At 35.9% G+C, this 144,179-nt stretch overlaps 1 protein-coding gene across 2 annotated transcripts; it reads left to right on the top strand.

The window, feature by feature from the left end:
• Positions 1–24,276: 24,276 nt before the first annotated feature.
• Positions 24,277–133,078, top strand: LOC149528131 (eukaryotic translation initiation factor 3 subunit I-like). Of its 2 annotated transcripts, none has more exons than XM_089808522.1 (9): positions 24,277–24,357; positions 24,465–24,656; positions 36,926–37,141; positions 84,034–84,161; positions 126,599–126,718; positions 126,809–126,898; positions 127,027–127,113; positions 132,166–132,245; positions 132,769–133,078. In XM_089808522.1, exons 2-9 carry the CDS (start codon positions 24,473–24,475, stop codon positions 132,842–132,844), a joined length of 981 nt encoding a protein of 326 aa, XP_089664648.1. In that variant the 5' UTR covers positions 24,277–24,357; positions 24,465–24,472; the 3' UTR covers positions 132,845–133,078. The 2 variants fall into 2 exon arrangements, with proteins under 2 accessions (XP_089664648.1, XP_089664647.1); XM_089808521.1 differs by having other exon boundaries at positions 24,277–24,367.
• Positions 133,079–144,179: the final 11,101 nt, after the last annotated feature.

Below are 144,179 nucleotides of genomic sequence, written 5' to 3'. Positions count from 1 at the left end.
AAAGTACATCTCTGTATCATCATCTCACCAACATGGTCATCAAAGGTAAATTGATGAGCATACCTCACAATGTAATGTCGATAGAATGTGCCAATCTTAGTTAGTGGCTCAGACTGTAATCCAGATGTAACTAACTACAATCGATCACTAATCAAGTTGGAACTGACTACTACCCCTGAAGACATCACCAAGGGAGTAGTATTACTAGCAGGAACCATACCAACTATCGGCTCACCAACATCACACATGGTCTTTGATACAACATCTCTAGTCTTCGTGCCATTAGTACTAGAGGTCACCACCATGTCAGGCATACCACAACAATCTGCTGCAGCACCCAACTCAACTGATCCTGACTCTAGTGGGGATGAACCCGATATGCCAATGTTAGTATCAAGGATGGATGCATCCCCATCTCCACTATCTTTGACAATCTCGACCATGGACATCCTCAGATCATCAAACACCACAACTTGTGACTGTACAGAATCTAGTAAAGACTGTAGTTGCTCTAACTCCATGGTCACCTTAGCCAAATGAAACTGTGACTCCGTGAAAGCCAACTGTGTGCTCTCAAGAATCTCAGAAGTCACCTCAAGCTGCTCAGTAAGCTCACTCACCTCATCTTCCTTGGCCAACAATGCATCATATGCTGTACTGCCCCACTCCATAAGATAATCTCTGTTGGCTACCAACTGTATATAATCCTGTCTTAGAATCTGGATAGCCTCCCATAAAGAGTGGAACTCTATCAAGGAAAGATAAATGCTTCCCTTCTCATCACTAGTAGGAGAACCCCATCCATAAACTGCTAACAATTGACAAGCAACATCAAAATGTTGGCAAGCGATAGCAATGTCTCGCTCACTAACTCTCAACTGATTAGACACATGATGGCACTGGCTTGACTGTCTCCTACAAACCTCCTCTGATGCATTGTCTAAAGGAGTATCCTCAAAGTTACTAGTCTCTAGATTATTACCATCCATATCCTGTGAATCAACTCTAAAGCTCATATCAACAAACAAAGTATCAAAAACTGTAACATTGTTGTCCAACTCCTTTGTACCCAAGGAAACTAAGTCTTCAAAACTGCCCACTGCATCCTCTTGGATGTCATCAATGCCAATATGATCCTGGGACTCATCTATACACACTGCCAAATATGAAAGATCATCAACACATTCCAGCAAGTATGATCGACTGGATATATGAACAAAGCCCAACACCGGTGTATAAAAACTAATACCAACATCGGACAAGCTGCTACCACAAGAAAAGACAACACCGTGCAATCTGCTAATCAAATCCATGATAGCACCCAAACAAACACTGCTACCAAAAAGTGTTAAAGATCTCCAGTCAACTGAATCCCAAATGCCAATATAACAATCTCGAGTCCATATCTGTAAACTAGAATCAGCTGGTAACTCAAGCAAAATCCTCACTTGAGTAATATGACCAATATCAACTAACTCCACATACTTGTCATGATGAGATAATGAAGTCACAATACTGTCTTTGTTCACTTTCAGCTGGCTGGACAAATCGTGTGAAGTACTACCAGCCTCAACCTCATGTGACAAAGCATCTAACTATGCCTGATACTCTTTCTCAGCAAAGTCATGAATGCTCAATGTCTGCTCATCTCTACCAGGTATCTCACCATCATGCACAACAACATCCTCATAATCATCATCTGAACCCACTACGTTGTAGTCACTACCTGTTGTAACTATACCATCCTGAATACCTGTGATATCACCCTTTAATGACCTGTATATAATTGTCTCAATTTGAGTATCAAGTTGACCATTACTATCAATCTACGTAGTATCCTTTCTCACTACCTCTTGTGGCAGAGTAGAATCTGAGACCTCTGCTTGGCTATAAGCCAGTTTCTCAAACTCCTCATGCAAGTTCTTGATAATTGTGTCATCTGCGCTATGAGAAAATTTGCCAAATAGAAATCCAATCAACTTATCCATCTTAGCTGGGTTAGACCACATGTCATTCATCATACGGTGGTGCTCAACCAACTGTTCAGACATGTCATGACTTATTTTCCTAAGTTTATCTCGAATGTCTAAATAACCATCCTTCTTACTGTTCTGACTCTGGATATCAATTGTCCAAGATCGAGTCGTCTGAGACTCTGTACTATACCTGTCCATTCAGATAAAGTATAGTGTAACCTCAATAGGTTATAACTTCTTCAAACACCAAGAACTAACATGCAAATGATTAGAAGTAGCATGCAACCATAGATTTTGACATGCAGTTGATTAGAAGCAACATGCAACCACCAAATTCACCAAGAACTAACATGCAAATGATTAGAAGTAGCATGCAACCATAGATTTTGACTTGTAGCTGATTAGAAGCAACATGCAACCACCAAATTCACCAAGAACTAACATGCAAATTATTAGAAGTAGCATGCAACCATAAATTTTGACATGCAAGATTTGGGTAGTTGTCAAAACTGACATGCAAACTTCTACAAACCCTCAGGCTGGCAAGATCATAGCTCTGATACCACTGAAATGTCCCTTTCTTTGATTTTACATCATATTTCAAGCCTCTAATCAAATTTTCAAAATCAAACAACCAATATCACAAAGATCCACCAAATTTCTCAATAAACCCCAAATCGGGTATGCCGAAAATAGTGCCAAAAACTTCACAACTTCACATATTATTAGTAAATCTGAAAGTGGACATTTTTATAGAAATTTCAGCAGCATAACAGCCTAAAAAATGACATTTTCAGATCTGTATAACATTTACACAACAGCTCCCAAACGGAGGATAAAAACAATGCTCATCGGGCTCCCGAAAACAACATAGAATAGCCCGAAAACACCACAAAAACACTAATAATCTATCACAGAAGTATAATCATGACCAAATACATATATTTAGTTCTATTTTAACATCTAAAAGTCTGAAATACAGCAGAAACCCAAACTGATATGAAATACTCAACCGGAAACACCAAACTCTTACAAAAACACACCCGAAAAACCACAAATCTGCACTGTTCAGCACAAAGGCAAACTCTGCATGAGCATGCACATGGAATGGCTTCAAACTCCCGTCCTTAGCCTTCCTAAAAACCTACAAACTCTCGTTCTTGGTTCTCCTTCTCCACAGGTTTGGCAGCCTCTGAAGAATAACAAAGAAATGAGCAAAAATCAAGTTCTGGAATCAGCCCAAAATGCCTCCAAACCCCTTAAAAGAGGGCATAACCCTAACTCACATCCAAGAGGGGTTAATAAAACATATTTTAATAATAATCGTCATTTATTAGTCCATTAGCTTCCAAAGATTATCCCCTTTTTCCGAAACTTCACCTTTTTGGGCATGCCTGCCTTAGAAAAGATTATTATTTTTAATTATTTGAAAAGGGGACATGACAAGTCCTTCCCTTCCAAATATTGCTTGTCCTCAAGCAATGGCTAAACAATAAACCAATCAATCCACCTGGATCCCAAATGTAGTCATGAACTACACTATTGTCAATTAACATAGGCTCCTGCAATATCCTATGCAATATAACCAAGAGGAATCCATAATCAAACTGACAATTACTGCTCAACCAAACTCCAAAGTCACAACTTCCACAATCAGAAACCCACGAGACACAAATTCTTAGAACATCAAAACCCAAGTAGAGTGGACAAATCAAACTGCCAACACAGTAAATACCATCAACGCATCCCACTGGCCTATACGGAATGTATAATCCAACTCTACAACAATGGTAAATGCTCCCGAATGAAATTGTACCAAGTATGAGGAATCCATACACTATACAACTCTTGCACTCAACACAACTCTACAAATCACTGGCCACTATCTCATAACCATAACTCCCATGCACCCCTAATGGTGAAAAGCCATCACAAGATAAACAACAAGAAATGGAACCCAAACCAAATTTGCCATGAATAAGTGATACAACCCACTGTGACTGATCACGAGCTAAGTGAGGATATGTCATAGCCAAAGGAGTAGAATCAATAACAACACCCACTAAAGCATCACTCCAAAACTCCTACTCTAAGTCATGTATCATCAAGCTATCAACTGCAAAACCTATCGCCATGTTGTGCCCATCACAACTCTCATCCCGAGGCGTCAAACTATCCCATAACTGATGATAAGCACTAGGAACCAAAGTACATCTCTGTATCATCATCTCACCAACATGGTCATCAAAGGTAAATTGATGAGCATACCTCACAATGTAATGTCGATAGAATGTGCCAATCTTAGTTAGTGGCTCAGACTGTAATCCAGATGTAACTAACTACAATCGATCACTAATCAAGTTGGAACTGACTACTACCCCTGAAGACATCACCAAGGGAGTAGTATTACTAGCAGGAACCATACCAACTATCGGCTCACCAACATCACACATGGTCTTTGATACAACATCTCTAGTCTTCGTGCCATTAGTACTAGAGGTCACCACCATGTCAGGCATACCACAACAATCTGCTGCAGCACCCAACTCAACTGATCCTGACTCTAGTGGGGATGAACCCGATATGCCAATGTTAGTATCAAGGATGGATGCATCCCCATCTCCACTATCTTTGACAATCTCGACCATGGACATCCTCAGATCATCAAACACCACAACTTGTGACTGTACAGAATCTAGTAAAGACTGTAGTTGCTCTAACTCCATGGTCACCTTAGCCAAATGAAACTGTGACTCCGTGAAAGCCAACTGTGTGCTCTCAAGAATCTCAGAAGTCACCTCAAGCTGCTCAGTAAGCTCACTCACCTCATCTTCCTTGGCCAACAATGCATCATATGCTGTACTGCCCCACTCCATAAGATAATCTCTGTTGGCTACCAACTGTATATAATCCTGTCTTAGAATCTGGATAGCCTCCCATAAAGAGTGGAACTCTATCAAGGAAAGATAACTGCTTCCCTTCTCATCACTAGTAGGAGAACCCCATCCATAAACTGCTAACAATTGACAAGCAACATCAAAATGTTGGCAAGCGATAGCAATGTCTCGCTCACTAACTCTCAACTGATTAGACACATGATGGCACTGGCTTGACTGTCTCCTACAAACCTCCTCTGATGCATTGTCTAAAGGAGTATCCTCAAAGTTACTAGTCTCTAGATTATTACCATCCATATCCTGTGAATCAACTCTAAAGCTCATATCAACAAACAAAGTATCAAAAACTGTAACATTGTTGTCCAACTCCTTTGTACCCAAGGAAACTAAGTCTTCAAAACTGCCCACTGCATCCTCTTGGATGTCATCAATGCCAATATGATCCTGGGACTCATCTATACACACTGCCAAATATGAAAGATCATCAACACATTCCAGCAAGTATGATCGACTGGATATATGAACAAAGCCCAACACCGGTGTATAAAAACTAATACCAACATCGGACAAGCTGCTACCACAAGAAAAGACAACACCGTGCAATCTGCTAATCAAATCCATGATAGCACCCAAACAAACACTGCTACCAAAAAGTGTTAAAGATCTCCAGTCAACTGAATCCCAAATGCCAATATAACAATCTCGAGTCCATATCTGTAAACTAGAATCAGCTGGTAACTCAAGCAAAATCCTCACTTGAGTAATATGACCAATATCAACTAACTCCACATACTTGTCATGATGAGATAATGAAGTCACAATACTGTCTTTGTTCACTTTCAGCTGGCTGGACAAATCGTGTGAAGTACTACCAGCCTCAACCTCATGTGACAAAGCATCTAACTATGCCTGATACTCTTTCTCAGCAAAGTCATGAATGCTCAATGTCTGCTCATCTCTACCAGGTATCTCACCATCATGCACAACAACATCCTCATAATCATCATCTGAACCCACTACGTTGTAGTCACTACCTGTTGTAACTATACCATCCTGAATACCTGTGATATCACCCTTTAATGACCTGTATATAATTGTCTCAATTTGAGTATCAAGTTGACCATTACTATCAATCTACGTAGTATCCTTTCTCACTACCTCTTGTGGCAGAGTAGAATCTGAGACCTCTGCTTGGCTATAAGCCAGTTTCTCAAACTCCTCATGCAAGTTCTTGATAATTGTGTCATCTGCGCTATGAGAAAATTTGCCAAATAGAAATCCAATCAACTTATCCATCTTAGCTGGGTTAGACCACATGTCATTCATCATACGGTGGTGCTCAACCAACTGTTCAGACATGTCATGACTTATTTTCCTAAGTTTATCTCGAATGTCTAAATAACCATCCTTCTTACTGTTCTGACTCTGGATATCAATTGTCCAAGATCGAGTCGTCTGAGACTCTGTACTATACCTGTCCATTCAGATAAAGTATAGTGTAACCTCAATAGGTTATAACTTCTTCAAACACCAAGAACTAACATGCAAATGATTAGAAGTAGCATGCAACCATAGATTTTGACATGCAGTTGATTAGAAGCAACATGCAACCACCAAATTCACCAAGAACTAACATGCAAATGATTAGAAGTAGCATGCAACCATAGATTTTGACTTGTAGCTGATTAGAAGCAACATGCAACCACCAAATTCACCAAGAACTAACATGCAAATTATTAGAAGTAGCATGCAACCATAAATTTTGACATGCAAGATTTGGGTAGTTGTCAAAACTGACATGCAAACTTCTACAAACCCTCAGGCTGGCAAGATCATAGCTCTGATACCACTGAAATGTCCCTTTCTTTGATTTTACATCATATTTCAAGCCTCTAATCAAATTTTCAAAATCAAACAACCAATATCACAAAGATCCACCAAATTTCTCAATAAACCCCAAATCGGGTATGCCGAAAATAGTGCCAAAAACTTCACAACTTCACATATTATTAGTAAATCTAAAAGTGGACATTTTTATAGAAATTTCAGCAGCATAACAGCCTAAAAAATGACATTTTCAGATCTGTATAACATTTACACAACAGCTCCCAAACGGAGGATAAAAACAATGCTCATCGGGCTCCCGAAAACAACATAGAATAGCCCGAAAACACCACAAAAACACTAATAATCTATCACAGAAGTATAATCATGACCAAATACATATATTTAGTTCTATTTTAACATCTAAAAGTCTGAAATACAGCAGAAACCCAAACTGATATGAAATACTCAACCGGAAACACCAAACTCTTACAAAAACACACCCGAAAAACCACAAATCTGCACTGTTCAGCACAAAGGCAAACTCTGCATGAGCATGCACATGGAATGGCTTCAAACTCCCGTCCTTAGCCTTCCTAAAAACCTACAAACTCTCGTTCTTGGTTCTCCTTCTCCACAGGTTTGGCAGCCTCTGAAGAATAACAAAGAAATGAGCAAAAATCAAGTTCTGGAATCAGCCCAAAATGCCTCCAAACCCCTTAAAAGAGGGCATAACCCTAACTCACATCCAAGAGGGGTTAATAAAACATATTTTAATAATAATCGTCATTTATTAGTCCATTAGCTTCCAAAGATTATCCCCTTTTTCCGAAACTTCACCTTTTTGGGCATGCCTGCCTTAGAAAAGATTATTATTTTTAATTATTTGAAAAGGGGACATGACAAGTCCTTCCCTTCCAAATATTGCTTGTCCTCAAGCAATGGCTAAACAATAAACCAATCAATCCACCTGGATCCCAAATGTAGTCATGAACTACACTATTGTCAATTAACATAGGCTCCTGCAATATCCTATGCAATATAACCAAGAGGAATCCATAATCAAACTGACAATTACTGCTCAACCAAACTCCAAAGTCACAACTTCCACAATCAGAAACCCACGAGACACAAATTCTTAGAACATCAAAACCCAAGTAGAGTGGACAAATCAAACTGCCAACACAGTAAATACCATCAACGCATCCCACTGGCCTATACGGAATGTATAATCCAACTCTACAACAATGGTAAATGCTCCCGAATGAAATTGTACCAAGTATGAGGAATCCATACACTATACAACTCTTGCACTCAACACAACTCTACAAATCACTGGCCACTATCTCATAACCATAACTCCCATGCACCCCTAATGGTGAAAAGCCATCACAAGATAAACAACAAGAAATGGAACCCAAACCAAATTTGCCATGAATAAGTGATACAACCCACTGTGACTGATCACGAGCTAAGTGAGGATATGTCATAGCCAAAGGAGTAGAATCAATAACAACACCCACTAAAGCATCACTCCAAAACTCCTACTCTAAGTCATGTATCATCAAGCTATCAACTGCAAAACCTATCGCCATGTTGTGCCCATCACAACTCTCATCCCGAGGCGTCAAACTATCCCATAACTGATGATAAGCACTAGGAACCAAAGTACATCTCTGTATCATCATCTCACCAACATGGTCATCAAAGGTAAATTGATGAGCATACCTCACAATGTAATGTCGATAGAATGTGCCAATCTTAGTTAGTGGCTCAGACTGTAATCCAGATGTAACTAACTACAATCGATCACTAATCAAGTTGGAACTGACTACTACCCCTGAAGACATCACCAAGGGAGTAGTATTACTAGCAGGAACCATACCAACTATCGGCTCACCAACATCACACATGGTCTTTGATACAACATCTCTAGTCTTCGTGCCATTAGTACTAGAGGTCACCACCATGTCAGGCATACCACAACAATCTGCTGCAGCACCCAACTCAACTGATCCTGACTCTAGTGGGGATGAACCCAATATGCCAATGTTAGTATCAAGGATGGATGCATCCCCATCTCCACTATCTTTGACAATCTCGACCATGGACATCCTCAGATCATCAAACACCACAACTTGTGACTGTACAGAATCTAGTAAAGACTGTAGTTGCTCTAACTCCATGGTCACCTTAGCCAAATGAAACTGTGACTCCGTGAAAGCCAACTGTGTGCTCTCAAGAATCTCAGAAGTCACCTCAAGCTGCTCAGTAAGCTCACTCACCTCATCTTCCTTGGCCAACAATGCATCATATGCTGTACTGCCCCACTCCATAAGATAATCTCTGTTGGCTACCAACTGTATATAATCCTGTCTTAGAATCTGGATAGCCTCCCATAAAGAGTGGAACTCTATCAAGGAAAGATAACTGCTTCCCTTCTCATCACTAGTAGGAGAACCCCATCCATAAACTGCTAACAATTGACAAGCAACATCAAAATGTTGGCAAGCGATAGCAATGTCTCGCTCACTAACTCTCAACTGATTAGACACATGATGGCACTGGCTTGACTGTCTCCTACAAACCTCCTCTGATGCATTGTCTAAAGGAGTATCCTCAAAGTTACTAGTCTCTAGATTATTACCATCCATATCCTGTGAATCAACTCTAAAGCTCATATCAACAAACAAAGTATCAAAAACTGTAACATTGTTGTCCAACTCCTTTGTACCCAAGGAAACTAAGTCTTCAAAACTGCCCACTGCATCCTCTTGGATGTCATCAATGCCAATATGATCCTGGGACTCATCTATACACACTGCCAAATATGAAAGATCATCAACACATTCCAGCAAGTATGATCGACTGGATATATGAACAAAGCCCAACACCGGTGTATAAAAACTAATACCAACATCGGACAAGCTGCTACCACAAGAAAAGACAACACCGTGCAATCTGCTAATCAAATCCATGATAGCACCCAAACAAACACTGCTACCAAAAAGTGTTAAAGATCTCCAGTCAACTGAATCCCAAATGCCAATATAACAATCTCGAGTCCATATCTGTAAACTAGAATCAGCTGGTAACTCAAGCAAAATCCTCACTTGAGTAATATGACCAATATCAACTAACTCCACATACTTGTCATGATGAGATAATGAAGTCACAATACTGTCTTTGTTCACTTTCAGCTGGCTGGACAAATCGTGTGAAGTACTACCAGCCTCAACCTCATGTGACAAAGCATCTAACTATGCCTGATACTCTTTCTCAGCAAAGTCATGAATGCTCAATGTCTGCTCATCTCTACCAGGTATCTCACCATCATGCACAACAACATCCTCACAATCATCATCTGAACCCACTACGTTGTAGTCACTACCTGTTGTAACTATACCATCCTGAATACCTGTGATATCACCCTTTAATGACCTGTATATAATTGTCTCAATTTGAGTATCAAGTTGACCATTACTATCAATCTACGTAGTATCCTTTCTCACTACCTCTTGTGGCAGAGTAGAATCTGAGACCTCTGCTTGGCTATAAGCCAGTTTCTCAAACTCCTCATGCAAGTTCTTGATAATTGTGTCATCTGCGCTATGAGAAAATTTGCCAAATAGAAATCCAATCAACTTATCCATCTTAGCTGGGTTAGACCACATGTCATTCATCATACGGTGGTGCTCAACCAACTGTTCAGACATGTCATGACTTATTTTCCTAAGTTTATCTCGAATGTCTAAATAACCATCCTTCTTACTGTTCTGACTCTGGATATCAATTGTCCAAGATCGAGTCGTCTGAGACTCTGTACTATACCTGTCCATTCAGATAAAGTATAGTGTAACCTCAATAGGTTATAACTTCTTCAAACACCAAGAACTAACATGCAAATGATTAGAAGTAGCATGCAACCATAGATTTTGACATGCAGTTGATTAGAAGCAACATGCAACCACAAAATTCACCAAGAACTAACATGCAAATGATTAGAAGTAGCATGCAACCATAGATTTTGACTTGTAGCTGATTAGAAGCAACATGCAACCACCAAATTCACCAAGAACTAACATGCAAATTATTAGAAGTAGCATGCAACCATAAATTTTGACATGCAAGATTTGGGTAGTTGTCAAAACTGACATGCAAACTTCTACAAACCCTCAGGCTGGCAAGATCATAGCTCTGATACCACTGAAATGTCCCTTTCTTTGATTTTACATCATATTTCAAGCCTCTAATCAAATTTTCAAAATCAAACAACCAATATCACAAAGATCCACCAAATTTCTCAATAAACCCCAAATCGGGTATGCCGAAAATAGTGCCAAAAACTTCACAACTTCACATATTATTAGTAAATCTGAAAGTGGACATTTTTATAGAAATTTCAGCAGCATAACAGCCTAAAAATTGACATTTTCAGATCTGTATAACATTTACACAACAGCTCCCAAACGGAGGATAAAAACAATGCTCATCGGGCTCCCGAAAACAACATAGAATAGCCCGAAAACACCACAAAAACACTAATAATCTATCACAGAAGTATAATCATGACCAAATACATATATTTAGTTCTATTTTAACATCTAAAAGTCTGAAATACAGCAGAAACCCAAACTGATATGAAATACTCAACCGGAAACACCAAACTCTTACAAAAACACACCCGAAAAACCACAAATCTGCACTGTTCAGCACAAAGGCAAACTCTGCATGAGCATGCACATGGAATGGCTTCAAACTCCCATCCTTAGCCTTCCTAAAAACCTACAAACTCTCGTTCTTGGTTCTCCTTCTCCACAGGTTTGGCAGCCTCTGAAGAATAACAAAGAAATGAGCAAAAATCAAGTTCTGGAATCAGCCCAAAATGCCTCCAAACCCCTTAAAAGAGGGCATAACCCTAACTCACATCCAAGAGGGGTTAATAAAACATATTTTAATAATAATCGTCATTTATTAGTCCATTAGCTTCCAAAGATTATCCCCTTTTTCCGAAACTTCACCTTTTTGGGCATGCCTGCCTTAGAAAAGATTATTATTTTTAATTATTTGAAAAGGGGACATGACATTTTCATCTTGTTAATGTATATTCATAAATATGTTAATAGATTAAATACTCTTATTTTAAGGTTCATAATTAATATTCTTATTAATATTCAATATTATGGTTGTATGATTTAATAATTTAACGATTTGAATAAGTCATAAAATATGTAAAGATATGATTATTTTGAACGATTATATGTTGCACTTCTTAGAATGGAGAATATTTTAATTAATGTGCCATTTTTCTAGACAAAATGTGTATTGTGTTTCTACTACATGGCAGTTTGAAAAAATAAGAGAATTAAGTTTTTGTTTATTTTAGATTTCTTTGAGTATACTATGTTAGATTTTTTTCATGAATCTTCTGATGGCACTCAAATTTTCATTCCCCATTTTGAGTACCCAAATTTTGAGTCATTTTAAGCCCTGTATGCACATTTTCTTGCTTGTGTACCCTGTTATTGTTTTAAGGTCTAAGAGGTGTTTTATGTTTCTGACACCTTGCATTCAGCCTATACATGTGTTCTATAATAATAAACTAACATTTTGAATCATTTGGTGAAGTTCCATTTTGAGTGATGTTCAGTTCTGCATTTTTGCCTAGGTATCAAACAACAATAGAAGGCCTAGTTGGCATTCGAATATCTTGCACCCAGTAATGTTTCATGACTCACCACTTTTGGATTGTTTAGTATGCATATCATTGAACTTATGTTTCAAATTTTGAGTCATTCTGATATGTTTTGACTAGGTTTTGAATTCCTCAAAGTTGGTTACTTATTTTTGTCATGCTGATGCAAATTGCCTAGAAATCTAGGGGGCCCTATTTGACCTATTATAACTTTGACCCAATTGACCCTATTGAGAAAATTCCTTTTGCATTGCATTATGGAGCTCACACATTTGTCAGTTCTAGATTTGAGCTTGTGAAAAATACATTTTGATCAATTTTCAAACGCAATTCTGAATGCAATTTATAACTTTTTACTAGTGTCATAAAGTGCAAATTGGTCGGTACTCCTATTCGTGATGTTATAACTTTGAATATGTGATTGCTTGGATTAAATGGATTGTAGTACTACAATCTACTTCAAAAATACTTTAAGCATGCCAACTTTCTTGTCTTGATGAATCCATTTGCATACTTTTCCAGGCCCTTTCCATTTGCAAAAAACACTTTTCTATTGATGTTCCCTGTTCTGCAATTCTAAGTAGCCCACTCTGCATGCTTGCCAAATGCGTCCTGTAATTTGTCATAAGCCCAAATCATAGAATTATATTCTCTTCATGGAAATGAACTATTTTTGTAGTTTTCAAGCCCTTAAGTATTTGTTTTCCCAGTTTGTGAAGCTCAAACCAAACACACTTTCTAGTTTTTTAACTTGTTTATTTGCAAACATTTTTTACTAGGCAAATTTGAACATTAATATCTTTTGAGTGAGTAGTCATCATGTGACGAGATCTGGCAGTGTACAAGAATGTGGAATAAAGTATCAGTATGTTGGCTTTCAAGGCCTTTTTATCTATTTATGTTAGTTTTTAAAGCTAGCCGAAAGGCCCTGTTATCAAAAATTCACAGTTTAAAGAATAGGGTAAAACAAGTTTTTAAGTGATGATTCAGTGCCCGATTTTGAATTCAGACTGTTTGAGATGATCAATGGATCAATTTGCAATGTCAATTGTTCGAAAATGATTTCTTTTTTTAGTTGGACCTGCTTTAGGGCTCGATTGATTCCATCAGATTAACAACATGCTATTTTCTTTTTTATTTAATCAGAATCTAATGAGTATGTAGAAATAATGTACAAGGATACAAATCAATACAATACTCTAGGCCATTTGGATTTTGGGGTGAAGTGGAGACTATTAAAATCTAGGAATGGACATTTATATTTCCATTTTAAAGAACGATTAGCATCATTTTTTTGATTTCAAAGAAAGGATACGAGTCAAGTTTTAGCTATTGATTTAATTAGTCTGAGGGGAGAAGATGACATGTTTGGAAGGGAGGGTTCCATGGAAGAATGCCTCCACCCAAGAGCACAAAAACCATGACAAATGAGATAAGCAGAATAATTAGAAGTGGCGCCAAATGAATACTCATGACAACAGGATGGGGAGAAGACAAGAGCTCCATTGCAGGAGGGAGCATCCAAACCAGTAAAAGGCAGAGGAGATTTGCAAAATGTACCACAACATTGAAATGGAGCATCTAGGCATTAGGTGTTGTGCAGAGAGGGGGCAATGATCTCCACACAAAATGAACCTCCATTTGCAGAGCTATCAATGGCGTTAATAGCAAGGGAGGAGCTCTACAACGGTGACTTGCAGGTCATGCATGCCAAGCAATAGAGGAAGCCGCATCACAAGAAGACCACCACAGCATACCAAGCTCCATGCAAAGGGAGAAGCCATTGGAAGGGTGCCAAAGCAATAGTCTATGCCAAAGAGAGAGGAAGCCGCAATGTATGAATGAATATAAAGAATCCCACGTTGTAGAGTGAGAAGACCATGGCTCGATAGGGACCTTCCACAACAAAAGACATGAACATGAATGGCATGGCATCAATTTGAAGGTTTTGTCCCACATGCAGCAGGCCTGGATTGTTTAAATACTTTTTAAGAATGAAGACACAAGTACTAAGTGTCTTCATGGACACACATCTTGTGAGACGTTGCTGCTCATGTGAAGGGCCCCGCTATGGCCAATGCAAACAAAGTCAAACAAATTTTGACATAGCATGTAACAAAGGTTATCATGTGGTTAGAAGTTGTAGATTGAAGGTGATTGATGCTACGACCACATCAAATGATTGGAAGGCAAAATGTTACTGTAAGAATTTTCCTTAGGGCATAATTCACCCAAGACCAAGGAACTCAAACACAAGCACAACAATAGACCAAAGAGAGAGTATGATTAGAATGACAATATATTCATTCAATATTCCATGTGAAAGTACACTAGGAGTGCCTGTATATAAAGGCCTCTAGAGAGCTTCTAGAATGCATGGAAGTCAGCAACATGGTAAGTCATACAACTAGGCACATGTCCACCAGATATGGGTTATCCTACATTAAGCATGGGAGTAAGTGTGATGATGTGAGGATAAGCCTACAATGGTGTAGCATGCAAATTAATGTTGTAGACAACATGTGCTAAAATGGGAGTGCGAATAACTGTGTTGTCTACATGACAACTCAGTGAATGATGCAAACTCCAGTGTTGTAGACACCATGTGCTAAATTAGAGTTGTGTACTTCTCTGTTGTCAACATGACAGTTCATGAGAGTACACAAATTCCTAAGTGTCTCACCTAAATAAATAATAAAATAATGCATTAACATAAGTAAACTTAAGTAAAGTGTAAACAGTAAATACTTATTTACACCAACACCCCCCTCCCCTTAAGTGAAACTTAGGAGAATGCACTTAAGTTCACAAAATTTAGGATGCAATGCATGATGGGTCCTGGCCACTAGGCCATGTTATGTACCCGTGTACATAATGAAATGCAATCTCTCATAAAGCGAAGAAAGAGGGAAAACCTCATGGGAAAAACCCTCCCCCAAAAAGAGAGATGATAAAACTAGATGCATGGATGGATGGAGTAATCAAGACCCCCCCATTACGACATACATCAAGTATATACAATAGAGAAATGTGAGAAGAGGAAGAGAGACAGGATAGGCTCCCCCACCTCCCCAAAGAAGAATGCCGACTAGTGACTGCTCTAATGTAGAAGCTGATCAAGGACTACAGAATGGTGTTCCTCCCTTTCAAAAGAAACAGTGCCATAGGTACAAATGAGATGCTTCCGCTATGTGTGGAAAGAATCCCAATGATCATTGATGCCTTTGAAACCTGTTCAATTGTCCCTATGAAGAAAGAATGTAGAAGTTGTCCCAAAGAATATATTGTTCGCTCAACTGACAAATAGACCTCCTACAACTGGTGTACATAAGTATACACAATCACATCATCGTGTGCGGATCAATCATGTAGAGAATGGACATGAGGGTCAAAGTAAGCCCTCGCAACAATTGTAGAAGGATCTTCTCCATCAAAGAGAAGATGTACATCATCAATGATGTCCCCCAAATCCACTACGTATGACTCCACAAACAAGCTTGAAATGTCTACTACGTAGTCATCCTCTGTTGTTGGAGGTAGAAGACTGGGTGTACCCTACTTTGCTGGACCTATCACTGTGGCAATATATGCATGTGGAGTATACTGATGTTGTGACCTCTCACTGCAACTATCAATAGAACCCCACGTATCTAAATCTGTTGAAGCACTATTGTTGGTGTCACTATTAGTTTCCACAATGTATGATGTGTGGAAAGGATTAGAGGACAAGCTTGGTGAACTTTCCTTGAAGTGAACATCCTTCTCCAAAAAAATCTCATGTGTCTTAGGATCCATGAGTCTGTATGCCTTCACATCGTCTTCATATCCTATGAAAGTACAAGGTCGAGGTGCTGGTTCCTTGCATCCCTTGGAAGATTTGTTTGCCCATGCAGGACAACCAAAGACTTTGAAGTGTGTCACAATTGGTTTTCTCCCACACCATGCCTCAAAAGGTGTTTTTCTATCTAAGGCAGGATGAGGAGACCTATTAAGTATGTGATTGGCATTGCTAATTGCTTCAACTTCAAGTGATGGATCTAGAGATTTGGCTTGTATCATGCAACTTGTCTTAGATGTAAGAGGCGGACTAAATGCTGGTGGATTTTAAAGATCAATTCCCTCAAGTTTGCAAAAGTCTTTAAGTCTTTTGATCACATATCTACTTTCATTGTCCATCCTTAGAACCTTGATGTCTTTCCTCGATTTCTCTTCAACATGAGTCTTGAAGGCTAGAAACTTGTCCAACACTTCATTCTTGTTATGAAGAAAGTAAACCCAAGTGTACCTTGAAAAGTCATCGATGAAAGTATGTAGTGACCTTGGCTGATTGATGTTACTGCAAAAGGACTTGCTAGTACCATGTGAACCAATTGAAGAACAACTGGTGCTCTTGAAGACTTCCCTTTAGTAGACTTCTCCTCTAGATGCATATCCACCGAACCTGTTGAACATTCACTTGTGGAAAAGTTGATTGAAGTTAGACCTTTGACCATTTTGTTTGAGCAAAGTTGTTGAAGAGAGCAGAAGGCAAGATGACCAAACCGCTCATGCCATAATTGCATTTGAGAATTGGATTGAGTCAACAAGGCTTGTGAAGGAGACTTAGGCACAAAGTGGGAGAAAGAATACAACCTTTTGTCATGATTAACTTTCTCCATTGCAACCACTAAATCATCTTTTAGATTGTACACCTTTACTGAGTCAGGAAGGAACTCAACTTTATGACCATCTCTAGGGTGAGTGATTTGGTAAATTGATAGGAGATTAGAACTTAGGTTTGGAACATAGAGAACATCTTTAAATTCTCCATTTTCTATCTCCGCATTTCCTTTCCCTTCAACTTCCGTTTTTGTATGATCTCCCACAAAGATGTGTGGTACCTTTGATTGCTTTAATAAAGAAAAATTTGCTTTTGAAGAACCCATATAATATGAGGCACCAGAGTCAAGTGTCCATTCCTTTGAAGAATTTGAATTTGCCATGAGTGCTTGCCCTTTGCCCTTTGAATTTGAAGAAGATCCTTTCTCCTTGCAAGCATTAGGTAGTGGAACATTATGTTCCTTCATTATGGTGGTCAATTCATGAATATTTTTATGATAACATTCATGTTCTTCATGACCCAATTTCTTGCAATAAGCACATTTTTTCTTGTCCTTATTATTGTCCCCCTTCTTATTTGAATTTGAAGACTTTCCTTGTTGATTAGATTGTGGTGTTGTCTTTTCTGCATCCTTTGATTTATTAGTCTTCCATTTCTTATTCTTGCCCTTTCCTTTATTTGAAGATTGACCAGCTGAATGTTGAGAACCCTCATTATTGGCCACCAATGCCTTAGACTTTGGCAAATTGAGAATCTCCATTGATTTCAACTTCTTTTCTTCTCTATCCAATAGATCGACATAATCATCAAAAGAGACTTTCTGATAGGCAGACCCTAAAGTAGTCTTTGAGGTGTTATAAGTAGAAACAAATGTGGAGTACTTAGATGGCAACATGAATGAGATAGATTAACTTGTCATCTTTGATAGGACTCCCACAATTAGTAAGCTTTGTCCTTAGTTCATTCACTTTAATGATGAAATCCTGTATAGAATCAAATGCCTTAGGATCTAAGGAGACAAGCTCATCTTCAATTTTGAAAACATCCTCTTTAGACACTTTACCATATAGGTTTTGGAGGGTATCCCAAGCTTCCTTGGATGTACGAGACTTCTAAATTTGATACATGATCTTGTCATCAACCCCCAAACAAATATCACCTAGGGCTTTCTTATCCATTGTTTGCCAGTCAGTGATTTCACTGGTAGATACTTGATCACTTGTTGGTTTAGGAAGGGCACCGTCTACATATTAAGAAACTCCTTTATGCATTAAATGACACCACATTTTAATGGACCATGTAGCATAGTTATGTGGAGTTAATTTTGGAAACTTAAAATGTCCCATGATGTAGAAAATGAAAGAAAATTATAGAAAAGAAGAACACAACACCAAGAACACCCCCCCTTTTCACTAAATCAATAAACCCCCCCCAAAAAAGATGCTTTGGGCACTTTATATGTAGTGCGATTACAATGGCCACTTGCCAATTTTGGCCTTAGTGGACTTCTGATTTTGCCTTTTTACAACCTCCTTATGGAGTTCAAAACTGGAACATTACAATCTATCTCAAATATACAACAATTTTGAAGATATATCAAAGTATTACAATGTAGAAAAGGACCTAATTCTGAAAGTGACACTTTTGTCCACACAACCCTATAATCAGATTGCAGATCAAAAAAGTGGACAAAAAATAATGCACTTTCAAAAAAAATGAAACCTATTTTCGTGTGTGGGTGAGGCCGTATGGAGCATTTGAAGTTAAAAAATGTAGGATTGGATAGGTACAATCACCAAAAGATGCAAATTTTGACAAATCCATGCACCAAAACCAAAAAAGAGTTGCATCACTAAATTTTTTAGAAAATTCTACCCAATTTTTTTAAAAATCTCACTTTATTTGGAGTCTGGATGACTGAGATATGACCTCCCAAAGTCAAACTACAAAATTGAAAATCAATCTAGAGAGGGGTTGCATCAGCAAAAGATGGGGTTAAATTTGACGGTCATACGATCATCGCAGCAGTTCTAATTTTCCCTATGATGACGGTTAGACGATTGTCAAATTTAGGCTCTCAGAATTGATAACGTAAGCAACTCCAAACCCCTTGATGATGTCACTATGATGTCAACACCATACCAAAAAAGTATGACCTGTCGTGTGTCACGTACAGATTGGGTGACGTGTCGTATGGTTGCCGAGTTGGATTGCTGACTGAACTACTTGCGTAGACGGTACAGTCACCTACTAAGGGGGCAGATGATGTGGCAAGGGCTTGTTGTATGTGGCATGTTTCTAAACCGATGCATGGCAAATTCGCAGAGGGGGGTCCAATAGCAACATCGCCAGTTTTAGATTTGCGGGCGCCAAAATGTCAAACGCTAGACAAGGATGTCAGAATCTTAGTTGCCTGGGAAAATGCCGCCAGGCGCTAGAAGTATGATTTTAGCGTTGGGAAACAAGATTTTAATCACACATTTCTGGGTAAACAACGCAATGCACTGTTTAAAAGAGGAGGCTAGCAAAGCTTAAAACAAATATAAATCCACCGGTTTGCTTGCCACCGGTTAAGGGGGGTCTCCTCGCCGGTTGATTTATGTGTCATTGGGAAAAATATGTGCTTGTTGGATTATGTACAGTTTGATGCTAAATTTAGGTGAATAGCCCACCGAAATATAATAATATTTTGCAATTAATAACAAAGGAATATTCCTCACAAATTGCAAGGCCAGGGTGTGACTGCCCGATTCTGGAAAAAAAAATTCTCTGCTAGCCCAACTAGGCAAAAAAAATTGAAAATACCTAGAAATCGGAAAATAATTGCAAATATTTAATTAAATTCAAATCTGAACGTAGATTTAATAGATCGAATAGATCATACCCACAATTGCAAATCAGTGCCTTCGGGTGCTAGTTTGCAAAAAAAAAATTGTCTCATGATCAACTTTAGCCCAGCATAGGCAAATTTATAGTCAATCTTCACCGAATCGATGCTTTGGATGCAATGATGAGGTTAGATTTGGCTCTAGACATTTCCAATTTCTGCAGATTCCCTAGATTCAGGTCAAGGTGCTAAAGGATGAATGATCTCAAATGGCTATGTGATGAGAATGTCCTCAAGCTCTAATACCATGTAAGAATTTGCCTTAGAGCAGAATTCACCCAAGACCAAGGAACTCAAACACAAGCACACTAGTAGACCAAAGAGAGAGTATGATCAAAATGACGATATATTCATTCAATATTCCATGTGAAAGTACACTAGGAGTGCCTGTATATAAAGGCCTCTGGAGAGCTTCTCGAATGCATGGAAGTCAGCAACATGATAAGTCATACAACTAGGCACATGCCCACTAGATATGGGTTTTCCTCCATTAAGCACGGGAGTAAGTGCGATGATGTGAGGACAAGCCTACAATGGTGTAGCACACAAATTAATGTTGTAGACAACATGTGCTAAAATGGGAGTGCGAATAATTGTGTTGTCTACATGACAACTCAGCGAATGATGCAAACTCCAGTGTTGTAGATACCATGTGCTGAATTAGAGTTGTGTACTTTTGCATTGTCAACATGACAACTCATGAGAGTACACAAACTCCTAAGTGTCTCACCTAAATAAATAATAAAATAATGCATTAACCTAAGTAAACCTAAGTAAAGTGTAAATAGTAAATACTTATTTACACCAACAATGACGAGGTAAGATCATATGATGGGGTCCTTTGTCATAGGATCAGAGGTTAGAGTTTAAAGCCTTACGATCTAACGAAATTCGTAAGATCGTGAGGGTCAAAATCAAGATGTAAGATGCTATGATAGGAAAATTTTAAAATTAATGCAGTTAAAAATTAACAACTAATATGCCCATCGTGTGATTAGAGAGAGGAAGTATTGAGGCCCATCATGTGATTAGAGAGAGAAAGTATTGAGGCTAAGATAATATGGTAAGATTGTAAATTTCAAATGTTGTCTAATGAATGGTGGAGTGACAAGTGGCATTGGTGGATTGGAGGGATAAGGGGAAAGTGAATAAAAAATAAAATTCAGACATGTTTCAAACACATCAAAGTTCATATGATGAAAGTTTTTAATAAATTTAGATTTTGTATAGTTTCGACTATATAGATTTTAAATTTTTAATTTTTTAACCCTGTTCATGGTCTAGGGCTTGAAATTTTGAAAGGACCATAGAGGCATATTTTTTGTCCAAAATATGCATTGTAATATACCAATAGAACCGAGAAGAGATGAATTCACCATTTCTATAGTTATTTTTTGCATAGGTATTCACTGGAAGCAGGTATAGGAGGTTTTGTGATTTCAAGGCATCCTGAGTGAAAAATGTAGATTTACTATTGTAGATGAAATTGAACTATGATATATCAGAATTAGATCATATTTCAATGTGATTGATTGCCTTGAGCAACTGTAAGGGATGATTTGATTGTTTTAAAGGTAGTTGGTTGCAAATGATGTTTTTGCCAACAATATAGTTGAATTTCCTAGGAAAAGTAGAAGTGACAAGCCAAGATCAGATTTGAAGCTCCAACACAGTTTATGATGTGTATCTGATATGTTCTTCAAGGGATATTTTGTAGATTGTTTTAAGGGGATATATCATATATTTTGTTACATCATTTATTGTTTTAATTGCAAGCAGATGAAGGAAGATCAGTTTCAACAACATTAGAATGAAGGCAATTTTAGTGGGACACATGTCAATTTCATATTCCAGATCCTAAAATATCTTCTTTTCTATATATCTTTCTTCTCTGCTCATTGTAAGGGGTTCCAAAGTTGGAGAATTTCCTAACTGTTGTGATACCATTCTCACTTTCTTTCTTTTGTTATGAACAACAAAAATGTATTTATTTTGAAGCATTTTATACTACACAATTATTCCTTGATGTTGTTTTCTAAGTTTTGACATACAGATGATGTGTTGGTTTGAATGAAATTAATATAGGAGCTTTATTCTTCTCAGTTTGATTCTAATTCTCATCTCCTTCCTCTGTTATCTACAATGTTTTGTTTTTAAGAACAGAGAGCTTAAACTCAATTGTAATCCCCTAAAATTGTATGTTTGGATAGGTTTGCTATTGGAACAAAGAGCCAAGTAAATGTTTATTTACCTTGATAGGGTTGTAGGTTTCACCAGGAGGATATTACCATAAGTATGAGAGTTTTTATGAAGATTAATGTCTATTTGCAAGCCAGATAGATAGATTAGATGTCTGGATCTACAAGTATACTTCAGGTGTCCATGTGTGTGTTAAGGTTTAGTTGATGCCCAATGGATAAGGGACTGGTCAACTTAGAGGTTACATGTTTTTGCTACTGTATACCTGGGTTATGCTGATGATTCAATTATTAATTGAGTATCTTTTACCTTTATGTTTAAGGATTGAAAGAGTTTCCCTCACTTGGTTTATCAGGTTCATGTGCTTTGTTATTAGCTATTTCATGACCATGACTGCTTGCATAAACATAGAAAATTAAGGGGTTTTATCTGTTATCTAGATTTAGTTGTATGCCTTATACTGGTACCATATAAAGAATCTAAGGTCCACCCGCCTAGGTCCTGCAGAGCCTGAAGAAGAAGAAGGAGAGTTAAATAGCCTTATAGTTGGCCCAAGATTAGCAGTCAAGTGCGTCCATCATAGGAATTTGCCAGCCTTAGATGTATTGGTTTGGTTTCTTAGTTATTTTCAAATCTATTAAATCAGAAGCCAACATGTTCCATATTACACTCTATTTAGATTTGAATTTTTTTCAAGAATGTTCGAGATTATACTCTATTTAGATTTTTTTTTTTTGCAATCTTGTATTATCTTGATGATACATTACAAAGCTTGATACCAACATTTTACGAAAAAGGAAAGAAATATCTAACACAATTTATCTTAATAGAAATATAAATTTTCAACACAAATTCAATTGTACCACTATATGTGTCATTTTAATGGCAATTTTTCTATCTTGAGAATATTTTTAGGATATTTATATGTTTTTCCTTTAAATCTTTTGGTAGCCTCTTGACTCATAATTTATTGATAATGAAGCATCATAATATAGATATCCAATTTTATGATTTCTCCAATCCCATATTGCATTGAGTCTCCTTTGCTTTTTAATTATCATTGGCGAGCTTCTAATTCTCTAACCAATTTCTAATTTTAGAGCTATAAGATTTCCATAATCCATTAGATTTCATTTGAATTTTTTAGTATGATTGTGTCAAGATTTGATCCATCATGAGGATGTAAGAGAGCCAATTTCTAATTTTGTGTAAGAATTTGTTTCTAAAATTAAATATATTATGAAATGTTGATGAGTGAAGGTGTTTTTCCTAAGAACAACTTCAACAAAGAAAATGTCTACTTTTTCATTTTATCATTCAAATAGATCTGTTGAGGTAATGAATTGTGTTTTTTGTTTTTTGAATTTAATAAGAATTTTATGGATTGCTATGCAAAACCATATAAGAAAGAGAAGATATAAGATAAGGAAAATATATTAGCTTTTAGAAATGTATTGGTTTGGCAAGTTATAAGAAATAGAGATGATTACAAGTACCATTTATAAAATGTAAATAATATTAATAATGTATTCTAAAAAAATCAGTAGTAAAAATATTACAAATATTATTATACATTTTTTTTTCTATAATCTATCATGTGTTTATTGGTATAAATTTACTTAAAATAATATATTGGTTAGAATTTGGCAATTGATTTTTTTAATTTCATTTTTTTATAAATAATTTATTAAAATATAAAAATGATTGTGGCTAAGTTCTATTTATAGAATGTAAATAATATTAATAAAATGTTTTAAGACTTTTATTACCAAATAAGTTCAAAGAGAGAGATTTAATTTATAATTTCTATCCCTGAAGTCTTCTTTATATTCTATAATGTGGTCTCAAAGCCTATTAGTTTGTAAGTGGACATTCTTTTTTGGTAAAATCTTCATCGTTGCACATACAAAACGGTTTTATATTCTATAATGTGGTCTCAAAGCCTATTAGTTTGTAAGTGGACATTCTTTTTTGGTAAAATCTTCATCGTTGCACATACAAAACGGTCCTATAATTGATCCTACCCTTCACCTCTTTAAATGCAATTGCTACTTAGTACTATGTCCTCTATCACCCCAACTTTTTTAATAATTTTTTTTAGAAAGACCAAATTTTAAATAATTGAATGAAATAAAACAATAAAAAAATCAGATCAAAATGTAATATATAATTTAGACTATGCGATGGCCAAAATTTTTGGGCATCATTTGAAACAGAGAACTCCCTGCAACTGCAACAAAACGCGTTTTGCCCGTCACAACCTTCGCCGCCGAGTTTCTGTTAAGAGAGGTTGCAATCTCTGCGTGTTTTTCTTACTTAGTTATTTTTTCAACACAAGGTAAATAGCTGGGGCACGAATGATAGTTTTTCCTTTTCATTTGAACAGCTACTGAGATGAGGCCGATTTTATTGAAGGGGCACGAAAGGCCTTTGACGTTTCTCAAATACAATAGAGATGGGGATTTGTTGTTCTCTTGCGCGAAGGATCACACGCCAACTGTTTGGTATGCCCACAATGGCGAACGCCTTGGGACGTATCAGGGTCACAATGGTGCAGTTTGGTGCTGCGATGTCTCAAGTAAGTCTTTCCCTTCTTCGTTTATCTCGTTTCTATTTCTAGGGCTCCTGATTTTCTCAGATTTTGAAACTATGATTTTAGAATTAAAACACCTTGTGCTGCAGAAATGTGACCAGGCTTCTTAATCCATGATCAAGACGCGCCAGTGATTTATAAAGAATGCCTATCTACATATTTAGCTAGCTAAGCACAAATACACGGGCTTTTCGGGTTGATGTTTCAACGTTAATTTTACTTTATTTTTTGAAAAAATATAACTGGAGGGTCACTATATTTGAAATAAAATTAAGTGATTAAACAAGAAGCCAAAATAAGGGGGCTGACCCAAATACAAACAGAATCTGCCACCGAAACTACAGACCTGCATCAACATCACATTGACAGCTAGAAATCTACTGGCAAACACTGATCAGAAACCAGATCAACGAGTCCTCACTAATTGAAAAACATTAACAAAAGTAGGAGAGGGAAACATATACTAACTCCTCTTCTACCTTCAAAAGACCTCTTATCCCATCTATAGTAGTAGTAGTTAACAAGTAACATAATTATACTGTAACTACTAAGCAAAGTACTACAATTAAATATAAACATATCAGAGTTTTTGTGATATAAACATCTCTAAAAAAGTTAATATAAAGTTTTAAACTACTACGTAGAGCATAAACAGTAAACCACAATCCTGAAAGTCTTCCTAATACTATTAATCAAAATAAAACTATTCCCGTTTCATCACTGGAAATGGGACCTCCATGTCATCCATAACTCAAAATCAGGAGCAAGTATCAACACTTCTTTCACTCCCTAGGTCTGGACAGCAACACCTTAGTCCAACCATCTGCAAAACACTTTTTAAGTTCCTTAGTGGTGCCATCTCCTTGATCCTGGTTTCCCTTCCTTTCCTGCTACAAAATGCAGAGTGTGGACACGGAAGAATGCATGTTTTAGACAACAAAGTGCACCAGTTTGTTGAAGCTTTTGACCATAATCTGTGGCTGCTGTTTCATCTTTTTCATCTCCTTCCTGTTAGTGGAACACAACTCACATCTGCCATCTCCCTGTGTCTTAGCCACCACTGCAGTATCTTGCCCTGCAATCACATTTTTACCTTTGTCTAGTAGTGAGCGAGAAGGGGAAGCAATTTTAACTGGGGAGACCTCCTTGTATCTTCCTCTTGTTTTTCGTGGGTCTCATTAAGGTCTTCCATTTTGATGCTTGTAGAAACATGGGTGTAGCTGCTACTATTCTGGGTGTCCGACTCCGACCTAGTATTGCTCTCAGTCTTGGTGGTCTCATTCTCCATCTCATAAGTTTCTCTAACCACCTTTTCCTTTATCCTAGGTTTGGCAGCAATCCTAGAGGATCTATGGGACGTCTCTTCTTCAACTTCCGAATCCACAATATGAACTTTGGGTTCTGTTTTAGGTCTTTTGACAGCTTAGGTATTTGGGGGACCTGTCTGTTCAATTTTACCATAGAGATGCACCAAGGTTACAGGATAGGCTTCCTAACATTGATAATTCTGTAATATGTTTATGAGCTCCTGTTGCATGATTTTACTTACATTTTTGGGGTGAGGATAACTTGGTTCAGGATCTTGCATTCCTTGAGATATGCTGTCAAATTAGGGTAAGGTAATTTAAAAATGATGAATGGCTTCTCATCAAGCTGGGCCAAGATTTCAATGCACACTAATCAGCATACAAAGATTCTCTCAAGCTCAAAATGCAGGGACAGGTAACAGTATGAGGCTTCATTCTCAAAATGCGTGTATAGCAACTCAGAGCCACTCGTCACAGTTACCATCAAATTTTAAAAAACTTCTTGTTACCAATTGAATTGAATTCTGTGGTTTAGTTATGTAAGAAGATGGACGAAGATATCATTCAAAAAGAATGCTCAAAATGTGTGAAAGCATTAGCTTCACTGAGGTCTTAGTCTCATAATTTTTTATCAGAATTCAAATTATTTCATATTTAAAATGTTAGTACAGACTGTTTCCATGATGCATATAATTCAACCAGAGCAACACACAAAGTCCCTTGTTCTTCTCTCTTGCTTTCATTTATTCTCAGGCATTGCAGTCTCATGGGAGAGAATATCTGTCTTATATGCAGGCTCAATTAGAGGGGAAGCCAAGGATGCAGAAGATTATAATTGCTTAATGAAAATAGAAGTGATCAAGAGCACTAGATATTGATCAGAGCACTAGATTATAATATATTAATATAATGAATATGAAATTATTAATGTGCCATTTCCATTTTCAGTTTGATTCCCATTTTCGCTTTCCTGAAACTCAATCCAAGCAAAAAACGAATTTAGCTTCCATCAACAAATTTTCCAACACCAGAAAATTTTCACTCTGGTTTTTACATTCTTATTGGCTTGCCTACTTGTGGCTAGGCTATTGCTATAGTAAACAAGACAAGGACAGAGAAAAGATCAGGCAGAAAATTTTAACGGTCTCAGACCCTTACCACGTTTCATCTTGCATGAATGATTTTGTGTTCAATATGCAATAGATGATCCAGGTAATTGATTCACTGGACAACCATGTCGTGCTTCACCCCTCCACTGTTAAAGTTATGCCCATAAATAAAGATAAATGACAAGAAACAAAATGAAGAACAGTAAGACACAACAATTTATCCTAGGAAAACCCTCTCAACATGAGGGGAAAAACCCAACCACATAAGAAAATATCTCTTTTATTAAATAATAGAGGTTCGAGTACAATGCTTTCAATTGAATGCCCACACATCACACAAAACACTCATATATATCTGAATTGAGACTCTTCATATTATAACCAAAAGTGTCTTCATTTTCCAAATGTGAGTCTCTTCATATTTTTGAAGCATGTTTCTTCATATAATAAAATGTCAGATATTTAGGGCGAGACACCTAGCACACCTTGGATGCCGAGTCGTGTTCACTTGGTTATAGGAAATATGCAAATGAATATGGCAGATATATCACCATAAATATCTTCTCTAGCTGTTGGTGCAATATATTGCATTATCTCAAATTTAATAGAAGCTAGAATGAAGACATATCATATGGTAATATCAAAGGTAAAGATCTCTATCATAACTACAATCTTCAACACTGCCTCTTAGCAAGAGAGATCTTTAGGAAGGCACACATAGCTGCAATAAAAAATTTTAGTAAAAAATTCTCATCTCCTATTTTCTCAATAAAACATTGCTATCTCAACATAACACTAATTACCATAGCTACTTCTAGAGGGTGGACCATAAAAGCATAAGATTAAAGTCACGAGTCATATATATGACTTCCAACATCCCTATTTGCAGAGGGTGGATCCACCATACCTACTCGTTGGGGGTGGAACAAGGGCTTTCACCTCAGACTTCTCCTGGAGAAGAATGTGTTTCCACCATGCCTACATGCAAAAGGTGGAACGAGGGCTTTCACGTCGGACTTCTCTTAGAGAAGAATGCATTCCACCATGCCTACTTATAGATGGTGGATCCACTATACCTACTCGCAGAGGGTGAGACAATGGATTTCACCTCGAACTAATTAACAACATGTATAAAAATGACTGAGATTCTCTCTCAACGAAGACTCCCTCTCAACAACGGCAACATTCTCAATGCGTTGATTATCACAATAAGAGCGCTTTTTTCAAGTTGACCAAATAGGGAGCTTTAGTAATCACACTAACACACAAGCTTGCAAAGAATTAGACATTCTCCCTTTGTCATGCAAGCTCCCCCTGAATCTGATTTCTGTAGCTGAATAGTCTCCCTTCGAATGTCATTTTTTCCTATAAAGATAATCTAAATAGTTTCTTCCTCTTTAATGAAGTTAGGTATCTGATTCAGTCCCATGGCTGTAAGCAGTGTCCTTATGCTCATTTCTTCAGCCTGAATTTGCATGCTATCTCTCATCATCTTGTTGCTTCTTGATCCATCCTGCAACCAAGAGAGATTAATAATAATTCATAGAATCAACCTATCACAAAGTGAAATATAGAGATCAATGCTAAAAATGTAACACTATTCCCAGTCATATAACAAAAAATCATGATCAACATTCAAAACTATAATCATAATTCCCAGTGATATAACAAAAAATCATGATCAACATTCAAAGCTATAATCATAGAATACTTATCTCTTGAGAAGGATAATAGCACACGCACAAATATGGAACAATACACAATAATCTTTGCACAATTGAATTCTCAGAATAGAAAATGATAACACTCCAAATACGCCTAACTTCACACAATGTGGAAAAATCACCCGAAGATTATAATAAATGTTGCATAACCCATAAATCCAATCTTGTAACTGCTGATGGTTATTGAATAGAAAAGTGGCAGCCTGATAAATAGAATTAATGGAAGAGGATGAATAATCATTGGCCTAACCATACAAAAGATGCTCAACCATTCAAAGGACCTGATGATACAAAGACGTGACCATAATGAATAACCTTAGATCATAAAGAACAACAGTGGTCAATACATAAACAACTACTTCAGAAACTGAATCTTTGATATTAAATTCTGTTAAAATTTGTCAGATATCCATGATTGGACGTAATGCCAAGTCATCACATATATAGCACCAAAACAAATACTTTGAATGCAAGGATGCAGTAGAAAGGTCATCGCATAAGATTGATTAACAAGAACGAAAGCTAGGAATACCATCCATTGTTCGAGCACAACTAAACTAGACGATAAAAAATATGCAGTGAATATGAGCAATCAAATCAGTTCCAAACAAATACGCTGTCCAGACATCCTTATCATAAGTTCTCATCATCTCATCAGAGCTAAAAGATTTCTATCGTAGCTACTAATATTCAACACATACAGACTGCCTACAAAGTACTCATGCAATCTGCAACAGATACACAAACTAGAGAACAAGAGAAACTCCCTTATTTGCTAATATCTAACCTGCTTTAATTCAATGTTAAAGTTATGCCCAGGAATAAAGATAAACAACTATAAACAAAATGAAGAACATTAAGACACATCAATTTATCCTGAGAAAACCCTCCAACTTGAGGGGAAAAATCCAGCCATGCTAAAAGATATCTCGTTTATTAAATAATAGAGGTCTGAGTATAATGCTTTCAATTGAACACCCGCTCATCACACAAAGCAATCATATATATCTTGAATTGAGACTCTTCATATTATAACCGAAAAGTGTTTTCATTTTCCAAATGCAAGTCTCTTTATATTTTCAAAAGCATTCTCTTTGCATGTCGCATTTCACTTCATATAGTAAAATGTCCGATATTTAGGGTGAGACACCTAGCACACCTTGGATGCCGAATCACATTCACTTGCTTATAGGAAATATACTAATGAATATGGCAGATATATCACCATAAATATCTTCTCTAGCTGTTGGCACAATATATTGCATTAGCTCAAATTTAATAGAAGCCAAAATGAAGATATATCATATGGCAATATCAGAGGTAAAGATCTCTATCATAGCTATAATCTTCAACACTCCCTCTTAGCAAGAGTGATCTTTAGTATGACAAGGACACATAACTGCAATAAAAAATGTCAATAAAAAATTCTCACTACAAAGTTTCTCAATAAAACATTGTTATCTTAGCATAACACTATTCACTATAACTACTTCGAGAGGGTGAACCATAAATGCATAAGATTAAAGTCATGGGGTCACGTACATGACTTCCACCATGCCTACTTGTAGAGGGTGGATCCACCATACCTACTCACAGAGGATGGAGCGAGGGCTTTCACTCTAGACTTATCTCAGGGAAGAATGCATTTCCATCTTGCCTACTCGTAGAGGGTGGATCCATCAATTTTACTTGCAAAAAGTGGAACAATGAATTTTACCTTGAACTTCTCTCACAGAGAAGAACTCATTATCATGTATAAGAATGACTAAGGTTCTCTCTCAATAGGGACTCCTTCTCAGTAGGGGCGGCATTCTTATTGCTTTGATTATCACAAAAGAGTGCTAATTTCAAGTTGATCAAATAGGGAGCTTTAGCACTCACATTGCCATACAAGCTTGCAAAAAACTAGGCATTCTCCCTCTGTTATACAAACTCCCTCTAAATCTTATTTATGCAGCTGAATAGTTTCCCTTTGAATGTCATTTCTTCCTCTAAAGATAATCTGAATAGATTCTTCCTCTTTAATGAAGTCAAGTAACCAATACAATCCCATGGCTGCAAGTAGTGTCTTCATGTTCATTTCTTCGGCCTGTAGGACTTGGCATGTAATCTCTCATCATCCAGTTGCTTCTTGATCCGTCCTCAACCAATTGAGATTAATAATAATTGATAGAATCAACCTATTGCGAAGAGAAATATAGAGATCAATACTAAAAATAAACACTATCAATAGTGATTGAATAAAAATTCATGATCAATATTCAAAGGTATAATCGTAGAATACTTATCTCTTTGTAGTCTAATATTCCTTGAGAAGGATCTTAGCACACACACATATATGGATAAATACACAATAGTCTTTGCACAACGGAACTCTCATAATAGAAAATGATAACTTTCCAAATACGTCTAACTTCGCACACTTGAAAAATTACCTAAAGATTATAATTAACATTGCATAACCTGGAAATTCAATCTTGTAATTGCTAGTGGTTAATGAATAGAAAAGCAGCAGCTGGTAAATAGGATTAATGGAAGAGGATGAATAATCATCGACCTAACCATACAAAAGAAGCCCGACCATTCAAAGGGCTTGATGATACAAAAACGCGACCGTAATGAATAATTGTAGATTATAAAGAACAGCGGTAGCCAATAAATAAACAACTACTTGAGAAAATAAATCGTTGATATTAAATTCTGATGAAGGCTACCAATTAGCCATGGTCGAATGTGATGCCATGTCATCATATATAATGCCAAATAAATCTTTAACTGCAAGGAGGTAGTAGAAAGTGTTATGGTAAATCTATGTTGTAGCTGTATTAAACAAAGGAGATGAAAGCTCCTTATACAGATGTACAAAGACAATATTTCGAAAAGATTCAATTGTGAACTAAAGACGAAAATAGAAATTGACTTAATAAACTAAATACTACTTAAGATGACCATTAAAGAAACGTTACAATCTTCTAAGATTCTCCCTTAATGGTCATTGCCTAACTATCGCCTTTTGATAACAAATTCTTCAAAACATTCTGCTATTGCTGTGACCCTCCCTAGATCTGCAAAATGTTAATGACCAAAAAGCCAAAATTTGTTCAAGAAAGAACAAAGAAGGGTGCTTCCCTCTTCAGAAAGCTTTGCAAAAAGAGGGAAGAGCCTTTCCCTGACTTTGCCTTGAGTTGAGTTTGCCACTAACCCTCCAGAATCTCTGAAACATTTGACTAGAAATCATCAAAAAACTCTAATGTGATGTTGGATAACAGACATCTTCTAGAAGACAGACAAATGCTAAGAACAACTAGAACAATTTTGCGGGAAATTTGACAAACCCTCCAAAATTTGCATATGAGCATGATGATTCAAAATATTTTGCAATAAAGCCACAATTTTTTAGCAGTGAAATTGGAAAAACTAGACACAATTTTTGAGGTGAAAATTCGATCAAAACCAGACAACAGAATCAGAGACATGGATCAACATACAAAGCATCATTTTTGAGGGAAAAATGGTAAAACCCAATAGATAATTGCTGAGGAAAAAATTAAAAACTTGCCAAATGTATTTTAATGAAAAAATTATAAACCCACTAGATAATTTTTTCTAGATAATTTTTGAGGAAAATGTATAAGAACCCAGCCATAATATAAGGGGGGAAAAATAAAAACCCATCATAAATTTTTTAGAGGAAAAAATTATGAAAACCCATTAGAATTTTTAAGGAAATTTTTATTAAAACCCATTAAAGAAACCTTCAGCAACAAAGCACTAGACTTCGCGTGGTAAAACATCACATGCAAGATCTTGCAACTCACAAAAAGCACATGCAAGTACATGCAACTTTCGAAAATCAAAAACTTTTGCTGAAACCAAGTAATAGCGTAATCAAATCCACAACCAGATTTGCAATTTTCAGAAAAAAATCTTTGAAGACAAACCACAAATTTCATAAAACATTTCTAACAATTTTTATTTTAAAAGTTGAAGAAGAAAATTCTGCAGAAAATTCTAGGTTAAAAAAGGCTCAAATTTTTCTTAAAAATTTGCCAAATTTTATGATTTCCTATCAACCTGCTTTGATAGCACATTTTGGTAAATTGATGTTGTTGTAGTTGTATTATACAAAGGAGATAAAAGCTCCTTTTATAGATTTACAAAGACAGTGTTTCTAAAAGAAATAAATTTGAACTAAAGACGAAAATAGAAATTTTTAATTAACTTAATAAACTAAAGACCAGCTAAGATGACCATTAAAGAATCATTACAATCTTCTGCCATCACACAAAATTGATTAAGAAGAACGAAAGCCAGGAATACTATACACGGTTCGAGCACATCTAAACCAGATGATCAGAAATATGCAATGAATATGCGCAATCGAATCAGCACCAAACAAATATGCTGTCCACACATCTCTATCATAAGTTCTCAGCATCTCATCAGAGGTAAAAGATTTCTATTGCAGTTACTAATATTCAATACATAGAAATTGCTTACAAAATACTTATGAAATGTGCAACAGATACACAAACTAGAGAACAAGACAAACTCCCTTATTTGCTGTTATCTAACCGGCTCTGATACCATGTTAAAGTTATGTTCAGAAATAAAGATAAACAACTTTAAACAAAATGAAGAACAATAAAACACAACAATTTTTGCTGGGAAAACCGTCCAACTTGAGGGGAAAAACCCAGCCACACAAAAAAAAATCTCTTTTATTAAATAATAGAGGTCCGAGTACACCGCTTTCAACTGAACACCACACTCATCACACAAAGCAATCATATATATCTTTAATTGAGATACTCTTCAAATCATGACCAAGAGTCTTTTCATTTTCCAAATATAAGTATCTTCATATTTCCAAAAGCATGTCTCTTCGCATGTTGCATGTCTCTTCATATAATAAAATGTCAGATATTTAGGGTGAGACGCCTAGCACACCTTCGATGCTGAGTTATGCTCACTTGGTTATAAGAAAGATATAAATGAATATGACGAAAATATCACCATAAATCTATTCTCTATTTGCTGATGCAATACAAGGCATCATCTCAAATTCAACATAAGCCAAAATTAAGACATATCATATGGCAATATGAGAGGCAAAGATCTCTATCACAGCTATAATTAACGTCCACCATACCAATTTTGTTTACAGATGTATTTACAAGTATCACCTATGAACTATTAAGAATATTATGCGACTTATCAAGAGTACACTTGTCTATTAATTCCACTCTCATTCTTCATAATTTAGAATAGAGATTCACAGAAATCAGAAAACAAAGATCAACCATTACACTTTTCAGTTATCTAAGTCATATAACAAAATTATCTTTAATATCTTTCCATTAGTTTCAAGTATCAAAGTCTAAAAAGGAGTATGATATTGCAGTTTGAGTGGGCGGCATGCAGGGTCAGCACATTACATCAGCTAACAGAAGCTGATTGTTTTACTGTTAAATAGTCATATCAAAACCTCTAAGCTTGCATTTTTCATCATTCACTTCATTTTATTTTTTTTTCAAACAATGATCTTTTCCCCATTCCATCACCTGAAGAGGGAGTATAGCAGAAGGGACTGGTCTCATTGTCTCAGTAGTTAGTTTCTTTTTTATTTAGGCTGCTATCTTCTTCTTTCTATGCACCAGGGAGCAGAGGCAGTCCATGATATTGTAAGTATGACAGCTACTTCAATCCCCAGAGCACAATAGTTCTCTCAATGGTAGAGTGTTCTTATATAAAAGGAAGAAAGTTGAAGAATTGGAAAGCATACTGGAGCAGTTTTATCCTTGGGCAATGCCAAACGTGTTTTGCATATCCATGATCTGGTCAGGGACCAAGTATGATCACCTTAATCAAACCTCTACACTTGCTTCAACAAAAGTTGCACTTAAGGTTTTTGAATTTCACTGTTTTTATAGGCAGAAAAGGATGTGCGGAGGTGACCAGCATCAAGCTTTTCCTTTTTAGACTGCTCGTCTCTAATTTGAGGAGCTTGAACTAGTGGTAATCTGGTTTATGGTCGAGGTTTTTCATAGCTGCAGAAGAGGTTTATGCTACAGCAAGGAAACTTTAGGCCTAATATTTTATAGAGATGGAAGGGAGAACTGCTGTAAGGGGAGAAGGTCTTTGAAATATTAAATGAGAAGTCCTCAGAAAGAGGGGTCACCAATTCATTGACCAAGAACCCACTCATAGAGGGTGGAAAAGTTAACTTTTCAGATCATGGTATGCAGAAATTTAAACCCTAAATGCTTAAATAATAAAATTACCGATTCTGAATTACCAGAATTTGCACATCCATCATAACTGAAACTATGAAGCATTAATAGAACATTCAGAATAGTGGACAGTCGCTTTTTCATCTAGTTTCTCATTAAATCTTAAAATAAAACACTGCACTAGTGCAAAGCTGGAATTAATAAATCATCCACATCCCTGCATTTCTTCTATAGACAAAGGTGGCTAGATACTGGAAGTGCACTTTACCTCTCTTGAATCAAACTCCATATATAAACTGAACTTTTCTTAGTTTTTGCACTTAAGCTGAAATTAAAACTGCAGCTACAGATAGGCTTGGCTTTTAAATAGTAAACTGCTAAAAACTTAAAAGCATAATAGCAAAAAATGCCTAAAAAAAGGAATAAAGTCTAAACTTAGACTAAAATGCATTCTCTTATATATAACTGAAAAATTTGTAAAGCATTCTAATTGTGAATACTGAATGAGGATGTGGTCGGTGCATCCAATGTATGCGTCTTCCTTCTCCTACTTAATAAATGAGTGCTATTCTCTTAATGTGTTTATATTTAGTCTTACCCATGGTATATAAACTACACAAACAAATACAATCTAAACATATTTTTAAATTTTAAAGCAAAAAATATCATGAATCGCAGTGGCCAGAAAGGTTTACAGGCCTTCACCTGTACATTTGTAAGTATATTTAATGTGTTAAATGATAATTTTTTCATCTCCTAGTAAAAAGTTACCCGCATCACTCACCACATGCAACAAAAGATTACTGAAGGTTGCTTTTTGGCTCTATCCAGTTCTCAAACTGGTTCACATCGATTGAAATGCAATTGGCTTACTGTGTCCAGTCCACTTTTGTCAGAGTCTACATGCAAGCTGAACCCTCTCCCACTGTGAATTCTTCCCCACAGGTCTATTTTGCCATGGTCAAGTGAGTAAATTTTGTGATCAGGAAGGCAATGGGTGATCGGGATGTACACAAGTCAGAGTCAAATATCTTAAACAATAGAAAGCAAAAAAACAAAATCGTCACTTTTTGCTGGGTTTGCTGTGGCTACTACTACAAAAATATGTATAGGTTCTTCATGATTTTTTCAGGTACATCTGGGACAAATCCATAGGTCAATATGCAAACCCTGGCTGTACCTCCCCTCTCACTGGACCAGGTTCTGGATCCGCTAGGTTACAGCAACAAATCAGTAACATAAACTAAGATGTCTATATAGGTGAGGGTTTGTCAGTCATCCATCATTCTTCGTGTAAGTTTTGTGGAGTCTGGGATGTCAAATTTGTCAGTTTGATGCAAAAGTTCATATTTAGAAAAATTTTCTGTACTTCAATTTTGTCGTCGAATTAAGCAGGCAGTGTAGTATACAAGAAAGGTTTTGGTCTTATCAATCATTCTCCAAATGTCGAATTCTTACCTAATTGGAGAGGCTTTTCATATAACAATGTCTTTGGCATGATTGGAGAGACTTTGCATGTAACAATGGCTCCCTTGCTTTTTGAGGAATTTTGCTCCATGAGTTTATGTTATGGATTCTTGACTGATTCTAAACTCAACATGGATCAGCGGCATTCTGTACTTTTATGTTGTGTTAACAATCAATTTATATTACCTGTTCCTGACCATGGGCTTCAAAGAAGACTATAAGCCATGAAAAATTAAAACTCAAGTGACCAGGTATACTCAACTTTTATGTCACATTAGCAGTTAAAAAGTGTTCCATGATTGTCATGAGTTTATTGCTTGTTTTTTTTAACATTTGGTGAAATCATAGATAATTTCTCTGAGCACATTGAGAATGTAATTTTGAATGTTTAACTCAAGTGGGTTTATAATGCAGGGGATTCTACATGTTTAATAACTGGTAGTGCAGATCAGACTGTCAAGTTATGGAAAGTGGAAAATGGAACACAGTTATATACTTTCAAATTTGATTCCCCAGCTAGATCTGTGGACTTCTCAGAAGGAGACAAGCTTGCTTTGATCACTACTGATCCATTCATGGAGTTGAGATCAGCCATTCATGTAAAGCGAATCGAGAAGGATCTGTCAAGACGTAAGTGAATAGATTTCTTCCTAGTTCTTGAGATCACTGGTGCATGATATTGAGAATTTTTGTTGCAGTCTGTAAATGAACATGTCACTGTTTTTTACACATGGCAACCAAACAATTATTTTTATTCTTAGATTACTTACCAAATAGATTAACTCTGAACAGAAATATGATGAGCCACAACAAATTAAGGATTATATATTTGTGATAATTTATTATATTTTTGTTTTGAAAGCTTCCAGTGAATTGTCTATCTTTTTCCTTTAATTTGTGCTCCTCTATTATGTCTGTGTTTTCGAAGCATCCCATGAATCGTATTTATCCTATAGTTTGTGCTTCTCTAATATAACCCTGTATTTTTAAGTTTTTATGAAAATCCGTCACAATTAAATCTAAATGATAGTGTTATTTTCTTTATCTAAAATTTAAGATAAAAATGGAAGTTAAATTAGTCAAAGATCATGTGTTCACCGCTTAGTGTGTTGGTTAAGTGGTGGTGGTGTTGTTGTCCCCCCTAGGTTGAAACCTTCGCTGGACCATTGTGATCGTGGTCTCGTGCCTCTTCTGATCCAATGTGCTTGTGGGTTCGGGTCTCAGCTTTGTAATAAGGGGATGAAGTCCCCCAATTTGTGGCCTTATTGGTTCATATCTCTGGGTCAAAAGCATTTCATGTGGAGTGGGAGGGCGTGCTGTGCTAGTGTCACCCATCACATTAAAAAGTTTACTAGGCACTTTAAAAAAAAAGTCGAGATCATTCAAACATAAATCAGGAAATTCACAAAATGACAATTTTTTTTGTAAGATCAATTCTTTGTGGGGTTCTTACCTGTGATTTTGGACATTGTTTTACCTGCAATTTTCACATTTTTCCCTCTAGTTGTGGCAGGAAAATTATTTTGACTTTTTTGTTAGGTGCAGTCATGGCATGATTCTACTCCATCAATGCCCTAGGGTTTGAAGTGACCTTTTGTTTTCCAGATTGCCACTGCATGAGTGAACAGGTTTTTCAATTTGAAGATCACTGCAATTTGTGTTCGTTCCCTGCTGTGACTTTGCTAGCTTTTGGTGGTTGTAAATCCTGTTGCTATACAATTTCCCTTGTGAAACACCTTTATTCATTTCTTCACTCACTGAGGGAAAAGCTAACATTTACCTGCAGGTTTCACTTTTTTTGTTTTTCTTTCTCTAGTTAAGGTGGGAAAATTACTTTGACTTTTTTTCAGGATGCAGAAATGGCATCATTCTATTTCATCTGTACTCTGGAGTTTGCAATGACTGTTTCTTTTTCCAGATTGCCACTGCATGACTCAACAGGTGTTTTTATTTCAAGACTACTGCAACTTGTGTTTGTTTGCTGCTGCGAATCGTTGGTAGATTTTGTTACTATACGATTCTCCTTGTGGAATGCCTTTTTTTCATGTCCACTGCATGAGTGAACAGTTTTTTGATTTTATTTGAAGATTGTTGCAGCTTGTGTTTATTTGCTTCTTTGACTTGTTGATCGACTTTTGTTATTGTAAATTTGGTTGTTAGATAATTCTCCTTGTCAAATGCCTTTATTCATGTCTTCAGTCATTGAGGGAAAACCTAACAGTCAGAAGCTATCCATTTTCAAGGTATGCCTTTGGGGCTAACTGTGTTTCAAAAAATGGCTTATATTTCATTTGTGGATTTTAACATAATATAATTAAAAAATGTCTTCAAACTGACAATGTACATGAATATTTTGTGCTTCTTATTCACCTAGTTAACTTGAACAATCTCGAAGACGAACATAATTTACTCACTAACAAATGTATTTTGGCTTTCTAATTTGTGAGTAATAATATGGTGAAAGCTAATTGAATAAAGCTTTTCTTGAATTTGGAGGAACAAAAAAATAATGGTATTTGTCTGTCTGTCTGTTTGTATCTATCTGTTGGTCTCTCTCTCTCTCTGTCCATCTATCTCTCTATCTATCTATAATGAATAGACATGTCCCTTGAAGGGACATGTCTCTCCATGTCTCTTCCACAATATAAATAAGAGAGAGATCGCTGCCCTTGGAAGCTATTACATTTGCAGCAATCCTCTTAATTTCAACAGTTGGCACCCAAGTGTTGATTTATGACAAGAAAAAGGATATTCAATTTGCATCACAAGACAATTATCACTTAAGTTATGCTTTGTCGAAGCCAGTAAATTATTATTATTAAATAAGAAGACTTTTCATCAGGCTTTTATCATGTGATTTTCATTGGATGATGACTATAAGAGGATTCATCAAGCGCACAAATTTTAAAATTATTCACATCTCTCTAAAAGAATATCATTTAGGGAAAGACATTGTGCAAGATAAAGGATTTCTACAAACCCTGGCTGCTAAATGTCTTAACGTTGAGATCAAATTGTTTGTTAATGATTGTAGCTTCAATCAAATAATTCCAATCAATGAAATCAAATGTTTGAATTGCCTATCAGCCTTAAACATTTGATAACTATCTTTCTATATTATTATCATGGAGCATTGTTATTGATAATGAATTATTAAGAATATATATATATATATATTGAATATGTATATGTATATCTCATATATAATATACATATATATAAATTATATCATCATGATAATTCATTTAGCAAATATCATTTGTGATAACTAATATGAGTTTAGAAGGGACATATCTCTACGGGATACATGCCTCTTCATATCATATACATATTCATTGAACGAGTAACTTGAAACCCACAAAAATAAAGAAGTGCTCTTACAAGTTATAGTAGTGAATTAAAACATACATATAATGAGAAAGCCTGGTAGGAAGATCTCATTTATTTTGAAAGGCAGACAATATTATTGTTCAGAAATTTATATTCTCTATTAACAAGAAAATCTGATCAAAAGTGCAAGAAACTACTTTAAGTATATGAAATTTTAGTAAGATTTTGAATGAAATCTATTAACATGATATTGTTGTGTTGTTAAAGATGCTACAAGGACTGCAAATTCTCATAGTTGGATTTTTCTCGTCAGAGAGAAGCACCAACTTACTGGACTTGTTTAGCGATGATGTTCGAGCGACAATACAACTAGTGTAGAATTGATTGCTCAAAATCCGGAATCCTGGTTGCAATCATTAATGATCTCTTTGATGCCTATGCAAATCTTCACCAAGCCAATCTCTTCTACAAAGCTTTCAAGAGGTGGGATCCATTGCAAATCGAGAAATTGCCAAAGGACATGCAAATAGTTTACATGGGACTTTATAATACTTTAAGTGATATATGTGAACGAGTAAGGGAGGTTCAAGGTCATGATGTGCTTCCTTTCTTGCACCGATGATGGGTGTATAATTTTTCCTAGTTTTATAAAAGAAAGAGAGTGGATTAAAGGGGGATACTCGCCATCATTGAATGAGTATTGGGAGAATTTCATAGTGCCAGTAGCACTGTGAGCATATACCATCACCAAAATATTTTCTATGGGAGATATTCTTCCTGATCACATTCTTGAGAAGCTCAACTTTTTTTTTTTTTTTGAAAAAAAGGGGTAAAAATTTATTCAGTGAAAGCCAAATTACAAAGGCCTCAGGCCCAATTTATCAAACCACTACCCAAAACCATTAAGCTCTATCTTTTTCCACTAAATGCTCAAAAGTCCCTACATAATCAGCAGGAAGATCATTCGTATCGGAAATATCCCAACTAGCACCTTTCTCCGAAGCCCATTTAGCCAAGACATCAACAACTCCATTCCATTCTCTGGGAATATGACAAAAGGAAATCTCATCAACAAAGCTACTCAAGTGAAGAATCTCTCTAACAAGAGAGGCAATATGCCAGTTACAATCCTCTATTTTGTGGTTGTTTATCATGTCCACAACAATCTGAGAGTCTGATTCACACACTATTCTCCTCCATCCAAGAGAGCAGGCTCGCTCCATAGCCACCTTAATGGCTAAGGCCTCCATCACGTTATTGGAATGAACTCCTTTGTGAACAGAGAATATGAAACAAACCTTGCCATCTGCATCTCTCCCAATTCCCCCCACACCAGCTTGTCCAGGATTCCCACGGGAGGAACCGTCAGTGTTAATCTTTAGGACGCCATTTGGTGGAGGTCTCCATTTCCCTATCCTACACACTCTTCTTTTTAGTGGTTGAGATCCTTTACTGCTTCTACTTCCCAACTCTTTGTCCGCCAATCCCAAATTCTGAACTATCTTGAAGTCATCAGGATCCACTGGCTCCGTCATATCACATTTAGCACAGATAGTTTCCTGAAGCTTAATCAAGATCACCTGCCATAATTTAGTGACCCCCGGGCTGGAGTTACAGAAAATCCGACGATTATGCTCCAACCAAAGATTCCAAATAATGAAAGAAGGTCCAATAGCCCAGGCCACCTGGAGGAATGAGGTTTTCGCAGGGGGTCTACCCAGGCTATCCCAAAACTCAATAAGAGATTCAGCTTGAATGCATCCATGACACCATGCTTCCCACCACATATGCCAGATTTCTCTAGAGAGAGGGCATAAGAAGAATAAATGAGAAACATCTTCTCCATGCATCCTACAGAGGGGGCAGATCGAAGGACCTTGAAACCCTCTTCTCTGGAGGTTATCCCACGTAAGACACTTTTTTTGAGCAACTAGCCATAGAAAAAAATTACATTTAGGCCATGAGAATCTATTCCAAACCTTTCGCCACCAGGGAATTTCTTGAATCTCATTACATTGACTATCCAGCCAAGCATACCCCTGGGCAACACTGAAACTACCTTTAGGGCTAGGACCCCAAGCCAGGATATCTTTGTCCTTAGAAGAACTACACAGCCTAAGAGAGAGAAGACTGGCCAGCTCTGCTCGAATCTCCGAGGAGCCCCTTGGGGGCCAGTCCTGAGGATCTTTCCAACTAGCAACAATCATCGGACCACAACTCTTCATAGTTTTGAAGTGAACGACTTTGTTCCATCCTGCAGCAGAAAAAATCGGATATAGAGGCTGAAGATGTGGATGGCTGGAGAGAATGGGAGGATAGCCATCCTAGGACTCGTGCCAGAATAACACACTCGATCCCTCATTACATATCCAGAAGAGGCCGTCCTTGATGAGAGGAGCACCTCTTTTAAGAGTGTCCCAAATAAAGGATCCCTTACCATTTAGTTCCAGTCTAGGAATATCCTGAAAATCCTCTCCTGGGAAGTACTTATGGACCAGAATTTTAGCCCAATCTTGATCTTGATTCTTGCACCATCTCCAATATAACTTAGCCGCCAGAGCTTTGACACTAAGAGCCATAGATTTAAGGCCTAATCCCCCAGCAATCTTAGGCTGGCAAACAGTGTTCCAGTTGACCAAGCTCCATCTAGAAGAGAGGAGAGTGCCTGACCAAAGAAATTGTCGCGACAAAGCATCAAAATCTCTCATAACTCCAATGGGAGGAGTTTGGACAAGACACTTATAAATGGGAAGAGCCTGAATCACAATCCTGAGGAGGGTGACCCTTCCAGCTGAGGAGAGCCATCTATGAGTCCAATGACTCACTTTGCTCTGAAATTTGTCCAACAGACCTTGCCAATAATCTTTCAGCTGAGTTCCCAAGGCCAGTTACACTCCAAGATAAATCAAAGGAAGGGAAGTAACCTGAAACTTGAGAATTCTAGCAATCCTGACCTAAATTGACTGAGGAGTATTGAAGAAATAAATAGATGATTTACCTTCATTAATCTGCTGTCCAGAAGCTTTCAAATAAGTATCCAAAATCGCTTTGAAGTTCCTTGCTTCGTTTATGGTAGCCAATCCCATCAATGCAGTATCATCCATAAATTGGAGGTGCGTGTATGTTGGAATGTCATTGTGCCACTTCCACCCTTGAACCAGCCCCTTTCCTGCTTGAGATTTTATAAATTTGCCCAGAGCCTCTGCCATAATGATAAACAGATATGGAGAGATAGGATCCCCCTGCCGAAGCCCCCGAGAAGCAGAGAATAGATCAGTAGGCTCTCCATTAATAAGGACTGAAAAGGACGTGGAATTCACACAACTGAGAACCCAATCCACCCACTCCATATCAAAACCAAAAGCAAGAAGCACACGACCCATAAACTCCCAACTAACTCGGTCGTAAGCTTTAGCCAAATCCAGCTTAATAAACACAACCTTTTCCTTGGAAGTGGCCATAGAATGAATAGCTTTTGAAGCTATAACCACTCCATCAAGTATCTGTCTACCTCCAACATAACCTCCTTGTTCCTCGGAAATCAAAGAGGCAAGAAAAGGCTTAAGCCTTTCAGCAATTAATTTTGTGATAATTTTGTACGTAACATTGCATAAAGCAATAGGTCTGAATTGATCCAACCTGTTAGCTCCCTCAATCTTGGGGACAAGAGTCAGGAAAGTAGCATTCAAGGACTTGAGCATTTGTTTATTCTGATATGATTCCTGAACAACTTCTAGAAGATCAAATTTAATAATCTCCCAAAACTCTTGGAAAAATTCAATGGGAAATCCGTCTGGGCCTGGGGCTTTACCTTTCTTCATACCAAAAACCACCTTCTCCAGCTCTTCGAGCATAACAGGTTTTAACAGATCCCTATTCATACTGCCAGACACAAGATGAGGAATGCAATCTAAAATAGCTCTTGTCTCCACCAAGGAAACAGGTTCCTCTTTAGAGAAGAGCTGAGAAAAGTAATTAGTGGCTTCTAAAGAAATTGCCTCCTTGGAAGAGAGATGATCTCCAGAAGAAGATACAAGAGAAGTAATAGAATTTCCAAACCTGTGAGCTTTAACAGTGTTGTGGAAGAAAGCAGTGTTTCTGTCTCCTTCCAGCAACCAATCCACCCGAGACTTTTGTTTCCAGAATATTTCCTCCCGAAGCTCCCATTCTTCAAGCTCCCTCAAAGTTGAGGATTCTTCAGACATTAAATTAGGAGACATTCCTTGGTCCCTGATCTGGTGAGTGACACTCTCAAGCCTGGCCTGGGCCCCCCTTAAATGCTTTTGAAGGTTTCCAAAACTCTGTTTATTCCACTATTTCAACCTGAACTTCACATGTTGAAGCCTCTTCTCAAAGGTGTACATGGAAGTTCCATGAGGGGGCCTGCCCTCATACCACCAGGATAACATAAGATCATGAAGGGAAGGATCTCTCAACCACATCAGCTGAAACTTGAAAGAGGGATTCTTAGAAGTCTTGAAAGGAGTGACAAAGAGCATGATAGGCCAGTGATCAGAGCCTCTCCAATCAAGAATTTCTGAACTAGTAGCCCATTTAATATTCATCCAAAAACAAGATACCAGGAACCTGTCAAGCCTTTCAGAGATTGCCTCCATCCCACTCCTTCTGTTGTTCCAGGTGAATAAGCCAGAAGCGGGTTTAACATCAATAAGGTTCAAAGCATTAATGTTGTCTCTAAGCATACTAGAAGAGGGACCCAATTGAGAAATTCCTCCCCTCTTTTCCTCAAGATTAGTAACAACATTAAAATCTCCAGCAACAATCCAAGGAAGGTAAGGGTCTAAAGATCAGACAAATTTAATATGTGACCACATAAGAGATTTGCCAACTAAATCATTAGGAGCATAAACATTGGAAAACAAGCACCTTTCACCTGTCTCAAAGTGAGAAGCCATAAAAGAGATGGAGGATCTACTCGTAACCCACCACAAGGGAGTTACCTTCTTAGAATTCCAGAGACAAGCAAGACCACCTGAGCTGCGTTGAGCACCTACAGCCTGCCAGCTACCATGGGGCCATAACTTTGGTCCACAACTATTTAATTCATGAACTGAAAGTTTAGTTTCCTGAATGAAAAAGACATCTGGAGAGTGAGAATCTATCAATCTGCGAACAACCTTTTGTCTAGGGATGCTGTTCAACCCCCTAACATTCCATGAAATAACAATCATTTAGAAGATTGCGAGAAGTGGGAATCAATGGGCTTCACAAACCCCGCTTCAACCAAAGTCTCACCCATCATCTTAACTTCCTCTTGATCCGTTTTCCTTCCACTCTTAGTAGATTTTTCTGAGGTCCCTTTTTTAAAGGGCTTTTTCTGTAAACCCAATATGGATGTAGCTTTAGAGCCTTTTGTGTTGTCGGTCACTCCTTTCTTGCCAGAGTGGGTAGAGGCTATGATATTTGGACAATCCCGGGGATGTGAGCTACCAGGAATATCACAACATGACTCCTGAATCAATCCATCCGAGCCAACAGTCTGGCCTTGTACTTCCTCAGGAATTTGGACTAGATGAGAAGCTCGACTTTTGAGGTGACTCTCAACATCTAATTAGTGTCGCAACGTGTCTTGTTAATGATCTTCGAACTAACCAGAAGGAGAGAGATCATGGGTAATTGACTTCATTCATATAGTGCTACGTTAATGAGCACCCTGTATGCACGAAAAAGGATGCGTATAATTATATGAGAGGATTCCAGCGAAGAACTAGCAAAAGTATCCTAAGGATATTTGGGGATATTAATGTAACAATGGGAATCTAAAGGATCATATTTCTGAAAGACATAGATGCCAAAGGACTAAATCCCTTATAACTCATTGTAATTATAATTTGCGAGCCATAGCCTTGATGATGAGTACAAATAGGGGAAATGGAATTGGCTTAGAACATATCTAGTGACTGGCAAAAAATCCATTGGAAACCTAATAAGTATCATTGTTCTAATATGGCACCGCTAGAGGTGGTGATCAAGGGTATGGGTCATAAAGACATGAATTAAGACCTACCAATCTTATAGAATTATCAGGGTTTAAGGACCGATGACAATAATTAGGTTGCTGACCCTAGAATAATCAAAGCAGGAAGAGAATAATCTTAAATAATTAGTAAGTATCCTTGATGACAGTAATTAGTAAATACTAATGGAATTATTACTTACCCAATAATAAGTCAAGTAATTATTTATTACATATGGAGAGAAATGATTAAGAAATTAAGTCCAATATCATTGTGAGGAAGGATTATCAAGGAAATCATTAATGAACTAATAAGTAATATGTAAGAAAGGTGGCAATATAATTTGTAAGCATTCATTATGGAGTTGTCCAATAGTGAGATGATCTCCATGAACACAATTGAGAAATGCACATATTTCTTATCTTCATATTAGAACAACTATAAGAAATCAAGAAGAAGTTATGGCATGATCAGGGTCTTGTAGTATAATCTACGAGAGGAATAGTGGGATGAAGCCATTATAGACTATATATGAGAAACAACATTGCATCATTATTAACTTTGTTACATCCCAAATTTTGCCCTAAGTTTTAAATTGCTCATAGCCATTGGTTTAACGAATTATTTCTTTCCTGATCATGTGAAACAAGTTAGTTAATTATAGATGTATCAAATTATTTCTTTCCTGATCATGTGAAACAAGTTAGTAAATTATAGACGACGTATCAATTTATTTCCTTCCTGATCATGTGAAACAAGTTAGTTAATTATAGATGTTGTGTCAAATTATTCTTTCTTGATCATGTGAAGTGAGTTAGTTAATTATATACGTTGTACCAACTAATAACGAGTTAGTTATTATAGACGTTGATGAAAATAATCAAGCAACCTATAACTATCATTAGATGATCGACAATTGTTTGATTGGAATTAACGATCAATATATCTTTGAATTAATGTCTTGGCGAGAATGTTTTGCTTGGGTGATTGTAGGAAAAAGATTGAAGAAAGGGGAAGCATTGCTAAACGGGATCATCAGAAGGGGATGGTTGATTGGTCCAGTCATTAGAATCGACAAGTATGACCTAAGACTACCTTGAAAAGGATACGAAGACTTGATAACATATTGCATTATGGGACTGCATGAGCTATTAAGAAAACAATATAATAAAATTTAAATAATCTAAATTAAAAATATAAAATTCACACCTTTAAAGATTTATTATTGAAATCTCTTATTTAATCATTATTATACACCCTTAAAATACGAACACATGTATATAAAAATGAGGTGGCACCAATAAATCATAGGTTTATAATCTAATGATGTCACGTCGCCAATATGTACACATGAACGTTTATAAGAGTGCATAATAATAATTAAATAAAAATTAAAACTCTTCACCTCCTTATTCCTTTCCCTTTTATTTCTTTTCTTTTAATAATTCGAATTTTGTGATGCATTCGAGAGGCCTTCTTGATAACCGAAGGTAGCCAAAGAGCCAAAGCTGGCCATTTAAGAGAGCATCATTGATCATATTTGAAACAATTCTTTCTCCCACTGCAAATTCCGCTACCATTCCATTCACTTACTTTTGTGTTGAAGCAAAACCGAGTGGTTCTGAAATATTATCGGTCTCATAGCCTTCATTCCGTCTAATTCTTCTTTCACATTTTTATCCCTCAACGAGTATAGAGCAAGGAAGAACGTGAGAGATCATCATTTTCAGCCGCAGGAGGAAGGAGCATTTAGCAATAGGTCACGTGATTCATGATAGGTCCATTTCAATGCGTATATGATATGTTTTTCTTTCTTTTCTCATTGCTATACCAAGTCGGTGTCCTGTCATGTTCGTGTACCCAAAATAATGTTAATACTGCTGTCCAATGTATATACTGTTTGAATGGAATATGCGTACATAAATATAGCTTCTTAGTCGGAACATCACAGGTTCTAATATCATGTCACCTGCTGTAATATTAACCATGAGATTGTCTCAGTCATAGATATGAAAGATGGAAACTATAATGACAACCATGAGTCAATGTTCCTATCCGAATTTAATCCTATTTCTTTTTATACATCATGCAGAGGTGTGAATAATATCTTGAAGTCCAAACACCGAGGAAATCACCGGCAAGGATGCCATTAATGGTGAAGAGGTGTAAATCAAGATAGAGTGGATATAAACTCTCATGCACCTAGGACTCATTGGCATGGAAGCCATAAATGTTGAAGAGGTGAAGGTAACCTGCAAGAATCAAGATTGAAACCAGATAACTAAATAACAAACATATATAATAGCTCATGCATGTCCTAATGATGAAAGTAGTTGTTAAGTCGAGTGGTGGAGATCGGGTTTACGAACCCAACTTTAAAATCCTTGGCCAAGGTAGATATAGGTAGATGTGCTGCTCATGAGATCTTATTGTTTGTCCAGAAGCTTCAGTTATTTAGGAATAATTAATAGGACACTCAAACCATCAGATTACTCAAATGGCTGGACTTAAGAAACTCCCAAGCCCAATCCCGAGGTAGGGAGGGCCGTTCTATTAAGTTAGGATGTGTGGGGATAAGTATGGTTTGCGGTTGGGAGGTTAAGTCTATGCCAATGCTTCTCCTCTCACCAATGTCGAGGCTTGAACAACATAACAAAGGGATTTCTCTATTAATTTTTGTATGTTCTTTACACCCTTATCTTTAGATTCTTAGAAAAATAAATTGATAGATGTCACTTTACATTCAAATTGAAGATATTAGTTGTTACTTTATTTCCAGCTGAACATGTTATCAATTAGATTAAAGATATTAGTTGATAGTTGTACTTTACTTACCAACTGAACATGTTATCAATTAGATTAAAGATATTAGTTGATAGTTGTACTTTACTTTCAGCTGAACATGTTATTAGTTAGAACGATTAAAAATGTTAGTAGTGTATTCATTCATTTATTTAAATTCAATAGATAATTATAATTTGTAAACCGAATAGGAAGCAATTACTCCCTTCTAGTTAAGAATAGTTAAAGGAAATCTTTTTCATGTGAAATAGAATCAGTTATTAGATCATTAGGAGTTTTAAATTGGTTAGGGAAATTCGTTTGTTACAAACTCCATACCATAGATGATAAGATATGCTCTTATCTCATCAAAAGATTGCATCTTATAAAACTTGTCGAGATTATAGTATAACAAGAGGTGTGGACTGGACTTGCTAATAATATATAAGGTTGAAGCATTAGTTATCTCAATTATCGTCTATACGGGTTATCATGCTAGAAAGAAGCCTTTATAATTAAATTTGAAGAAGCGAGTTCAGAATTCCAGACTTCCTGACTGCGGGACATTAGGTATGGATGTTGTTGGATCTAGAGAACACAAAAGTTTTAGCTAACAAAAATAAATAAAATCAAATATCATGGTCATTTGTTTTGGAATCCATTAATATAAATGCTAGCAGTTTGGTTTACTTAGTTTGAAGAATATTTGCTAGAAGCCTATATCATATGACAAAGGATTTCTGAGGGACTGTTTTGGTTGAATAGTGTGTATATTGGTCCACCATAAATTGTGAGGGACTATATCTATCATACCTAAGTGTTTGGAATTTTTTAGAGTTATGGGTTACCTCTGTGATTACTCTGCCTTTATTCATGTGTGTTAAGTCACTTCTACTTTAGCATAGATTCCTCAAATTTAGAAGGCTATTTGTTCGCAGTATTGGATGTGTTATTCATTGTAGAGAGCAAAGAATTTATATTGGCAAATATTTTGGATTGATTGGGTATTTGAGGTTTGAAGTTATCTGATGGTCTCTTAGATACATAGGGTAATGATTGACAGAGTTAGATGTTGATATCATTAATTCATGATTGTCTTTCAATGGACTTGATAGTGACTAAAAACTCTATAATTGGGATATGATTCAAAGGGGAGATGTCTCTCAAACAATTTGAGAATGGGAGCACATATGATGTACTTAAATTGTTTGACAAATGCTAATATGGGTGCATTTTTTGATTTGATGCATACGGACCTTCATTGGAGCAACTTGTATCAAGGATGTTGATGTGTAGGGATATTGTTCTAGGAAGAGAAGAATGATGCATTAGGAATGCTGCTGAGGCATTTTTGTAGGTGATAACATCTGGGACTATGAAATAAAGTCAAGACAAGAGGCTCTTCCAATAAGAGGGAGCAGACTAAAGTGAGATTTTGTTCAAATATCAACATGGTCATATAAGTATTTGCTCTAGGACTTTATCTTATGATAGTAACTCCAAAGTGGTGTTGGATCTAGCACCTTCAACCACATATGAATGATGTCAGATAATAAGAGACTCTTGAAGCAAGATACGTTTGATGATCAAGATTATGAGTATCCTTTTATATCAAGAGGGAGTTTGACATTTTATTAGAGGCAATCTTGGATGAAGAGGTTAAAAGATTCATGCATGTGCTTCAGAGAATCACTTTATATTAATAATTGATGTTGTCAACCATGAGGATAAATCCACGGTTTAGTACGTTCACTCATGTTACTATGAATTAAGGTATGCTTTTGTGACTGAGGGAGCAGATAGAGGATATGCTTCAGTCGACTTTTGAGGATCTTGGTCATATTGATTCAAAAGGAGTAGACCATGTCAAGATGACTTCTGTAGTGATCAAGAAACTACAACTACCAAAGGACTATGATTTATGAGATAAATTTCCATATGTAGATAGAAAGGCATTTATGCAAATGCCTAAACCATAGATGAATATCTAGAATGTCATTCATTCAACGTACATTATCACTGAAGATTTGACAACTGATATTTTCTCCATAGCCTTCAACTAAATTAAAGTCTATAGATTATTGAAGACAAGCTTGGAGTTATGGATCAGAGCCCTTGCTGAGAGGGAGATTCAACATTAGTGATTTCTTGAGATGTACATTAACGCATCCTTCTCCATGAGAGAGAAATTTGAGGTGAAAACCCTTGTTCCACCTGCTGATAATATTCATGGTGGACCCACCCTCTGATATGTTTTGTGGTGGATGTCATGTGAGTGATTACATCATAGTTCCATGACTCTCTGTGAGTTGTGCGAGTAGTCTGAGTCATCGAGTTGAACGGACTTGACCAAGTTTTTATAATTTGACTTGGGTCATGAAATATGATATATAATTTCATATATATAAGTCAAAGGTTTTTTGTTTTGTTTTGTCAAGTCATTGTTGAGTAGTTGCAGAGTCACATGCGAGTCACGAGTTGAGTCAGCCTTGCCGAGTTTGAGTTTGAGCCGAGTTTGAGTCTAGGAACTCTGGATTACTTGATCTCGTGAAAACTTCTTGAGAGGTGACGATCTTTCAATAATTTTACTTATGGTTACTATTGTAAGGTGACGATCTTAACAATAGTTTAACTTGCTATCATGATGGATATCATATGGTTGATGTCCTTGAAGATCATGATAGTACACGTCCCTTATGTTACCTTTAAAGTTACATTACTCAGATATGGCATGATGTATACCATGAGCAGATATTTTTCTTGGTAGGCATCATGAGACTTGATGCTGATACACATGCCAAAGAAAATATGAGTATGGTGAATATCATATGGTTGATATTCTTGGGCATATCATATTCGAGATGTTCCCATGAGGTAATAGTTAGTACATTGTGTTGTTTATTTGGATAGAAATCATCCTGCCTAGCTAAGAGGGAGTGTTAATGATTGTAGCTTCGATTAGATGATTACAATCAATGAAATCAAATGTTTGAATGGCCTATCAGCCTTAAACATTTGATATCTATCTTTTTGTATTATTATCATGGAGCATTATTATTGACAATAAATTATTAAGGATATATACAAATATATGAGATATATTATTATACATATATATGTATTATCTATCTATATAATATATATGAGATATATTATACAAATATATTCTATATATATAAATTAGGCAAATATCATATGTGATAACTAATATGAGTTAAGAAGAGACATGTCCCTATGGGAGACATGCCTCTTCATATCATATACATATTCATTGAAAGAGCAACTTGAAACACACAAAAATAAAGAAGCACTAATACATGTTACAGTAGTGAATTAAACCATACATACAATGAGATCCTTAACATTGTTGTCTCCTTGTCAAAAAAGCTTCCAACATGAGAAATGATTGTTTTAAAAGGTGAGATATTAAGTAAGGGAGATCTCTGTAGCTGCATGGCCCAACATTATGATGCACAAATTTATATTATAGATTAATTTTAGTATCTTAGGTTCTTGCTATATTTAGCTTGTTCTTCTAGAACCTTAGTTAATGGTCATTTAGGCTCTCTTTTTAGTTATTCTTAGTTTAAACTATTTTAAACTACCCTATAATTAACATCTGTAAACTCTATTCAAGGGTTCCTTGTTAATGCAATATTACATTCATTTTTAACAATTTCATGGTATAAGAGCAGGTCAATGGGGTTTCAAAAAATTTGACCTCTTATCTGGATTTTTTCTTCTGAAATTAGTTTTTCAAAATTTTTAATTAAAAAATTTTTGTTGGGATTCTAAGTTATGAAGAGCAGTTAGGATTTTGGGTGAGTTTCCTCCTATGGTAGAATCCGAAATTATTAACTTCTTCACTTGCAGTCTGATTTCAACCCATCTAGGGTTTACTACAACAAGTTTTAGTTGTGATAAGTCCATCTAGAGTTGATGATTGTTCCACAACTCGTTATCTTGTCACCCCGGAGGCAACAATTTTCTTTTCCTTCTCATCAAGTGTTTTGTTGGCATGGAATACTTTTCCTTATTTTTGACATTTTTAACAAAGCACAAGTTTTTTGACAATTAAGGAATAAAATAAAAAACCACTCTTTCGCTGCGTCATCCTATACGAGGCCCACACTTTATTATCCAACTGTGATTTCTTGGCACTTTGTGGCTAATTTTGGCATTTGTCTAGAACCTGTGACCACCTCCCAAAAATGACACGTGAGATTTGAAGCTCACACTTTAAGAAAAAATTGGACTATTTTCGCCACATTCCAAGGGTCACGATTTTGTCTTCAGCAAACAACCCCCACTGCAATTCCATTTTTTTCTTAACTGTGGATTCTGTCCTAAGTGGCATACTATGTGGGAACAAAAAAAAGTTTTGTGCCCGTGCTCGCTTATATATCTTGCAATTTGCTTTTTTTGCCAAGTTAGCAATATTTAGACAATACTTTCTCCAACACAAGTGGTCTATGTAGGTCAAACACAAAGTAAGGGACCAATGATTTTTCCGATTAGCAACACCTAGAATTGTGCCTAGTCAGCTAGCAAAATTTTGTTAGTTTGTTTTGTGGCCACAAAAGCCTAATATGCTCAATACTAATTTTTTCTTCTAGGTTTTTGAGCCCTATATACCCCATTAGGGTTTGTTGATATTTACTAGAAAACTAATGGTTTTAATATATTTTTCCTTAAAAAACTTCAAGGAGGGCTTTAATAATTTTTTCATCAAAAATTATCTTGTAGGTTTTCATATTTTTTTCCTAAAACAAAATTCAGTTGGGTTTTACTATTTTTTCCTCAAATAGTCTCATATTCTCTCATCTGTATCTCTCCTTCTGTTGGGTTTTGATTGATTTTTCACTTAAAAAATTGTCAAGTTTTGATCAAATTTTCACCTCAAAAATTGTGTTGGGTTTTGGTTGATTTTTCTCTTGAAAAAATGTTTTTGGTTTTTGTAATATACAAAGTTTGCATGGGATTTCATGACATGTGTTTCTGTTTTAGGGCTTTTACTTAAAAAAAGTGCTTTATAAACTTCAAATCATAGTATCTGGCAGTTTGTTTTGGAGCATCTTGCTCATCTGCAAAGTATGTAGGGTTTGCCAATTTTTCCTCAAAATTGTGCCAACTATTCTCAATGTATCTTTGTTTCCAGTGAAGGATAGGGTTTGCCAAATTTTCCTCAAAATTGAGCCAACTGTTCTCAATGTATCTTTGTTTCCAGGGAAGGATAGTTAAGCTATCCATCACCAAGTTGGTGTTTTTGTGATCATTTGTATTCATTGGTTTTGCGGATTTTGGGAGGGTTAGTGGTAGGCTCTACTTTCTTGTTGCAAACCATTCTGAAGAAGGGGACCACTTTTACCTCTTTTTTATAGGCTACTCTTGGTCATTGACCTTACTGTAGATCCATTGAGGATCTCAACAACAACCAAATCTTCCTTGTAGCTACAAGACATGTGCATGGTAGTTGATAGAATGACCATTAAGGGAGGGTGTTAGATTATTTTTAGTATCTTACGTTCTTGCTATATTTAGCCCACTCTTCTAGAACCTTAGGTAATGGTCATTTAGACTTTTCTTTTATTTCTTCTCAGTTAAGTCTATTTTTAGATTATGCTATAATTAGTGTTTCTAAACTCTATTTAAGAGAGAGTTGGCAAATTTCCACAATCCATAAGATTTATAATTGTCGTTTTTGGATTTGATTGTGTAACTTTTTTGCATTAACATTTCGAATCACACACAATGATCCATCTTTAGGTTGAAAGAATGAAATCTAGAGGATCACTGTGTGATTCAAAACATTGATGCAAAAATACTTGCACAATCAAATCTAGAAACTACAATTACAACTCTATATTAGAGTTCATTGTTAATGAAGTATTTATTTCATTTTTAACAATTTCAATTTAAGCTTTGCATATGGTTTGTACAATTTTTATTTAAAGACTTGTAAAAACTTTTTCAAGAAGTTATTAAAAATTTGACATCTAAGCATGGTTTTGCACAATGTCCTTTTTAAGAATGTATGGGCTCTTCTTGAACATTTTCTTGAAATTGTGTTGTAGATCACGAGCATCATACAATCTCCATGTTTGGATATCTTTACACCATTGAAATGTCTTCAAATATTAAAAACAACAAGTTTTGTCTATGTTCTATAATTTTTTAGGCATTTTTCCTTTGTTATACCAAGTTAGCGAGATTGAGATTGGGGGGCGCATTTCCGAGACAACGTTTTTTTGGCCATTTTTAGGGACGGCCATGAAACAAAAATGGGGGGTGTCTTCATAAAATATAGGAAAAATATAAAATATACAGCTGAGTTTAATATGGATTAAACATGCATATATACATTTTATTCAAATGAAAGCATGGATAAACCATGTACATACACATTCTAAAACCTTAATATACTAGCACTTGCACCGAAAAGAGGTGCAGGGGGTACGCCGATAGGTATTTAATTTCAAAGTATAAATGAAGATTTGCATATTAACAAAAGTTTTTAAAAATGTAGGTCTACAAACATGTATCGTTATAGAAAGTAGTCTACTACATAGTAGCATCAAATAGAGTCATAGCTTTTGTGAGGTCTAAAAAAGCACAGGACATCCATGAAAAGACAAAATTAATTATTCTCTTGTTCCTTAGAAGGTGAAATGTTATAATTCATAAGTGACAATTAATTTCATGAATTGGAGAAAGAGAACAATTTAACAATTTGTACTTTAAAAGTGGGTATGTAGTTTATTCTCTCAATGTGGCAAAATCATTTTAAATACAAATTAAGCCCACAAGTAATAGATTTCAAGAGAATATCTTTTATTTTATGAAAAATAATTCTAATAATTATAAAATAAAATCCTAATGAACTATTGGCACTAGAGTACCTCAAATAGCCTTGAAGTTTGTATAGTTTTCATCAACATACAAGTTTTTATTACAAAATGACAATGTAGAACATTAGATGGAGATAATACTTTAGTGTGAGTAGAACTAGAGAATCGTGTTTATTATTATTATTATCTATAGAGGGAACATATATGTGATAATGGATTTGTTCTTCTCTGTAGATGGGAAAGATTGGTGCCTGTTATTCCCTGCACATAAATAGTCTTTTGATCTCTCTAATGCAACTATTTCTATTAATTTGGATATTTTAGTCATCATATTGCATCGATTTCCCAATTGGGCAATTTAATTTTTTTTATTGAATCTTGTCTAATTTGAGCCAGATTTGCTCTATCATATACTTGGCCTACCTTGCCAATTAGAAATAAGCCCCAAATTGGGAAGAATAAGAAGAAATATGTTAGAACAATTGATTGAAATATTTAGATTTCCATTTGGATCATGAAAATAGTGTCCATTATGAGTGGTCAAATGTAAAGAAGCAAGAGGCGTGTCTCATATTAAGGAAGAATCATCTGGTAAACTTAGCCATCAAAATATGCGATCTTTTGATATCCTACTTAGTTCTGAGATGTATGGATGCATATCTGACTCTGGTGCAACTCCTGAGAAGCATGCCAGTTGATTCCACTCACATTGCAAGATATATTGCTCTAGAGGTGGTGGAAATAGGTAGAGTCCAATAGAAAGTTGACATTTTGAGATTTGGGGTTCACCTTGTGAAGCTTGTCATATGTAAAAGCTCCAATACATGCTTCCATAAATGAGGACTTTATTGACTTGCCAAGATGGGTTGGGTTAGTGGTTTGTGAGGAGTTGACAACCAAAGTATTTGATGTGGACATATCATGATATCGAGGAGGAGATCATTTAGATGTTACAAATTTTCATGGTCAGAGGCCCAAAATGCTAGGGGTGGCTAGAATGATTGAGGAAGTCAAACAATTTAAAAGTAGATATATTCTAAAGGCAAATTCAATAATCCCACTCACCAAAAATAGACTCCATTTGATAGGAACACAACTTGTGTTATACCTTTATGTTATTTTGTAAGACCTTTTCTAATTATCACGATTCTAGGTTGACAAAGTGGAAAAATAGTGTGTAGTCATCATTCTAAACGAAATGTGGTACAATAAAACATAGCCATGAAAAGAGCTTTGATATAAATGACATGATTCATAAGAGATTAGCCAAACAATAGAAATTCAAAGATGCACAAGAATCAAATAGTATTGTATTAAATTAACAAATTCATATCAAGAGATACCATTGGCCTCTTCAAGATGGCGACCTCACATAGAAATACTTAATACAATAGAAGTAATAGATAACTCATTCTCATATCAAACTCTTTATTTATACCCTATCTATCCAAAATAACTACTATTTATCAAATATGTAGAATGAGCCACTTGAACAAAAAAGAGAAACTTATCATGAAATACAAGCATTCAATGCTTTTAACAAAAAACTTGATGCAAGAAAACTATTTATAAACATAAAGTGGGTGGAAGATGTTTCATACCTTGTTTATCATTTACACTCGTTACAAAAGTTAAATGTTAGGTGGAAAAGATAAACCACAAGAATAAGGGTTAGAAAGGGAGATGCAACTAAAATGAATTAATAACATAATTAAGATTTTAAGATACAATTTTTTATTATTATTATGTCGTTTTTTTTTTTTTTTTTTCCACTCTAAGGATGGATTGGACGCCTACTTACTATTCCACTTCAATTGAGATAATAGGTCATTGTGGACTCTACACATGTAAAGTAGTGGAGAGTTGGCAACCACACCAAGTATATGATGCAACAAGACAAATCGTATTATACAATTTGAATTTGTAACTTAGATGGACTTATTTGACAGTCTTCACTAAACCAAAGCATATACCTTTGAAAAGGTAATTAAAATAAAATCAACAAAGAAATCATTTTCCTTCACTTAAAAAAAATCATCATGATGTTTGTGCTACAAATTTGTAAGAACACATTGATTAAATGTTCACATCCCAACCTACCCCTCTCACTCACCCTCCCCTAATTTAGATGATGTCTGTGCTACAAATTTGTAAGAACACATTGATTAAATGTTCACATCCCAACCACCCCCTCTCACTCGCCCACCCCTAATTTAGAAGTTGATGTGAAATCCTACTAAATTCAAACTGATAATGGATCTTATTTAATATCAAGAAATCACATCCAATCAATTTTCCAACTCAATTGCATTGAAAGACAATGTTGAGATCTATTTTCATTAAAAAATTAAATTCCCATCTATCATATAATGGCTTTAGGGCCGTGGGACGTAATACATGTATAGCTCTAGAATTCTTCATCACCGGCTCTTCTTTTTCTAGCCGTTTGGTAGGTAGTTTTGCGGACCCGATGGGTATGGGCTGAGTCAACTCACAATAGAGCTTCCCCGGAATCCTATGCTCAGTGTTATTTGGAGACGGAACACCAATTTTCTTCTCAGTGCTATGAAGAGCTGCAAGAATGCCAAGGCCTATGCCCTGGTCAAATCCTCGTGGAGACTTAAACACTATTATTACTATAATCCAGCGGAGATGTAGGGCTTCTGGTACCTCCAGAAAAATCGCCTGTATCAAGAATCACTAATTTCTTAGAATTGAAGCCGGGGAAGAGAAGAGAACTGTTGTAAAATGCTCTCCCCATCCTCCGAAGACATCAGATGAAATCTGCTTTTGTTTCTATGACTAGGCCTGGAATGCTTGCCCAACATCCCCCCCCCCCTCAGATACAAAAATCCTTCAAACCCGAAGAAACATTTTCACTTCTTATCGTCACTTTAGCTGACGTGTGCACCCCTGTCTAAAAGCTATTTAAGCAACCGTCTCTCCCACACCTTCCATTTCGTGCAATTATTAAACTTCAACCACATCCCCTTAAACACAGTAGTCACAAGGAACTATTGTGGTTTATTGACTGGCTTGAGTCTGAAAACATTTTCTGGCGTGAGTCAATTCCCGGCTGGAGGCAACTCCAGAAGGAAAGCCTATCGGCTAATTAAATTTGTTGCTGTTTGGTGCTACCAGTGTTGCCACTGGGTAATGTTGGGAGGTGTTCTTTCATGTTTTGGGAAGGTGTTTGATGAAGTTTGTAGCTGTTTTGACCTGCAAACAGTTGAATATCTGGCCTGTAGTCAAGTTTGATCGTTGCTAAGTGGTTTCCAGATTTGACATTGATAATTGAAGTTCTTGCTTCCAAGCGGTTTGTTGTTTCTTTCTTATTGGAGGCTACTTTGACCTGCAAACAGTTGAATATCTGGCCTGTAGTCAAGTTTGATCGTTGCTAAGTGGTTTCCAGATTTGACATTGATAATTCAAGTTCTTGCTTCCAAGTGGTTCGTTGTTTCTTTCTTATTGGAGGCCATGTTGATAGTTTCTGTGTGTTTGTCAATTTGATTGCCAAGCTGTTATTGATGTTGTTGAGTACATTTGGCTGTGAGTCAGACCTGGTTACCCTTCATATTAGTAAAAAATCCAATGTTACAGATTTGTACACTTATTTTCACACTACCAAGTTCTGAGTGTGTGAATTTTTTTACCAGATAGTTGTTGATTGTTTCAGATTTCTATGCATAGCAGTAAAAATCATTTAGGGAAAAACTCTGCACACCAAAACTATCATATTTTATGGAAAATTTGGGGAATATTTGGATTTTCAAAAATAAAATGTTGTAGAAAAACAGAAAAAACATTTTTAATAAATCTTAAGGGCTTCTCCATAGTATAGAGATATAGAGAGCAAATAGAATTCCAACACGTGAACTGTAGAAAATAGATTTCATTGTTATTATTTATATTAATGCAAAGCAAAAATATTCAGTTAGCTTTAAAGAGAGACAGAAAATATTTAGATGTCCAAATCTGAGATCAAATATTAGCTATTTCTGAAGTAACTGAGATTAATGAATCATAGAGAATAGATTTGATTGTTTATATTTATATTGCTGATTACATAGGCAAATATTCAGCAACTTTTTAAGAGGGCAGTCAGAAAATAGTAAGATGTCTAAATCTGATATAAAATATTAGCTAACTCTACAAAGTAATTAAGATCAAAATAAATTGTAGAAAATAGATTTTACCGTTTATATTAATATTGCTGGATTCATAGGCAAATATTCAGTTAAATTTTTAAGAGGGCAGTCACCAAATAGTTGTTGAAGTCTGATATCAAATACTTTCTAAATCTATGAAGTAACTGAAATAAAAAATTGTAAGACTCACGAGGGCAATCACTAAATAGCTGTTTAAGTCGAGAATCAAATATTAGCTAAGTCTATGAAGTAATTGAGGTAAACAAAATTCAGACAACAATCTAGCCATAGTTAGAAATTTAGTTAAGGGGGATGCCATTTTGAACTGACCCAAGACTTTCATTGCAATTGAGGCAAGGAGCTCTGTATGGGTAGTTCAATATTTGAGAAAGCATATCAAATCATATTCCACAATTCCAATGCTTCATATCTGTGATGGCAATTGTTAAGTCCTTCATATGGGGAATTCAAGAAAAGACATTTGTTTAGTTAAAATAAAAAATTAGCAAGCCATTCGGTTTGGCAATACCTAGCTTGCAACTACTATTTTAGGTGGAGACAAATGTTAATGATAAAATTGAATATATATTAAAATATAAATTAAAATCATATATACTAAAAATAGAATATACTAATTATGTTTAAATTATTTTACATCAATTATAGAGTTTAAATTATTTTCTGTGTTACTCCAAGTTTTTGGGACAGGACGACAAGGGATGCTGGGACAAATATTTGAGAGGACAATGTTTTTGCCAATTTTGTGTACAGCTATTTAAAATACATGGAAAATTTAAAATATATAGGAAATCTGCAAATATACATTATATTAACTCGAAAACATGGCTAAAGCATGGCATTTATACAATATCGAACCTTAACATACAACATGTCAACACGCAACTAGTGTTAGAACTTTTCAACACTCAATTTGCATTCATAATTTGTAATTAATTATCAAAATGCATGTGATCTAAAAAAAATAAAAATGAAAATGCCCAAAAGCTACACTGCTGCCGTATAGTTTTATGTTCAATTACGATATGAATATCAAAATGCAAAAATAAAAAACCAAAGTACATTGTTGCTCCCACTGTGCATGTCCCAACTTGCATCTAAATCAGAGTCTTCTAAGTCACTGCTGCTCTCACGCTCCATGTTATCCAACATAATCCCAACCATTTTCCCTGGTGTCTCCTTTATTAGAATATTATAATGTCTCTTTAATGGTCATCTTAGTCTTTTGTTTATTAGGAAGTTTCTTTTTTTTTTTGTCTTAAGTTCACGATTGTTTCTTTTAAAACATCATCTTTGTAAATATTTATAAGGATCTTTTATCTCCTTTGTTTAATACAACTACAACTACATCGATTTGCCATAACATGGTACTACAACAGGTTGATGGGATTTCATAAGATTTGATGATTTTTTAAAGAGAAACTTAAGTTTCTTTTGATCTGGAATTTTTTTCCAGAAATTTGATTTGCAATTTTTTGAAATAAATATCGTTAGAGGTATTTTTTTTTACGAAATTTGTGGTTTTTTTTCGAAGATTTTTGCTAAAAGTTGGAAGCCTGGTTGAGAGTTGTGGTCGTGCTTTTTGTGAGTTGCATGCTCTTGCATGTGCTTTTTTACCTCGCAAAATCTCATGTTTTCTCGCATGAAGGTTTCTTTGATGGGTTCTCATATTTTTTCCCTTGAAAAATTTCCTGACGGGTTTTCATATTTTTCTCCCTTAACAAATTTTTGATGGCTTTTCATAATTTTTTCCCTTAAAAAATCTCTAATGGGTCATAATTTTTAACTTTAAAAAATATTTGGTGGGTTTTCATGAATTTTTCCCTCCAAAATATTATGATTTTGTATCTTGCAAAGTTGTGTAGGATTTCCTTGTGGGTTTATAATTTTTTCCTCAAAAATTATTTGCTGGGTTTTATTGATTTTTCCTCAAAAACAATACTTTGTATGTTGACCAAGTCTCAAATTCTATTGTTTGGTTTTGTTCGATTTTTCACTGCAAAAGTTGTGTCTAGTTTTTCTGAATTTTCTCCTAAAAACATTGTGGCTTTTTGTAGTTTGTTTTGGGGCATTATGCCTATCTACAAAGTTTGGAAGGTTTGTCGATTTTTCTTTAAAATCATGCTAGTTGTTCACAATTGCTTCTTTTAGAAACATTGTCTTTGTAAATCTTTATAAGGAGCTTTCATCTTCTTTGTTTAATACAACGAAAACAACATCAATTTACCATAACATTCTTATCAATGTGGGCCACATTTGTAGGATTAACATCCCATTGTAAAGATGGAGTCAGCCAATACTTTGGAGTTTGATGATCCTCAAGTCAAAGAGCACTATGCATGACCACTAGCTTCTGCGCTTTTCTAGAGGTAAGTCTATTCCTCTTGAATTGTGGATAAAGTTATATATAGAGCAATTCCCCATTGTAGTAGAGGAACCGCAAACCTGTTTAAGGAGGCGAATGTCAAACACTTTCAATTGTGGTGTGGTCCTCCTGTGCTATGTTCACCATCCAATAAGATCTCATGCTAATATAACTCTATCGAACCTTGCCTATTGTTTACTCAATGTTGAGCCACAAAGATTTGTAAAGTTGAAGAATTGTGTGCAAATTATGGAAGCCTACTTCTCTGAATACATTTGATCAATCGCATGTGTGTAACCATATAATACCTTTGGATTATCACATGAAGCACCCTTCCATCCATTTTTGCATAGCTTTTAGAATTCAGAGGAGAGGTTCCCATATGGAGTGGGTTGTTTTCCACTCGCACGCCACAATGGACTTAATATACTACTCATATTTCCCGAAAATAGGATCCTTAGCAAAATTCGTTAGCCTTATCTTCCCGAGTATACTATTAACTGCTTCGTACATCTCTTCAAAACTAGTAGATTCTGTATTGACATCTATAATGGGTGAGATGACAGAGCAAATGCATTTGCAAAATGCAAACAAAAAGATCAAAAGAATCAACAATCTAATACAAAAATCAGAAATTTAATATGAAAATCAGAAATTTAATATGAAAGTCAGCAACTTAATATTTAGCTTTAAATAAAATATGCAATTTGTTATCTCATAGTGGACTGCCAATGGTCATCAAGGATCTTTTGTTTCACTGATTTTCTTTGGCGAGAGCTTGAATTATTCCATCTAGTCCAATCTGAAGTCACCCCCTCATCTATTGTAGAGGTTCATGCACCTCAATTACCCTCCCCAAGAAGGTGAAGTAAGTGGCATACCTACAATCTAAATATTTGAAATTTCAGAATTTTAATTTCTAAATGTTTCCATATATCAAAATAGTTTAATAAACAGAAGTAAGTGGCATACCTTTTCCCAACTAGTTTGAGGCACTCCTTTGAAAAGGACCTAAAGCAAACAAGTGAGGTGTGGTGGTTGCAAAATAATATTTGAACTTCTCTAGCTTTTGCCACCACTTGCTGCACCTGTGCTATGTTGCCTATGTCTTTCAATGCATATATACAAAATGGGGTCCAAAAGGTGTGCTTGTTAGCGACCTCCATCATCAAACAAAATGATTTGCACACACTTGTTGAGTTCGCGATTCCTTGTACAACATTAGCAAGCACAACTTCCTTTATGACATCTCTCAAAATGGTAAACTGGAAATTTGCATCCTTATACTTCCCCAAACAATCCACAACTTTGAGAAAACAAGAACCAATAGGGATGTGACAATGATATTGATGAGTGGCCAATGCCTAACATTAGTCCACCCATTCATCATAATAGAGCTGCGTGTCCTTATCCATTTTCGCCTCATATCCTCCATTAGCACATTAACTATGGAATACTCTTTGGTTAGGAGGATAACTCACAGCTTATGATCTCTGGAGTATACAAATGGAGGACCACCAATGGCTTTATCTTTAACCATTTGTTTGCAATAAGAGGAACAAACCACATGAAATGGGATGACATGAGCAAAAATGAATTTGGCAATGGAAGACTTTGTAACTTCTCATTCTTGCATATTAAACATTGCTTCAACTGACTCAATCTGATGATGTAGGTGTAGATAATTTTGCACTTGCGAAGGTGCTGGCCTTGCCACTCCTTAATTCTCCATTCACCCTCCACATGCAATATATGGCACTCTATCCTCTCCTCTTTTATTAGGTTTGCACAAGCTTTAACCCCATGGAAAATGAGACCTTACCCTTGTGTAGCTGCCTCGGAAGTTAGTCGAACAAACCTAACAATCCCACACCCCACTACTCCTAGAATAAATTTTTTCCTCGGATCCCTAGAAATAACATATTGGAGAAGAGGTTTTTTTCTTGTTGAAAAGGCTATTGGTTTCCATGATTGTTGAAGGGCATGTGAATAAGTTTGGCTGGTGTCCACAGCTAACCTCAACCTTTACACTTACATTTCCACCACACACTTTCACTTCATTCTTGCTCATTTTCTTTGAGATTGATGCTAAAAAATGCAATAATATAAATAACATTTAGACATTTTAAGCTTCAAGTTTTGAAAACATTCAAAGATAAAAGAATGGAAGGATGTGACTTGCATCATTCAAGCTTCAAGCAAGATATTTTCCCTCTTTTACTTCCATCTCTTGAACTTGCTGCTGCTTCTCTTTCAATGGCTTTTTTCAAACCCTTTTTGCTACTGCTCCACTTTTTTTCTAGGAAAGGAATGGTGAAATGAGCTACAAAACAATACATGTAGAGTCTTGGGCCGAGCTTAGAAGGAGGGGCCTACGTTGCATAAACAAATGAAAGAAAGTGTTTTTTCTAGTCTCTCCCATTGGGGACACCTGTTTGTCCCTAGGACAATTACCAAGTCCTCGAGTCCTTGGATTGTTTTTGGTACAGGTTCAGGATTTCAGAGCTGGGGACACATCCTTGGGCAATGCTGATTTTTAATTTTTTAAAATTTATTATATTACTATATATATCATACATACATTAATAGTCACTAATAATTCAAATTTTAAAACTACTTTATAATTTTACTACAGAGGTTTGCTCCTTCCATGTCACAGTGTCATCTATAACAGTAAATAACAGTTGTAATTTTAAATTCAATGTATAATATTATTAAATACTTGTTTGCATCAGAATCCATGGGGCTAGGCATGCAAAGAGCTTAGGTCATATCAACACCACGATTTAGAACATATTCATCAGCTTCTTCAACATTGTCTCACATGTCCCCCACATTTTAGGATGATTGAGGCCCTTTCAAATTCGGTTGATATCTGCCATTGCTCCACCTGCTTCTTTCTTTATAATTTTTCAGAGATTGGGAAGAAATTAAAGGGACAAGTTAACAAATCATTTCTGCACTGATTCTGCATTGGCTTTGATTCTGTCATAGAATCAACCTTATTTCTAAGCGAGTAGGCAATTTTGCTAGTTTTCTAGGATTTTGTAGTTTTTTGTAAGGTTTCAAAACTTGCCATTTTCTAGGGATTTTAATATAATTTTCATGCGCTTGAAACACAAAAAACATTGAAAATTGGGCCAACAAGTTTTTCAACAAATTGGGAATTTTTGAGGAAAAAATTTGGGTGGCTCCAAGATTTGTGATTAGTCAGGTATAATACCTGATTTTTTTGCAGTTTATTGCTTATTTATTTCGAAGTGCTTTTGGCAGTGATTCAAACATGTTTACTGACATGTTAGTGAAAAATCCAGTGTTGCAGGCCTATAGTCGCTTTCATATGCATTGCTAAGTTTTGGGTGTTTGTGAGATTGAGTTGTGCTTGCTGATCAGATGACTGTCAGGGGACATCACTGACATTCTCAACTGTCCCAGGGACAGAGGCACATATCCTTTGAGAATAGCTGCAGTCTCCGAGCTTTTGGGATGTCACTACAATCTTTCAGATTTTGGGGACAGCTCGGGGATGTCTCTGACCTGTCTGGCATTCTTAAGTTTCCTTGTTTTTTTCCTAAATTACAATTATTTCAGCTGTTCCTGATTTTTGGAAAAAATCTTATACCTTGTATTTGCTGGTATTTACTGCATAAAGTTTCGTGCTGTTATGGTTGAAATAATTGCTCTTATAAATAAAGTAATAGATTGCTTTTATTTGTTTATTTATTTTAATTTTCTAAAATTTGAAAATATGGTCATTCATTAAAATTGACATTATTTTTGATGAGGCAAAAGCAGGTTTTGAGTGGACCCAGAACCCCTTACAAGTAGATTTTGGAGGGAATCTAAAACCTAAACAAGATGAATCACTGCCACAGAGAAACCATAACAGTCTAGCAGCCCACGCAGACAAGAAAACTACAGCCAAGCAATTGATAGAACACTAAGAACTCGCTGCACCAAAGAAGCAGCAACCAAGGCCAAAGCCTTACATCAAAGCTTTACATACCTACAAAGCCTAAGGGTTTTGAAGCTTCCCAAACCACAGCGAATGGTTTTGACATGGTACTCCAAATCATCAATACAAACTATTGAAGTCCACCAATGCATTTGGCAAGTGGAAAACTGGACTCCAACGAAGGACAAGAGAGTCCCCAAACCTGCAACAACCTTAACCAGAAAGAACCAGCACCTAGTTGATGATTTTCTCAGTGAATTTTACATTGTTGTTAATTCCAAAGTTGATGATTTTCCCATTAAATCCCAATTTAAAAAAAGAAAATCTTATACTTTTTGGTTTGCTGATTTTTTCTCCATAAGATTTTGCTGCTATGCTTGAGATAATTATCCTTAATAATAAAATTATAAATACAACTAATAAATTGCTTTAATTTATTTAGTTTGAATTTCTAAAATTTGAAGTACGGTCATTAAGGTCTACATTAGTATAAATTCCAAAGTTGGTATGTTTTTATTTTGATTTGTGGAATCCTTTGGTAATTCTTCCCTGGGCTCATCTTATGTTTCAATGCCCTCTTTGTAATGTCCCCTACTCAAAGGGTGTCAATTTTCAATATTTAATGTACATATTATGCATCTAAATTAAATTTATTTAAATAAAAAATGAATAATTCATAAGAAATTCTATAATTAACACATTTAAGCCCAATTCCTTCTCTCTTAAACACGCCAATTTTAGGTAAGGTAAGAAGTTCTCTGTTGCAGGGTGCTTGACACCAATCTACAAGTAGGCTTCCATGTTAGTACCCATTTCGTGATTTTCCCTGAAGGCATTGGAAATACATGTCCTTACCCATCGTAGGATTTAACTATCTTGTCAGGATTCACTCTGCCTCCTCCGAATCGACAAAAGACTATCCTCCTAAGGGGCTATAGCAAATGATTAAGAAATAGGCTAGCAAAAGGATTATGATTAATGTTCTGAGATCTCTATTGTAACATTCTAATTCCATTATTAGAAAGCTGGGATTAATGCTACTATAAATACATATATATCTGCAGATATAATATTTTGTAAACAATATTGATTCATGGATAAACATAAGCTTACCCATGCTGCTTCCAGCAGGCAATTACAAATTACTCCCCTCTAGTCACTTCCTCATGTCAAACGCAGAATATATTTTATATTCTCCAACTCTTCCTAATCCTTATGGATTTTCATCGACAGTTCCTTTATATATATATATATATATATATATATATATATATATTTCATTTGTTTTTCCTCTACTGATGAAGTGAATCTGATTTCCATCTTATAACTTGCAAATGGGAATCACTGCTTTCAAAGGGACAGATCTCTCCTTAATCTTATCTCCCCCTAGTTAGATTGTACCCTTCATAACAATGCAGATCGATTTTCTTGTCTCAAACACCCTCTTTCTCTTATTGGTGATCGCTGGCAACTTTTAATTGATTATTGGTCCTCTTAAAGTTGACAACTCTTGGTATTTGTTAAGGCAATGTTGATAGTATTCTCAATTGGTGGCTTCAAGATGTATCATTTTAGGTACTGATTAGTTATTATTCAATAACTCACCTGCTTACTACTTATTAACATCAGGTTTTATCTTTGAATGATTATTGATTGATAATGATTGGCATTTTGATATCGACCCAGAGGTTGTATCCTGCTGCCTTATCTGATTATGATCATGTTCAATCTTTGTAATGTTGACAACCAATAGAAGTCACCATTATGAAGGGTGATACTCAACTCTAATATCGATCTAGATTATTATTCTCACCCTTGCCTTAATGCGATGGCTGTTAGCGTAATCATTCTGTCTCCAACTATTTATTCAACCTTTAGTGATAAAATGTCCGGCTTCATAATTATTCAAAACTTCTAGTCATTGGGAGTTGATGCTACCATCCATGGCAGATAATGACATTAGTTTCCTCATCGATACTCCACATGTTAGTTCCTAAAAGTTTGCGATATGCAATATAGTATTCTCTTAATCGCAAGACTATATGGTTTATAAAAAATATTATAATCATCAAATAATATTTATTAATTATTAATAATTATTCATATTAGTATTAATATTTATAAAATATTTATTTGATATTTAATTTTATTATAATTTAATATTAAATTTTCTTTAGGAAGGGGATATCGCAGTCGTACCCTTTCCAAAATTGCTTGTTGTCAAGCAATTACATTTTCCTCATTATTTGATAGTGACATTTGGTAACTTAAGACAAGTTGCTGTCATTTTCTAGAGAGATAATCCTAGACCATCTTATAATGGTGTCAATCAAATTTGGCCGAAATCTTATTTGCATGATAATATTTCTCAGATTCACCCCTCCCTTTTTATTATATTATGCTAGATACACCAATTTGAGCCAGACATGGGATACACTGTAACATGCTAAATTTTCAAAACTAATTTAGTGAATTAAAAATAACAAAACAGCATTTCTTTTCCAAGTTACATGAAAGACAGTTTTAGTGAACTTAGTATCATCTACGCAAGATTACTATTTCATTTCAATTTATACATATTCAAGTAAAGAAATAAGTGATTTAACTGCTCTTAATCCAATGAAAAAGAAACTAATCTTAACTATAATATCCATCCACATTTTATAATTGAAAATGTGGGAAATAAATATAAAGTAAAGTGCTCGAATTTCAGATGTCTTGCATATAGACCTTATCCTTAAGTTGTTCAAGCCTTGGCTTTCAGAGGAGAGGAGAAACATTGCCAAGAGCTTAACCTCTCAACTGTGGACCCTTAAGTATCCCATAGAATCTCTACTGAGAAAGGCCATCCCTACCATGGGATTAGGCTTGGGATACCACTGTCCAACCATTGAGCATCTTGGTGTTAGAGTGTCGGCTAAACAACCATCTAGGCTTACGATACCTTCCGTACACTTATTTGCCAACTGCTAGCAACTTTGACCGCTCGTGATCACAATAGCTTGCATGCCACTGACCTACTTTAGCCAAGGATTTGTGAGGTCACTATGTACTCAATCACCTACTGCTCGACTTGACAACAAGACTTATACAATGGACTGCCATGAGCTGACATGGATTTTAAACATCTTTTATTACATGCTTATGTTACTGATTGTTCTTTTCTTTATCATGCAGGAATAAACCACAGTTCAACGATTGCCATTTTACACCCTTCATCTCGACCATGCTGGTCTTCCTTGATGAATCACTGAGTGTATGTATAAGCATTAATAATCACGACCAATGCATATGCTCGACCTGGGCTATGGCATTATGAAAGATAAATAATTCTAGAAATCTATTCTTGATTCATAATGGTGTGGTCTCTTATCTTAGAGAATATATTTCAGATATATCTATACAAGATCACACTTCAATTATCTATGATTTTGAAAGGAAATTACTTATATGAAAAATGCCATAGTTTTGCTCAATTTGGAGCAATCTTACTATATTTTATATAAAGAAAGAGGACATTAGATCATATCTTGATTGAGCTTTAACAACATTATTATTACTTTCCAATCTAGGCTTCAACTTCACTATATCAAATAAAAAACTTTAAGTTCAACAGAGGTATTTTCATGACCTGACTGAAGGTCGCCTCTTGAAATGCTCGAAATGGTTCTTGAGCTATGCTGGTGATCATGGTCATTGGTTGCTATGTGAAATGCAAGGAAGTAGCAATCTATTACTATCACTTGGTGCAGGAAGCTCAACACCAAAATAATAAATGTGAACAATAGCAACGTTTGAATAAAACAGAAGCTCTAGCTAATGCAAATTGGAGATAGTGGATGGTTTGCATGTTCTGAAGAATTGTGTGGAACTCGCAGAGAAAGAATCTGAAGCAAGACTGAAATGAAAGTATTTTAGATCGTGGTGATTGTTTATTGTACAGGGTAAACAGATACTTATCGCATTCAGTAGATTAAGATGCAACACAGAACAAAGACTTTATTCATATATGCAATATGCAACTCCAAGTACAACGATTACAATGATAATGATGTTCCAATAGTCCATTCGGATGATGTACATATACTTTCCCGAAGGGTTGACTCAACTGTCACGCGCCTTTTCAGATACAATTCTACTCGTCGGCTACAATATAGATTTTACCGACAACATCATCCCTCCCAAAAAGTAAAGTCATCTCCGGACGACAAAATAGAGAACCTTTACAACAAAACTCAAGCTATAACCAAAAAAATTAATTACATCAAGATTTAGACAACTAGGAAGAGGAACACGTCCTTGGTGTGGTAGATGTCCGTGCTCTAAGTTCATCCAACTCTGCTCGTACCTCATGCACTTGTCCAGTCGGTACCTTCAAATCTGCTTCAGCCTCCATCTCAATCTCCAAAGTTTTTTGTATCATTTCAGCAATCTCTCCAAGCTCCCTCTTCTTTTCCGCTGCCAGCTACTCTAGTTGACTCTATTGGGCCAAAAATGTTGTCCTCTTGGATTCCCAGACTGCTCTCTCTGACTCCCAAACTGCCCTCTCTGCAGCAAGTTTTTCCTTCATTGCTGCTACCCTGGCAACTGACTCCTCCCAAGCCCTCTCTGTTGCTACTTGGTCTGCCTGGCTCCTCCGAAGGGTATAACAAGCGTCCTTGTGTATCTGAACTATCTCTTGAGTTAGAGCCTCTATGCGGTTCTGCATACCCAACTCACTCGTAGTGGCCCAATCCTGGCGCATCTCCGCAATCTCTACACTTGGCCACCCACGCTCCTCGAAACGAATTGTAAAGGCCGTTGGACATCCCACTCTCATGAAGGATATAATGTTCTCCAGCTCCTTTACTACTGAATCCAAGGCATGTGTCTATGCAGAGGCCACCACTTGGCGAGCCTGAGTCGCTACATCAACGAGGAATGTCTCCATAACCTCACCCATCGCTGTCTCTGGCCCCACTGTAGGCTACTGCTAGGTACCCATGGCCATCTCCACTATTCATATGTTGTCAGTAAAATCTATATTGTAGTCGACGGGTAGAATTGTATCTGATTGCCTTCGGGAAAGTATATGTACATCGCTCGAATGGACTATTGGAACATCATTATCATTGTAATTGTTGTACTTGGAGTTGCATATTGCATATGTGAATAAAGTCCCCATTCTATGTTACATCTTAATCTACTGAATGCGATAAGTATCCGCTTACCCTGTATGGTAAACATTTGACGCCGTTGCCAGGGAACGAACAAAGGAATGCTCGTTCAATATGAGGACGAAGGGACATTGACAAGTGTTACTGACGTAGGAAGTGTCCACCATAGGAGCAGGAACAAACACGACCAATGACACAACCTCTGGAGGGTATCGTAACAATAACCGACGTAGACAAGGCAGTAACAATAATAGGAAGAACAATAATGGAGGCCGAAGTCGGATACAGTACAACTCAAGCGGACGGCCGATGATACAATGCCATGCGTGCAACCTTTGGGGACACTTTGCCTGAGACTGTACCACAAAGGAAACACCACAGCTGTTGTGCAGATGGTGTGGTCTGGGAGACCACGAGAATTCAAAATGCCCTAAGCAAGGGGTGAACTTGTTAAGTATTGAAACATGTGAGTAGGAGACATTAGCTATCACTCACGAGCAAGCAAAGAAGGCAACGTATCCATATGCAAAAGAAGGAAAAAAAATGTTGTAACAAGTGTGAGTGGAATTAGAAAAACAAATGGAAGTTCCTATGAAATTGAATGACTTTCTTACAATGGAATATAAGGACGTATTCACGTGGACGTATAAGGACTTGAAAGGGGTACTGCTGGAACTATGCGCCCACTGTATGCCACTGATAGAAAGAGTAGTACCTTTACGAAAGAGGCCATATCGGAGGAACAAAAACTATGCTGCACGGGTTACTGATGAGATCAACCGAATGCTAGAAGCAGGCATTATTTTTAGAGTGCAGATGAGTGAGTGGGTATCACCAATTGTGATATCTCTGAAGGACACCACTCAGATAAGAAAATGTGTGGACTTTCGATGCCTAAATGCAGTAATGATTAAGGATCTGTTCCAGATACTATTCACCAATAGTATTTTGGAAAAAGTTGCGGGGCACGAAATCTATTCATTTATGGATGGGTTCTCTGGATACAACCAGATATCCATTGTGGAAGAAGATAGGCTTAAAACAACCTTCATAGTTTGTAAAAACTCTAAGTGTGCTTCCGATAGAATTGCCAATGTCAATGAACAATATTACTATGTGTCTTTGTTTAATTTAATTCTCAGTAATTATCAGAAGTACATGGCAAATGCTGAATCTAACAATTCAGCTTTAGATTACATATAATTTTATTGAAGTAAGGAAAATAGAATCTGAAAACATAACAAGAACCAAATTCTCAGTAATCAATAACAACAGTGAACTTGATTTTATCCATAGCACAATCCTTGCAATTGCCAGTTGAAAGAATAGCCCAAAATATATATCAAAATCGAATCCTTAACACAACATCTTCCCTAATATCCTCATCGCAAGCCACGGACACTTTCAAACGGTTTGATATTAATACAAATGTCCTCCAATGTAAAACGCGGCCAGGAAAAGAATGATGCCCACCTACAATGTAGAATGCCGATTGCATAGACAAGACATGTGGCAATGCAATTGCCAATCTGCGTGATTTCTCCCTGTCAAATCCCAAGTCTAGCAGCAAACCAACTCTTAGCTTGACGTCTAGCTGATACAATCTCAGACACAGCCCAAGTAATAAAAAACGATAGTCACAGTACCTCTAGTCGATTATCAAATTGATTTCCAGATGCACACATTACAATCAATTTCATTCAAAATACCTATCTCTGTAGTCACAGTGAACGCAGAGAATTACGACAATTGCTTACCTTAGCACAATTGCTAATGATGATTCTCAGACTTCTTCAAAGCCTCAGCCAGGAAATTCAAGCAAAGAAAATATGATATTCAAGATTATTCTCCTTAGCTATAGGAATACAGTAGGAGAATGTTGGCCAATTCTATAGTTCAACACAATTGCCAATAACTTCTTAGACGAGACCCTTATACTTTAGCAAGGGCTCACAAGTTGCAAATCAAAAAAAGCCACAAAAGGCACAAAAAGAAAATATATTTTTCAAGCGTGCTTTTCCCAATGAAATGAGCTCTCATTTATAATCTTTCGTTGACCAAAGTTTCCAAAAAAACTCCACTTTAGAAATTGTGGAAGTTTCCCAAAAGAACTTAACACTAGAAACTTTCCAACACATTTTTTAGAAATATCACTTAATGTCATTATTATAATAATATAAACATTATTATGATAATGAAACTTAATAATTCATGAATAAATAAGAGCTCAAGCAATTATTAACTTTATTTACTGCAGGTGACGACCAACTGCCGAAGCCACCTACTGCACTGCCAAAAGATAGACCTAAAAATAGTAAATCTATAGCTGGGACCCCCAAAACACCCCTCAGCTCACGAGGGTCGCTATGATGAGCTAACTCCATCAATTGTGTAGACCTGCCAAAAACAGGGACATTACATAGTTGAGGATGATGTATATGCCTACAATAGGATGTTGTTCAGATTGTGTAATGCTTCGACAACATTTCAGAGAATTATTTTGCACATATTTGATAAGATGTCAGTTGGGAATTTCAAGGCATTTTTGGACGGTTGGTCACTTTTTAGTGCGGAGGACAAGCATATAATTGCACTCAGAGAATGCATGGGAAGATGCAGGGGGGTGAGATTGGCATTGAACTCAAAGTAGTGCAGATTTATGGTACCACAAGGGAAGCTATTAGGGCACATAGTATGCAAAGCAGGATTAAAGAGGGATCCTGACAAAGTCTGGGTAATCTTGGAAATGCCGCCCTTGACATATTGGATATTATCGAAGGTTCATTAAGGGCTTTGCGAAAATATCCTACCCGCTTGACAAACTAACCTAAAAAGGAGAATCCTACAAGTGGGATACAAAGTAGAATGAGTCCTTCGAAGGACTGAAAATCAAACTAGCTACAACGCTTATCTTGGCTTATCCAAACTGGGATAAGTAGTTTCATTCATGTCGACACGTCAAACTATGCAATTGGAGCAACGTTGGCACAGACAGGTGATCACGGATTGGATCATCTGGTGTACTTTTTGAGTAGACTACTATCTAAAGCGGAGAAGAATTATAGTACAATAGAGAGAGAGGCACTTGGGATGGTATATGCCATACAAAAATTTAGACATTATCTATTGGTGACGCTGTTCGAATTTTGTGGATCATCAAGCACTATTATATCTCATGAACAAGCCGATCATCCAGGGAAGGATAAGGAGATGCCTGCATTTTGCATTTGAGACCACGAAGGGTTCTTTTGCACAATGGTAGAGATATACGATAGGGTCTCTCGAACCAATTCGTTCACCTATCTTCAACGCGACCTGGTAATATCATTCAAACCAACAGACTTCACACGGGTATTTGGAATACTTGGTCATGCACAAGGTGGAATGAAAATCAACAACAAACCAAAAAAATTGAGTTGAGAGGTGAAGGCGTAGTTGATACAGTCGGTATGTGGGGATTTGACACAAACGGAGAAAGAAGCCCTCATGGACACGTCGAAGGGTAGAGGATTGAAGAAGTCCAATATTCAGGAAGGGCACTGGCATTGCCTTATGGACTTAGTAAAAAGTCACCTCATAGGATCCAGTCGCATTTCAGGCATTTCATTCTCGCAGGTGGCGATGATGAAGGAGATCCTACATGGAAGAGTGTACGATTGGGCTGCATTGTTGGCAGAAAGGATGTACGAATTTATGACACTGCAGCATAAGACGTTCTACATGCCGCACTATGCAATTGGGCTATTCTTGGAGGCAACGATGCAGATGATTCCCCACGACGGGCTAGAGGCCAAGCTTGGACCACTTGCACCAGGAGAACCCCCTATCATGCAGTAGAGGCACCTCGACCCACTTGGCAGCAAGACCATGGTTTGGTAGAAATGACCAAGACCAGATGGAGGAGATACTGATAGTGGTCGCCAAGAGACTTCCTTTGACAAGAGTGAGACCGACGGGGAGGACGAAGAAGAGCACGAGGAAGTGGAAGTGATTATAGCGACACCATTAAGACATTAAGATTTTCGCAGCATACACTCTCGGCGACGACACACTTGGTTCCAGCGGGTACACACGGCATTCTAGGGTTCAGTAAGTTCAGCCAACCAGTGGTGATGACTCCGGCTACCATTGCGATTCAGCCAACTACAAAGATAGAGTCACATTTGTCACTGATGGTGACAACCGTTCCAGAGGTAAGGATGGAGCTTGTTCGAGAAGTTTTGCCAGCCGTACCAGAGGTAGGGGCTGAGATACTTATACCGCATGAGGAGATGGACACTTAGGAGGGAGTGATGGAGATATCGACAGGCGAGGGTTTGAGGACACCTGATGTTTATTTGGATGTAGTGGGATTGGATGCGGTGGTTATGATAGATGCAACATTGCTAGCAACACCCAAGGACCCAGACAAAGAGAGTAGAGTTAAAAGGTTGAGCACATACTTGAGTACGAGGTTTAGCCGCACACCAACACCACAAGCGACAAACATTCACGCACCTGTGCAAGTAATAGCCTCGGAAGGAGATCCTGTAGGCACGTAGACTCAGGTGGTGGAGAGTCACTCGACACAGATTGATGGGATACCACATAGCAATGTTGAGCGAATGGTGGAAGTAGTAGGGACAACCATGGGTGCCCAACAACAGCCTCTAGTGGGGCCAGAGACAACGATGGGAGAGGTTATGGAGACATTCCTCGTTAATGTAGCGACTTAGGCTCGTCAAGTGGTGGCCTTTGCACAGACACATGCCATGGATTCAGTGGTAAAGGAGCTAAAGAACATCATATCCTTCATGAGAGTGGGATGTCTAGCGGCCTTTACAGTTTGTTTCGTGGAGCGCGAGTGGCCGAGTGTAGAGACTCCAGAGATGCTCCAGGATTGGGCCACTACAAGTGAGTCGGGTATGCAAAATCGCATAGAAGCTTTGACTCAGGAGATAGTCTGGATACATAGGGACGCTTATTATTGTTTACCGTACAGGGTAAACAGATACTTATAGATTAAGATGTAACACAGAACAGAGACTTTATTCATATATGCAATATGCAACTACAAGTACAACGATTACAATGATAATGATGTTCCAATAGTCCATTCGGAGGATGTACATATAGTTTCTCGAAGGGGTGACTCAACCGTCACACGTACAATTCTACCTATCAGCTACAATATAGATTTTATTGACAACAGTGATGGTATTCGCTTTGTCGGATATAAGAATGTTGTTTCAAAATGAGCCATCGTACCATAAATCTTTGCCTTCTCGACTACATGCTCAGTTACGAGCATGAAATGTAAAGGTGGCAAGGAGCTACACTACAAAAGGCCATAGACATAAGTATGTGGTAATAAAATAAAATTGGCCACCGATTATCAGAAGGGCCAATGAAAAATATAATAGAGATATGGCCGCCCAAATAAAATAATGAAACTATGGCCAAGGAGTAAAAATAACTCAATTAATGTCTCAATATAATATTATCATGCTATACCCACCTATACTTGTGTATGCACGTACACACTATATACATATGCGTGATAATCCAACAACACATTGAAGTGTATGCCATAGCATATAATAAGTGGGTGTATATGTACGTTTCATTTGGATTTATGCATACATACATATATGTGTATACACATATGCAAGCATATGTAGGTATTATGGTACTATCATATTAAGAAATAACAACATTACAGAAGCTGTGAGATCATTCAATTATATAAGGTAACACATTTTAATTTAATGCTTAGTGATGATCTTTTTAATAATGCATATTTATTGACCGGGTAGCTCATGATAATCCATGGTATACTCTTGCTTGCCTAGTAGCCATTTTCCCCTTAGCCTTGGTGGTCAGAATTCATACTTGTCGATCCATAGGTGGATTGGTCGCTTGCCCAATTCCTCTCTGGCAATGCTTTCCCCACTTCGACGTGCTCCTGCAAAAAGGAAGTTCTCCATGATAATAACATATTCCACAAAATAAATCAAACTTACTTTAACAAGTTATTATTCATAAAACATCATAACTACTAACCACCATTTCACTTCCCATGAATTTATAATGAATAACCAACTTTTCATGATAAGATAACAATAATCATAATAACATCATAACAATTAACAAACATGTCATCTTTACATGAAATTATGACGAATAACCATCTTACCATTTCACACGATCATAACTAATTTTACCTGTTAACTGACTTCACATGAAACCTCAATGGCTATATAAACATTTTTTAAATTAGGCAAACTTTGGGATGTAACATGCACTCTTAGAAATACAAACTAAATATATGAGAACACAAAGAAAACACATTAATGCCTGAAGGCACAGGGCAAACATAGAGCATACACATTGATGCTTGAAGACAGAGCAAACACGAGGTATACATATTGCTAGGTTCATCCTTATCAAATGAAATGTCTTTCATAATCGATCATGATTTAGTTTGGCAAGAAAGCATCAAGAGGGTGCCTGCAAAATGCTCAGCCCAACTAAGCCCAAAAACTTGAAGCATTCGACTATGACAAATCACTTCTTGGCCCTAAGAGACAGGAATGCCCCACTATGACAATTTACTTGGGTTGGCCTGCTTAGCTTGGGGGAACCGGTAAACTACAATTCCCTGTCTTACTTCCTCCATTCATTTTGATCACTTACATGACAAGACATGTACGTCATAATAATCTAACAATAATTATACATATGTATAGATTCCATGTTTTGTTTTTTACCCTGTAGGATGGCAGAATCATGCTTTGATACCACTTGTAATGTCCCTTCCTCAAAGGCTGTCAATTTCTAAAATTCAACGTATGTTATTATGCATCTAAATCCAATTTATTTCAATACACAATAAATAATTCGTAATAAATTTAATAATCAACACATTTAAGCCCAATTCTTTCTTCATTCTTAATCATGCCAACCTCAGGGAGGATAGGAATTTCTCTGTGGCAGGGGCGCTTGGGACCATTCTGCAAGTAGGCTTCATCAAGGCATTAGGACTGCATGTTTGTACCCATCTCTGGATTTCCCCTCAAGGCATTTGAAATACATGTCCTTACCCATCTTGGAATTCAATTATCTTGCAAATAATTACTCAGCTTCTCCCTAATCAACAAAAACCTATCATCTTAAGTGGCTATAGCAAATGATTAAGAAATAGGCTATCAAAAGAATTATGATTAATGTTCTGAGTTCTCTAGTATAAAATTCTAATTCCATTATTAGAAAACTGCTATTAATGCTATTATAAATACATGTATATCTTCAGATATAACGTTCTGTAAAAAATATTGTTTTATGGATAAACTTCAGCTTACCAACACTGCTTCCAGCAGTCAATTACGAATCTCTCCTCCAGTCACTTGTATTGAACACAATATATTTTATATTCTCCTCACTCTTCCTAATCCTTATGAATTCTCATCGATAGCTCCTTTTTTTTATCAGTATATATATAATTGTGTGTGTGTGCATGTGTGTGTGTGTATATCTATATAAATGTATATATTCACACACACACACACACATATTCTTTTAACTCCCTTGAAGAAGTGAATCTGATTTCCATTTTATAACTTGCAGATTGAAATCGTTGCCTTCAAATGAATACATCTTACCTTAATCCTATCTGCCTATAGTTAGATCATGCTTCTTCATTATAATGCAGATCAATTCTTTTGTCTCAAACACCCTCTTTCTCTTATTGGTGATCGCTGGCTGCTTTTAATTGATTATTAGTCTCCTTAAAGGTGGTGACTCTTGGTATTAAAAGGCTCCGTTGATAGTATTCGTAATTGCTGACTTGAAGATGTATTATTTTAGGCACTAATTAATTATTACTCCCAAATTCTCCTGCTTACTACTTATTGACATCAATCTAATTAATGAATAATTATTGATTGATAATGATTTGCATTTTGATATGGACCCATTCGTTATATCCTGTCGGCTTAGCTGATTATGATCATGTTCAATCTTTGTAATGTTGACGACCAATACTAGTTGCCATGGTGATATTCTATGCTAATATTGCTTTGGATCATTATTCCCACCCTTGTCATAATGTGATGGTTGTTAGTGTAATCATTCTGTCTCCAACTATGGATTTCAACTTTAGCAATAAAATGTCTGGCTACATAATTGTTCAAACCTTCTAGTGGTTGGGATTTGATGCTACCATCCGTAGTAGATATGGCATTTGTTTGCTCATCGATACTCTACAGGTTAGTTCCTCAAAGTCTATGATATGCAATGTAGTATTCTTTTAATTGCAAGGATATATGGTTTATTAAAAGTATTAGTATCATCATTTATCAATAATTATTAGTATTATTATTGATATTTATCAATTATTTATTTGATATTTAATTTTATTATAATCTAATATTAAATTTACTTTTGCAAGGGGATATCACAAGCTTGGCCGATTCCCACACTCCTCAAATCAGACCCCAAAGCCTATGATGTCTCCTCCCCTTATTCACCAAATTTTATTGCCTTTTTATAATCTGCAACTTGTTTCCCTCACTTCACCTTTCTCCCTTGTGACGCGAACATGTCTTTGTTAGAATGATTAAGAGTGATTAGAATAACAGTGAGGGGCGGGGTGGGGGGCGGCGTGTGAAACATTTATCCTTAGGTCCAGATGTACCAATCCAACTTTTAACAACTTCAAACAACTTAATTAGACTCATAAATCCACTCGGCCCATATAGCTATTCATCAGTAATTCAACTTATCATACAATAACTTAACTCTTTGTTTAATCTATGTCGAATAATAGAAACATATAACAGTAAATAGCATGAAACGTGAAAACAACATTCAGACAAGTATGACACCAGGATTTAACGTGGAAACCCAATTTGGGAAAAAGACCAAGTAACATGCTACCACTTTTTACTCCTCTGAAGTGAGCTTGTTTAAGAGCCAACCTTGTTAAAGGTTACTAAACACACCGTTAGGAGTGACTCTGTTAGTAAACAGATTTGCACTTCAAAATTATCAACACACAATGACTCATAATGCCCATATAGAAGTACAAATGCTACTAACAATTGGAGAAGTTATCATTAGATTGATAACTTTCCTCTGAATTGAGAGGTACAACTTCCTCTTTATTAGATCGCTACCATATATCTTTGCTCATTGCATTGTGACATTTATGGGCCAAGGATTATTTGATGAAGTCATGATTTATGTTATCCATACATCTAAAAATTTCCAACATCTTAGAATGACGCATATAAGTTTATAACATTGTGAGCCACATGGATTTGAACCATTGAAATTGTTCCCTTTTGAACCATCTTTTCAAATTGTTGAACCATTGAACCTGTGAACCTTCTTGAAACATTCTAAATTTGGTTGTACCTACATGAACTTGACTAAACCAATTTGAACCATGGAAGAGCATGCTCAACCATTTCAAACCTCTTGAACCTGCTTGAACCTGCCTGCACCAATAGTACTAGTTTGAACCACTGAACTTGGCCTTTGAATTTGATTTCTGAATCACTAAACTTGTGTACTTTGAACCTTTGAATTTGAGCCTTGAGCCATGAAATTGTGTGTCTACATTGATGAACTAGCGAACTTTAAACTTGAACCATGTGTTTCGAACCTTCAAACCTCGAACCTCTAGGCCCTTTGAACTCAACGAACCTCCTAAACCTGTTTGTACCAGTCACAAATTTACTTAGGATGAGCCACCTTGAACCCTATTAAACCATATTGATTTGCATTGAATTGGTGAACTTGTGCTTAAAACCTGAACTCTGAACTTGATGAACTTTTGAACCTGTTGAACCTTTTGAACCTTTTGAACTGGTTCGAGGGGTTCATAATTTTGAGCTTCTAGTTAACGGGAGAAATGGTTATAGAGGTACAATGTGCAAATAAAAAGGGTGGCTTAAAATTTTAAATGACAAGTCCATATGGTGGACTAACAGACCTTGTCAAAGGATTTAATCACTCTATTAGGAGTGGCCTTGTTAGAGGTCTTTAAAACATCCCAATAGAATGTCATCTTGATTAAATGATTTACAATATGACTGTTAGGTCAACCTTGATGAAAGGATTTTACTGCCACAGTAGTTAGAAAGTAACAACTAGGTTGATCTGATAAAATATAACCCACTTTGCAAATTCAGATCTCCATTCGGCTTATTCTTGTTTCATTGACTGGACTTCATCACATTCTTCATCTCTGATTTGCTTGGCAACACTTCAAGCAATCTTGCTTCACCAATTTTTCACTTTTCCTCTGCTACTCTGTTCTTCTCAAATTCGTGAGTCCAAGAACCGCAAATCATCTCTTATGCCTTCTTAAATAGATGGGTTTAATCTTTCTCCACTTAAATATAACTGTAGATCTTTGGGTTTGATCAGATTCATTGAATTTGACCATCGTTTTGTCCTACTTCTTTCTTGAAACTTCTCATTGAATTGTCACCTTAGATCGCTTCACAAACTCAATTCATGCACTAAATATGCCAGCTCATCAATTCTTATCTTTTACGCATTTTGACCAATTCGTAAATTCAACTATGTTGGCCTCAAGTCTTGATTCTTTCACAAAATGTTATTTTTGCTAACACTCGGTCATCACTGGGTAGCTCGGTCACTCCTAATTTCTCTCACTCGGCTAATACTAGGCTTGCTCGTTACTACAATTTCCCTTCATCTTGCTCGGTCTCTACCATCACTTGGCTAATACTATTTGCTCGACCATTACTTAAGTTCCTTAATCTTTTTCTTCAACTTCTTCATTGACATAGTAACTTGTCACTCGATCAAGCTCATGTTTTACTCAACTTCTTGACTTCTATCAATCATCTCTCCCATTCTTCAACTCATCTTTCTTCTTCACTTAATCCAATGATCAAACAACACATTATCTTGTCAAATACTAACTGATCAAGTGCCCTTTGTAGTTTCATCATACTCACTCCTCTTTACTCAACAACTTTACTAGTTCATCTTGTTATCCCTTTTTTCAAATCCTCTTCATCAATCAATTGATATGGCACTCTACATTGTTAGCAAATGTCTTACCAGTAAGGTTTGACATCAATGACAACATAACAATTGTTCCAATTGTAGTTTCCAACAGACTTCTCCTTGCTGTGGCATTTTCATTTCCCTCTTAGATGTCTTCTTTTATCATTGGTTTTCTTTTAATTTTACAGCAGTCAAAGCATCTTTGGAGAGCTTAAACCATCATAATTATACAAGACGAGTTACTGTCAAAATATCTCCTCTTTATGGTGAGTGTGACTCCCACCTGAAAGTTTTTGCATTGTTCGATCTGCTAACAATAGGTATTATATCGTTACGTCATGGGGTTGTTATGTCCTCTTGAAGTCTCAGCACATGTTGCATTTCTTCCTTCTTTTCCAAGCATGATATTCCTCATAATACAAGCCTATTGGCATTATCTATGAAGATAGAAGCATCTTGAAATTCTCTATTTATGTGGCTTTCTTCAAGCCACCTGAGCTTTTTGTTCTATTTGAAGTGGTGAAAGCATGATAAGTGTTTTACTGATTGACATATCCCGCACATCAATTAAAAGACACCTGTCAAATGCATTTTCTATAACCTTTGTGTGCACATCCCACAATCATGCAATATTATATCAAACTGTTCAGTGTTTCCACGTTTGGCATATATGTCTACCATTGGCAAGATTCCATGAGATCATGGAGTTCTAAGAGGTTCTGGCACTGACTGCAAAGATGAGCAAATGTGAAACATTGCAACGCTGAAGAAGTGATGCCAGTTGAAAACCGAAACAAGCCAAAACAAAACTGAAACAAACGAACAAATGTTTTTGGTGGTGATGATTGCTTGTCTGCCTGTGTGCTCTTGCACGAAAGGAGCCATTCAGAGTCATCACACAATCTGTTTGAGTGAAGTTTGCTATAGACTCCTAGGTATTTTCTAGATTTATTATCATTTAATTTTATGTTTTGTTCTATTTGTGGGGTGAACCAATGCTGACCTTCCACCTGTCTAGAAATTTTCTTTTATCTATTTCAGAACATTGTTTTTACATTTTTCTTCCATTCATAAGCCTTCCTACATATATCAACGTAATCTATGATGTACATGTTTTAACACATGCAATTGAGAGCGAGTTTTCATTTCATGTGAAGTGGAGCTAATGTTAACTTTTGTGGCCTTGTTGTCAATTCTGTGTTTGCTACTTACTGAATGAACAAACAGTGTTTTGAATCTAGTTATCATGAGGTTCATATTGTTTAGACCATTTGTAAATTGTGAACTTTGGCAGCCCCTACCTGCAAAGATTCTTGGTAATACTTTTTAAATATATGGATACTAAGCCAATCCGTTTGAAACAAGAGCAGGTTCTCTTTGTGTGAGCTGGAGTTAAGTTGCTGATATATGACACAAAATAATATGCTTGACATCGAGCATTACATGTTACAAAAAATATTGTTTCTGCAAGGTCAAACCTTTTAATAATCCTAATAGATCTATATATGCTTTGAGCCTAGAGATCTAAACTTTTTTTTAAACTCATTTAAATCCTTTTAAATTTCCCAATTCTTTTAAAACAAGGAACGGCATTGGAGTTCAAAATGCACCAGTGCTAATGCTAAAATGATAATAACTTATAAGATGTTGAAGTTATATTCATGAAAGAGTATGTGTATACTTGATCTCTCTAAGAATTATATGGCAATTGGCAATGGCAATATCGAATTCCCAATGAGGTTAGTTTAACACATAAAAAAGGAAAACATAAATTTGACTCAGCATTGTGCTATGGTTGGTTTATCCTTTTTCTCTATTTTGTGTATTCTTAGTTGATTTCTCTTTGTTCTGAAAGTAGAGTGTTGCAAATTTACGGTCTGTGTGTCTCACAATTGGATTCCCATGTTTTATAATGCAGAGGACTCTGAGTCAGTACTCACGATACCTGGGTCTAAAGGCAGGATAAATAGAGCTGTTTGGGGCCCCCTAAATAGGACAATAATCAGTGCTGGAGAAGATGCTGTTGTACGTCTTTGGGATTCAGAGGTGTGTGATGAATATTCATTTTAATTTCTAGTTTCTGAATTTTGAAATTTTATATATTATGCTTCAATTTTTCTTTTATATTTTTAAGTTTTGTAATAATAAATCAGTGATAGTAAAGCACTGTAATAGTACGAGAAACCCATCTTTGATACAGGACAGATTGACTTGGCATCACTAAGAATGCTTTTGAATGACATCTTTACCCATGGAAGTCTATGACTAGTCATTGTCTAGGACGTCTTTATGTCCATTCTAGGTAGCATTTGCTGGAATAAAATTACTATACGTAGTTTGGGAAATGAGACACATGCTACGAAAGGCGTGGAAACTAGGGTGTTTATTTTGCATTTGAGTTTCCTCCACGTTCCCATGATTTGATAATGCTCTCTTTTCTGAGTCCTAATAATTCTGAATGCAACTGTTTGATAAAGTGGCTAGAAATGAAATCCCATTTAACATTTGATTCTATAAATGGTTCTCTGAATAGAGAGGTGTTTGAAAGGATAATTTGTGAAGAATGTTTATAAGGTGGATAGTAAATAAACATAAAAAGAGTCTAAGATGCTTATGATTGATTGAAAGTTTAGCCATTAAGTAATAACAATTATTAAAATCTGCATGTGCTGCCTACAATGAATAACTCATAAATACCACAAATCTGCATGTGTTATACGATAGAATAGTTTTATCCTTTTTTATAACTTGTAATAGCATTTGTAGATTTTATGTGTGTTTCAAGTTACCTTCTCAAAGCACATGTATATGATTTTAGGAGGCATGTCTCCATGACGACATGTCTCTTTTAACTCTTATTAATTATCAATAACATTTGCTTATTGTCATTATGAAGAGTAAGATCTTGACTTATATATATATGTGTGTGTGTGTGTGTGTGTGTGTTAAGTAAATATCTCATATATATACAAAGTAATGGCCTATCAGAATATCAAGGCAAGATATTCACTAAATACCTTTTATATATCTGTATAAACAACTTATAGACCACCATTTTAATGGCATCTAACACTTAGTTGTTGAATTACAAGATAAAGCCTTTCATGATCTCTTTCAACAATTACATAAAATCTATATCATGATTTAAGTTATTGTAAGGTTGTCACCTTCCAATAACTGCTGCAAATACAAGTGACAATCAAAATGAAGTTGTCACTTCCCCATGATGTATACGGGGAACGTGCCTATACACATATAACATCAAGAGTTCACATGAATTCATCATGGATACTATCACGTGATGTTGTCATGACATCCACCATGAAATATATTAGAGAATAAATGTATTACAAGGGATTGCAGTTGGAGGTTCTTCTTCATGAAGAAACATTATCCTTTTGACCTCCTTGTCAAGGTTATACCAACTTTTTTGACCTCTTAGTACAAGGTTGTCTTTGATGAAGCGTCAGACTCCCCTTGAATCTGTTACCATCCTTCTAAGTTCTAACTTCCTAGCAGCATGTCATGTCATACTACGCTAGTTCAATAGTTGTCGTGATAGCATAAGGCCTTTCAACCTACATACATGAACTTTATCCCATGAATCATAGTCCTTTAACTCCTATAGTTTCTGATCGCTAGAGAATCCATCTCAACATGGTCTACTCCCTTTGAATCAAGACGACCGAGATCCATCTCAACATGGTCCGCTCCCTCTCTTTCCAAGTTTACCTCTAACGAAGTGTCAAACTTCCTCTTGCTATAGAAGGATACTCATGATTCTGATCATAAAAGATATCATGCTCCAACAACCTCACTTTATATAGCATGAACATGAGATGACTAATGAATTGTAGATCAAAACTTCTTTGGAGCTACTGTCATAAGATTGAGTCATGCACAATATATGGTAGCATGCCTAATGTATCATTCTTCTTTTCTTGCAAGATTATGATGGTACTACTCAAAGATAATGAATACTTATCTGTGCATCCTTGATACAAGTTTCTTTAATGAAGGTCCATATCCAAAAAGTGGCTTCTTAGATTATATGAGAGACATCTCTTTTGAATCATCTCACTAAGGATGGTTCAAATTTGAACTCTTATAGTGTGTCTTCTTTGACATCTCCCCTCTAAAGATGGTTCGATTTGGGAATGGAACATTGATTATTATTCCCCCCACAATGTGAAATTCCTATTCTTATATCCTTTGAAAAGTTCTGCATTACATCAAATATGGTAAACTTCTTTTGGTTCACCTTTTTCCAACACCGGTACTCTCTTCTATAGTAAAGCTAAAAGATCTCTTCATATTTTGAACTACAATCTCATACACACTAACTTGTAGTACTGTAAAGGAAATATTATTCCTTAGCTCAAGAGGTGATAAGTATAAATTTTGTGGCAGTATAGATATCTCTGTTCAACTCTTGCAAATGATGCAAAATATAGAAAGTTGACCCTCTTGCAATGAGAAAAATATAATCTGAGAAAGACTACAAAATCTGGAAGTGGTGTGCCTCCAATTGTGACAAGGATGAACGCAAGAATCCATCTCAAGTTCATGTCCCTGACAAGACAACCGTGCTAACTGTGGAGTCACTTTCATTTAATAATTGGTTGCTAAGACAACCATGCAAACTGTAATGTCCCCCTCACAGAATTTGTGGTGAAGAGTTCTAAACAAACTATTCTTAGACTCAACCTTGAATATAAATTTTCTTCTACGCAACATTATAACCAGGCCCCAAAGGATGGATAATATTTCATCCATTGAATATTTATATAAAGCAAGAAAACTCTTAGGAACATGTCATTTGGTTATCTTCTTGAGCTCCCCCCAACACAAGATAGATTCAGTCTGAGATCACTGGAAAACTCTTGACCCAACCCATCAGCAATGATGTAGCCATGATAAGTAAATGAGATCACAGGAAAATTCTTGACCCAACTCAAATGCTCTGAAATGTACCCACGATTCCACTGTGCTTAATTCATGGTATATGTCTGCAGCTTTGATCAACACTTATATAGATTCAAAAACTATCGTCAAACACATGACAACGTGCTCACCATTATGGAATTTCTCCATAATGCATTCTCTTTTACCCATACACGACATTCAGAGTTATAGAATTCTGATAGTGCTAAGAAAAATACTGTGGCGTCTACTTCTTGAGACAAATGGATCTGTGCATGTTGGGTATTGATTCCTCTCTTTTGCATGATACACTTTATATATTTTGTGCACTTCATTTGACTTACAGACTGTTCCTCTCCAATCTATTTGAAACATGCTTACTTGCCACAACGGGTCGTGTGTTCCACCCTCAAACGAAGAAGCATTTGTGACTTTGCGGTTAGGAAGGATGAAGAGAATACTAGGGCCCACAAAACAATGATTAGGCACCATGTGTCTCTCCAGCCCGACAAGAAGAGGAAAGAATGCCTCTTGCAGATTTGCAGTTTCAGATGTTTTGACCAAAAACCAGGCTGGCCAAAATGGCTATGAGCAACCACGTCTCCTCACAGTCCCACTGTGACTTAAGTTTTCATCGGGGAGATAATAGTATCTTTCATCTCTATGTTTTGATGGGTTTTCTGAACATTGTTCTGAAGCTTTTGTTTGCAAGTGGTGAAGGTGCTGGTGAAGATTAATAAATGGTTCTAAAATGCTTTCACCAAATCCTTTGTATGGGATCAACAATCATGGCCCATCATACAATAATTATTAGGAAGGATAGAATTCTGATAGTGCCAAGAAATATATTGTGGCATCTACTTCCTGAGACAAATGGATCTGTGCATGTTGGGTATCGATTCCTCTCTTTTGCATGATACACTTTATATATTTTGTGCACTTCATTTGATTTACAGACTGTTCTCTCCAATCTATTTGAAACATGCTTACTTGCCACAATGGGTTGTGTGTTCCCACCCTCAAACAAAGAAGCATTTGTGACTTTGTGGTTAGGAAGGATGAAGAGAATACTGGGGCCCACAAAACAATGATTAGACACCATGCGTCTCTCCAACCCAACAAGAAGAGGAAAGAATGCCTCTAGCAGATTCGCAGTTTCAGATGTTTTGACCAAAAACCAGGCTGGCCAAAATGGCTATGAGGAACCACGTCTCCTCACAGTCCCACTGTTACTTAGGTTTTGTTTGCAAGTGGTGAAGGTGCTGGTGAACATTAATAAATGGTTCTAAAATGCTTTCACCAAATCCTTTGTACGGGATCAACAATCATGGCCCATCATACAGTAATTATTAGATCATGCACTGTGTTTACATTCACAAACATATCTGATGAATGCCCATTCATTGTTTTATATCATTGGACAATTGATGTCATTTTAATTCTCTTGCTCTCTTCGATCCTTACAGGTTATTAAATAGTTGTTCCTTCTTCAATGTGAACATGGATGATAGGAATGATTTGAATGACTGCTTGATGGTGACTTTGTTCTTCTCAACTATTCGATACTCTGTGTGATGATTAGCCTCCTTAGCAAATATTAATGTCCATCTTGGGATGGTATTTTCAGCGCTCATTAGTCAACACCAATCTTGAGGAAGCTGTCGTGAAGCCAGACCAAATTAGAGGCGCGCAAAACCAAAGGACATATACAGGTTATGAAAAGAAACAAACAACTCCTGCAAGAAGCAGATGAAATTTGCAGAGGATAAAGCCCTACCGGATCTGCAGGAAACTAGTGAGTAGATCAACCGAAAATGCAGAGGGATAACACACTCTACAAGTAGTTTTGGACACTGACAAATTGAGTTGATCCATCAATCACATTAAGTGTAGCAATCTCCTCCACAAAGGCATACCAGGGCTAGCTGATCAGCATCAATGCATATTGTCGATTGTTGTGAATGTCAATGCGTCGATGAAGGTTGCTTGATCCTTACAATTAGACAAGGGAAACGATATATTGTGTTCCTGATACCGTTGTTATTTGTTGAGCATATATCATATTCGGTATTGTATCTAAGCATGATACTGTATCTGTTTGAATTTTATTTCTAAATTCATCTCCATAGGAGACTTTCCAAATTCAAACAGTCTTTCAGAGATAACCTTAAACAGAACACTACGATTTCTCCTACTTAGAAAATGATGTGTAGAGCAGAGGACAGTTCCTATGATGTCCTTAGTAATCTCTATTCTATCCACCCATTGCTGCTGAAGACTCTGCCTGATTCCTCATTCGACGTCTCCCATGCTCTCATAACATGAATTGATCTTCTATAATATTTTAGATATAAGATTACTCCTCTAGGATTGTCACCCACTCTGATACCATGTTAGGATACAATAGTTTTATCCTTTTTTGTAACTTGTAATAACACTTGTAGATTTTAAGTGTGTTTCAGGTTACCTTCTCAAAGCAGATGTATATGATTTTAAGAGGCATGTCTCCGTAGAGACATAGTTATCAATAACATTTGCTTATTTTCATGATAAAGAGTGAGATATATATATATATATATATATATACAAATATCTTTAGTGCATATTATCTAATTGAAACTACATTAAAATTAACAGTGTGATTATGGGAGACCTTGTTTTTATTAGAATATTATAATGTTTCTTTAATGGTCATTGTTTAAGTGATGTCTTTTGGTCACAAATTCTACAAAACATTATGTTGCTACTGAGAACCCCCATAGAACTGCAAAATATTAATGACCAAGAAGCTAAAATTTATCCAAGAAAAACAGAGAAGGGTGTCCCTTCTTCAGAATGCTTTGCAAAATGATATAAGAGCCTGCCATTTACTCTTTCACCGAGATGAATCTGCCACAAACCCTCCTAGAATCAACAAAACATCTAATTAGAACTTACAACAAAACATCCAACCTGATGTTGGATAATGAAGCTTCTGTTCACTAGAGACAGAAACAAACGCTGAGAACAACTAGCACGTTGTTGAGGAAAATTCAGCAAACCCTCCAAACTTTGCAGATGAGCATGATGCCCCAAAAAAATTGCAAAAAACCATGAATTTGAGGAGAAAATCGAAAAAATCAGACACGGTTTTTGAGGTGAAAAATCAATCAATACCAAACAGAATGCAAGACATGGATAAGGGAATACAAGGCTTCGTTTTTGAGGAAAAATGATAAAACTCACCATAAAATTATAAATTCACAAAGGAATCCCACACAACTTTGTGAATGATAGGATCTAAATTTTTCAAGAGAAGTATGAAAACCCAATAGATAATTTTGTTATCAATACCCATCAGAAATTTTTGCAGGGTGGCAAAACATGATATTTTGCATGGTAAACCATCACAACCTAAAAAATTAGAAACTTTTGCTACAACCAAGAAATCACAGGATCAAAATCCTTAACCAGGCTTGCAATTTCTAGCAAAAAGCCTCGAAGACAAACCACAAAAGTTTCATAAAATACTACTAACAATTTTTATTTCTAAAAATCAAAAAACAAATTTTTGGAAAAAATTTCAGATAAAAAAAACTCGAATTTTCCTTAATAAATCTGCAAAAGTTTATGAAATCCCGTCAACTCACTCTGATACCATATTACCAAGTAATTGGTAAAATACTTTCATATTATTAACAATGATCAATAGATCATTGCATACAAAATAATAAACGATGTTTCCTTAGGAAACGATCGTCAATAATAGAAACATTCTATTCTAACTAATAGCTTGTTAAAAGCTAAGTATTAGAAACATTCTAATATTTACAATAGATTACAAATAGATAACTTTTAAATAATAATAGATAATAATAGAGGCTATCTATAATTGTAATACCCTCCCTTAATGATTAATTTATCCACAATGCCAAGTTGCCATTTGAATTTGACAAACTTATTTGGACCAAGAGGCTTGATGAAAATGTCTGCAGTCTGATTCGCTGTAGGAACATATTGCAAGTCTATTGTCCTGTCTTCAAGAAGCTACTGTATATAGTGACAATGATCATCCACATGCTTGGTTCGTTCATGGAAGATTGAATTCCGTGCTAACTTGATAATGTAATGCTCCGCCAAGGGATCTAGAAGAACTAACCTAAAGTTTTACTAAGTTTGCCAAACATTTTTTTTAAGATAAAGATGCAACAATAGTTATAGAATAGCAGAAGCAATAACATACAACCATACATAAGCAAACATAACGGACTACATTTCTTAAGGATCCCAAGATGTTGAGTCACATTTAAATTTAAATAATACTAAGTCCAATAAATAACACATCCACATGAAAGAATAACTACAAGTTCAATCCATTTAAATAATATACATTTGTTCTGAATGCCACTTGACATTAATTCGGAATGCACAATCATCTACTGTACATGTCATAGGGTATGAGAGGCTGAAAGAATATACATCATATAAAATAGATGACATCATCCCTTTCCGATCCATGAAACAAGATAGAATACAATAAGTAAAATTATCCATCAAATAGATATAACCATCCATCATAATACGCAGAGATAGAATGAAAGGAAATGTAAAACAAGGAACTCCAGCTACGACATCAACGAACGGATCTCAATGGTACAAGTAAAAAACACTACCACCCGACCTCGTGGTAACTCAAAAAGGTCCACTCCCACCGCACTAAGGAGATAGTCTCAAGTCCCACATAGGATAACAATCCCAAAAAATCAAAAGTAATATCTAGGTCAAGGAAAAACCCTAAAAGTAATCTAATTCAAAGGTTCCAAGATAAAATGACATCTAAACCCAGAGGCAAACAAAGACATGTAAGGGATCTATACTGCTATTGGGCAAGTGTCATTGCACGAACCAACTCTAGGGTTACCTGGCTAGTCTTTTAATCCTCCGGCCCTCTAGTGACTCTATGCGGCACTAGTATTCTTTCGTACTGACAAGGCATACTAACGATGCATGGTCGCAACCAAGTGTCCTCTCTACTCCCACCCTAGTTTGTACTAGCACTTGAGGCATGGGCGAGGAAAGACAAAGAGTCTTATTAGGTTCATTTTACTCTCATTTAGTGTAGTGTTTTCACTTATTAACTAGTTACAATGGGTTACCCGTCAGTCTCTTTAGGGCTTTGGCCTCCATTGCAAGCCACTTCCCAACTTAACATACAGATTACCTATCCTAGGCTCATAAAAGTACAAATCAAAGAATCATAGTTTTCACCTCAGCCCTATACAAGTGATTGGAAAGCATCAAAAGACAATTTACAATAACACCTTAGTCCTTTTTCAAGCAACTGGAAAGCATCCAAAAATAACTGATCGAAGATTCAAAGGTTAAGTCAAAAAGGTCACACCATTCACCTTAGTTTCACACAAGAACACTGGAAAGCAATAACGAACAATAAATCCAAACTCATCATAGAGCATACTAGACACATTACCATGGTTGAGTATAAAAGATTGAGATCAATTCATCATCATGATGTCACAAAAACAGAATTTCCGAGCCTCTGGTAAACATCCTAGGACTGGTCAACCCTCTAGTCAACCCCCAATTCCGACATACAAGAAAACACTCAACAAACAGTATAATACATAATTTTGTTTGATTTTGAAGACCCATAGTCTAAGTTAACAGTAAGGTTTAAGTTTTCATTTCAATGTAAGTTTTTGAGTAGATGAGATTTACATTTACCCCTACCTCTTAACCCATTTCTCGTGATAGAACAAATAACACAATTACCCTTAACTTATGAAATTTCAAGGTTTACAATTAAATATCATAAGATGACTTCAAAAATAATTATCTCCAATAAATTATTAAAATAATAATTATTGATCATTAAATAAAATTACTACGATTTTATTAACAGTCAAAATTATTAGATAATAATATCAATAAATATTTTAAATGTTATTAATTAATATTTTATTATTAATTGAAATCAAAACTTAATTTAAAATAAATTCATTAAATTAATTTAATAATTATTTAAACAAACTATATTAAAAATTCATTAATCATTAATTAAATTAATAAATAATAAAACTTTTAATAAAATTATTAATAAATAATTGAGTTTAATAAAAATTAAAATTAATAAAAACAATTAAAAAGAAAACAACGCATATGGTACAATGTTTTAGGCCCCTCAACCGGCCATTAAAGACTATTGGCTGTAGTAGCCTGCGGCCGCAACAGCTGTACAAGGTACTACTACTGCTGCTGCAGTCCTTACTGCGGACAGCCGTGGCTACAATCGCCGTTGGGAGGGGAGGTGGGGTGTGGAACCCGCTTCCCATTTTTTTAATTTAATTTAATTTGTTTATATATATTTTAATATAAATCGTTTTTAAACCAAACCCCCCAATTTATATATATTTTTAATATATATATATATATTTTATAAACATTGTGAATTTAGTCTGATAGGGAAACCCAGATAAACCAGTCGAATTTTCATTCTAAATTTGATTTCTTTTCAAAACTAACTCTGATTAAATAACGACTATTCAATTTTTAGATTGAGGGTTTCCTAATTTTCAATCCTCATAAACAGATAGAATTTGATATGAATGCCAGTAAATTCACAATGAAAGATTCATCATATACGAATTTTGGAAAATAGATTCAACAAACACGACATAGACAGGAATATCAAATTACATAATTCATTATGTGAATAAAGCACAAGATTCTACCTGAATTTGATGCCAATATGCAACCACCTGAAGATTGTGAGAGAATTCTCTTCTCTCAAAACCTTCTCCTTGAAAAATCCCTTTGCCAAAAATCCCGATCCTTGTGAAATGAACTCTCAATTTTTGATATGGAGTTCTCCCCTAAATTCGGGGCACTGATTGTGCGATCACATGAGGGAACTTGTTGATCACAGTCTTTAAACTCTTTTTTTATTTACTTTTTTTGCATATTCATGCACATTTTTTGCAATTTAAAATATCTTTAATGAATTAATTTCTCTTTCACTCTTTAATTAATTTTTGAAGTGTTTTTTTTTTTGCTAAAATATTTATTAAGTAATATATAATATTTAGCATTTATTAAAAAAAATGATCTCCTAAATATATTAATTTTAAATTAAATAAATATTATTACGCTCTCAAATTAGAATCATAATTTTCTCTTTAAATTTAATTCTTTTTATTTAATTAATTTTCTAATAAATTAAATATAATTAAATATTGAAATTATCTTAATAATTTTTCATTAAATTAAATCATTAATTAATATTTTAATTAGACTTAATTAACAGGAAAATCACCAAAGACCTATAAGACGAAATATGAAAAGCCATCATAAAATACCACATACAAATCAAACTCAAGGGTTATAATCGCGAATTTATGTCATACGACAAATTCGGCAGGGTAATCATCTTAGATACTTGTCCTAATTTATAGGACAATTGGTTTTAAGGCTAGGATTTGGACTCAAGAATTTATCTCCTCTCTCTTACTATTGAGATATTGCGATAGGGTACGCTCATCCTAACAATTCAGGGAAGTTGATACCCAGTACTTGCAATCTGCATAAAATCCACACATGTACAAACACATATATTCTAAACTAAATAGGCAATGGCAGGGAGTGGTGCATTATGGAGCAGGTGACTACGACTCCCTTCCCTAACCACATCAGAAACGTCATACATAAATAAAACATACATGCACACCATACACATGCAGTATGGGGTAAGTATCTGTCTATCATGTCCCTAAATTTGAATGTAATAATTTAATTAAATTAATTAATTAACTGGTCTTAGAATCTGGCAAATTAGAGCACCATCTTTGGCAAATCTAATTGAAGGTTATGTGTGTTCTAATCTCCATTTTTGAGTCTATATGCGAAATATCATTATTAATTGGTGCAAGTGTGTATCTAGCTAGTCTTTGGTTTCTTGCAAGGTGTTTGTGTTTAATATATCTAGCTAGTCTGTGTATCTAGCTAGTCTTTGGTTTCTTGCAAGGTGTTTGTGTTTAATATATTGCATTTTGCATTGCGAACGGTGTTGCCGAACTTCTTTGTTCTCCTCCTTGCCGTAATTACCTTTACTTCACCGTACAACCTTCTTCTATATCACCGTACGGATGTACGGCCTTAGCACACCACCATCTTTCCATAGCTCCCTTTCGGCCTTCAGTTTGTCCATACTATACGACTATCCTTCCCACTGTACGATCTCATTATCTCCATCCCGCACAATTGCCCCTTCACCTCTACTGTACAACCACCTCTACCCTTGTCACTGTACGACCCTTCAATCCACTACCATACGGTCACCCGGAGACCATCGTACAACTTCTCACTTCCTACTCGTTGTATGGCCTTCTTGTGCTCCAACATTGCAGTACAACCTCACTCCATTGTGCATCGCCACCTAGAGACTACCGTACGACCTCCATTTGTACATCAGACCCGAAGCACTGGCCACCCGAAGCACTGACCAAAGCATTGACTTGAAGCACTGGCCACCCGAAGCACTAACCTGAAGCACTGACTCGAAGCACTGACTTGAAGCATTGGCCACCCAAAGCACTAAGGGAGAACTGCTTGAAGCACTGACTTGAAGCATTGGCCACTTGAAGGACTGAGGGATACTACTTGGAGTGCACAACTAGGCTACCTGAAGCACACGACAAAACTACCTAAAGCATACTACGAGACTTCATAAGGAAGCTCTAGAACAAAACATTACCATGGTATCAGATGAGAAACCTTTCAGGAACATCTCTGAAACTTTCAGGAACATTACCGAAATCATTTGCAACATTACAGTGGTATCAGAGTTGGTGATCTTGCCAGCCTACTGGGATGATTGAGAGATTTTGGTACTTGGATCACACTATGGCCCCGAACAGCGATGGAGAGTGGTGGTTGAAAGCACTACAATGGATTGGCAAAGAGCTCAGTGAGGGTGTTGATCTTCCGTTAGATATATAGGAAGTTTGTTTGTGTCAGGTGAATCAATTACCTTCAAGATTTATACATAGAATCCTCTCGTTGATTAAGGAGGCTTTAAGTCAACCTAGGCTTTTGAGACACCATGACAAGGATAAAAGATTGGCAGGTGCAGCATGTCTCAATGAGGTATTGAGAATTTTGGCTCTTAAAGCACCATATGATAATAATACCATGATAGAGATATTGCAATTGATAGTTGACAGCTTTCAGAGTCTTAATAACTTCAGTGGTGACCCTTTTGGCATTAGATCTTGAAGTAACTTCAAAGTAAGTAATCTTTTCTTAGATCTCGAATTGCAAAATTTGGTCCATGATATGTTTCATCACTTTTTGGTCACCATCAAGGAAGATCATGATACTAAGATTTCAATTGCTATGGAGAGTCTTATGATTTTGTGTATGGAAGAGATGGATGAAATATCCCAACCCATCACATCTATGTTATGGGTTGTTCGTAATCTAGAATGTATTCCCTCTACAACAGCATATAGATTGGTTAGTAATGTTTTCAAGCATTGTGAAGAAAAACTAATATCTCATTTGCACAAGTGGAAGAAAATGATTGACAACAATAAGGGTCATGCTTTACGTGAGGAGAATGAAGGCATGATTATAGGGCCGCTCTAGGAGGATTTGCTAAATCTTTCTACTACACCAACATGGGGAAAACACCAAAAGAATGAAGAAGTTGCTTGCATGTATCTTGTGAAGACATGGACAGATCAAGTTGTGCCTGAGGTTGTGTTTGTCATGAAGGTCGTGTTCGTTGTCGAGGCTATGTCTCTATCCCCAAAGCATTGTCCATCATCGTGGTCTTGCCCGTTGCTAAGGTTGTATATCCATCACCGTCCTTGTGTCTGTCATTGTCATGTCTGTCACTGATGCCAAATTCGTGTCCGTCACCGTCGTGTTTGTCATTGTTGTGTTTGTCACCGTCGTGTCCATCACCATCACGTTCGTCACCGACGCCAAGTTTGTGTCTGTCACCAACGTCGAGTTCGTGTCTATCATAGACGTCGAGTCCGTGTTCGACGTCAAGTTTGTGTTTGTCACGGTCGTGTCTGTCACCGTTGTGTTCATCATTGTTGTGTTTAGCACCATCGTGTCCATCACCATCATGTTCGTCACCGATGTCGAGTCCGTATCCATCGTCAAGTTCGTGTCAATCACTATCGTCGCATCTGTCACCGCCGTGTTCATTACCGAAGTCGAGTCTGCGTCTATCGTCGAGTTTGTGTCCATCTCCGTCGTGTCCATCATCGACATCTAGTTCGTATCCATCAGCGACGCCGAGTCCGTGTCCATCGTTGAGTTTGTATCCGTCACCGTTGTGTCCGTCATTGACGCTAAGTCCGTGTCCATCGTCAAGTTCATGTCCGTCACCATCATGTTTGTCACCATTGTGTCCGCTACCGACACCAAGTCCGTGTCTCTCAAGTTAGTATCCGTCATCGTCATTGTGTTTGTTGTCATGTCCAACATTGTTGTTGTCCTCATGTATGCCATCTTCACTTTGTCCAGTGTTGTGATTGCAGTCATGTCTATTGCCAAGTCCATCATCATGTTCGTTACCGTTGTTGCGTCTGTCAATGTTGTCAAGTGTGTATCCGTTGTCGTAGTTGTTTTTGTCGATGACATCATGGTTGTCTCCATCATTATGGTGTGTCCGTCATTGTGGCTGCATTGGTCGCAATAGCTACTTTTGTCGCCATTGAGACATTGCTCGTTGTCGAGGCTCTATCCATCATCAAGGCTTCAACCAAGGTTTTGTGTCCCATTGAGGTTTATCTGCAGGTAAAATTTTATTTGTCGCCGAGGTACTCTTTGTTGATGTTTTTTTTGGCAAGGTTCCCTTTACTAATGTACTCTTTGTTGAGGTTCACATCATCGCGACACCCTTCACTGAAGCTCCTGTCGTTGAGGTACTCATAGTCGAGGCCCCCTTCGTCGACATTCTCACCACTAAAGCTCTCTTCATCGAGGGTTCATCCATCATAAATATAATAGTGGTCGTTGTGATTGTGGCAGTGGCTAAGTTTGTGCCAACATCGACGTCTGTGCCCAAAGAGATTTTTGAACATAATGACGTGAAAGATTTCATCAATTTGTGTCATTGGGATCCTGGTGAAGGATACGACAATATTTATATCAGTGGCGCAACAAAAGTTTGATAGCAATGTGGTGTTGTGGAGGATGGACGTCATTTCACTTGTCTTGCCTGTGCGTTTGATTTGGGACCTAGGAGCTGTTGGTGTTTCGTTTGATGATGGATTGCTTGAGGGCAAGCAATTTTGGGCAGCAAGGATTTGTCATGTCTCCAAATTTGAATGTAATAATTTAATTTAATTAATTAATTAACTGGTCTTGGAATTTAAATAATATAATAAAAGGACTTTTAATTAGTTACTTTAATTAATTAATATGTGCCCAAGTTCTTATTTGTATTTGTGGTTTCGATTGATTTAATATATCTCGGACCTATTTTTATTTTAGTTTCCGTTGGTAAGTTTTATCGTCGGCTATCTTTGTACACCCTTGAAAAGGTTTTCCCCGACGGGTATTTAAGCACAGCTTGTATGTAGTTGTAGGTATGCATTCTGTTTATTTATTTTGCACTGCGAATTCCCATTGAGATTCTCTATTGTTCGCCATTTTGGAAGTGAAAGATCTTCCCTACTTAGCTTATTCGGTTTCGGTGGGATTCAACCCTCACCCTATTCCGTCGCATGTAATACACCGGTCGGATCTGGCAAATCAGAGCACCATCTTTGGCAAATTTAATTGAAGGTTATGTGTGTTTTAATCTCCATTTTTGAGTCTATATGCAAAATATCATTATTAATTGGTGCAAGTGTGTATCTCGCTAGTCTTTGGTTTCCTGCAAGGTGTTTGTGTTTAACATATTGCATTTTGCATTGTGAACGGCATTGTGTTATGTTCCCAATTTTAATTAATTTAGGGCCCAAGTTATTAATGTTTGTATTGGTGGGTTTTGATTGATTTAGTATATCTCGGACCCATTTTTAATTAATTGTTCCGTAGGTGTTGACTGTCGGCTATTTTTGTAAACCCTCGAAACATTTATCCGAAGGGTATTTAAGCACGACTTGTAGATTGTAGTCAATATGTGATTTGGATTATTTCTTTGTATTGCGAACTCCTATTCAGGGTTCTCTATTATTTTCCATTTCGGAAGTGAAAGATCTTCCCTATTTGGCTCTTGCGGTTTCGGTGAATTGTGGAATTCAACCCTCACCCTATTCCATCTATGTATTACTCAACTCAGATATGGCAAATTGGAGTGCCATCATTGTTTGCAAATATTTATTTCTATATCAATCTGTGATTATTATTCTATACTTGTACTAGCTTTTATTGGTATCTCTAGTTTAGGCGATCACTTGTATTCCATTGTGTATGGCTTAACTTGGGAACTGGAAACTTGGTGCACTATTTGTGTGTGGAAACATTATTACTATTCGTAGCATTGTTGAACCCCTCCATACTTCCACCGCAGAACCTTCTAATTGCACTGTACGAACTGATCCCGTATGGCCTCGACCGAAGCTGCCGTACGGCCTTGGCTAAAGTTATCGTATGGCCTTCCTAGCCTTGTCTACTGTATGACCTCCCATTCTCTATATGGTCAGACCCCAACATACCGTATGGCCAATAAGGTACTGTACGACCTTTTCCATCCTGCACATTGACACTGTACAACACACATCCTGAGGCACTGGAAAGACTACCCGAGGCATAGAGGAGAACTACCTAAGGCACGGAGGAGAACTACCGGAGGCACTGGAAAGACTACCCGAGGCACGAAGGAGAACTACTTGAGGCACAGAGGAGAACTATTGGAGGCATTGGGAAGACTACCCGAAGCACGGAGGGAGAACTACCTGAAGCATTTGCTACTGGGAGCACATGACAAGGCTACCTAAGTAATTGCCTACAGATCGAGATCCCCTTTTTAGATGATATTGCATTCGGATCGAGATCACCTACAGGCCGAGTTCCCCTTAGGAACATTCTAGTGGTATTAGAGCTAGTGATCTTGCCAACATGTTGGGATGATTGAGAGGTTTTGGGATTGGGATAGCATTATGGTGCCAAGCAGCGACGGAGAGTGGTGGTTGAAGACACTACATGGGATTAGCAAGGAGCTCAGTGAAGGTGTTGATCTTCCATTAGATTTGTTGGAAGTATGTTTGTGTAAGGTTAACCGATTACCTTCAAGATTTATACAGAGAATCCTCTCACCGATTAAAGATGCCTTAAGTCAACCTAGGCTTTTAAAACAGCATGACAAGCGGAAAAGGTTGGCAGTTGCAGCATGTCTCAGTGAGATCTTGAGAATATCGGCTCCGAGAACACCATATGATGATAAAACCATGGTAGAGATCTTGCATTTGATTGTTGACAGCTTTCAGAGTCTAGATGACATTAGTGCTTATCCCTTTTGCAGAAAAACTACAATCTTGGAGAATTGTGCAAATGTTAAATGGGTAACCTCCTCTTAGATCTCGAATTGCAAAATCTAGTGGACGACATGTTTCATCACTTTTTGACCACCATCAAGGAAGATCACGATAGTAAGGTTTCAGTTGCTATGGAGAGCCTTATGATTTCGTGCATTGAGGAGATGGATGAAATATCCCAACCCATCATATCTATGTTATGGGCTATTTGTAATCTTGAATGTGTCCCCTCTATAGCCACATGTAGATTGGTCAGTCATATTTTCAAGCATTGTAATGGAAAACTAATATCTCATTTGCACAAGTGGGAGAAAATAGATGGCAATAATAAGGACGATGGATTACACCAGAAGGAAGGCATTATTACAAGGCAGCTTCAAGAGAAATTGTTAAATCTTTCTTCTACACCAACCTGGGGAGAACACCAAAAAACTGAAGAGGTTGCTTGCATAGATCTTGTGAAGACATGTACAGATCAAGTTATGCCCATCACCAAGGTTGTTACCGAGAATGTGTGTCTGTCACTGAAGTTATGTCCATCATGGTCATGTTTGTCACCAAAGTTGTATCTGTCACCATAGTTGCGTTTGTTTTCGTCATCGTGGCCATCGCCTTGTCTATCATCGTCACCATGTCTGTTGCAAAGTCCATGGCCATGTCCATCACCATCATGTTTGTCACCGTTGTTGTGTCCATCACCCTTGTCGAGTTAATGTCAGTCATCGTTATGTTTGCCACTGTCATGTCTATCTTTGTCGTGTTCGTCATCGTCATCAAGTTTGTATCCGTCGTCGTCGTCGTTGTATCCGTCACCATCATTACCGTTGTTGTATTCGTCATCGTCGTTGCATTTGTCACCATCGTTGTGTCCGTTACCGATGCCGTTGTATTTGTCGTCATCGTTGCGTCTGTCACCATCGTTGTGTCCGTTACCGACGTCAAGTCTTTGTCCTTCGTTGAGTTTATGTTTGTACCGACGTCGAGTTTGTGCCTATCACCGATGCCAAGTTTGTGTCTGTCACCAACACCGAGTTTGTGCCCGTCATTGTCGTGGTCATCCGTGTCATCATTGTGTGTTCGCCAGTGCAACTACAACCGTTGAGACATTGCTCATTGTCGAGGCTTTATCCATCGTCGAGGTTTCAACTGGGGTTTTGTGTGCCGCCAAGGTTTTATCTACAGCTAGGATTGTTGGATTTGTACCAACATCGGCGTTTTTGTGTATGACCATACCCGAAGAGATTGATGAACATAATGTCATCGATGTATGTTATGATTGGCATCCTTGGGATCCCGATGACTCAGGACACAACAATGTTTATATCAGAGTGGCGCAACGAAAGTTTGATGAATATTTACTCTCCTTTCCTAAGTGTGTGTATGTGATCATGATGCTACATGAAAACTTCAGAAGATACAACTATCGACCTCCATGCATGGTTTGGGGTCTTGGAGTTGCAAATTGCTTGAGGACAAGCAATTATTGGGCGGTGAGGATTTGTAATGTTCCCAATTTTAATTAATTTAGGGTCCAAGTTATTAATGTTTGTATTGGTGGGTTTCGATTGATTTAGTATATCTCAGACCCATTTTTAATTAATTGTTTCGTAGGTGTTGACCGTCGGCTATTTTTGTAAACTCTCGGAATGTTTATCCAAAGGGTATTTAAGCACGGCTTGTAGATTGTAGTCAATATTCGATTTGGATTATTTCTTTGTATTGCGGACTCCTGTTCAGGGTTCTCTATTATTTGCCAATTTGGAAGTGAAAGATCTTCCCTATTTGGCTCTTGCGGTTTCGGTGGGTTTCAACCCTCACCCTATTCCGTCTACGCATTACTCGGCTTAGATCTGGCAAATTGGAGTGTCATCATTGTTTGCAAATATTTTTATCTATATCAATCTGTGATTATTATTCTATACTTGTATTGGCTTTTATTGGTATCTCTAGCGAAGGCGATCACTTGTATTCCATTGTGTACGACTTTTACTTGGGAACTGGAAACTTGGTGCACTATCTGTGTGCGGATACATTATTTCTATTTGTAGCATTGCTGAACCCCTTCGTACTTCCACCGCACAACCTTCTAATTGCATTGTACGGACTAATCCCGTATGGCCTCGACTGAAGCTGTCGTATGACCTTGGCTGAAGTTGTCATACGGCCTTGACACAGTACGGCCTTCCTAGCCTTGTTTATCGTACAACCTCCCATTGTTTGTACAATCAGACCCCAACATACTGTACGACCAATAAGGTACCATATGACCTTTTCCATCTTGCACATTGACACAATAGAGCACACATCCTGAGGCACTGGAAAGACTACCCAAGGCACAGAGGAGAACTACTGGAGGCACTAAAAAGACTACCCGAGGCATGGAGGAGAACTACTTGAGGCACGGAGGAGAACTACCAGAGGCATTGGGACGACTACCCGAAGCACGGAGGGAGAACTACCTGAAGCATTTGCTACTGGGAGCACACGACAAGGCTACGTAAGTAATTGCCTACGGATCGAGATCCCCTTTGTTAGCTGATATTGCATTTGGATCGAGATCACCTACAGGCCGAGTTCCCCTTAGGAACATTCCATGTTGCCGAACATCTTTGTTTTCCTCTCAGCTGTAATTACCTTTACTTCACTGTACAACCTCTTTCTATATCACTGTACGGACATATGGCCTCAGTACACCCTATATTTCTGCACCTCTCTTTTGGCCTCTAGTTTGTCCATACCGTACGACTGTCCTTCCTACTGTACGACCTCATTATCTACCATCCCGCACAATTGCCCCTCCACCTCCATTGTACGGCCACCTCTTCCCTTGTTATCGTACGACCCTTCAATCCACTACCGTACAGTCACTCGAAGATCATCGTACGATCACTTGTTCCTGCATTGTATGGCTTCTCATTGCTCGCTCCTTGTTGTACAGCCTCCTTGTGCTCCAACATTGCAATACGGCCTAACTCCATTGTGCATCGCCACCCAGAGACTACCGTACAACCTCCATTTGAAGCACTAATCCGAAGCATTGACCTAAAGCACTGGCCACCCGAAGCACTAATTTGAAGCACTGACTTGAAGCACTGGCCACCCAAAGGACTGACCTGAAGCACTAAGGGAGAACTACCTGAAGCATTGGCCACCCGAAGCACTGAGGGATACTACTTGGAGCACACAACCAAACTACCTAAAGCATACTACGGGACTTCATAAGGAAACTCTAGAATAGAACATTACAGTGGTATCATAGTAGAAACCTTTCGAGAGCATTTCTGAAACTTTCGGGAACATTACTGAAACCGTTCGGGAGCATCTCCGAAACTTTCGGGAACATAACAAAATCCATTCGGAACATTACAATATCCATAGAAAACACGTACAAATAATCCATCTAACTAACATAATTAAATAACTGAAATTACTGTAAATCATTACCATCAAAGTATAATCATGCATACATGAAGTGACTAGTACCAAAGTAGTCTCATCATATAATCAACTGAGTATGAAAACAATATCCAATAATCTGGAAAACAGTCACTGATCATCAAATGTAAACATAAACTGGCCTAAAAGAGTTCGGCAATAAAATCGAAAAAGTTAACTAGGGGTAGGCACTACAGATAACGCCTCTGTTATCAACAAACAAAGTGGTTGGTCTTGCTGGGGACATTTGCATATCCCCAAGCATCTGACAAAGCCAACTTGCCTTAACTGTTCCTCTGTATTTAACCTTCTTCATGGTCGTTTTGCGCTCTATTTTATGCATCTATGTATTTTTACCAACCTTTGGTGTTAATCTGCACCTAGTTCTTCCTGATCCAACTACAAATCTGCCAAATTTTATGAAATCCCATCGACTTGCTCTAATACAATATTACAAAGTAATTGGAAAAATACTTTCATATTAGTAATAGTGATCAATAGATCATTATATACAAAAGAATAAGCAATGTTTCCTTAGGAAACTATCGTCAAGAATAGAAACATTCTATTCTAACTAACATCTAACTAAATATTAGAAACATTTTAATAATTAAAATTGACTACAAATTGATAGCCATTAAATAATAATAGTCAATAATAGAAGCTATATATTATTGTAATAGTTTTTGTTGAGAAAATTTTAGAGATTTGATTTCCAAAGTAGCTTTGCCAAATATGAATATGTTTTCTTCTATTTTCTCTTTGCATGTTCTCCATTTTCAGCTTGCTTTAAGGCACTTAATTGTGTCTCAACCTTTAATCTTCTAAAAGTAGCCATTAATTGAAAACCATTTATCCCATGACAACCTGATGCGCAAGGTGCTGCAAGGTGGTCGTGCTACTTCTAATTATCCAAGATTAAATTTTAGATGTAATTTTTGTATTTGGGAAACACTGAAATGGTTGATTTTGTTGGCATGATTGGCAAGTTGAGAACAGTTGTTGGCATTGATGTCAACTAGGTCAAGTGCATTGATAAATGCTAATGGAGATAGTATACGGTTTAGGCGTATGATGTGGACAGAGAGACATTTGAACATGTCATCATAGAAGAGATGTTGCAAAGCCTTATTGTAGATCCATCTTGTAGCATGTGAAGTATATCTTCAAGGACTAAATAGTAAAGAGTGAAGCACTGAAGGGAAAGTTTGAAGCTGTAATAGAATTGAGACAAGTTGAGCATAATGGCAAGATACATCAAATGGATATATGAGTTTGATGAATGACAAAATGCATTGCTTGTGTCACTGGTCTGATTCCTTGAAGTTCAAATGCAGAGGAAGCAGTTTGGGTTTGATAACTCAGAGTTTGCAGTGCAAATAGTTAATCCTGTCTTCATAGTGATAGGAGCAGAACAGTGTGTGACAGGAACAAAACAGTAAGCGATGGTAACATAACAGAAAGTGAAAAGAACTTCAATGTTGCAATAAAGAACATTATATTGAATGTTAATTTTTATTAGTCATTAACATGACTTCTATAGCATGGATAAGGTTGTGTTAAATCTTTTGTAAGCATGCGTGTATTGGTTAGTTTTTTGAACATCAAATTACTAGTTAAGTACGATTGGAAAGCAAAGGAGTTAGATGTTTTTATAAGTGTCATACTGAAGTTGGAAAACTATGTTGACTATTCAAATGTGGTGTGTTGGACAAGTCACATGTTGACAGTTGGATATAATAGAAAAGTTATCATTGATGCATCGAGATGTTTCTATGTTGGAAAGAAGCTTATGGTGGAAATGAAGAGGCAGTTGGAAACTAACCTTTCTGAAATTCAATGGACTTGATGATGAAAAATTATAAAATGTTGATCTGGTGTGCTGTATCAGTTGGAATGATAATGCAAGGAAAAGAAAGATGACAGTGTCTTTGTATCAATCTGAAAATGTTTTGCATGGGAAAATACAGATTATCATATCATGCTTTGATAGTTTGCAGTAATAAGATGGTGTGTTTAATAAATCCAGTTCGAGTGTTAAAGTGAATGGTATGTGTATCTGCAGAGAGATGAGAAGATAATCTGCAGAGGCAAATATGAAGAATGGTGATTGATGATTTGTAAGGAAACGGAGAAACCCTCTGTATATTTTTTTTATGTAAGCGGTTTGGTGCTCCTAGGGTTTGTGCTGTGAATGTAACCAGTGAGGCTTATGTTGCTAGTGAGGCTTGGAATTGGCGCTCCTAAAATGTAACCAGTGAGCTTGCCTATGAGGCTTAATGGAGTTTATCTTTAGTGGTTTATTACACTTAAAAAGGGTTTTCCACTCATATGTCTGCATTAGTATTTGTGCTATAAAAAGAGAAACAGTGTGGTTCATTGATTGTTGATTTTTATTTGATGAATTTTAATTGACCACTGATTCACCCCTGCCCCTCTCAGCGATCCTGGGTATTCCGATAGATTGTGCCTACAAACTTAAGAATGCTGAGTTGTAAAGTGTATTCAGTGTGATAGCTTCTTTAGTATCATATTTTAGAAGAAACTTTTTGTGTCTTGGGTTGAATTGGCATGACATTGTTTTAATCAATAAATCCCTGTTCTGAGAGGAACGATAAATTTTCTGTCATAGAATTTTATTCTGTAGAAAAAATAGAATTTATATATTGGATAAAATATATACAAGAATACTATCAGACGCTGTTATGCGGGATACAATGAATCTTGCAATCCAAAAAAATAATGTGATGGTTTGATACAATCATAGCTAAATTTCACTTTACCTCGAACAGGCACTTACCACAAGGATGCAGTGTTAATAGCAGTTGAACAGTACAACTACAAACACAGAAAAAAATCCTGCAATTGAGCTATATGCAACACAACAAATAGGAGCAGTGATAGAACCAGAGAATTGATTTCCTCAAATTAACAAGTTTTAGCACAGGGTCACCACTGTGGCTTCAGTGTCATCACAACAGTTTTGTGTTGGTATGGCTTCGCAGTACGACATCATTATTTTAAAACTGACCTGTCTACTGGTGACGTCAGCATTTTTTGAATGTTCGCGCGAACATTAATAATTTGATATGTTCGGACGAACATGTTTAATTGAATTTCCGGCAGCCAGAAAACTTACGGGTGTGTGTTCGCGCAAACACATGTTCGCAGCAAACCCATTATGTATGTTTGCTGCGAAACAGTATGTTCACAGTGAACATGTCAAATTACAAATTTTTGACCCTCTTTTCTGGAAAAAAAAAAAAATTGGCTCTTTTGACACCCAAAATTGAAAATGATTGATCTCCTACTGTAAAATAAAAAATGCCAATTTGTGCTGCTTGGAGCAAGCTTTCCAACAACTATAATTGTAATACATATTATATTCATTAAGACTTTCAAATATGAGTTTAACTCATTATAGGTTCATTACCGATTGAACATCAATTGACTTCGACACTTTGGGAAAATTAGTAAATTAGGTCAAATTTTTTTTGAAAAATATTTAGGAAATAAGTTATTGAGATAACTTTCTATTCAAAAAAATAAATTTAGATTTATGATAAATTGAGTTCAAGTTAACTGTGTCAAAACAAACGTATGTCTGAATTACGATTGGTGTCACTTCGAAACTTCATAAACGATACAATATTCAACCAAATTGAATCAAACCAAATGCATCCTCTAGATATTGATGTTACAAATCCAACGCCGAAAGAATTACCTCATTATCTTTTCTAGAAAAAAAAATATGTGTGTCAAATGGATTGTCACATTTTAAAAATATTGAATTTTAATATGTACCACTTTTAGGAGGAGAAGAAAAAGTTGACATAAATAAATTTTTTTTTTTAAATTAAAAAATATGGTTACAAAGTGGGAACAGAGTACTAGAAATCACTAATTTATGTCATCTTGAAATTATTCATAGTTTTAGAGATATAGTCACTCGAACGTGAGGTTTGTTTCAAAAATATTAATTTTAGTGTTAAAATTGGTCAAAAAGTGGAACCCATTATTGTGGGATCCCCCTGATAAAAAATGCCTATATGTAGCTCAACAAATAGGATCAGTGATAGAATCAGAGAAATGATTTCTTTTATAATAATTATTAATAACTTGTAGTAACTTGGGGTCACCACCATGGCTTTAGTATCCTAACATCAGTTCCCAAGTTAAGGGAAAATGCCTAAGTTTCCATGCTTGTTATGGCTACAGATAGTATAAGGTAGAGTTTGTGCGAGTGCCTAAATTCAACCAAGAGGTTATAGTTGATGGCATTACAATGGTTCGTGTGATAGTACCCCGGGTAGGTGATAGGAGAGAGGTTTTGACTCCTGTAGTCACACTCATGCCTGCCTTCGCATCCACAGTGGCATCTTAAACATTGTAGAATTTATTGATTGTCTATTTCCATTTCTACAAGAGCTGCAAACTTCTGTGCTCTTGCTTCCTTATGTACAATGCATACTCATTCCATTATCAACACATCAAATTATAGATTTATGAAGCTGGGCTTCACTTCATTGTAGAGTGTAATTAGTAACTCAAGCTGCTGTTTGTCTGCTACAGTACAAGTGTTTTTGGATTCCTTTACACATTTTCTTGTGTAGAGTCTTGTGAGTGTAGTTCTTATGAATGTAGAATCGTGTGAATTTCAATTGGAAATTGTATGGTATTCATTTTTGCCTTTGGAGTGTGCTCAATTTTAAGATTTTCAGTCTTGATTTTGTGATAGCATTATTTCAAAAAATGAATCACCCTCTTGAAGCCAAGTACTTTTTTGTGGCATATATGATATGTCGAATATGACTCTTTTTTGTGGTATACATGATACGTGTCTTTGTCAGTGCATTTACAGTTTCTTACTATATACCATAGATGCATGGTCTTGGGGGAATGGGGACGTAAGGACAGGTTTCCAAGCAGGGGAGATAGAGGGGCCTCAATGGGGGGGGGGGGCGCGGGGGGTACGGTACTTAAAATGCTAGTTACAAAAAGATGTATAACAATATAAAACATAAAGATGCAAAATACCAATTTGCTAAAATTTTAATGCTTGAACATTTAACATGAAAGTGGAACATTGAACGATAAATATTAAAATTTTAAATACTCGAATCAGCAAATGGAAGAGTTCTAACTTTATTATATAAATATAAATAATAATAGTTAAAGATGTCAAAAGTATGAGTATCTCATCATAAAGATGATTACATTGAGCAACATGATATGATATTCAATTCGATCAATAGGATATTAAAAAAAGGTTTTATTTTTTAAACAAACTTTTTTTTGTTTGGATGGGGGATGCCCAACCGCCCCTTGGAGGGGTTGAGGAACGCATTCTTGTCCCCATATCCCCTTAGGGGATGACGCGTTCTTGTCCCTCAGGACGATAGCACACTAGTGGCGCCGTTGGATATGCCGAAATGACTTACGCCCCCCCGTACCTGGTGTGTCCCCGTCTCAAAGATGTTGGAGTTTATTAGTGGGACACGTCCTCGTGTTCTTCGTGTTACACTACCATATATCCAACAAATAAAAAATCTTATTTGACCATGGCTAGTCAAATAGTGCAAAAAATATTATAAAGGCATATTTCATGCATAAGAGCCCGAAAATCCTTATAGGAATTGATTTTCCATACTTAAAATTGTCAAATTCCTAAGGAAAATCAAAATTTCTTTATAATACACAAAAGCCAGACTTACTATGAATTTCCCCTCTTAATTTGATAAAAATCCGGACTTATTGTGAATTTCCCCACTTAATTTGATCAAAATCCGGACTTGGTGAATTTTCCCACCTAATTTGATCAAAATCTAGACTCACTATGAAATTCCCCACTTGAAATGGTCTTTTCCTGAAAATATTCTAACTGTTGGGAGTTTATCCAAAAGTAGGTCATTTTTCCCCATCTGGAATCCAAGAGATATTAGGTGTAAATGAAGAGTCCAAATGCAAGGCAAGTTTTCCTTCAAGTTTTAAAATTAGTCAAATTTTGAAAGGTGAAGTGTGGATTGTCCCTACTTGTGTGGATTTGTTTGGAGACAGGTCATTTTTCCCCTTGGAAGTTTTTCCTTTTGAGGACCACTTTTGTTAAGTGAAGATGTCAAGTTTTTGGGATTATACTAGTCCCCATGAGGGTGGATTCTCCCTTGTATGGACTAGAAAGATTATTTAAATGGGGTTCCTAAGTTGGTTGATTTTCTCTTGGTCAATTTATACCTTTGTGGTCATAAATATAAAATTAATTAAATAAAAGGGAAAATAATATAATAAAGTTCTACAAGCGTCTAGAAGGCAAAAGGTTTTACCCCACATTGTTTGTGTGTGTGAAAGGCAAAACCAAAATGACTTTAAAAGGAGAAGCTACAGCACAGGCAAGTGGCTGAAGGAGATAGAAGAAAAGCCTAAGGAGCTGGAAATGAAGCAAAGAAGGGTATCAAGTTTCAACCATCATTGGCCAATTTGATATAAGTGATTTCTGCGTAAAATCAGACCTCCAAAGGGTGAAGACAAGGTGAGTTGGCTGCCATAATGATGTCTTAAGATTCAAGCCTGAAAATCTCAACGTGGAATGATTTTTGGCAATAAATTGTGAGATTTTTCTTATCCACCAAATGATACCAAGGGTGATTGCAGGTTAAAGTGGGACAATTTCTGACTTTTTAAGATGAATTCCAAGTCAAGAAAGGGCTGTGAACAATGTATTTTCTGACCAAATCTGAGAATGGTCGTATATGGTGCGATTTTTGCAAAATTCTTTGAAGATTATAAGCAAGGTTGCTTTGGAGGCTAAATTACTGATTCTAAGATCATTTTGGAAGCACGAAAAGGCTGATTGGTGAGTTGTCTTCAGACAAGTCTGAATTTTTTCTCAGGCTAGGCAATTTTAAATAGAAAATCTATGTAAATTCCATACAGACCAAATCGTTCCAGATTCTATAATGAATTATTACCAGGGATAAAACACACGTTTTTGACTGATTCCAAACATTAGAGAAGGTCTGCAAAGTAAACTTATTTAAAAAAAATGATTTCTTGAAAAATTTCAGAACTTTGTTAATGATTTCTAATTCAATTGCAGGCCTTTGGGGTGCTATTATTGATCAATTTTAATGCCGTATGAGCTCTGAAACTCTAATGTCTACAGACAGGTCTGGAAATGCCTGAAACAGGGGCAGTTTTTAAGAAAATCGTCATAATTCATCCTTTCATCCAATCATAAAATAAGTTGTTGCTGAGTCACTGGGGGCTTATTTTGCATTTAAATCATTAGGTTTGACTGAATTCCACCAAGGAAGAGCAGTTGCAGGTTTTCCCTCAGAAAATTTGATGTGGTCTTTTATGGTGAGATTGTATTTTGAGCATGGTTTGGTTGATGCTTTAATTCATAATCTGCATATAAATTCATGGATCATTATGTGTCATAGACTTAATGAATTGTTAGGACTGATTTTAGATTGTTTACAGACTTAACAACAAACTATCCTCAGAAAATCAGAATTCAGTAAGGGTCTGATTTTATCATTTTAGAGGCTAAGTATTAATCATTTTGTTGTCCTAAGATACTCATCCAAATGCTTATTCAATTTGCAACCTCCTTTGGATAGAATTTTTATTTATTGCATTGAGTTTATGGACAAATTCAAGGATTTAAAAGGTCTGAAAACTTAATATTGTGATTAAGTTCTTTAAAGACCATACTGACTTTGAGCTTTGAACAAGGAATCATTTCTGAATCAAAGGCCAGGATAGTCGCAAGGAAGTGAATAAATGAAGGTGGAAGACAAGTTTGAGCTTAAAACCCAAGATAGCAATGAAGGAGGACTAGCCTAAAGAGATCAAGTTCAAAGGACAACACTAAAAGATAATGCAGGGAAGTAGGTAAGGAAAGAAACATTCAACAAGGTAAAATGGAACTTGATACATTCAAGAAGGAGACTTAGAGGATTAAAGACCAAACCTTCATCAAGGAAGGAGATGGGACAAGTCCAGATTTAAAGGAGTTTGTGGACAAGTTCAAGGATTTAATTCATGAACACTTTTGTGCTCCTATGCAAGTCAATATTCCACTTGATTATGAAATTAAAAAAACCGAAATGATACATTGACAATGAACTCTTGAAAGAGTTTACAAGTGCTAATAATAGCGTGAACAAAGTTTTTTAAGTAAAGGCAACCTCTAAATATCGACTAAATTAAGAAAATTAAAAAGATAGCCAAAATGACCATTAAGTAAGATTTTAAAAGAACGAGCCAAATTTACAAAGATCCTAGGATACTAAAAATAATCTAATACCCTCCCTTAATGGTAATTCTATCAACTCCCTCCCTTGCATAAGGCAATACATGTAGTCACAGATATGGCAACATTTTGTTGTTGCTGAGACCCTCCCTGGATTTGCAAAATGTTAATGACCAAGAGTACCCTAGAAAAAATAAGAGAAGGTAGTCTCCTTCAAAATTGTTCGCAACAAGAGAGTAGAACTTGTCACAAACTCTTGCATTGTTGCTGAGACCCTCCCTGGATTTGCAAAATGTTAATGACCAAGAGTACCCTAGAAAAAATAAGAGAAGGTAGTCTCCTTCAAAATTGTTCGCAACAAGAGAGTAGAACTTGTCACAAACTCTTGCATTGACCCTTGCAGAATTTGCAAAACTGCTGACCAGAAATTGTCACAAAAAACATCCGACCTGATGTTGGATAATTGAGCTTCCCTTCTCTTTAGACAAAGACACATTGAGAATAGCTACCAAGCTCTTCAAACTATTGCAGTTGAGCAGGATGCCCCAAAATTGATAAAATACCATGATTTGTAGAATACAAAGCACCATTTTTCGGTCAAAGAACAGTAAAAACATTGAAATAACTTCCCACACGAACTTCATGTATTGCGGAAACCAAAAACCATTTTTGAGGCAAATATCAACCAAAACCAAACATGATTTTAAAGGTGAAAAATCAATCAAAATCAAACAAAAACGAAGATACAAATTAGAGAATATGGAACTTCATTTTTGAGGAAAATGGTAAAACCCAGCTGAATTTTTCTTGAAGGAAAAAAATTATGAAAATCCACCCAATAATTTTTTAGGAAAAACTATAAAAACCCTCCCATAATATGAGCTGCTCAGAATGCATAGGTGACGACCACCTTCTCATTTGAATATGGAACAACTGGTGCCTTCTGCCGAGATCCTTCCTGTGAAAATTACATGATTGCCAATCATTTCCTGCAATCTTTCTTCATGTGACCAAGCTTGTGATAATAATTGCACTAAATGCTTTCTTCTTTGAAGATGTTGAAGGTTCACGTGATCATTCTATTGAAAGAGCTAAGAGGTACTGTTGTAGGATCACCCAAGGGTTAGGTGAGAAGCCCTTAAAGTTTTGTCTTGTAAGACCTCAAATAGGTCATGGGGTGAATAAGGGTTATCTGAGAAGTCCAATTTATGTTTTGGTTTGGATTGGTAAGTTTAGTTCAGACTTATGCCAAGTTTGGCAATATTTGCTCATTTGGGCAAAACATTGTCAATTGTGCAAAATTGGGCAAAATGTGCAAAATCAAGATATAATAGTTAGGGGAGCTTGTTTAGAGGTTAGATTTGTTGGAATGATAACAAACACCATTCTACACCTATTGATTGCATGGATGCATGAATTGCGTAAAGATGTCAGAACTTACAAAAAGTTGTCAATGATTTTGCAACTTTGTCAAGTTGCTTGACAACTTTTAGGCAAGAAAGTGCAACTTTTGTCCAGTTAGTTATGGGTGCACAAAAAAAATTGGAATAGGTGGAAACACTCTATTTATGCTCTTCTCAATTGATGTGACAAGGTTGGTTGCCATTTTGGTGAAAATTTGAATGAAAAAGCATTGACAACTTCTGATTTATCTTGCACAGTCACTTGGCAATACGACCATCTTTGGTTATAATGATTGAAAATGGCTATCTATTACTGTACATAGTTAGATTAGTGTATCTTCCTTCATTTGGTGTTTTTGTGTATAACTTTTGTTGTTCGAATAAATTCAAAATCAAATTGCGCAATTCACTGGACTTGGCAAGGGTTTTCTCTTAAAATGCCTCTATCTTAAAAATCTACCGTTGGGTTGTAACAACCACTGGAGGTCTTTGAGAGGAGGCCATGTACATTCTTTTGGCTTTGGTTTCAAGCTATAAATGTCAATCTATGAATTTTAATGTCTTGACCTAGGCGAGTTTAGTGATAATTTGACTAGGTGCAGAGAAGTAACAAAGTGTTGATTCTTGCTGGAGTGGGTTGAAAAATGTGATTAAATGCCATCAAGATGTGGTATGGAGTCTAGGCAAGTAGTGGATAAAATCCCATCTGTAGTTGAATCCATTTGATTGGTGTTTGAAAGCTTTGAACCTATCCAAGCTTGTAAAATAAGAAAGCTCAAACTAGGGTTAGCCTTGTATGGACGCATGGGACAATGAGACCTCAAAAATATTTTAGTGCTCCAAAAAGGGTATAAGGAATGGGCATCAGTTTGAGAAGTCCTTTGGAGAAAATCTGAGTTAAGACCTAAAAACTACAAAGAAAGACCTAATTAAGGCTAGAAGGCTACTAAGCCTACTAGAGAAAACCAAGAGATTGATAAGGAAAAGAAGGCAAAAGCTTTACTTTTTGAAATTTGTCCAACATTTCTAATTGAATTTGACGACCTCCACACTCTTGCAAGGTAGTTTACAAGGTTCGAAGGTTTGAGTCAACCGGTGAAGTGCAAGATAGTTTACAAGGTTTGGAGGTTTGAATCAATGGGTGAAGTAGAAGGCCTTAAGGGTAAGAATGACAATCTTTGAACTTGGGAGAGCACGCTAGGTGAGGAATTTGGTAAAAGAAACTTGTTAGTATTGAGGAATTGGGGAGTAAATGAAACTTAGTTGAAGTCCTATTAGGGCATGTGCATGATAGAATTCTAGGGTAACCCTATCAAATTGGTATTAGATCCCATAAGTTTTAGGCTGGTGAACTTTGGTGTATGTCAACAGTAGAATTAGTTGGTGAATTAATCATGGTTACCAATGTTGAGTTGGCGAATGAGGTGGAAGATTAGGAAGAGGAGAATAGACTCCTAAAGGAAAAGCTCACTGAGTTAGAAACCAAACTTGATGAAATAGAAAACAAGGCAGAGAGAGTGATAGTGAAAGTCACTGAAAAAGAGGAAAAAGAAAAAGTCAAAGAAGTATCAGTGGAAGATGAGTTCCTTGAACTGGACCCTATTTTGCAAGAAGAACCCTTTCATAAAGCAATTATGGCTTTAGGAGGGAAAGCACTTGAAGGTATACCACATGTGGAAATATGGTACCAGATCTAGTAATGGTTTGGATAGAAGGAATGGAGAATCACTTTTAGTGTGAGGGTATCAATGAAGCCCAAAAAGTTAAGGTTGCCAAATCTAGGATGAGGGGAGTTGCTCTAACTTGGTGGAAATTTGTACAAGAAGAGAGAAAGAAAGAAGGTAAGAACCCTATAGCTACTTGGAAGTGTGAGGTAACCAAGATTAGGGAAACATACTTACCAGATGACTATGAAGTCCAATTGCACAGGAAAAGGCAAAGTCTAAGGCAAAAGGACCTTTACGTAAGCACATACACAGGGATTTCAGGAGTTGTGTCTAAGATCCAAGGTGAAAAAGGAAGAAAGCTTCAAAGTTGCAAGATACATCAATGGGTTTAGGTGGAACATACAAGAAGAAATTAGTTTGTTGAGTCCTAATACTGTGCATAAGTGTTATCAACGAGTGCACAAGGTTGAAGAAAAAAACAAAAAAAAACATGATCAAGGCAGTAGAGGTAGAGATAGGGGAAGGGACGGTAGAAGTCATATCGGAAGCTTTGGAGGGAGAAGCTCAGAGCATAGGTCCCAAGGAGAATCCAAACAACAAAGTGGGGATTCTAGTAGCAGAGGAGGCTACAATAAGGGAAGGGGATCTCGCAGCAGTTACAGAGGTAGATCTGGTGGACCAGGAAGAGAGTCCTACTTCTTCACTATGAAATGTTACAATTGTAACTAGCTTGAGCACCTTGCCTACAAATGCCTTGAAAAGACCTCTTCATCACAAGGAGTGGATAAGAGAATCAATTATGTACAAGAAGATTTTGCAAGTAGCAAATCACCAAAGGTAACCTTGGATTCTGAAGTGGGAGATAACTTCATGATAAGGAGGACTTTGTTCCAAAGAACTTGTCAAGGAAGAACCAAGCCAAAGAAAATCTCTATTTAGAATAAGGTACAATATTTTGAGTAAGGTATAAGTCATCATTGATTCAGGGTCTACTGACAATATAATTTTTGACGAAGTAGTTAGTGAACTTAATTTGCAAAGAATTCCTCATAACAATCCTTAGAGGGTCACATGGCTTAATAAAGGACAGCTTGTTCCAGTTAATGAATAGGCTTGGGTAGACTTCACCATAGGGAAATATAAGGATAAGGTGTTATGTGATGCCTGTATCTCCTATTAGAAAAACCATGGCAGTATAACAGGAAGGCCATCCATGATGGAGAATTTTTTTATATACATTAAGAAAGATGGAGTCACTTTTAGAATTCAGTCAATATTTGAGGGAGAAGAAATGAAGTCTATAGGTCCTAATGTACTTCTAGTGGGAAAAAAGGAGTTCCTAAACACTTTGACGGAAGGAGACGGAGTGGGATTTGCTCATGTGTTGAAGCCTAACAAGGTAAAGCTAGAGAAGAAGTTAGACATTCCTAAAGAGGTACAAGTGTTACTAGATTACAAGGTTGCATGGGTACTCGTACCCACACCCTTGGTACTCGCATCCACGTACCCAAGTACCGGGTACACGTATCCCACGTACTGGGTACTCGGTGGAGAGCATCATAGCTAAGGACCTTGATTAAGATTCTGATTTTTTTTTCGGTTTTTTTATTTTTGTATTAGTTTGTTGTTTATCAAACTTAATTCAATACCAAATCAGTTTGAAACTTTGATACTCATTAACAGTAAACTTTATCACTGTTAAAGTCAAAAGTTTATCATTTGCAATATGTCACTGTCATATGATTTAGGATCTTCTTGTTCATGTTTAAGTCTGCCTTCTTTGTTATGCATCTAAGCATTTATCATGTAGTATTATTTCAAACATATAGCAAATCTGAAACTGAAAAGAATACATTACATTTGCAAACTTTATCACTGTTCTTGTTTTGAAAAACCATTGTTATGACTCATAATTTCAGATTTTTTATAAATATAAAAGTATAATTTTTCAATGAGTTTGACATACCCAAGTACCTCTGTCCCCTATTATGAAAAATACTTTAAACATAAAACATTCAGCAATAGCATATATATATATATATATTATGATTTGACTTATGGCTCATATTTTCAAATTTCATGTTTTGAATGCTCAATGTCATGACTCATGACATATATTTTGGTTTTTATATTTTCTACAAAATATTAATTATATAGAAAAAAATTAGGCATACACACGTACCCCCGTCCCCTATTTTGAAAAATATGCGTAACCGTACCCGTTCTCGTTCCCGTACCCACATACCCGTGCAACCTTGCTAGATTAATTTAAGGAGATTGTAAGTGATGGAAAACCTGCTACCTTACCCACCTAAGATGGCTATAAGTCACCAAATTGATTTTATCCTAGGAGCCTCACTACCTAACAAAGTTTCCTATAAGATGACTCCCCAACATCATGGAGATTGCAAGTCAAATGCAAGAGCTTATTGATAACGGCTAATTAGGAAAAAACATTAGCCCATGTGTAACTCCAACAATTTTGGCACCAAAAAAGGGAGGTAACTTGGAGACTATGCACTAATTCTAGGGTCATAAAGAGAATCACTATTAGGTACAAATTCCCTATTCCAACAATTGAAGATCTAATGGGTTATCTAGGAGGGGCCAAGTATTTTACCAAGATAGACCTTAAAAGTGGCTAACATCAGATAAGAATTAAGGAGCGGGATGAATGGAAGACAACCTTCAAGACTACAAAAGGGCTATGTAAATGGCTTGTTATGCCATTTGGACTGATTGATGCCCCTAGCACCTTCATGAGGCTGATGAATGAGGTGTTAAAGGACTTCATTGGTAAGTTTGTAGTAGTCTATTTAGATGACTGCATGTATTACGTGTCATGTATGCAGAAATTGTGGACTGGGTTAAAACTGTCAGAAAAATTAAAAAACATCCTGGCTTACAGGATAACGTGACACAATGTAACTAGCAGCCAAAAAATAGGTGCAGACTTGCTTTTTACTACGCGGAAAAATGTGAGTTGGATGGTGGAGAAAAAAGTGGATGATCCAACAACAGACAATGAAAACTTAGCAATGGTTTTGCATTGCTGATCAATAAAGCCTACTGAAGACTGCCAAAAAATGTTGAGGGTCCAAAATTGAAACGGAAAATGCCAAAAGCACTAAAACAAAAAATTGCCTGGGCTGGGCTGGAAGAAATTGTCGTCACCGTAAATCACTGCGATTTTGACCTGCATAATTTCCTAAAAATAAATGATTTGTAGGAAAATTCTACTCTTGTGTTGAAATTGACTGCAAATCAATGGGTCAGTTTTAATTTATTTTCCTCACGTGTTGTGCAAAAACAAATTCGAGAAAGAATTATCCTAGAAAATTTGCTTTGATATCATGATATGCTAAAAAGTGGAATGAATAATGCATTGACAATTAACTCTTAAATAGATTTTATAAACGCTAATAATATCATGACCAAAGTTGTCTAAATGTAGACTAAATTAAGAAAACTAGAAAGATAGCCTAAATGACCGTCAACTAAGACTAGAGAAGAATGAGCTAAACTTAGCAAGAACCTAGGATACTAAAAATAATCTACTAGATTGAATGCTTGAAAGGACTATCTTAAAAGGAGATCAACTTGTCCCTATTCACATTGATTCTCCATAATGATCAATCAAGTACACTAAGGAATAATTGAGGTTGATTCTAACATGAAGGTCACTATAGGAACAAGGAAAGAAGCATAAGTCTGAGGTCAAGAGCAAGAAAAAATTCAAGGACAAGATTCCCATTAAATGACTTATCCTGGTGATGATCAAACCATACAAGGAAATGGATTGAGGAAGATTTGCTATGCCAAGGAAGATGTTAACGCATTCAAGGGATTGTCCGAAAAGTTCCAAGATGAAGAAGACAAAGAAGAATTCTAAACAATGAAGGTGGAAATAGAAAGGGTTCAACTATTAAATCAAAAGTGGTTGGTTTTTCGTTATGATTTCACGTAATTTGGAAATGGTTGGTTATTTGTTATGATTTCATGTAAATCGGAAATGGCTGGTTATTTGTTATGATTTCATGTAAATTGGAAATGGTTGGTTAAGATGGTTATTTATTACAATTATATTAACTGCAATAGAATGTATTAGAAGTGTACCTTACTATGTTATTTTTCCTTGTATGTGTGTGACGAAGGGGGTAACAATTGGCAGAGAGGGAACAGGGCACATACACCAACCTTCCATCGAGCTTGTTAGGTATTTGTTTAACCACTTGGGTCAGGGAAAATCGGACTAGGGCAGACTAAATAATACCAAGTGTCCACTATGAGCTGACTGGGTCATCTAATTTAAAAGGATACATATATATTCATATGAGCAATAAATGAAATAAAATTATTACCTTTAAATTTGAATTGGGACGTTTTGCATCATTTGATGTCAGGTATGATATACTATGTAAATAATACCCATAGTACTTAGGTATACCTTAAATTTGTACTTATTATGTTATATTTATATTATATATATACATGTATATTTCAATATACAGTATGTGTATAAATAATACGTACAAGTATACAAATAATATGAGTATTATTTATAATAGTTTGGGTGAAATTCAACTCCCATATCAATTTAATTTTTAAAGTCAAGAAAAGTCCATCAACCTTTCATAAATCTTTTTGTTATTTCGGCCTTTCATATTTCTTCCAAATTACATGTCCATCGACCAAGAATGTAACATACAAATTTATGCCTCTGCAACCCTGTTTCCATGCAACGTGACTTCATCTTTGCTCATTCTTTCCTATAGAGGCCGATCACCATTTTTTATATCTAGCACCCATAGATGATCATGTTTTGACACTCAACTCATTCACTATTATTATTGTTGAACCTACAATTGTGGGGATTATTCAAAATATATTATCATTCCTTGCTAGTAGACACCAAAGTGGGACACCAACTTCAATCCCTTTGGAGTCCATTTTCTAGCGTTCAAAGCAAGCGATCTACAATCGGAAGTCTTTCTTTTATAAGGCTGTTTTCCTTGAAATTGCTATTCTCAAGATAATTGGATAAGTTGTTAATTATTCATTGCTTTCATAAGAGGGTTCAGTCAGGCTTTGATTGTAACATGAAAAGTCCGCAGTAACTGGAATGAGACTGTTTAACTAGTGTGCCAAGAGCACTCGGGCTGATAATACCCTCTACTTTTTAATATATTTTGAAGCATAGTATTATGCCAAGAGAAATCGATTAAACATGTTGTCCATGCTTCCAAATCCAGTGATATCAAATGCATGTGTCCTTGATATTTTGGAAGTCTATCTTTGGCTGAAAATATATACAGATAGTTGGAAATCATAAAACTTTCTTCCTCCTTTTTTTCCTTAGTTATAGGTGCACAAAGAAATTCCCTTTATACAATTGAATTTTATATAATGCAAGTTGGAAACGCACCAGAGATCATCAAGGATAGCCAAGAATGGCTGAGCTGTGTGGTGTAGTCCATATGAAATGAACATAATTATAAATCTGCGGAAAATAGAATGATTAATCAGAACTATGAAAAACAATATAATTGGAATCTAGTCAGCTCATAGTGGGAACTGGATATTAGTATGTCTGCCAAGTCGAGCGGTGGGTGATCGGGTGCATAGTGTCTTATGGAAATCCCTGGCCAGGGTAGGTTTAGTGGTGAATGATGCTACTATGATCACCAGAGGTTAGGACAATTCATAGTCAGATGGATAATCTATTGGGAGGTACTTGCAATCTAGTCGGCTATGTAGTTGACAACTCTAGCACCAGGTTGCTCAAGTGGCAAGACGAGATGGTGTACACATGCCTTATCTCGTGCAGGGTTGAGCCATTCTTAGTAGAGAATGAATGGGGATTACACTAGGTCCATGGTTAGGTAGTTAAGCCTTTGTCAATGCTTTTCCTCTCCTCCAAATACCTAGACTTGCACACAACATATTAGTTCCTACTTCTTTGACATGGTGTGATCCGAACCTTGATAGTATTCCATTATTTTTTCAGCAACATCTTTATTTCGATGCAGCTATATATCTTTTGCAGTTACTTTTCTGTTTCATATGGAACAGTAGTTAGAATTTGCAATTACATTTATGTTTCTTACAATGTGTAATATAATTATTTAATCTATTTTGATCGATTTTTCTAGCTTATCCAAATATAGTTAAACCTTTCAGTTCATAGTTAAGATCTTATTGTGAGAATGCAATTAATCAGTTAGTTTCTGATATTCCTTTTCATGTGAATGGGTAGCTAGTTGTACATTGTCTCATTTTGTGGTGCTTCATTTCTATTGGCTATTTTGGTTGCCCTAATTAGGGTTTGTAATGGATTAACTAGGCCATTGATTTCAAATTAATCTTGGCCATTCATTGTAATTGGGCCTCCCATATAAACCCACTCCCCTCATTTGTAAAGGACTTGTTAAAATTATTGCTGTGATACTACCAAATTGTTTTTAATTCATTGTTGGTCTTCATGGTGAATTGTATGTATCATTTTTGAGTATTGTATGGTTTTTACATTTTCCTCACTTCCCCTAGGATTTCATTTCATGTTTAGTAGAAGTAGTTTAGTTGAATGTAAGTAATTGTGAATCAATCTTTGTTAAACTTGCCTAATCCATGCCACCAGCTGCTTTCTGATTGTAAGTTCACATTGTGTGGTATACTGAAATTTTGGCGAGCCTTACTCCAATTATTGCTTTCTTATTGATATGCATCAATGGATGCTAATGGGATGATAATAGTTGGAACATCTTATATCTACCTTAGGAGATTGCACAAACTTGGTTGATGTTGATGCCTGAATTAAGTCCAGTAGTCATATAGACATACACAATTTCTTGCATTTTAGGAGTAGACTAGTTCTTTAATCCTTCATCCCTTAGCACTTTGTTGTTAGAAGAAGCTGAAGAAGTTGATAGCCATTGAATGAATAATGTAAGCCCCTTTGTGATAACCAACATATCACATGACAAAAACTGAGTGAAAGTCCCTGATTGAGAAGGAACTTTGAGGTTGTCTCATTTGATCACAAAATCCAGATAATATGGGCTTCCCCATTCAAGAGGATAGAATATTTGTTGTTTCACTCCAAAACTTTGAATGTTTGATTCTGCATGTTAAAGTGGAATAAAACTCATTTCAACAAGTCCATACATTGAATGACTACATGCTTCTCTTTGTTTTGTAGAGGAATGGGTAACACAAACAGGAAATCCAAATTTATGATATCAAGTCCAAATTTTCATGTTCAGTAGCACATAATCTCAAAATGGTAATATCAATAATAATGGCTACAGGCAGGCAGTGACAAATGTTGACCTTACAATATTTCAAATGCCAAATCTGTCAGAGCTTCAAATAATTGTGTTAAAATTTAGGACAGTAGTCAATTGACAAATACATATTTTGTCCATTTGATAAATAAAAAAGCACATTTTGTTGTTTCCGTTCATCACTGATATGCTTCTAATGTTTAGCCAGTTTTTGATTTTGTGACCGTTGGGTAAAACATTATTCAACACCATAGAAAAGCTTCATTTTATATTTTGAACTCTAATGATTAAATCCAAATTTTCAAGTTCAAAATTAGACCATCTCAAAATGATTGTATGAATAATACTGGCTATAGGCAGGCAATGGCAAGTGTTGATGTCACAATATTTCATATGCCAAATCTTTCATGGCTTCAACATTTTGATGTTTTCATTTATCCCCAATACGTGGCTAATCTGTTTTACCAGTTTTTAAAGCTTTGCCAATTGGGTAAAGGCTTTATCCAACCCCTGAGTAAAGCTCCAGTTTATCTTTTGAACATTAATAATTAAACAGATGCTAGCTGACTGGTTTAAACTAATTATTTTTTTCATTGCCACCATTTATGTAAATAGCATTTAAACTTAGTACCTATATATATAGACACGCACACGCATGTGCATACACACACATTCATTTATAGTACAAAATACCCATCATATTGGCATTTTGATACAACCATTTTTAAAATTATAAAATAACCTAAGTTGACCCCCAAATTCGCTTGTTGACCCCTAAATTTGATAGTCGATTCGGTCTTGATTCGAAGTTGGTTCAAATTCAAAGCAGATTTGGTTTTTTCCTGATGAATTCATTGGCAAAGCATTGGGCGGGAACCTGGTCGAATGACCAACGAATTTGATGGACCTTTTTATTTTCCTGGCGACTTGGAGACTAATGTTTTGTTTGCACTTGGGCAAACTTTATTGTTCAATGCGATTTTTTTCAGTTTGACCCAAAGCTGACTAAAGTGGACGCCCTCATTAGTTTCAAGTCTGCTCATTCATCCACGAGTAGCGACTTGGGCACACATTTCTTCTGCGAGTGACTCCATTGATGTCGCCATTTCTTCGACTTATTTTGTAATATGATTTTGTTCAAATGGAAATCTGTTGTGTAGCAATTCGCAACGAGCTAGAGGAGAGGAAACTTGACCTCATCGACCTGTACATCACTGTAGATTGAGCAAAGCTCAAGGGTCCGCAACAACAAATTTCTATCTAGTTTAAGTTTTTTAAAATAAATTTTTACTTGAGTTTAATATGTTTTAGATTTTTTTTAAGTTAGATTTTTAAGTTTAATATGTTTCATGAAATCACATACTTTTTTTTTGTAAATAACGTAAAAATTGACAATATTTTATTTTAATAAAATTTTATTATAAAAATACCTTAAATTGATTTAGATTTAATATTACTTATTTTCATTTAACATTAATATTTTATTATTAAATTAAATGTAATAGTATTTTTCTTTTTTTGATCGGTAAACGACCGAAAGCCTAGATTAGTTTTTGTTATTTGTTGTAATTAATTACTTTTATGTGTTAAGCGAATTCGAACCCAAGACCTCCCACATGAGAGGCTCACAAGTCACCGTTGTGTTGTAGGCCCTTGCCTTATTTAAATACTATTTTAGTATATTTTAAATATTCAAAATAAATTTGGTATGTTATGCTTTTAAAATATAATTTATAATCTTTTTTATATTTTTTTAAAGTTAAAAAATAAAATAATTATATCTTTTGTTTTAATATTTTTTTAAACATTGAGTGGATGTTTTAAATGCTAACTATTTTTCTTTTAATAATTTTGGAGATATATGATTTACATTTAAAATAATTAAATGAATGTAAGGCAAATTTAATTTTGAATTTTTCTCCTTGTTAATCTCATCTGAAGAATGTCGAATACAAACTAGAATTCCAACCTTGTGACTTAGATTTTTGCTATAGTTGTTTTTAGAGTTTTTACCCAATAAGAAAAAGGAACAATGGAATTAAATGCATTTAAGAATATGTGATATGGTAAAACATGTCAATCTTAGAATTTAGAATGAACCACAACCAAGTATAGAAGCTTTATTTCTTGACATTACTGTTTTTGAACTGAAAATTTGATATGGTTGACATTTTGTCATACCATTCAAACTTAATCATTAATATATGTGCTGGTGTATTTAGCTATATTGCTCTAATATTAGCATAGTGGTGTATGAACTTATTTGCTTCCGCATATATTCTTACATATATAAAAAAAAAATTATTAAACAAAAAAAAGAACTTGTACAAACGAACCCTAAACGAACCAGCCCAAATTTTTTTTGAGTGAATGTCGAACCCGCATACGAACCAGAATCTGAACCGGCAACTTAGAAAATAACTATAAACATCAACAAGGTTTGCAAAATTCTTTCTAATCTATATATGCGGAATTTTAGTTGCATTTTCTTTTTGGTAAATTTTCCATATTGCCTGCTGGTAGTCTTTATAGGAAAATGAAACTCTTTTCCAAAGAAGTGCATCTGTTGGTTTGTTTTTATAGTTTTTTTGCAGTATAAAAATTAATTACCTTTCTAATCAATTTATTCTTAGTTATTGGTTCGAGTTCGGTTTGAAATATGGGTTCAAGGAACCAGTTTGCCAGTATGGCAAAATCTTGGAAAGGGTTTTGGGTTCGTTCGTACAAAAATATGTAAAAAATATAAAATTATATATATATATATATGAATGAAGCCTAGAAGCATAGAGTATCATAAAATCATATGATGTAAACTAAGTTAATCATTTAAACAACAAAACCACCATAGGCATAAGCTTTAAACACGTAAGTTGTAATCATAGCATCATGAACTTCTTTTGCTCAATCACCCATTTGCTCCCAAAATCATTTTTTAGGGCAACCGGAACTCAAAAAATATAAAATTTGTTAAAAAAAGTGACTTGAAAGTCGCCCATCCTCGTAAATTTGCCCAAATTCGTCCCAAATTTGATCTGGGCAGCCAAACTTCGCTTGAGTTCGATTTCTGGACTGCCAGTTCGAACCAGCCCAAGCAAAATCAAACCCTGATCAAACCTGGGTCAAACCGGACCAGTATTTCGAACTGGTTCGAACTCAGGCAGGTTTTTTGGGCCACAACAGTGAACACGGGTAACTAAGAATTTATTTAATAAAATCATTAGTACTAATAGCCTTTTTAAAAAAATCTTTAAGAACATCTGAAATATTTAAGCCAGATATCAAATCTTAGTGCCCTTCAGTTTCCTAGGTCATTTAAAGTTTGTTATTCTTTAGCTTTATGCAAGTTTGTGAACTTGTGTATCTGTTCTTTTATTAGTTAACTGAGATTGCAAGAGCAAAGCTTTATGCATAAAATGATCGCTCAAACATTAATTGAAAAACTATTCAGGGGAGGTAATTACAAGTTAGGCATAAATGGCATTATTATTTTAGACAGACATCATTATGTGCTGTGTAGATCATTTATGCCCGGTTCACAAGTAAGGCTACATTTTATGTTAATAAAGTTTTCATCTGTATATCAACTGTACATTTTATTAAACATTATAGTAAATACTTTTAACTTTTTAATTATGTCATTTTTAGAAAATAGTTATATTTGGATTTCTCAGCAACTCCAGAGTTTCAGTCTTTTGCTAGCAGTAACAGTTTTTGGTCTTAAACAACCAAACTTCAAGTTTTATGAAGAACATCCATTTCAGATTTCCTTGAGATCTTGGTTTTAAATTTTGTGTTTCCTTCCAGATTCTTGCACTTGTACAGTTTCAAAACTCTATTAAGTGTTATAAGCTACATCATGTTTTGGCTGGGTATTATAACATGCTATTGCTGTGAATTCTTTTCCTATGAAATTTAATGCCAATCCAGAAAACAGCATATAATGTATAATAAATATATCGACTTTTAGTATACTCAAGGATTGTTTTTGCAATTTATATTTTATTCTGTTCTGGAACTGGCCGCAGACAGGAAAGCTGCTCAAGGAAAGTGATCCAGAAAAGGGCCATCAAAAGGTTATAACTTCTTTGGCTAAGTCTGCCGATGGTTCCTTCTTCCTCACAGGAGCTTTAGATAAATCAGCAAAGGTACTGTTTTTTAAATGTTAAAATTGATAAAAATGTAAATTTTCTATTAATTGCTGGACTCACGTTCTTTCTTTACCTGGTGTCTGCTAGCTATGGGACATCAGAGCCCTAACACTTATAAAGACATATGTGACTGAGCGCCCTGTAAATGCAGTTGCCATTTCTCCTATTTTGGATCATGTAAGTGTCCTTACTTGAAAACTTTCTGAAGCTATTATAATCTGTGTTTCCTTTTAAAGTTAGCATATATACATAGCAAGTTAGCAACAATTCTGATCATCTCAAATTTGCAAAATTCATTGTGACAGGTTGTACTTGGTGGAGGTCAAAGTGCATCTGATGTCACAACGACTGATAGACGTGCAGGAAAATTTGAAGCAAAATTCTTTCATATGGTATGATGATATACTTTCTGTATTTGGAAGCAATTATTATTATCTTTTCATAGTTTCGAGGATGGATTTTTACTGATATTTAATAATATTCATTTATGATAACAAATTACTTATTGTGAGAAAAAAAAAAATGTTTTAGAGGCTTTTGATTTTGTATATCTTTAGAGTTATATTCCTCAACTTTTGGGTGACACCAGTTTCTTGATTGATTGCTAATCTTTTGGGTCGGGCATAAACGATTTAAGTTAATTTCTTAGAAGTAGTTTAACTGCACCATTTATTGATTTCTGTTTAATATTTCTTGATTATGTAAAAAGCATGATAAAATATCTAAATATGTCCATTGTTTTAATCTGTGTGCTAAAATCTTGTTTTAAAGAAGTTTACTTTCATTCAAACTGCAATGCTTTTAGATATATCCATTTTGAATGTGCATCCACATAAATGTTGTTGAAATAATAGCTTTGTTCAAATAATAATGAATGATAATATTAATACAATGATCTGTAGATTATATGCATACACATACATCAATATACATTGTGTATATTGATGTATGTAATATGTATATACACATTATATATCAGATATATTGATGTATCATGCACGATAATCTTAATATTATTTCCAAATATAAGTCTGATTTAATCAATGCATACTTGATCAATTTGCATTGCCATTTATATGAATTAATGTCAAATTGATATGAGAAAATGGTATTAATATTACATCAGATCCGGGTCTGATTATGTTTATATATTTTGTCGATAATCAACCACCTTAATTACCATTGTGTTAGTGCCGATTTGAATTGGTATCATTTAAGTTACAAATTGTATTGGTTATGAACATACATGCCAAAGAATGGACATGACTCCACTCATGTGGAGACATGTCTATTCTTTGGCATGTCTCCAAGAGTTTATATATATCCAAGCCAATCAGTCGAAGAAGGCAAGTACAGAAATCATAATAGTGCAAGCCTTTCTAAGAGTTCAATCACTATCAAATACCACTTCCCCTAAAAATTATGGGCGTAGGGGTATGGGGTATGGCGGTAGCGTTATTGGTATGCACTAAAGCTGAACCATGGCCAGAACCAGGATGTGCGCAAGATGTGTAAGCATAGAGCACTGGTCACAGTAGTATGAGTTGACTACCCCGACATGATATTCATATTCAGTTTTGTAATTACTGTACTCAGAACTCACCATTCTTGTTTCAGATTTATATCAATATTGAAAATAATAATTACCTTCATTCTGATAATAATCTGCAAAGGAAACAAATTGTTAGTAAGATTATTGTTCAAGAAAATTAAAAGATATACATATCCCAATCTGCCATAAGTCTAATCAACATTAACATGGTATCAAAGCCTTGCTAAGAAGATCCGATTAGATTTGAGAGTTGAGATTACTCAACATAAATTCTTTGTTGAAAGAATAATCACATTCCATTCTTCATAATAATCACATAATAGAGGCATCCATTAGGAAAGGTACAGACATGGGACTTAAAGTACAAAATTTGATTTGTGTACACTTTTAGGAAATGATTTCTTTGTGTTTTTGCCTAGGGCACATCCTTTGCAAATGCCTAAATGATCAGGTTTGAGACTAGGTAACTCTTTTACAATTTTCCCTATCGAAGATAAAGCATGGAAATGAAGGTGACCTAGTCTCCTATTAATTTGTGTTTGATGTTTCATGATTTAGAGCTAAATTTTGTTGGTTACAAAGTTTATATAAAATTTCATCTCTAAATCCAATTGATATAGCTTTTTTGACGTTCGAATTCTTTGGCCAAGATAGAACTTTGTCTTCTTGGAAGGTGATTTTGTACCCTTGATCAGCAAGACTGGAGATGGAGACCAAATTTCTTTTACACCAGTTATAAATAAAACATTTTTAAGTTGGGGAGTAATACCTGAATTTAGTTGAATTGAACATGATCCAATATCTTTAATTGGGTGTGTAGAATTGTCTCTAATGGTTACTTCTTTAGAGGAGTATCCTTCGAAGTTTTCAAATTTAGCTTTAAAGCTTGTGATATGATGTGATGCTCCGCTGTCTATAATCCAAGTATTCTTGTTGGAATTTAATTCACTTGAGAGTGCTAGATAAAATGTGTGGTTTTCTCCTTTTTCATCTTTTTCCTCCTTGACTTTTGCTAGAGCTGCTTGAATCTTCGTTCGATTTGGATAAAAGTTGTGTGACCAAATTTGTCACATTTGAAACATTGTACTTTTGACCGATCCCGTTTCTTGTAAGATTTGTTGAACTCCTTTATGTTTTGTTTGAATTTACCTACCTTATCTTTATTGTTGGAGTTAGTATGAAGAACTTGAATGTCTCCATCTTGATTTAAGTTGATTCCTCTAGAAACTAATCTTGACTCTTCTTGAGTACATTCATTTTTTAGAAGTTCAAATTTAGGAAGATCCGGTCGAGAGCTTAGACCACGAATAAAAGTTCCCCAAGATAGTGGTAGTCCTTATAAGGCTGTAGTGCTAAGTTCTTTGTCATCTATTTGGCTTCCAATAGTGCAAGTTGATCTTTCAAGTCATAAATTCTTAAGAAATAAGACGTAATTGATTCTCCATTGTTCATTTTGATATAAAGGTCTTGCTCTAATGTTAATAATCTACTATGTTGTTAATTTCGAAAGTATTCTTAATTGCAGAAAACATCTCAAAAGCAGTTTTGAGACTAGATATTGAGGGAAGCATGTGATCCTTTACAGAATCTATAATAATCTTCATGGCTTTGTTGTTGTGCCTTTTCCATGTTGTTTTATTTGGATCATTTTTTGGAATTGGTTTATTTGACTCTATATATTCTTCTAATTCCATCTCTCATAGTATGATCATAACTCAAATTTTCCATGATGAAAAGTTTGAAGCCCCTTCAAATCTATCATCTAACCTTACATGATTCACCATTTTGAATTGTAAATTATTTAAAATATGATATTAATAATTCTGAGATTTAATAATATTGATACCAGATTTCTCTATTAGAATGGTTCTGATACCATGTAAAAGATTGAAGGATCTCTGATAGAGAGATACAAATATGTATCAGTTGCTCTGATTATAACTGGCAGAATACTGATATGCTATTTAAACAGTATAGTATGTGTGCTCACCGATTTTGAATTCAATCATAACTCAGGACCGATAAATATATAACGTCTGATTTATAATATTGACTGAGTACGACTTGATAATGTTTTATGATTAGACTGAATAGTTGAAGGAAGGAGATCATTACCAATTTAATTGATGATTCTCTCCATCGGTGATTGCTTATTATGTATGCAAGTAAGGAGTCACGTTCCTGTAGGGACATGACTCTACGTGGCCAAAGTTCACAAGGGTCATGGCCCTACAGGTTCTTGATCTAGTTAGGATAACGATTGGTTTCATAACCAATAACCACAGACTTATAGCAATCAAAAGCCTTAATGTTAAGTATAGATTAGTAATCACAAAACAGTGATGTGTGTGTGTGTGTGTGCGCACGTGCATGCGTGTGTGTATCTAAATCACAGAATCATATACTTATATGTAGTGTTCTTCACTTCTGCTGAAGCTACACTTTAACATCATTAACCATTCCATTCAAAGTAATTGTTACTAGATCACTATTAGATACTTGTTCACCAACATCAGCTAACTTATCCCTCAATTCCTTAACTCTTGATAGAAATTCACCAACACTTTCATTTACTTCTATTTGATAGACAGTAATTTGCTCTTTAAAAACAAATTTCTATTTGAGTTTGTAATCTCATACAAACCTTTCAAAGCTAACCATGTACCATTAGAAGTAGTATTGTCTCTTATGTGAGGAATAACTGAGTCTTTTACTGAAATACACAAGAGAATCTTGGCTTTTAATTCTCTTTTCTCCCAATCTTGGACAGCAGTTGGTGTTGTTGTAGGTGATGTAGGCTTGGCCTCTTTGCCATTTACAATGGCCAAAACATTATGCCCTTTCATTAGAGTCTGCATCTTGAACTTCCAATTAACATAATTGGTACCATTTAACTTATTTTGATTCAGTTAGATAAAAATCTACAAGATTGGCCATCGCAAAAAAAAAAAAATAAAACTAACAAGAAATTTTATCAGATAAAAATTTCTTACACTCGAGAGTACTGTCACAATGAGTAGTTCTCCTAGTAACACCAATTAGATCAGCACAGTAGTTGATATTACTTGCAGAAGCTCCTTTTGTACACATATATGTTGCACCTTCAGCACTGCAAAGCATTTTGAAAACACTACAAAATGAATCTCAGACTTAGATCTGATATCATATTGAAAATAGAGAAGCAATACTCAAGAAGAAAATAGACAAGAAAAGAAGAACTAGCAACTTGGTAGTATTGAATAATGAAAACATATTTATACAGCTGAATGAACAACCTACATACCTAAAATATTGCAAAGGAGATTGACAACAAACTCTTAAGAGTTTGACAACACACTAAGAGGATTTGACACCACAACAAGAGTAATGGACAAGTGGACTACTCTAGACAGTTAACTGGATCTAAGATAAAGATCTACACTTAGTCATTTGTTCAAACTAGAACTCTGTGACACAACTACAATTAAACTAAAAGCTTGTTGCCAACAACTCGAACTTGAGTTGCAACATGTACAGTTGGTTATTCATTATTCTATCATTTAGTACAAGTTTAGCAGCCTCGTACTCCTTGTTTTGTCCTAAAATGCCTAAATAGTGTAATTCTTTGTCTGGAAGAAGGATAGTTTTTACTTTCAGTTATGCAAAGAGAAGGCCTTTGTGTTGCCAAAATAAAAATTAGAATTTGTAAATGATCATACCTTCCTACTACAGCCTTTTGCAGACCATCATTCATATTTGTCACTAGTCTAATAAACTCCGATATCCTAATCTGAACCTGATACGTTTCATGTGCTATGCTAAAAAGGCAGTTTCTTTTTTATTGGCATTTCCAATGTTATTCTATAATGTTCTCACTGTCGTACAAATAAACATTGGCATTCTCTCTCTGTAGATTCTTGAAGAAGAAATCGGTGGTGTGAAGGGACACTTTGGACCTATAAATGCATTGGCGTTTAATCCTGATGGCAGAAGGTTTCTACACTCATTCCTACTCTTCTTTTCTCTGATAATTTTGAGTGGCATAAATTGTTAGATGAAAGTCCTCTTGATTTGGTAAGGCAACTTTGTACTGGATGTGCCCATTATGAAGTTCAATTCTCATCATGTTGAAAGTATCTTTCCTTGTTTTTACTTGTTTCCATTTTCGGTAAATGGATAAGTTGTTGGGTGCACGCTCCTTTGTCATCTACCATCTACAATCTATGTGTTTTTTATTAAAATCAACTAACTCAATTTTTTGTGTGTCTGTTATTAGTGTATAATAGATAATACTTGTAGATGATCATAATTTTTCCTACAGAATTTAGTTTCCTGTTTTCTGCTAAAATTATTTTGTTATCTTACAAAAAAAAATTATATTCTCTGCAGAATTCGGTTCACTATTTGCTACTCCAACTATTCTAACTTTATATACGGTTTTGTTGATAAGAGCTATAATTTAAAAATCTGATTTTTATAGTAACTGATTATTTCTACATTTTAATAATTATTGCAGTTTTGCAAGTGGTGGAGAGGACGGTTATGTAAGATTGCATCATTTTGATCCTGATTACTTCCATATAAAGATGTAATTTGGTTTTTAAAGTTTTCTTACCAAGAGCTAGGTCGAGCGCAAGAAAAGGTTTTTGTTTTAATAGTCACAGTGCAAGCTAAGCAAATGTAATTTGTAGTCCATAATTATCAGATTTTTAATGACTCCTAAATCAACTTTTTCTTTTTTTGCTTTGAAAACACTTGGTAAATCAAAGTATAATTGTACGTTCATCAACACCAATACGCAATGTAGTGTTTTGAGTTATAGGTGAGATTGCTTTTATGATAAATGCTTCAGTTGAAATGGTTAGCTTTATAATTAAAAGAAGGATGATTTATTTTATGTTTCTTGCATTCAACTACTTGAATTTAGTCAAAAGTTATCAACTTGTGGGAATGGGTGACTAGGCGTTAATGTTGTCGAGTCACAGGCACGTTGAAGTATGAAAGCACAGTCGCGACTTGCGAGCTTAATGGATCTTGTGATGAGGCGACAAAATCTATAGAGAGAGGGAGTGGGACTTACCTTCATGCAAACTCATTCATTAGTTGTGAGAAAATGATCCCTTCTTCCATAAGGGCCAATATGCATGTAGCCTACTCAATTTAGAGGTCTACTCGACATCATTTGAATTGTCCATGTCAAACTTATTTATGCAAAGGGCCTTCAACTATCTATCCCCACTTCTTCCCACAAGAATCAGAAAGGCGTAAATCCACCATTCCCAGAAAGAGAGCATTTATTTTCTTGGGTGGATAGGGCTCGTGGAAATATGAAATTCGGTTAGGTGCAACTGAGAATGTCATGAACATTCCAAGATAGAAATTGGGTGTGGTATGGTTCTCTAGAGTCTCGGTTGATCTTTCAATATAAGGATTGACCATAGGAATGCATATGTTGCTTTCTACAAGCATGGGGTCGAATTGCTCAAAAGAAGGAAGGTTTGCAACTTTGCTAATTCCTTAAATAAGGGCACTCATGACAAGAGGAGTTTGTTCCATGAGTCTTCTAATTTTCTTCTTGTCATCCTTCTTTACCGTTGGTATTCGGGAAGAGAAGAAGTGGTGCACATTTGATCTTTGAGCAAAGCTACATGAAAATTCTTTTGAAGACTCAAGTTTTTGTGACTCAGAACCCTTTAAGTAGTAGAGCCTTTGCTTTAGGTATTTCAATATTAAAGCTGATAGATAATCTCCCAAAGGCTGCAACTTGAGATTTTTGGCCTCGGTTATGCTCTCTTTCAAAGCATTCCAGCAAGATTGAAGCACCCTATCATGCACTCTGCTAATTTCTTCTAAAAATGGGAAGGCATCTTTGTAAAAATCCATTTGGGACCGGTCCTAGATGCAAAAGAACATAGAACCATAGGGATTCTTTGGTTTGATGTTCTCCAATAGAGTTGCCATGAAATATGTTGGAGAATGTTTTGTTGCTTCAAAATTAAACACAAATGGTTCCACAAGCCTATTTGCAATAGACATATGGGAAGCCTAGTTATGACAAAACCCATCTCTAAATACAAGAGGTACAACTCCCTCATGTATGATATGCAAGGATTCAAAATTTGTGTGTTTTTAACTAGAAAGTGAAGGAATAAATGATCATGCATGTAAAGTAAATAAATTTTACTACTAGTGAAGTCAATATCAATACAAATAAAACAAAGTTCATTTATATAAAGCATTTCATGGTGTAAACAGGGGAAATAAACTTTGCAACACCCATAGTTGTTATTCAAAGATTACATAACACAACTTTGAAATATTATCTAAAAGTATTTCACAAAATACCAAGAAATATTGGCCCAAAGGATGACAACACAAAATTTCGGTATATATACATTTGAAAAGTAGAAAGGAACACTCTTTTACATAAAAGATCAAAAGCCCAAAATAATGCCTTCTTTCTAATTTTATTGTCTTTTTTTCCCCCCTTACTATTTACAAAAATATCTACATTATGTAATATCTACATTATATAGCACTAACTCCTATTTCCATGGTGACGGTTACAAAAAGAATTTGGAAATAACTCAGTTGTCATTATCAAGAAAAGTAACAGCTTCGAACTCCATTTTAGTCCACTTCCTTATTTTCCCTGTCTCCATCTTTGATGTCCAAATGTAGTAGGTTGAGGAGGTCAGTCATGAAGTCCAAAGCTCTTCTTCTTCCACCTCAACTAGGATAAAGCCGAACTATGTGCGGTTTCTTTCTTTTTTCGGCTCTAAGACATCATTTTCATATTGGGTGTGATCGGTTCTCAAATCCCAAGCAACGATGAACATGTTGGAAATGATTTCAAAATTGCTCCATCTCGGCCTCTGTAGGTCAGGTTGGAGCACCAATTGACGCTCTTCATTAAATTATCGTCTTAGCACATGAGAAATTGTAGTTGGCATAGCTTGCAAGATGGTGGTCAGAGAACAAGTTGGCTGAGAATTGAATACATACTTAACTTATAATAGCTTCAATTAGCTTATTAATGAGGGTGGCACATGAAGGATTTACATGTTGTACTTCGCCACCTTATGAAAAGACTTATTTTCACCAAGTTTAAGAAAAAGTAATGCATTTGAGAGATTGCGCTAGGATCGTATCATTTAATGTAAAAGTAATATCATGATGACCGTGCCTTGAGAAACTTGCTGTCAGACAAATTGTCACTTCTCGAAGCCTCGAAGCTCAGTTGGAAGCTATCAACTTGTGGGATTAAGCAACTGGGCGACAATTTTGTTGAGTCACAGGCACATCGAAGTATGAAAGCATAGTCGTTGTTTGTGGGATTTATGGATCTTGCAATGAAGCGACATCTAGGTTAAGATTTGAGGAAGGTAGCAACCAAGTGACATTGGAACTGCAAAATAAATATAGTTTCTTAAAGGAGGGGTATATGCACCATGATTAACAATGTGTTATTAAAATTGTATACAATTCTTCATGAAATATGCAGTTAAAAGATAAATAATTGCTTATTGTGTTGATATATGTATGTGTTGTTAAAGATGCAATTTGTGACAAGAAATATTTGATCTCAATAAGTACTTATCTTACCAAGCAAAAAATAAATTAGTAAATTTATCGTTCTTTGATGCATTCAATAAAAGGGGAATATAAGTATGTGCTTTCCTAAAATTATGATTCCTAGTTTAAGTCATTTCAAAAGAAAAATGAGCACACACATACAATGAATGATCTATATGAATATAGTATGTAGTGTGAACCTAGAAAGTGTACCGCTTACAAAATAACTTTAGAAGGGCTTTTCAATTCCATGTAATTAAAAAGAAATACCCACCAAACTTAGCAATTTTGTGCAATCTTTAAACATAGACTAATGAGCGTCGTTGGAAAGTTATATATTGTAGATATCTGTCTCCTTCAACTTCTCACAACTGAGAATACAAATATACTCAAGGCAGGCTGGATAGCCAGATATTCAATCTTCAAGCCCCAGACTCTCTTTGATGTATAATACTACCTTATCAATGTTACTAGACATCCTTTTAGATAATTAACACCTATACAAATGAAATAATGTACAATAATACCTTATCAATGTTACCAGACACCCTTTTAGATAATTCACACCTATGCATTCATCAATTGTAAACCTCTTAAAAAATCCAAATAGTCAAGGCACAACTCGAGCTCGAGTTCACAAGGTTGAGAAATTTTCAATTCTACAAGATACCCGAGATGGGATGCACCTGATACGCTTTTCGACATTCTACAAGCATTCAAGTGAAGATCCAGAATTGTTGGCAAAATTGTCTTGCAGTATTTAATAACTTAAATTTGAAATCTCCTCAAGGTAAGTGAATTCTAAAAAACTTGGTAGCTCTTGGACCCATATGCGTCGAATTTAATTATTTTGCTAAATTAAAATTACCAGAGACTTTTTTCAAATCTTGACAACTACAATTATAATCCTCTCAATGTAGTTTGTACCTTAAGGAATCGCCACCTCTGAAGGCTCAGGATAGTCACAAATATTCAATGTCATAAACTTGTCAAGTTCAAACATCTCTGTCATTTTCAACTTTTTGCAACCTTTCCGCTCCCTACATCCACTAACATGAATCTCCTTAAGAGAAAGTGCATCCTCAAAGCATAACTCAAGCATTGAACAATGGTCAATGTCCAATTTTACAAGCTTCTTAAGATTGGATAAACCTGGCACGATCTTTAACTGTTCACATTTTTCAATTGTTATTTTGTCCAAACAGTTTAGTTGGGCTAGTTTTAATTTTACAAACCTCCTAGGATTGGAAAAACTTGACACAATTTGAAGCTATTCACAGTATTCAATTGTTTTTTTTTGTTAAAAGCTTAGATGGTTGACACTCAATTCTATAAGCTTAGGGCATTGACCAATTGTCAAATGCTATAACAAGATTTCTAAAATTGGATATTTCTGACAGTGCTTTTAGCCCCGTACACCTCTTAATTGCAATTCAATGTATTTGCCTCCAATAAGTTCCATCTCAATCAGAGATTCCATGTCACAAATTTTGAGAGACCAAAAGGCTTCTTATGTGGCAATTTAGAGATGTAGACTCTCTATGTTCTACAAAAAATCAAGATCTTTGTTACATGTGGTTAGTGGTTAATTTCCAATTTTTTAAGGTTTCTTATTTGGCACTTTAGAGATGTAGACTCTCTATGTTTTACAAAATGAGTTCGTCAATAAACTTTACTAAGTTCTCGATAACCAAACTTGTAGAGTGAGAAGATTTAAAAGTAGTCTTAGCTCCCCTCCTATTACAATCGAGTTCTCTACCTAATGTGGAAGACACCAAGACGAGACTCTTGGGATAAACTATAAAAGATTCTAATAAAACCCAACCTTTTATAGGCAAACCATTGGTATGCAACACCACTTGCTCAAGATTATTTGACTTCTGACTAATCTGAAAACACCTCGAAAGTGGTTTGTTACATTGTGTCTGCAAAATACATTCATGTTTTGATGTTTGTGTTTATAAACAATACTCAGAAATAGTGACATAGCATAAGGTATTCTATAGATTAATTTCGATACTAGAAAACAAACTACCTAAAATTTCTTTGCTAGTCCCGTTTGAGACATTTGTAATTGATTGTTAAACCTTTCAAACTTTGAAGATAACATAGATAAGATAAATCTATTAATGTGCAACAAAAGACCACCAAGGGTCTAAGGGGTTGAGAGCATACATCCAAAGAAGCAGTGGACAACAAGACACCAAACGGTATCTGGGAAAGAGCAAGCGAGAAACAAAAGAAACAAAGAAACAAAGGAGCCAACAAAGACGCAAGAACTAAGGATCATTCCTTTGCTGAAAGAAATCCAACACCGAACAAGACGGTTCTAGGCAAGAAGGAACTCTAGTTCGTCGTTGTGAGTTGTAGGAGTGGTGCCGCTAAAGAGGAAGAGTAAACCTGGTGCGGGCTCTCACTGATCTGGAGTGGCCAACCATGGTGGTACTGGAGGCACTGGAGATCTGCTTCATCCCTCGCATCAGAGGCAAGGGGGAGAAGAAGGTAGTGATAAGGAGCTGATCTGAGACCTTCTGGGGGGTCAAGCATTGTAAAGTGTGGTCCCGAAATTGTATCACCTCCCTGAGATAGAGCGCTAGACACCTCTAATCCATGTACGCAAAGAAAGCTATGAGGGAACTACACTCTCTGAATAGACAATAGAATCCCCCTTTGATCTCATAGTAGGACTCGCAGTGGAAGATGAAATGGGTCTCAGTCTTAGCCTTAGACAACGAGCACAAGCGACAGATATGGTCCTCTTTGCCCATGTGATGATCAGTCTGGATTTGTAACCGATGGAAGCCAACTCTGAAAGATCCAAGGGAGATGTGTAAGGCATGACACCAACGTCGTGACAAGTAGCTAGGTCATGCAATAATCCCATTAGTAATAACCAAGAAGTGCTTAGTGTAAAGGGCCATCTTAGGATGTAACCCCCTAACCAGGTGACTCTAGGTTGCGGTGATATAATGTAATTAAGAATGCTTGAGAGTTTCGAGTAATGCAAATTAAGATGAGGCCACGAGAAAGAGAAATCCTCTAATTGGCCAATAAAATATACAACAATAAACAATACATCAAAAAATGGGCCAAAGTAATATTAAATAAAAAGTTTAAATAAAAGAAATAAAATAAAAAAAGCTCAGGCAAGACCAAATAGAAACATATGAAGTTGGGTGTATGTGAAAAGAACTAAATATACAACATCTGGGAGCAACATTTTGACAAAGCCTTACAAATCCAAATGAAGCCTATAATAGGACAATCTTCAGATTCTCGTTGTTGATGTCAGTCTAAACTACTCAAACATTTGTATAAATACAAAAACATCTGATGTAATAACAACATTGACAATTTTACTCCATTGATCAAGAATATTTAGTGAATTCTAAAGCCTTGTTCACAAATCCCTTCTATATATGTCCTACAAACATTAACATGAGATGACATCTATTGATTCTAAATTGTTTTTCACAAATTCATTTTATATATGTCCGACAAACATTAACATGAGATGACATTAGTTGATTCTAAAGTGTTTTTCACAAATTCATTTTATATATGTCCTACAAACATTAACATGAGATGACATATGTTGGAGTCATTTTCTCAAGCAATTCATGTGCCTTATCCAGGCTTCCAAAATTTTGGCAAAAATCATGTATCCTTTATGCTTTGATGGATGCCCATTCCTTGTTCCAAAGCTTCCGTATTGAGACAAGTTGAATATTATAGAGATTTTTCATAAAGAAGATGTTTTTATAGACTTAAGTAAGCATGCTAATCAAATGTTAACCATAAAGACAAGACTACGATGATATTTTGACAATAACACAATTATTTATTCTATTATCTTAGGATAAGATTTCAATTATCACTGATTGTGAACTTATATTCAATTGTTTTCTCAATTGGACATTGAAAAGACATTTATTAAAATAATAAGCAATAATTTAGACATGAAATCTACTTTAGGTAAACAAGTAATGATATTTTTATAAAGATGATATTTTGATAGACCTATTAAAGCGTGCTAATAGATTGTTAATTGTAAAGATAAGACAATGATGATACTCACAAAAATATATTACTAATAGATTGTTGTTTATACTACTATGTTAGGATAAGTTACATCTTATTATTGTAACCATTAACAATATATTAAGGTATTTCTCATTATAGAAATTTATGAAGTAATATTACAATGCAATGAGTTGTATACTAAGTTATTCCAGTTCTAATGGTCTCTTATATTTAGGATTCCACAAATCTCATGTGTTTCACATGGCACTTCCATATTTCTTGGTCAAGGATCCACCAAGAGTTGGAAGGTGTAGAATATACAAACACATCCAATAGAGCAACTTACCAAATCTTTTGCACTGTGTTTTTGCATTACACGTGTTAGTTGCTAAGGCTAGTTGTTCTATATATTTCTTAAGATGCTTATTCTCTATACTTAATGATATTGTAGATGAGTTGAGAATGTTTGCTAAGGTATTAAACTCATTTGCATGTAGTATATGATGTTACAACTTACGAACAATGGAGCTATTGATGAGGGCACAACTCAAGACACAAATGAACACAACAGTAAAAAGAACTTTTATTATTTGAAATGACAAGCTATTGCATTCATTACACTCTAAGCAAACCCACCTATATGCCATATGGGCTAAAATGTAATCATATTCTAGAGAAAAACCCTTCCCACAGTACCTTCTCCCAATAACTAACTTTCTACTACCAAGATGGGCCTTAAATAGCCTATTTTGTGTTTGGAGCCAAGAATGAAATTTACATTTTGAAATTTCGTAGTCAGGCACCAAAATAGAAGATCTTAAATTCAAATTAGGATTAGGTGTGAAAATAGACAGTTCTGGAAAAGTGGTCCAACTTCTAGGAAGCATAACCTGTGATCCATGATTCTGATGGATGAACTGTTTACACCATCAGAAAGCTCTCTAAATGTTCTACAATTTTATGGACCTCTTGTGGCTGACCCCAATTTTGAAGGTCAGAAAATACCTTTTAGTGCCTTAAACTCAACTCTAAAGGTTTTTTAGGAGGTCTTCAAAAACTTAAAATTGCAATAACTTTCCATTGGTGAAATATTTTGACTTGATTCTTTTTCTAGAGTTCTAAAAATTCCATTACCATCAAATTCTTTATAATTATGGCCCTTCTACAAAATAGCCAATTTTTCCTACATTTTTACTACCGGCCTAAAAGTTTGAAAACTAACCCAACAAAGTAGCAATTGTAATCTCTAATTTTCCCAACTCTGTATCTATAAATGTAAAAATATTAAACATAAACTATTAGAAGACTTATTTTTGTGTGATGCAGGATTGGCCTGGCACTGTTGGATGCTCCTACATCAGTTATTGCATTCATAAATTATAATGACTGCTCAAGGTTTAAAAGTGTTCCTAGTGTAGATTTATCATGACAATACCTTTTCTCTTGAACCATCTTTCAATTATCTTTATAACATACTTATCGTACACTTCTTTCGCTAATACAAAGTATTTAAACCTTTTCATATTAAAAAAAATCACTTGAACTATTTTATCATTCTCATTAGAACATTTAATTCACAAATTAGTTTGTTAAGAGGATTCATATCAGGAGTGCCCAAAATTAATAGATCATGCATCATGACATGATTGTGTGCTTGAGATGTGAAGATCATTTTACTAATAAAATGTTTTTGAATAAGTAGCCTAAATGAGGGGACTGGCCCTTATAATAATAAGACCCAAAGGTGGAAAAAATCAAGCCATCCACAACACAATCAATAAAATAAGAGCATGCTAGAAAAATAAATAAAATTCACAAAGGCTAGAGCCCTTCAAACGAAAAGCCAAACACACCACAAAAGAAAAATTTCAAGATTTGAAGAACAATTCTTCCTATGTTGTTGGACCACTATTTAGGCAATGTTACCCTTAGGCCCCCCAACAAAAGAAACTTTGCTAGGGTGGTTGTCAACATGATGGATAGAGTGTTGAGAAAGCTAATCTATGCCAGCCAAGGCATGGTGTGGAGTAAGAGAAAAAGCAACAAGAGCAAAGTGAACATTTTAAAGTTTTTGGTGGTTTTAAAAATGACCCATTTAATTGTAGTTCCAATGATCTTCGAATAGATTGAGCTTGCCTTAAGAAAAGTCTCAGAACAATGCATCTTTTGTTACGTACGAGTTGAAGTAGTAGGAGCAAAGACATAGAAATTGTTAGATACAATAACTTTTGACCTTTTAAAGATTTCGGTGGTTCTAAAAATCATCCACTTTATTGTTATCCCAATAATTTTCATAGATCTTTCAAGAGATGGAAGTTGCCTCTAGAAATGTCTCACAAACAAGGGCCTAATAAATCCTCTATATATGGTAAGTGAAAAGACTAGGCAAGGTCTTCAAACTTGAGCTTGACATAAACTAATCATCGGGAAGCTCGACTAGAACGGGTTTCTAACTTGGCTTCACTTGGAGATAATTGACAACTTGTTTACGAATGAGTTTTAATTCGGTTAAAACGTAGTTCCCTTGTTTGACCTTGTGCATCTGAGTATGCAGTTTTAGATTGTTCTCTCTTTCATATCTGGAACTGATGCAGGATCTTCCTTGAATTCTCAGTTTCGTCTATCTCCTTGAATTCTTAGTTGGATGAGGATGATTCAACCAACTCATTGGTTTTGATGATAATATATAGCTTCATTTTCTTGCCTTGTGTTTTCCTTTGATTTCCTTACCCATTTCTGATTCATCTGAATTTTGATATGTTCAACCTTTGACTTTCCTTTGTTTTCTTCACCATAATTTGTTGAATCTTGGTTCATACTATTTCTTGCCAAATGACCTATCTATGTGCGTACATAACATCTCACATTAGTATGTATTTTCCTGAAGTGAGTTCTTAGACAATTTACTCCAATGTGACCATATTCTCCACATAGATGACATCTTCCCTATGTGTTGTAGTCCCACCCAATAAATGTTCTTTGTTTGGTTCTATTGTGCTGGTTTTTTGGATTCCATTGATTTGTTCTACACTCTGAAGATTTGTGATCATGCTTGTGACATGTGAAACAATTCACTTGAAACTTTGATTTGGTTATGCATTCATTTTCTTTGTGTCCATATTTATTACAATTATAGCAATGACCTTTGAACTTGGGTTGCATAGTATTACTCTAGCAAACGTTTGATGTATGACCTATTTTTCCACATTTGTTACATGTAGGCCTTTTGTTCTTCTGTGCTTCTTGTTGTGATGTCTCTCCTTGATTGAGTTTTTTCATATAATTGATTCACACTTTCTTGTGACCTTAATCTCCTTTCATTGAGTTCCTTTTCAGCTCTTAGTTCATTTTGGAGTCTGTTATTGTCTGCTCTTAGATTGGTGATTCCATGATTTGCATCATCTAGCTGATTTTCGCTATATGTCTGATGTTGTGATAGTTGTTGGACTTCATTGATCTTTTCTTCTAATCTTCATGCAAGTAATATTTTGTCTCCATCTGCCATTTCATTGTCATTTACTACTTTGTTCTTTTTTTCCATGATTTCACATAGCCTGATCAAGTGGCTTTCCTGTTCTCTTTTCAATTTCCTTCTTGTAGAGTAGCATTCCTTACTAGTAGATCTTCTATGGCTACATCTGCTTCTTCTGAACTTCTTTCTCTACAAAGGTCTTCTATTCTTTCTTCTATGTATAGATTGTCATTTGTTTGTATAGCCAATTCTTTTCTTCTCTTCAGAGAGTAAGTTGCTCCTTGAGTTTCTTGACTTGTTCCATGGCCATATGTAGATTAAGTTTGTCATTCTCAATAGCTTTCTCTAACTTATACACTTATATTTCCTCGGATCTTTACTCTCAAGTTGTTAAGCCTCTAATAGGAGAACCTTGCTCTAATACCAATTGTTTGAAATGTAATGACAAACAGGTGACTGAAAGCAAGGTGGTGAATCAAAAGCCACTTAAAACTTTTCACTTAGAATACTTTTTCTTTACTTAATTAGATTATCTAATCTACTATCATGCATAAACACAAAGCAATAAAGAAATCAACACCATAACATTTTGACATAATATTTGATAAACTAGAAACTCTCCAAGGAGAAGGTAAAACTGGGGTGGTGATGACACCCACAATGCTTCACTACTGCAGTAAAAGTTGGCCTGTTAGGGCTTACAATTGATCACTTATAGTGATCTACTCTATTAGGAGTATGAAGGACTTTTAGGTCCACCTTGTGAAAGGATATCACATTACAATGAAGTATGTACTCTATTAAGAGATCTTACAAAGGATTGTTAGGTTCACCTTTTTAGAGGATTTACCTGATGC

The sequence above is a fragment of the Cupressus sempervirens genome, chromosome 11, assembly GCF_028749045.1.
Source record: "Cupressus sempervirens isolate cs-2001-9-10 chromosome 11, ASM2874904v1, whole genome shotgun sequence".
NCBI lineage: Eukaryota > Viridiplantae > Streptophyta > Pinopsida > Cupressales > Cupressaceae > Cupressus > Cupressus sempervirens.
The sequence above is the reverse complement of the archived record's forward strand: the minus strand, read 5'-3'. Positions and strand labels throughout refer to the sequence as shown.

Bases quoted from the DNA above. Each gene is read 5' to 3' on its own strand.
- LOC149528131 (XM_089808522.1), top strand. From the start codon at position 24,473: ATGAGGCCGATTTTATTGAAGGGGCACGAAAGGCCTTTGACGTTTCTC. The intron at 126,899-127,026 runs GTAAGTGTCCTT...TCATTGTGACAG, and splicing joins TTTCTCCTATTTTGGATCAT to GTTGTACTTGGTGGAGGTCA. The intron at 132,246-132,768 runs GTTTCTACACTC...TAATTATTGCAG, and splicing joins TTTAATCCTGATGGCAGAAG to TTTTGCAAGTGGTGGAGAGG.